The sequence below is a fragment of the Lampris incognitus genome, chromosome 10, assembly GCF_029633865.1.
Source record: "Lampris incognitus isolate fLamInc1 chromosome 10, fLamInc1.hap2, whole genome shotgun sequence".
In the NCBI taxonomy this organism is placed as follows: Eukaryota; Metazoa; Chordata; class Actinopteri; order Lampriformes; family Lampridae; genus Lampris; species Lampris incognitus.
Window position 1 is genome coordinate 49,287,043 of NC_079220.1, and position 144,179 is coordinate 49,431,221.

General features: G+C 47.8%; 2 protein-coding genes across 2 annotated transcripts; both read right to left on the reverse strand.

Annotated features, from left to right (window-relative positions):
- Positions 1-4,926: 4,926 nt before the first annotated feature.
- Positions 4,927-23,336, reverse strand: cdc42ep4a (CDC42 effector protein (Rho GTPase binding) 4a). The gene is made up of 2 exons (XM_056288067.1): positions 23,211-23,336; positions 4,927-8,445 (listed from the first exon to the last, which is right to left on the reverse strand). Exon 2 carries the CDS (start codon positions 8,249-8,251, stop codon positions 7,169-7,171), a length of 1,083 nt encoding a protein of 360 aa, XP_056144042.1. The 5' UTR covers positions 8,252-8,445; positions 23,211-23,336; the 3' UTR covers positions 4,927-7,168.
- A 5,677-nt stretch (positions 23,337-29,013) lies between these two features.
- On the reverse strand, positions 29,014-98,108 carry sdk2a (sidekick cell adhesion molecule 2a). The gene is made up of 44 exons (XM_056287915.1): positions 98,029-98,108; positions 96,393-96,499; positions 95,123-95,270; positions 91,780-91,913; positions 79,780-79,891; positions 79,095-79,285; positions 78,739-78,822; positions 78,396-78,590; positions 77,754-77,870; positions 75,591-75,758; positions 75,031-75,133; positions 74,009-74,185; positions 73,556-73,692; positions 71,439-71,586; positions 68,957-69,097; positions 66,055-66,236; positions 64,709-64,824; positions 64,291-64,486; positions 63,328-63,426; positions 63,014-63,205; positions 62,529-62,650; positions 62,248-62,357; positions 61,810-61,960; positions 61,352-61,589; positions 61,140-61,255; positions 60,566-60,755; positions 55,848-55,946; positions 54,852-55,046; positions 54,016-54,217; positions 52,866-52,969; positions 52,325-52,395; positions 51,999-52,134; positions 51,597-51,653; positions 51,045-51,146; positions 46,717-46,832; positions 46,391-46,577; positions 43,094-43,231; positions 41,498-41,659; positions 41,231-41,356; positions 40,940-41,104; positions 40,682-40,822; positions 39,121-39,265; positions 34,539-34,668; positions 29,014-29,519 (listed from the first exon to the last, which is right to left on the reverse strand). The coding sequence occupies exons 1-44, from the start codon at positions 98,106-98,108 to the stop codon at positions 29,109-29,111; spliced, it is 6,441 nt and encodes a 2,146-aa protein (XP_056143890.1). The 3' UTR covers positions 29,014-29,108.
- Positions 98,109-144,179: the final 46,071 nt, after the last annotated feature.

A 144,179-nucleotide genomic window follows, 5' to 3' on the forward strand; every position in this document is an offset into this window, starting at 1 on the left:
GGTCACGGCTCGGTGCAGGCCAGGCCGGACCTCCTGGGGACACCCGTGGCAGGCAGTCGCCGCTCTTCCCCCTCAGCAGCGTGAGAAGGACTTGGACGCGCAGCGCGCAGACAGAGGGATGGAGGATCGGAAAAAATGGCGGTATGAATCACCGCTGCTTTGATTTTGGCAAGAAGGAGTCGTCTGCTCACGTTCCAGCGCCACGTTACGGGAGGCGGAGGCCCCAGGTTCGCTCTGCCGGAGAGGTCGCTCTCGACCTCGGCATGGAAATCGATTTTACACGAGAAAAAAAAATAAATTATTACGACTTGGACACACACACACAAAAAAACAACACCATCCAAATGGCAAGTTTGCTGCGCTCGAATATTGTTTGTCCCGTTTGTTCGCTCGTAGTTAAAAGTACAATGAAACTATTGATTGGGTGCTTTTCTCCCACTGTGTGCGTGCGTGTGTGTGTGTGTGTGCGTGCGTGCGCGTGCGTGCGTGTGTGCGAAACTGATTTGGAAATTCTGGCTCCGCTCGATGGAAAAACACATTTTAAGACAGAAGACGGAAGTCCAATCCAAAAGACGTTATGACACAGTCTCCAGATTTATAAAGGAAACTGCTCGTTGCACAATGACTCAAGGAGAGGGAGACGGGGTCAGCGTTTTCCTCGGCAACAACTTTTCCAGCTGAGAAAGCCACATCCAGAATCCCGGTTATCTGCCTCGGCACTCGCCGTCCCCGGGAGGGGGTGGAGGAGTGGGGGGGAGGGGGGGAGATAAATCCTTGTTTGCTAAAAGTTGGGAGGGCAGTTTCTCAAATATACACAAGGATATGAGGCTCCGGCGTCCGGGTGGCGCGGCGGGTCTGTTCCGTTGCCTACCGACACGGGGGATCGCTGGTTCGAATCCCCGCGTCACCTCAGGCTTGGTCGGGCGTCCCTGCAGACACAATTGGCCGTGTCTGCGGGTGGGAGGCCGGATGTGGGTATGTGTCTTGGTCGCTGCACTAGCACCTCCTCTGGTCGGTCGGGGGAGCCTGTTCGGGGGGGGGGTCCTCCCACGTGCTACGGCCCCCCTGGCGAAACTCCTCACTGTCAGGTGAAAAGCAGCGGCAGGCGACGCCACATGTATCGGAGGAGGGATGTGGTAGTCTGCAGCCCTCCCCGGATCGCCAGAGGGGGGTGGAGCAGCGACCGGGAAGGCTCGGAAGAGCGGGGTAATTGGCCAGGTACAATTGAGGAGGAAAAAGGGGAGCAACCCCCCCCCAAAAAAAACAAAAAACAATATGAAGCTCTTTGCAGAGATTGCATCCTTACTATACCCCCTACCCCCCCCCACACACACACATCAGCACCACATGTGTGTGTGGTCTTCCTGATGGCATCACCACCGATCCGGGGTTGAGAGGTCGACGGGTCAACGCCGAGCACTGGCATGTTGACGCTTCCTGCTCCCGTTAACACCGGTATCGGTCCCGCTCCGTCTCTGCAACCCTCCCGAGGAATACCTTGGCCTTTCCTAAGGGCGCTGCAGGGAAAACCAGCGTGGGGTCTCGGCGATGCGTTTTTATTTCTTATTTTTGGAGCGACTCTCATTGCGTTTCTGCAAACTCCCCCCCCCCCGTGCAACCTTTAGGAGATTGAACCAAAGGCCGCCGTGCACGGCGTGAAAGCGGAAAGAGAAATCCCCCGGCTGATGAGAGCTGAAGCCTGATCAATAACGCCCGGCCGGAGAGGCAATCAAGGAGCGGCGTCCTTATTGAGCGGCGGCGAGCTGCCCGTCGACGGCGACAGCGGCTTGGAAGCGGCTACGGTCAAGCGCGCGCCGGCAGCCAAAGAGGAGGCCATCCATCCGTTTCAGCCAACCCAAACAGCGCTATATTCAGCGGACAGCCGGAAGTGAGACAGATATGCTATTTCAAGGCCGGGCGACTGTTTTTCGTCCCCACATTTCTTTCATCGGTTACCCCCATGTCTCTCTCTCGGGGTGCTTATCTTGGCAGCACAGGGGGCCGCTGCGTCCCCCGCTCCCGGATCTGGGCCTTGTCACCGGGGTACGGTATGCATGCCCTCTCAAGACACCGCGCATGTGTGTGAAAGCATGGGAAAAAGATGTCTGGATGCTGCCCAACTCCCCTTTCTCGCTCGCTCGCAACCGCAAACGCACACTCGGGGCTTTCGCCCGTGGCACTTGCCTTCCAGTTCCACGCCAGCAAACACACACACACACACACACACACACACACACACACACACACACACACACACACACACACACACACACACACACACACACACACACACACACGCGCTCATACACACGCTCACAAAACACACACCACACCCACACTCTCACTCCCCCCACCTCTCCCCCTCGGTGCAAAACTTCCATGGCAGAAACGCCTCTTTGTTTATGACCAATAAAAAAAACAACAACACACATACACACACATACACACACACACACACTTCTAGCCAAATACTTCTGCAAACCAAACACAAAGGAAAATTCTGGGGGTGCTGCTTGGGTTGGGGTGACTCCGGAGAGCGGTCTGGATTTTGGGTGGGGGGTTGCATGCTTTAATGTATGTGTGTGTAAGGGGAGAGGGAGCAGAGTCGAGCAAAAGGCAGTTGATGAACAATTATGCATTCTGTTCCTCTTCTTCCCCTCCCCCAGCCCAGCTTTTTACTTCCCCCTCTCCCCAGTCCCCTCCACCAGCAGGTTGTTTAATGCTTTCCAGATTTCTACATGCCGTCGGCCTCCTGGAAGAGTTGCAAGTCTGCTCATGGAATTTGGCGGAAAGGGCTGAGGGTCCAGGCAGGGGCCACTGGCATACACCCGAAGGCAATGAGCGCCTCCCATTGGCCGCAGACTAAAAAGAAAAGAAAGGCCCCTTTTCAAAGGGTTGGGAAGCAAAAAGGGAAAATGATGTTTGACAGCTGCTGGGGCAGATGAGAAACGTCATGTACGTTACCAGAGGGGAACAACAGCTGCACACTAGGCTCAAGTTACCAGTCTCCGAGCAGGACTGGAGATGTTGCTGCCATGCCCCTCCAACAGACTGGAGGGGGGGGCGGGGGTCCCTTGTGTTTGGTTCAAATGCTTGGGGCAACCTGCAGAGTTTGAGAGAGATGCATGCCACAAATCCACAAAAGCACTTTAAGGCAACGACTTTGTTAATGCGGACTGGAGAATAATTGCTGTTTTTTTTTGGATGTGGACCCTGGCGACCTTTTGGCCTTACGCAGAACTATACAATCAACGTCATGTTTAGGTCTATGATAAATGATCAGATATACGGCGTCGTGGTCTGCGTGGGTATCGCGAGGAAGAAAGACACAATTTTCGTGTTTGACCGACTTAGCGCCGAGCCACCACTAGATGGCGGTAGAACGTAAGAATTCGCCAGAGCGGGCGAGACGGTCCTCTAGGAGCGAGGGGGATGAGAGAACGCCATGATAATGCGTTGAGACAAACAGCGTTCATAACGGAGACGCTGAGGATGGATGCTCTCTTTGCCCCCCCATAAAAACGGATCAATCTGTAGAAGGATAATAGCTTCATGCGGACAGACAAAAGTAGGATCAATAGTGCCACTCGTTCATATTGATCACACCAATCAATACAGACAGCCTGTTTTAACTCAGGTCATAGAATAAAGCCTTTTTTCCCCCTTCTAGACCGGCCATTAAACTGGTCTAATGTGGACGAGAAAACAGAGACGTGCTAACACATAAAACATGTCGTACAATCCAGAGAAAGAAGACAAAGGAGAGAAACGAGAGCAAAGGGAAAAGGCTCTGGGTCCAACATGCAGTTTTAATATGGAGGGATACCAGACAGAAATCCATGGAAGGACTGGAGGGCAGCAGCCCTGCTCCTTAACCCCGCGCTTATTACGAGGCATCCATGCGAAAACAAAACAATGCAAAAAAAAGCCCAAAAAGGATCACGCAGAGGGATTCAAGTCTTGCCATTTCCTTTCTTCCATTTCCACGGCACGCCCCGCAGAGGGTAGAGCGCATCTTGTCATAATGACATGTGGGCCGGCTAAAGCCATCCGTCCTCTAACTAGCATGACGAGAGGACATCACATCCCATCAGCGTTCGTCCATCGAGCCATCCGTGATGAAGCGGTCAGCCAAGCCAGCCAAGGCAGAGATAACCATTTATTTCCTTGTGGGTTTTCAACCCCCCCCCTCCTCCCATCCTATCCCCCATGGGTGATGTTTGTGAAGACCAAGAGCAGCTGCTCCCGGGGGCACGGAGGTGGGGTAGTGGGGGGGGGGCAGAGGAGCCATGCGCAACACAAAATCCTGCAAGCGCTTTGAAAAGGCTTTTGAGAGGTGAAGGCCACACATCTAAAAAGTGAAAAATCATTTGTAAAGCAGCCCTCCTGCGAGTGCATTCTTCCTGCCCTCTATTTGTTCTGCTCATGAATAACCACTCGGCTCTCGACGACGTGCCGCTATTGGTTCAGAGAGGCACGTCCGGCCGGGCCTCGATTGCTTGCTTCCTTCCTTCCTGCGCTGCGGTGGGTTTCAGACTGGTCCTCAGAGGGCTGAGGTATGTCTGGTTTTCCCATCCCGCCAGGTCGTTCGCTTACAGTCACCTGTTGTGCCCAGCCGCCTAAACAGACACGGTTCAGATCTGGACCCACAAATGTGTGTAATTAAACTACCTGGTGGCGTAGGAAACCGGCTGTACCGGCGGTAACGGACGGCTGAATCGAAAAACCACCGCCCCCACTGGGAGACGTGAAGGACGACCTGGCGGAAGCGGGGGGGGGGGGGGGGAATCCTCTCTATGAACGCGTTCAGGCCGACTCCGCTGCACTTCGTATGGACCTCCCTGTCACGGCATGAACCTCCTGTTCAACGAGTCAAGACAAACCAGAGCACTTGAGTTTCGACAGCCGACAGAAGGTACTCAGGATTTAATTTATTGAAAAATATAGGTTACTTTTGGATAAGGAAGGGAGCGGGGGGGGGGGGGGTGAGGAAAGGGGGACTAAATATACATAATTTTTTTACAATAACAAGAAATAGTAAGGCAGAATATACAACATTATACAGGAAAAGGCAAAATACAGGAAAAGGCAACAAAAAAAACTCCACGCAGAAGTTTGCCATTCACGCAAAAAGCTAGTGAACCACAGGCCTACGGGTAAATATTCAACGTGTCCGAGTAGTTAAAATACGCTTAGCCTTTTGTTGAAAATGACGTCTAGTGTTTCAGAGAGTAAAATCAAAACATTTGCCGGTTGGCTCAACTGATTGTTATTCTTTCTTTTCTGCAGGAGAGCCGAGTCTCAGAAAGGCCTTCGCTGCAGACCGCATCGCATTTGTCACCATGCAGTCTGCAGCGCGCTCTTAACTTGGTTTTCAAGCTGCGGTTAATCATCATGAGGGACGGCTGACGCCGACATTTGACAAGGCTCCCAGGACATTAAGCGCCGGAACTAAAATTATCAGTGGGATGAAATGGTTTATTTGGCACAGGCGTCAGCCGTGGCAGCAGACCGGCCTCCGCCGCCTCGGTATTTCTGGCCGCGGCCTTCGATGATGCAAGGGCAACACTCGGGTTGCTGCAAACACTCCCTGCGGCCCGCCGGAGTAACACAACAAGCCGTTTCCTTTGACTCTCGTTGCATCGACGGCTACGTTTTCTCCTTCGCACACGCCTTCCAAGCCGACGGAAACAAAACACACCCAAAGCAATTTACAAGGATTAAAAAAAAAAAAAAACCCATCATCAATAACAGCAACAGCAGGTGTACAGCAACGCCAAATGTTAGTGTCTGGTTTAACCCTGCCCGCGGGCAAGACTTGTGCGTTGCCCCCAACAAAACACCGCCTAAAACGCTGCGCAGACGTAGTGGTGACAAAGTTCGTGCACGAAGGAAAGCGCCAGACTAGAGGAGGATGGATTTCTGAGCACGTCGGTGTCTCACAAAGAGAGGAGGAAGTGGTTAGGTAGCGCACACAGAGCTCTGTTCAAAATTAACCACAAAAGGAAAAAAAGAAAACCTGATTAGGAGAACGGCGATAACATATCCGTGTTAAGTTGAGACGATTTCTCCTGACTTAAGCTATACCAGAGAGGTGGACAAAAAAACATCATCTGCTAGGGGGGACGATGAGAACAACAACAACAAAAAAAAGACAACTTGTCAATTTCCTTTACATACAGTACAGTTTACACGGGTCTGCTGTTCTCCGACTCGGCGCACACACTCTGTTGTCACTCCTGTGGAGTCCGGTTGTGTAAGGGCATGGTTTCTGCAGCGATCACAGGCCTCTCTTCACTATCGGCTTTAAGGGCCTAGCCTGAAAGGTACCAGACACTCACACTGAAGTAAACTGAAGAAGGAGCAAGAAAAAAAAAAAAAGGGGGGGGGGTAGAAAAATGTAAATAGAAAAGGGACAGAACGTGTGTGACACCGCCGACACCTTCACCGGACTAGATAAGGGTTCAAATCGGCACCGGCGAAGCAACAGTTAGTCAAAGGCCCCCTTCAACGTGACGAGATACCCATCACTACCATTAGACCTCAAATCCCATGACGTCCCACGGCCTAAAACAGAAGCAGCACAACAAGGGAGGAGGCAAAGTGGAATGCAAAACCAGAAGTCATTTGAGCTGAGCACTTGTGACACCGAGTGAGAGAGAGAGAGAGAGAGAGAGAGAGAGAGAGAGAGAGAGAGAGAGAGAGAGAGAGAGAGAGAGAGAGAGAGAGAGAGAGAGAGAAAGGCAGGTTTAGTTTTTTGAAGCGTCCCCCCGCCCTCGCTTATCTGAGGTCCTTTGTTGCCCTCCCCGTCTGCCTCATCGCTCAACTTCTGAAATGTTCCATATTGGGAAGGTTTCTGAGCCTCCGCGTCCGTTTCTTCGGCGTTTAATAGGGAGAGACGGACTGACAGTCGGACAAGGTGTGCGGGAAGGGGAGAAACTCTGTGACAGACGGGGTTTTGATCTCTCGTACGGAGGAGCGGTCACGTTCTCCTCCCGCAGGAAAGGCGGACACTCAAAACGAGGCTCCTCCATAGTCTCTGCGCTCGCATTCCCCGCGACATCAGGCAACAACGTCCTCTTTCTCTTTCAGTGCAAGTCCACCTTATCGCGGGGATTTGGCAATTTCCACAGAGGGAACGTTCTTGATCCACGCCCTGCCTGGCATCTCACACCCGAATCTCGTCATCTTCATCCTCCATGAAAGAGGAGAAGTTGCACTCTTCCTCCGGGGGGGCGCTGAAGGTAGCGCTGTCAGTGTCCCCGGCGTAGGTCTGGCTGCTGGCTTTCTCCTCCAGGGCGGCAGAACTAGAGCTGGACACGGAGCAGCTGTCCAGGTGCTGCAGGTGTTTGGGCCAGGTCTCGGGGGTATACTGTGGGGTGTAGGGCCCTCCACCCTCAGGCTCCAGACCCACCGGCATAGTGGCGTGCGTAGACACCTGCAGCAGCTCTGGGTCCGATCCTTCTTGTTTTTTCTCCGCGAGTTCCCGCTCCTCCTCATCCTCATCCCTGCTCACCTCGACACTGTCCTCTCCATGGGTGCTGAGGGGCGGCGAGGCGTGGCCCTCGCTACTTTTTCCCTCCTCGAAGCCTTGGTCATCGTCCTCCTTCTCCATCACCCCGAGGATTTCCCCCAGCATGGAGGGTCCCAGGTCGATGTGGAACGACATAACCGACTCCGCGCGCTTCATCGCCACTCCGAATTGGTGGGTGCTCTCCGGGAGCTCCGTCAGCTCACCAAAGCTCCTCTCATTCAGCTCCAGAAGATGGGCTGCCGCCGCGGCCCCATTGGAGGTCCTCCCGTCCAGCTCCTCGTGTAGCTGCTGCTGCTTCAAGGGGCTGGAGGACAAGCTCTTCGCGACCATCTCGTCGCCCCTCCCTTCGTTGTTGAGGAAAGGCAGGGACATGGCGTTCTTGACGTAGGTGGGTGACTCACCAGGGGGCGCCAGTGGGCTGTCTCTCTGCTGGTCCACTCTGGTGACCGACTGGGAGCGTTTGCTGCTCCTGAACGTGCGGGAGAGGAGGCCGGGCCGTGGGGAGCGGGGGAAGGCGGCGGTGGCAGCTTCGCAGGGAGGCTCCCCCGAGCGGGTGCTGAGGAAGGAGGTGTCCCCGAAGGCGTCGCCGCTGCGGCCCACGTGCATGGTGTGGCGGAAGTCACCCAGGGGGGCGCTGATCATCTCTCGCGTCAGGTCCATGCGCGAGCGACGCTTGGTCTGCGATGAGCTGGACACGAGCTGCTTCAGGATCGGCATGGTGGCAGAAAATAGGTTTGGCTGCAGACTCGGAGGTAGCCGTGGATCCGGTTGGATGACCGAGGAAGAAAAAAAAATCCCCCAGACAAGTCTATATCTGTGTTTAGTCTTCACTCACAAGTCTTCAGTGAAAATCCACTCTGTAGCTTCTGTAAATGATATCGCAGCTGCTCACTTCCTGTCATCCTGTGAACCTGAAAAGACAAGAGAAGTGATATGAATGACACAGCGAATTGTGCCTTGCGAAGCCACCCGTCGCTGCTGATTTATCCTCGTCTTAACATAGAGAATAAAGACTATAACTCAACCTGGAAAGTGCATACATATGAACAATAAAAACTTAGCGCTGTGAGGATGGACCCTCTTAATTCAGAATACTGTAAAAATGCCTCCTATGGTAGTGACAGAGGTCCAGTGTCCAAATACCTCAATGTCATCAGTACTGAGATAAAACAGCACAGAGGAACACAAAGACTTAAGGCTTTAGGTATTACTTTAGGTATATCTGGTTCACAACTTCCTCTTAGCCGTTTGTATTATTTTTACATTTAGCCATTTACTTCTTTTCTTTTTGTTAAAAACAGATATCCATCCATCCATCCATTATCCAAAACACTTATCCTGCTGTCAGGGTCGCGGGGATGCTGGAGCCTATCCCAGCAGTCAGTAAGTTTCCTTCGCTCAGGTACACCATAAGCAAACCAAATAGGCATGCAGTCACTCATCAAAAACACAACATTAAAATGACACAATACTGAGTATCGCTGTGTACAGCACAGCTCAAATATGAACCGTTGCATTCCTCTACATGAAGATCAATACAGTCATGTGCATTTCACGTCCGCCAGCTTGTATGTAGAAGGTGGAGGTGCTGTAGAACTGTAGAGATATACAGTAATATTATTACCCCCATCCCCTCAATTCCACTTATCTATTGGTTTCTGATGGGATAGGGGCTATTGATAAAGGCCAGGCCATGTGGAAAGCGTTTTTAGCTTTTGACTTCCGTCACGCACGCGTCTCACGCAACAGACACGCGGATCAATCCACCGCGTCTCCGCGAGAGGCGCGTCTCAGGGAGACCCCTCCCCCAATGGTTTTTTGTTTTTTTACGCTTCGAGTCTATTTCTGTGGCGTTTAGTGAAGCGCAACAGACAGCTGTTTAAATCACCCCCCCCCCTGTGTATCTAAAATCACACACATATCCCAGTGCATGTGTGTTTTTAACTTCATAGCCGGGTCTACACGGACGGATCGAGGCTTCCGGTCTGTCTGTGAGCGTGCGCGTTTCCCTACAGACTCGCTACGACGGGCGCGGAAATAAAACCCAGCGAACCAGTACCGACAAACACCGCTGGCTTCCTCCCGCGGAGCCGACATGAGAACCATTTGGGTCCAGCGAAGTCCGCCCGGGGAAGGCAGGTTACCCGGCCGCCGCCCACTCAGCTCCCCGGGAGCCGCCGATGACAGACAGCTGGGCTGGGTGGGCGTTTACGGAAGACGGACTCGCCGTGGATTGGACGACACGACGCCCGCGTCGCGGGCCCGTTCGCTCCGGAGTCAACGAAGAAGCGTTTCTAAAAACTGGCCCGCTAATTACAAGAGCCGAGCACATCAATTACGCGAGACGTGACACTAAGTCGTTGCAGAGAAGACGGGGAGCACCGCAGGGCTCTAAACCGGATCACATTTGGGGCTGAAACGCCAAGCCACAGGCTGACACCGAGAGAGGAAGCAGCTGGTGGCTTTTCTGGTGCAAACCTTGACGTTACAACGCGACATAAGAAACGGCGGGAGCTCGGCTGTCTCGCTCCAGTCAAATATAGTGCCATTAAGCAACCGCTGGAGAACGATCAAAACACACAACGACATCAACACTGTCCTGGGGACATGCGAGGCTTGGACAGAGGAGTCCTGAAAAAAAGCAGATCAGCAGGAACCTCACGGTTCAACGTTACAACCTTCTAGTGCAGATGTGATACAACTGCAGAGTCCGGGAGGCAACCGCAGGGGCTGCTGCCGCGGCCGGGGCGCGAACCCGTATCGCCCGCACCGCGGGGGACATCGCTAACCGCTCGACTAAAGGATCAGCCCGGCCAGCCAGCGGCCAACGTGTCTACTTATCCATGCACGTTACAATACTGCGATATCTGAAAACAAATTTTTAAAGCTCTATCCGTTATCAAAAGTGAAATGTGAAAACCACAATAACGTAAAGAAAATATACAGCAACACATCTAAGATAAGCCCCGTGCGTTACAACAAAAGCTTAAAACTTGCATTATAAGCTCCCCTTGAGAGAGCGTTCAAACACTCAGAGATGCAGAGATCATTACGCCAAACCTCTTCACAGCAGCTGTGCTTCCGCACTGCAATTCAGGAGAGGTGCTGATTCGAACAAGATAGGTGTAGCCTACTAGCCTAGGATGCCCCCTATGACACTGATGGACCCTATAGCCCAAAACAATAGAGACCTCGGTTGCTACCGCTAATGCACAGGAGCATGCAAATGTATTTTCTGGTTTCTCATCAATCCCAACTTCCAACATATAACACGTGACCAGGGCGCTTGCACGTGACCTGCGATATGAAGGGCAAGCTTATTTCTATTTTACAGCAAATGTAACTCCCGGGAAGAACTCCCATCAAACTCCTCCAAATACTCACGCATGAATGAAATGCCCACCTCGCCCTTTTGTACTTCAGACCCTCTCTGGCTTCTGAGCAGAAGGCCTCCGTTTCTTTGTTTACTCATGCTAGCATTAAAGGCCATCTAAACACTCTAGCACTTAACCTTCCATTCCAATCGCTCTCATGCAAGGCTTCATAAGACATTCATTATGTGGAGAGTTGTTCACAAGAGCCTCAGGAGGCAGATTTGTTTTTTTTTTTTTTTTTTGGCAATGTTTTAAGTGTAGCAGGCTTTTTGCTGGGTCTCTGGCCTCGTTTCTGTTCGCCAGCTGAGCCTTTACTCCACTTCCTGTTAACGTTAATGCCCCTACCTGCCTCGGTTTCCGTGGCAACAACCCTCCCCGCCAGCAAGATTTCTGCAGCGTTTCCTGCTCGGGGACTGCAGAAGGCACGAGTCTTCATGCAAGCAGGGCTGCTCAGTGTAACAAAGAGCCCAGACGATGCACACTCCCCACACTGCCTCACTCTCAGCCATCCATTTCCTTCTGTGTTTTAATTTGGTAAGTAGCACCAAGACCACAATACGCTCCAAGAACTGCACTTGATCGAAAGGAAGTAGGTACAAAAAACCCCCCCCAAAATTTACAAACGCTGCAGATAAGGGGAGCGGGGGCTCTGTGTTAACGAAAGCACAGAGTGGGAAGAAAGAATGTCATGCTTTGGAAACGGCGTGATTAAAAGTTTCCAAGGCCCCCCCGTCGCCTCGGGCGGAAAAACACACAAACAAGATCACATTTTGCACAGAAACATGTTTATTATTGAAGCCGCGCAATCGGCCGATGTTTTTCATAGAAATAACGAGGCAGAAATAATTCACGGCCACACCAAACGCATTTTTCCCTCCGACTGGCCGCTTCTGGGTGGCAAAGAGAGAGAGAGAGAGAGAGAGAGAGAGAGAGAGAGAGAGAGAGAGAGAGAGAGAGAGAGAGAGAGAGAAGGGGGTGAAGAAAAAAAAAAAACAAGTGCTAGATGAGAAAACTGGACACTGACACCCAACCTCCTACCCCCCTCCATCAACACTCCCCTACCCCCCAGCCCTGCAAGGCCCCTGGGGGTGGGGTGGGGGGGGCACTGACAAAGAAGCATGAAGCTGTCCGACGTGGGAGACATGGATGGAGACGTTGTTAACGGACCGGTCACGCTCTGGTCCGTTACGATCTGCATTCACATCAGCTGGATCCAGAACTGGCCTAGGAAGTTCTGCACCGACACAGACGTTTAACAGTTTGAACAATATACCTTGCTATTATTTATAGCTCTGCACGCATGCACGCACGCACGCACACACACACACACAGACACACACACATGTTTGTGATTGTGGGCACGCACGTGAATGAGAAATTGGAAAAGGGCCTGAGAAGGCTGCGGATAGCGTGGGAACTGCGGGGTCATGGGTGTTGGGGGGAGGTGGGGGTTGACTTTATAAACAGATCCCTACAACAGACACGGTCGAGCTACGACAGCACACTGGAGAGACTCAGACACACACACACACAAAAAAAATTGGACAGGAAAAGCAAATGGGCTACATCTGCACTGCTGAGCTTTGAAAGAGAGAACAGAGACTGTTTTACGAGCCTCTCATGAGATAACACACAGTCTACACACTCCAGCGACACACACACACACACACACACACACACCAAAAGACCCCCCCCGAACGCTTTCAGTGGGAATTTGGGACACGGCTGCCCATCCCCGACGTGCATGTGGTATTTCGCAAACATTGGTTGGTATGCGCATGCACGCAAGTGTGCAAAAGGCAAACCCGCATGTGCGACGTCGCATACTTGAATGAAATTCAAACCATCGCAAACCACCACTAATATTGCTCCAGTCTTCTTTTTTTTTTTTAGATGTTTGGTTGGGAAAAACAACATTCCAGCCCATTTTCCCATATGTATTTATCTCCTGGGAACGTGTAATGTTAGCTCCATTTATAGACCCCATTACACCATTATCAATGAAGACCTAGAGCGGGTCTACGAATGTTTCTAAATCGGTTTAAATGCTATATGGTTATGGCCAAACTTTATGGGAAGAGATACACGCCCAAACCCTCCGAGGCAAATCCACAGGGACCGTGTAAGGAGGACGTGAATCCACACGGATTCCTTTACTTCCTTTACGGGTGGAGGAAGGGAAAAAAAAAAAGGAAAACAACCCCAGACTACTAAACCCGAAGTTAAAGAAGGGGGAACTCACCGGCTCAAACTGTAAATCTGAAATAGTTGTTTTACTCAGACAAGAAAACCAACGGTCTCCGACGGAAAACTAAAACAGCCGCGACGGCAACTGTGAGCAGGGAAAGGACAGCGGTGAGATTCCCTCATGTCCATGAATAATTAACCGCGTGCCTTACAACTCATCAGACACAACGAGACGACGCATTTACGCATGACAGACAACCTTGTTTAGTGTCAAGGAGAGATAATAAAGCCCTCTCGAAAGTCTGCGTTTGACAGCCGTGTGCGTTTTTACCTCCTTTCAGTGAACTCGCACCTGATTAGTTGGGGCCAACGCACATACATCTCTCTCATGGGCGTGCAGAGTCGCACACAGACAACCCATCTCAAAGTGACAAATGGCCCATTTTCCTAATTGAGTATCAACACGACTTCCCGGTGATCGATTCCTCCAGCTTGTGTGCCTCTTCCCAGGGGAGGAGGTCCAGCTGCATTGCTGCAGGCTTCCCGTCTGTCCTATGTGAAGTCAGTGGGCCGGACCGGTAGCAGAATGACCAGAGGGTGCAAGGACGGGAAGGCCACATGCACCCACACCCACGATCAACACAGCTCAGAGCTGGTAGTTTTCTACTGGGTGCCTCAAGATTTTGACCCCCCCCCCATTTTCGCCTCAATTGTACTTGGCCAATTACCCCACTCTTCCGAGCCGTTCCGGTCTGTGCTCCACCCCCTGCCGATCCGAGGAGGGCTGCAGACTACCACATGCCTCCTCCGATACACGTGGAGTCGCCAGCCGCTTCTTTTCACCTGACAGTGAGGAGTTTTGCCAGGGGGACGTAGCACGTGGGAGGATCACGCTATTCCCGCCAGTTCCCCTTCCCACCTGAACAGGTGCCCCGACCGACCAGAGGAGGCACTAGTGCAGCGACCAGTACACATACCCACATCCCACTTCCCACCCGCAGACACAGCCAATTGTGTCTGTAGGGACGCCCGACCAAGCCGGAGGTAACACGGGGACTCGAACTGGTGATCCCCGTGTTGGTAGGCAACGGAATAGACCGCTATGCTACCTGGACACCCTTTTTTAATATTTTAGTTTTTTTTTCTTGTTTATGTCTCAAGTCTTTAAAGACTTCGACAAGATGTGGGACCTTTCCGTTTGTGTGGGTGACGTAAACTCACGAGAAAACTAGTCTGAATCTTTCCCATCATGCCTTACTTACTTGGTAAGCTGGATGTTTAGATGTCATCCAGGGCTGGGCAATAAATGAATATTAGTGTTCATCATCTTTCAGTGGTATTGTGTCGGGATGAAATTTTGATTTTGCTATATCGTTGCACACAACTTTGCTATCTAAATGAATGATAATGAGAATCTATTACCTAAGATTTCTCACAAAATCAGGTCTGAAATATTTGAGGGGGGTTATCACTTGAAAACTAGTTGTGGCTCGATATTATATTTTACACTGCCAAACAGTTCGATGTCATGAACCTCGGATTCTGAAATGTGGTATTTTTGCATACGTAAGCGGATATTTTGATGTGTACAAACTCAGTATCGTTTGAAATACTCTATAACTATCAGAACATTATCTTTCGCATTGCCCGGCACATACGTAGGTCTGAAGAGACTCTTTTGTTGGTACCGTTAGACAGTCTTATATTACTGCTACTTTAGACTGTTTTGCTCTTGTCGTTGTGTAGTCAACTCCATGTGTGTTACCGAAAGGAAACCCTAGTATGTGCAAGCTTACTTGGCACTGTCTACAAAACAATACAACATTAACAATAAACAGAACTAAGTATTCCCTTCTTGCTGGCTGAATGTAAGCCCAGCATGAGAGACACATCATTGTTCAAAGGTCACACACGTGCTCCAGTGATTAATAGGGGTGCATCGATACGGATCAATTCAATGATAGACGATCCAATATCACGGATGCAAAGTAAAAACATCGATCCGTTTCATCATCGTTAAGATATTAAAGCTCAATATCTCCGAACCACTGAGCACACAGACGGTACCTTGTAAATCCAAAGGGATGAAGCAAGGATGTCCATGGTTTACATTCATAATTGAAAGGTCAAAAAACATGATAAATGTGGCACTTGATAGTGAACAGGGGGTCTATTTTTATTCCTTTTATTACAAAAAAGAGACTGTTCTTAATTTAACTTGTTAATTTATTGAATTTCCCTTCAGGGATGAATCAAAGTTATCTTACTTAAATGTCTGGAATAACTCAGTAATAAAATTGTCACATCATATTTTAGTTGCTTCTGTGAGGAGATATAAATGTAACTGATTGTGTTAAACGGGCACACGACATCCTCTCATGTCGATCGCAGGCCCCCGAATTGAACTGAAATCGTATCGTGGCCGACTTTGTGATATCAGCAAATATCGTAGCATTGTCGAAAGGACCAATATATCGTACTGTGATGAAACCTGTGATTTACACCCCTAGTAATTAAGCAGACAAATGGCCTGCGGCGGATAGCTATCTGCTACCCAGCTCACTCAGCGAGGCTGAATATACCTCATTTAGAAAGGAGCAGCCCAAGGACATCCAGAGGAAATCACATTATCTCTGAATCACACAAACGGGGAACAAGAGAGAACAAGCAAACGCTGCCCTCCGAAATAAACACGAGTGCACACATTGATCCAGTAAACACTGACAAACATACCCCCCATCCTTACTTAACAGCTGGATTAAATGTCTAATTGTTCCCAAAATGGCTCAGACTGCAGATTCCAGTTAAAAGGACCCAGTTAAAAGGATCCGATGTAAGTATGTTCCTTTTTCTCTGTACTCCACCTCCTCCCTTTCCTGTCATTCTCCACCACGCTGTCCCAGTAAACCAGGAAAGCCGAAGGCTCATGCCGAATGAGGAGTACATCATCCGCGATTTGAAAAGCGAGGCACCGTTAAATCCCTACCTGCGAAATGGAGTAAACTCACAGGGGTTCACGGCTGCGGCTGTCAGCAGAGGGGAGGGTGACAAACTTGTAGTTTACACATGGCTGGTGTGTGTAAACCACAAGTTCGTCACCCTCCCTCTGGCTCACACCTCGCCGACCGTGGCGTTTTTGTCTTTTTGTTCTGCACGCCAGTCCTGAAATAAATACGCACAACAAGCAGTGTGACCCCGTCTCCACCTGCGCCTGGCAACGCGGTGTGAGCTCATTAGCGATGCTGACATCACAGCTCCCCCACCGGGAGGCAAATGAGGACTCCGCTGTTTTGGGAGACCGAAACAAAGTTTGGAGCGCCTCTGCGAACCGAACCGAGGTGCCGTGCATATGTGAACTGCCATTCACAGAACCGAGCGCCGAGCTTCCAGTTATCTGAAGCTCAGGGTCAGTCCTCAAGGTCCGTAAACAGGTCTCAGGAATGCTGAGCGAGTATAAACCTCAGTACACTGATTAAATCAACACTGTGTTTGGGTGTCCGGGTAGCACGGTGTTGCCTACCAACACAGGGATCGCCGGTTCGAATCCCCGTGTTACCTCCGGCTTGGTCAGCCATCCCTACAGACACAATTGGCCGTGTCCACGGGTGGGAAGCCAGATGTGGGTATGTGTCTTGGTCGTTGTACTAGCACCTTCTCTGGTCAGTCGAGGTGTCTGTTCGGTGTGGAGGGGGACCTGGGGGGGGGGGGGGGAGTAGCGTGATCCTCTCACACGCTACTCCCCTCCTGGCGAAACTCCTCACTGTCAGGTGAAAAGAAGCGGCTGCCGTGTATCAGAGGAGGCATGTGGTAGTCTGCAGCCCTCCCCAGATCGGTGACTGGGATGGCTTGGAAGAGTGTGTGTGTGTGTGTGTGTGTGGGGGGGGGGGGGGGTGAGATACAATTGGGGAGAAAAAGGGGGAAAATCCCCCCCCCCCAAAAAAAATCAACACTATGTTTAAAGATAAGATATTCTCATGATGCCCCATTTAAAACTCCCCGATCGACTACACAGTCAACATTCTTCTTTCCAAAACGTCAGTTGTTCAGCCGGTTAAGTGCACAAATTGGTGTGTGCTACTCAGAAAAGCCAGGGAGAAGCAAGGAAAGTAATGAACAAGGTATGACTCAGGCGAAAAGCATAGAAACCCCCCCCCCCAAAACAAACCCTCGGCTCATAGATTGTTATTAGCAGAACAGAATGGAGACATCGGCTTTAAAGAGACACCGGCAGCCAATGAGAAGCGGTCTGGCAGAGAGACGGGGCCTGGAGCTAGTCAGGTAGATGGGTACCAGCTGAAGTCTCATACCAGAAAGGGGATGACGCTCTTTCACAATTACAGCTCGCACGGCCGGGAGACACAACACACAACACACGGCACACGACACGCTCTGCTCTTCCTCCTTTAACAAACCGAACCCGCAACGAGAACAGGACAAGTCAGTGAAACCTCGCAGGTGTCTATAGCTCTGCCCTGCCCGCAGGATTATTCTGCTGTTTGCTTGGTACCGTGGTCAGCCCGACACTGTTGCTTTGTGGCCTCCTCACACATCTGCCTCTCTGCTGACCCTCAATATGAAGATCACACGTGCGAGTCTGAGGAGTTTTACTTTGTGTGTGTGAGTGTGTGTGTGTGTGTGTGTGTGGGGGGGGGGGGGGGTTGGGGGGGTTAGACAATGCCTCTTTTGCAAATGACGACAGACTGTTTTGGAAAACGAAAAACCCACAACACAAAAAAAAAAGAAAAACAAACAAAGCCGAATTCATGTAACGAAGAGACCGCCAGCGTGACCCCGCATCAGCCCCTGTTGTTTCCAGCGCGCCCAGTTTCACTGCACCACCCTTCCACTCTCGTCTGGGTACCGGGGCAGGACGTCTACATCTAAACAAGACAAGGGGGCGGGGGTGAGGGGAGGGGGGGCACGCCATCATGGCGTTTCGGGTGTTTTAGCACGCCCAGTGAAAGCTGGCACGGTGCAGGTTCGGTCTGGGGGAACAGAACAAGTCTGGCAGCCGAACACGCCAGAAACAACCACTTATCACGACTTTGAACATTTACAGAGCCGAGATACGGTTAAATCTTTTGCAGACTCTGCAGTCATCTCTGCCCGGGCTTGCAGGTACCAAATGATCCCTGTTTGAGAAAGGAAAAAGAAAAAAAAGAGAGAAGAAAGACATCTGAACCTTCTTGGACCGTGTATGCACGCAGAGCTGTCAAGGATGTGCCTCATCACCCCTAAGAATAAGTGTCTGAAACAAGCAAACTCAACATGACAATCAACCTACTCATTTCACACACACACACACACACACACACACACACACACACACACACACACACACACACAAGCTCACAAGACGGCGGTCAGGCGTGCACATGACGGGTACGTGGTAAAAGAGCGTGTCGGCGTGTTGGGGAGGGGGGGGGGGGAGGAGGCCGTCCACAGGAAGGGCAGGGAGAGAATGAGGCACTAAACCCCCTCCATCTCCGGAAATTTACTCAGCGTGCCCTTCCTGACCACTCACAATATAAACACCCCCCCCCACCCACCCACCCCTCCAATCATACTGTATTACTGCAGCGCTAACAAAACAAACAGACCTCATCTCTGTCAACAGTACAGTTTTCATAACACACACAGCCTTGGGGGGACAGTGATGAGAGAGTCAGTCATGCCAGGGCTGGGTTATACATCGATAGAATATCGGTGTCGTGATAGGAGACCGGATGTCACCTGGGGTTCTGGCTTTCCTAAGACTGTGGTATACCTTAAGTCTCTCCATTCCCTTTGCAGTGAAGTGACACAATTGTCTGAAGCTGGGCTGTTTAAGGCGAGTGAAGTGGACTATTGAAGTCTACTTGCTTGGTCATCATATCCATATTGCAGATGAATGACCATTTCTTAACATTTTCTAATATGTAAGTATCTCATGAAGGCACGAGTTATCCCCAAAATATCATCCCATTATGGATACTGAGGTGTAATATTGGATTTGGTCAACATCACCCAGCCCTACCAACGGCTACGTATCAATTTATAGAGGGAAAAAAGAAAAATCGCTTTCATAGTTACCCCCCCCCCTTTTCTCCCCAGTTATATCAGGCCAATTACCCCACTCTTCCAAGCCGTCCCGGTCACTGCTCCACCCCGTCTACCAATCTGGGGGGGGGGGGGGGCCTGCAGACTACCACGTGCCTCTTCCGATACATGTGGTGTCGCCAGCCGCTTCTTTTCACCCAACAGTGAGGAGTTTCACCAGGGGGATGTAGCGCGTGAGAGGATCACACTATCCCCACCCACCCCCACCCACCCCGAACAGGCACCCCGACCGACCAGAGGAGGGGCTAGTTCAGCAACCAGGACACATACCCACATCCGGCTTCCCACCCGCAGACACGGCTAATTGTGTCTGTAGGGACGGCCGACCAAGGCTGAGGTCACTTCTTGAATTTTAAATAGTAAATGTTTGTCGTCTGCAAAATGCATTACAATATGAAAGAATTACAACGGAGCTCCAGAAACGTGCAGCATTCGAAGCTCCATTTGCAATTTAGAGGGGCTATAAGGCAGCTGAATAAGAGCTCATTAAGTCAGACTGGATTATATTATTATCTGTCAGCTGTGCTGGAAAATGTCCATTCAAGAGTAAAAGTAGACCTTGCCAGATTTCATTCTCTATCAATCAACAAATAGTTATGGCCCAACATGACTGATGGGCCCAATTTGCCTTGCACTGCATCCTTTACAATGTGACTCCTGCACATGTGTATATTGCGGAGGTCAGCGCCGAAACGATATACCATCTGGCACCGGTCTAGGTTTTACAGGACCCAGCCGAGTCAACGTACAGCTGATAAAACCTTCGCCTTACTTTGGTGCAGGTGTCCATGTGATCATCCGGGAGACGCTGCCACAAAGCAGCCAGGTGGACCGAGTTTACACTTGAAGCAAAAAAAAAAAAAAAAAAACCTGCTCTGCCAAAGACCCGCTCCCCGTGCTCCCCCATGGAAAGAATGTGGGAAATTATGGGATGGTGCCTTAAAGTGCTGAAGTGCTATAATTATAGTGCTTGAACAGATGAGAAGCTGCGTCAACATAGAAATGCACGAGCCAAGAAGAGGAAATCATCACTCTAGCTAAAACAGACATTTTTTTTTAAACCAAAACAAATGACTCTCTCAAGAACTTCAGGAACTCCTTAAATCGTGTTGTGTGCCAAATTGGATAATACACTGAATGAGTATTATCTCTGAGAAGATTTATTATTCCCTAATCTTCAGGCTCCCATGATTGGTCTTCTGAAATATTTTCATAATGTCATGTTATGGCCTGTGAGTTTGACATAAGCATCTCAACAAGTCCTTGTTGACCTAAAAGCAGTCTTACTTGGGTTAGAAAAGAGATTCAACCCCCACCCCAATTCTTAATGCTGGGCATTTCATTATCTGGCCGCTTCAGTGCAAGCACACTAGTGCACCAAAGGGCTCAGATAAGCCACGAAAGGGACTGCCCGGGGATCTACTGAGGGCTTTGGGTCGGATTTCAGACTGATAACTGTGTGGTTTTTGGGGTTTATGTGGTCTTGTCTCCATCCAGGAGCAGGTACACACACACACACACACACACACATCGGCTCCGTCCGAATGGATGGACAGGGCGGATTTACAACGAGGACGGGGAAACAAGAGGGCAGTGCTGAATAAAACATTTCCTCCAGCTTACAGTACAAAATCCCGATGCAAGGGCCCAGCACCATGCACAACGTTGAGCAAGGACTGGAAAACAATGCCGGCAAACAAAAAAAGGCACAGGGAACAAACGCGGCATTCACGCACCGGTACACAAGACACACTTGGAATTTGATGTCGGGACAACAAAGTTATATAAAAAACAAAAAGTTGTAGCAGCGAACTAATGAACTGTGGGCTCAAGAGCAAACACTAACCAGAGCTAAAGCTAGACTCGTGAAATGAACCTCGAAACAAAGTGCAAGCCAACTAGTACACTATATATATATATATATATATATATATATATATATATATATATAGCAGACTTGAGACAGTAACTAAGCAAAAGATGCCTAAATTATACCACCAACTTGTACGTGTTGCTTATTTAGCACATCCTTCCATCCAGTGACTGGTCATCATCTCTTTAGCAACAACAGTTTATAGTCACTGTCCTCAGAGGCCATCCAAAAGAGGAAATTTAAAAAAAAAAGAAAAAGAAAAGGGCTAACACTGGTATTTCCTGGAATATGTGGGGTTGGACCGGACATACACATTGCCACAAAAGGAGCACACAAACCACAGACATGTGCAAAACATGGATACAGGGCTACACAACAAATAATACACCATATTGCACTTGAGCGCCACCAAACATGGACGTGGAGACACTTGTATATATTATTACATATATACCTGAAATAACAGACAAGCGCAGTGAGGCAGACTCACTTTCTAGGCCCGTAGCCGCCCATAAGGAGGCCCTGCAGCCTGGGACCTGAGCCAGCGGCTGCTGCCTCCGCTCCCCGGTGCCCCAATAACAGAGTAGTTGGCACAGTGATTCGACTCCAGCATGGGGGGGGGGGGGGATAACTCTCACCTTCAAGCTCACAACAAAGGTCTCCCGCAAGCAATAGTTGCTTTGTAATCTAGGAGACTGGGGGAAAGCAGATAATGGAACCTCAAACCTGCACAGACTGGTTCATTATGTGGCTATTTTTTTTTACACATTTGCACTTCAGAGAGTCTTCCGGGGGAAGAGGGTAGTTAATCCAAGGTCTAATGCAGAATACACACCTACAGACCTTGCAGGCGAGGCCTCTGGCTTGTTTGCGGACTGTCGCTAAACCATCGAAAGAGTCCCACATCCCACAAAGCTCTGTGTGTGTTGCAGATAAGACAGGCAAAGGTCATATTCAAAGCACCACGACACAGAGCCACCATATTTACCTCAGACGCAGAACCGATGACAGGGGTTACCTTCCGACTAAACCTGCCAATAAATTCCTACCAGCTTATCAGCAGAGGAGCGATGTCCAGCAGACCCCCTAATCATGCCATTAGCCTGGTCAGTGAGCTCACCACGTGCTGTGTAGAAGGCACGCTGGGCAGACTGCAAGAGGTTTGCCAAGTCGACAGCTCTCGGACGTCTGCACGATGACCTGCACCAAACAGCGGCCTGGCAGGCAGCAGCAGGCCACGAGGGCGACTACACGTTTGCTGGTGCCGATACAGGTTAATTAAATCATCTCTTAAATCACCTTCCTAACACCCCGGGACTAGGGCTGGACGATAACTCAATACGACCGTTTATCGTCTGTCAATGGTGTCGTATCAGGACGACTGTGTGACGTCACAATTCTGTCGTCTACGGCCGACGACGATGAAACGTCTGTTACCTAAAATTCCAGACAACTCGTTTGGCTTTGACGTCACACTTTACATTACCAGGCAGCTCCGCGCGACGGACCTTGTCCAACGTCTCACACCGTGTGTGCATTTTAACAAGGTATCTGTCGAATGCCTCACGATTATCGCGATAACGGTAAATCTCCATGCGGCCCAGCACCGGTAACCTGCGTCTCATCCGGGGGTCTTCAAAACTGACCACTTGGGGCAGGAATAAATGAAGGGTTGAGCCTGAGCCCATTTCTTGGCTCATCGATGGTAAGCACAAGACAGCGTGTCAGCTCTGCAACGTTTCTGTCCTGTTAAGGGGGGGGGGGGGCGCTGATATGCCATGATGCATCCTTTGGCTCGCCGCACAAGATGAACAATAAGCTTAATTGTTCATCCCCACCATCAAACAAAAAAAATAAAATTTAAAAATTTAAAAAAGAGTGCAGCATTAAAAATAGCACGGCGTGGGTGCCTATCAGGATCATGCCGGGTACTAGTAGGGTGGGTCAAGCCCCAGGAACAATAAGTAGCCTGTCGGCCCACAAAAGGCGTCTGCCGTCTCTCTCAACACGCCAAAAACACAACGTGGAAGCCGAATATGTAGGCCAGCGGCGCCAGTGCGCACGGTCTAACCTAACGGACGGCGTCGCTGTGAGTAAATAATACAAAATAAGACACTTGAAAGCGTGAAAGAGCTCCACTCACCTCGCATCCCATTCATAAAGCCGGCGCAGTTGACTGGAGACCCACCGTGGGTGAGACAGAGAAGGGGGGGGCAGAGAGGAGGGGGGGCTCTCCGAGCAGGTTCACAATGACGGGGGGGGGGGAAGTCCGTCACCTTTCAGGTCCGGGTGACTCTGTTTGCTACGTTAACAACGAGAGAGAGAGAGAGAGAGAGAGAGGAGAGAGAGAGAGAGAGAGAGAGAGAGAGAGAGAGAGAGAGAGAGAGAGAGAAAAGTGGTTTCTTCCTCCTTTTCCCCCCCAAACAGCTCGACGTCTGCTGTCACCGCATCCTCTCCGCACATCGGCGCTGCTGCCGGGGAGGCGCGCCGCCTCGCTAGATGCGCCGTGTGGCTTGTGAATCGCCCCCTGCACGGCCTCTTAAAGCCGTACACAGACGGACGCGCACGAGCGACAAATCAGCAAGGGGAGGGAGGGAGGGGGGGGTGATAATAATAATGATAATATTAATAATAATAATAGGCTACTCCTTGCTCGGCAACGGCATAAACGGACACGGCTTTCTCACAACAGCCACTCAGAAGCGGACTTGAAAGCGGCTCTAAACTCTGAAATCCGGACTCCCCGCCGCTCATCAGCCGAACGCGCTTCAGCCATTCTGGCGGAAGTTGCGTGTTCAAGACCGCTCGTTGACGCGTCCCGTTACGGAGGAATGAGGCAGCTTGTTCTCTCTCTCTCTCTCTCTCTCTCTCTCTCCCTCTCTCTCTCTCTCTCTCTCTCTCTCTCTCTCTCTCTCTCTCTCTCTCTCTCCTCTCTCTCTCTCTCTCTCTCTCTCCCCCCCCCGGGGGGGCCGCGCTTCCCTTGGGGTGAGCGGAGGGGAACGTGTGACTGGTTGCTCGTTATCAAAGGCCTAAGTCACGCTCCTCCACCACATGACTAAAAGAAACCCCCCAAGACTCCCAGAATACAGACGAACCAGTTTTGTCTTTGTCTGGTCGAGTTGTTGTAAAACAATATAGTTGAAGCATAATCGCGTAAATGAAGTCAGTCTCGCAAACTAGAAGGATCCTGTTTTGCACCATCTTATTCCAACGTTGCTGCTGCTGCTGCAGCCAGCTGGTGTAAAAGAGGCTCTTGATTTTATGGCAAAAAAAAAAATGGTGTTAGCATTAAATTGGTCACCCTCAACGCACATCCCTTTTGCTGATACTCCAGGCGCGTTAAAGAAAATATTGCTTTGTTGACACGATTGCCCGGACTGTAACCCTCCTTTTACCGGGCCAGAAATGAATCATAAGGAGCCTCCACGGTGCACAGGATGCTCCACTGCCTATGGAATTGCTGCGTGAAGCCTCGCCGTTGTCCACGGATGGCAGAGCAGGTCAGTCACATGGAGGCCGTGTGAGCAGGCGTCTGACTGACACCTCGCAGCATCAGTGTCACCACACGCCAAAAGGGAGTGGTGAGCGACACAAGGCACTTCCAAGATATAATGTACTGGTTATTGGTAATCAACCAACTGGGCTTACCATAGTTTCAGTCTCTTGTTTTGCGTTTGAATATGCCAAATTTGACTTGCATCCATGAAGCCGACGTCTTAGAAATGATATTTATGATCAGAATAAACGAATGGAGGAGGTTTTTATTTTTCTGTTGTTTATTTTTATTTGCTGTGGGGAGTTTTGCACATCTGAAATGGAAAGCACACTGTGAATTTTGGCTACATTTCACACAGCAGATAACAGAGAGAGGCTGATTGGGGACAGTGTGACATGCTGTGTGCAAGCATCCAGTTGAGAAAAAAAATGATAAGGTTAAGCTCGTCACCGCATGAAGAAGCTGTTTCAATATCTCCACTTTTTTTGTTTTGCTTTCATCCCCCTCCAGATGCATTTTCCTATTAGCTCTTATTTCCCTGTCTAATCTGGAGCCAACCCGAGCAGGCATCGGGCCCCAAGGCGGTGAGGCACCCAAGACAGGTCACCACACACACACACACTCTCATTTCTCAGTCTGCAACCACACTTTCTATCCACTATTGAAGCACTTATGCCTCATATTTTACTTTCTCCAACTGTTGCATGGAGGCAATAAGATGACTTTGTTTGCCGAAATGAAATCTGTCAGAAAAGCGAGCCGACTCGGCTCAAGTCTGATGAAGATGAAATGTGGCGAGCAGTGAGACGGTATAATAAACCTGTTTGACGTCTGCAAACATAAAATCTTAATCTATCACAACAGTTGCAGTTGTGCTGTTGTCTTTGGTCTGTGCTGATCACGAAACCGGCTGGAACAACTGCAGACTTGATGCTCAGACAGCCTGGCTGCAAATGTGCAGTCATATGAGCATCCATGACGACGGTTAGATCCCTAACTGTAGAAGAGAAACTGGTGAGTACGGGAGGATTGCGTTACAAGCAACAGATCTGAATGTGGCTGGAGAGAGAAAGGTTGCGGGTCCAGTGGGTTAAACACTGAACTATTGATCGGAGTGGACTGTGAACAGAAAGTGATAGGTGGCGACGGTGTTTCTCACTGTAGTGGAGTCATGGGGGAACTATTTTAAATCCCAACTATGCAAGACAACACATTACCCCTTTTTTTTTCTTCTTGGATTCCCCCCATTTTTCTCCCCAATTGTACCCGGCCACTCATCCGAGCCGTCCCGGCTGCTGCTTCACCCCCTCTGCCGATCCGGGGAGAGCTGCAGACTACCACATGCCTCCTCCCATACATGTGGAGTCGCCAGCCGCATCTTTTCACCTGACAGTGAGGAGTTTCACCAGGGGGACATCGCGTTGGAGGATCACGCCACCCCCCCCCCCACACACACAGGCACCCCGACTGACTTGCCAGAGGAGGCGCTAGTGCAGCAACCAGGACACCTACCCACATCCGGCTTCCCACCTGCAGACACGGCCAATTGTGTCTGTAGGGGCGCCCGAACAGGCCGGAGGCAACACGGGGATTCGAACCGGAGATCTCCGTGTTGGTAGGCAACGGAATAGACCGCTACTCTGTAGACCCGGACGCTCACATTGCCTTTTAAAACTTGCCAGCAGTTACTCTGAATTGAGGCTATGCAAACTCCATGTTGTCTCCTTACCCATAGGCAGAGGTCTGCTGCATGAGCACTGCAGCAGACCTCTGCCTTGTGGAACAACCCACATACCCAAAAGAAACGTGAAGAAAATTAAAACTCTTGCTTAAAAGTCTGCTTTTCATTACTGAATGTCAGTTTGACCACAAAACAATGCAACTTGAAATACTTCCAACAAAAATCTCTCCCTCATGCTGCAAACCCAGATAGCATGCGGATGTGGGCCACTTCAAAGCAATGATGCGGCACTGATGGCCTTCTTCTGGCCCAGACAAAATGGATGTGAGCCTGAAGTGGCCTACGTGTATAAAAGCAAATATGGCCCAAATATGCCAAATCAAATGTGGGCCTTTTTTTGTCTGTGCCAAAGATGTGGCGCTCTGGGCAACATGTAACCTGGATGTGACCCTGAAGAGGCCCGTGTGGTAAATGGTGAATATGGCCCAAATATCACAGAGCAAATATGTGGCACATGCGGCATTGCTATGGCTTGGTTCTGGCCCGGATCTGGCAAACAGGAGTGGACCGCACAAGTGTCATCGTTCCACCCGGTATGTGGGCCGGATGAAAGTGTCGTGTGGGACGGGTCCGGGCCACAGCAATTCTGCTATCTGGGAAAGAACTTTGATCGAACAGTCTGTCATACAGACAAATTGTGTGTCTGGTGGCAGGCATATATTTATCCTACTCCTAGAAACCTAAAGCCCTCATCCCCCCCCCCCCCATCAACTCTGCTAAAGATCAGTGTTTTCCGGCCTGGAATAAGGAGATTATCCAGGCACACTCTCCCACCCACCCCCAGCTTTTAAGCGTGCTTGCACCGAGTCAGGTTGATTCGTACCCGTGCACATAGCAGTTCTGTCTCTGTTGTGGCCGACAGACTCTGTCCAGTCCTGCACCGCACGACCAAGCGCCCGTTACCCCGACTTCAACACCACCACGTTCACGTCAGTAACCCAAAATACCACGTTTAAAGAGGCAAAAAGGGAAAACAAATCCCTAGAAAATAGAATAATTTATTTTGGGAAAGTACCACGGTCGGGTCCATAACGTTCTCTTTCGGGGTGTACACACGTGATGACACCCATGCCGGAGGTAAAACGAGGGATATTTCGGACCTTGAAGACCGGAAGTGTGGCTCTTCCCACTATATCGGCCTCACTCTCATCGATTCAACTTTTGTAAAGTAAAAGCATATTGAATGATAGAATTTAAAGAAACACCAGCACAGGGACACCCCCCCCCCAAAGAACATTTGGATTGTGGCATATTATGCATATGGTAAGCATTTTTCAGTCTGGTACCATATCGCTGTCTTTCTGCAAGTAAAAATTGCACTGTACTTATTTGTTTACACGAAATCTTGCACAAAAAAAAACCCCTTGGTGATGCAAATCAACGCTCATCTGACACCGGTGATATGTACAAAGCATCTTGTGTCCGTCCATCAGGTATTTCTCTCACCATGCGGACCATTATGAAAAAAAAACACAATTCACATGAATCAAAATGATCTCATATCTTCTCTCTCATCTCGTGAACAGAACAAGATTTTGAGAAGAAATAACCCCAGTTTATCCTAGTTTGCATCCTGTTTGTCGCCCACACAAACACGCAGCAGAACCAGTAACTCAGCACGACGCGAGCGGAAAGCGGCGAGTGTTTTTGACAAGTGTAAATGCAACGACACAACGCACCATCGCAGACCTGCAGCAAACCATCGCAAGTTACCAGAAACCCAACTCAACCTCATATCGACTCGTATTTATTGATTGCATATTTAGCAACTGGTCAAAAACTTTGTTTATTGTAACTTCTGTCAGCCATTCACAGGTGAAAGTGCCACACAGTATCATTCGAACCAAGAGCACTTGTGCTTTAGTTCCTTCATCAAATACTGTCATTAATATGTGAAAAAAATCACTGCACATGAAGAGAGTTGTCTGAGCGCCCATGTCTATCGTTTGATACACACAAAAAAAAACACATTTCCCCAGACTACTATAAAAGGTGCCACGATGCTTCTTTTTTTTTTTTATTCGATGCATGACGCCGTCACTGGTGGTGCTCCCGAAAAATGTCGCGCTTTTAGCCGATCAATACGAATACCTGATAAACAATATGGGACAAATACACACAGCAGACACATATGCAGTTCCAACATTAGGCAGCATGGGAAGGTTGAGGGCGGCGATCGGGCCGCGGGGCGAGGGCCTCAGTTGATCGCCGGCGCCTTTCCCTCGGGTCCGAGTCCATTTCTCTCTATTGGCTAATCCCTTGTCCATGACTAGTCTTTCCCTTATAGTCACTTCATCCGTCGTCCTGGTTCTGGCAAGTCCAGTGGCCCATAAACCAATGTTTAGATCCTTTCGCCATAAAGCTGTGATCTCAAACAATAAGTAATTGCTTTTAAAACAAGAAAATTCTTATCAGAATCTCAGATTCTCCCTTGTTTACACGGTTTTTGTTTTTTTTTAGCTTAAAATGAACACTGAAGCAACACAAAGAAACCTTTAGATGATTGTCTTTTTCAGAATGTACATATCACATGGATAAACTGACTGTACACACATGCGTACACACTCTGCACACACACACACACGCGCACACACACACACACACACACACACACACACACTCTTCACAGAGGAGAAAATGCTAGTCGAAATGCCTGCAATGCCTTATATTGAGCAACACCTCCGTCAGTAAGATAGTAAAAAAAAAAAAGAAAAAAAAAGCAAAGTTACAGTAAACCACCAACAACAAAATGAAAGAGCCGTCTGTCCTCGGGGTCCCGCTGTTGTCAGAAGGACACCTGTGTGTCAAACAAAAGAGGAGAAGCCCGCGGTAGGTGGCTGAGAGGCACAGCCCAGGCTGCTGGGAGGCCGGTAGAGGGTGCTGTGCTGGCTGGTCGGTTCAGATGACAACAGGGATGGGGTTGGAGTCCGGCTTCCCTTGGGCCTAAATAAGGTGCCCTGTCCCGGGCCCTGGGGCTGGGGCAAGGGGCTGCCCTGGGGCAGCAGAGGGGGCAGGGGTGGCAGGGGTGGCGGATGCTGTCGGGACTCCTGTTCCACCAGGGGGTCGGGCTGGGAGTAGCCGTACGCTGGCGGACGGGAGACGCCCTTCTGCTGGCGGCGCCAGGAGTTGTAGTATGTAGGGTCGCTGATGTAGTGGTTGACGAAAGAGTGGGTCTTCTGTCGGCTCGCGTCCATCTCGTACTCACTGTCGCTACCCTGCGGATTGGTCACAGAAACAACATGTTAATCGGTGGCGGGCACTTAAGCTAACGCTAAGCAAATGAACAAAAACGAAGAACAAACAAAATCCAAACCAGGTGCTGAGAAAAAGGCTACCAGAGACGCACATATACTCGGGACATACTGCACAACATGACTGCAATGCCTTCTCATCTCATGGCATCATCATACGTTGACGCTTTCGTGAAAATGCCAATATATGACAGGCAAGGTGCAACTTGCCATCTGTATGAGACACTGTGGTCCCAGAAAGGTGAATCTGTTCATGTGGATACAACGCTTATTGGGGGAAATGTGTCACCACTCATCTAAGTGACTTCACCAGTCTCAGCTGACTGCAGGTATCCCCACCCTTATAAACAACACAGTGGCATAACCACCCAAACCAGGGATCAGTTTCATATGCAAACTGCCATGACCATTACTTAGAGTTAAAATGGCCATGTGCACTATTTGTACTACAGCTGGTGATGGGGGTCATTTGAAAGTTGATGTTTACCATAAACCAACAAGTACTGACCAGTACTTAAGGTTTGACTCTCATCATCCACTGTATAGGAGTCATCAGGATGGTGTACCACCAAGCTGATACCGTCCACACCGACACAGCAGCTGGGGAAGGGCAGTAATCTCAAATTAAACAGGCCCTGGTTAAGTGTGGTTAACCTCACTGGGCGTTTGTCAAACCCAGGAAGACGCCCAATCAGGGCACCAGCCAATCGAAGAGAGGAGAAGCACAATAGCCGTCTAAGCGTAAACCAGTGGTGGTTCCGTATGTGGTGGGAGTGTCGGAACAGTTGGGACGTGTATTTTCCACACTGCATCTCAGTTGCTTTCAAACCCCAAAACACGCTGCGCCAGAAATTGGTCCACCTCAAAGGATCGGATCCCCCGGCACAAACAGGGCAATATAGTGTACGCTGCTAAGTGCCGGGAGGATTGCCGTGACTTGTACATCGGGGAAACCAAACAGATGCTGGCCAAGAGGATGGCACAACACAGGAGAGCTAACACGTCAGGCCAGGACTCCACTGTCTACAACCATCTACAGGCCGGTGGCCACTCTTTCAAGGATGAGGATGACCACATCCTTGATAGGGAGGAACCCTGGTTTGAATGGGGAGTCAAAGACGCCATCTATGTGAAGAGGGAACGACCATCCCTGAACCGGGGGAGGGGGGGGGTGTCAAAAAGTACATCTGTCACCATCTTACAATGCTGTGATTGCAAACATTCCCAAATCCTCTGTGAATAGTACACATGGCCACTGAAACTCTAGTTAATGGTCACGACAATTTGCATACGAAACCGATTGCTGGTTTCAGTTGTGACACAACTGTATTGTTTATGAGGGTGGGGACACCAGCAGTCAGCTGAGACTGACGAAGTCACTTAGATTTGTGGTGAAACATTTCTCCCACTAAACAGTCAATGCATTTACATGCACAGTTAAGTCGAGCTACGGTTATAGTAGCTCGATTAGGCCATGTAATTGGACTACTGTCGTTGTCCCCGTATACAAGAACCGCGGGAGAATCGATTTACTGACAGAAGTATGTCCGACCCCGGTACGGGAGGGGGCGATATGCCCCCTTTCACCTGGTTGCTACTGGATGAAAGACCGCCGCAGGAACTATGGATCATGCGCAGAACGCCTAGGCCAGTTCTGGGCTGACTGAAGTGTATACACGTCAGAGTAAATCGATCCCCAACCGCATTATCTAGGCGTGTTAGTCGACTTCAAGAAATTCGATTTAGTGCAATTTCAGTTGGACTAACACGTTTACATGTATAGTCCAGTTTTACTCGGACTAACACAATAAACGGACATTTTCTAACATCATGTAAACGAAGCCACTGTGTCCAGATGAACTGATTCAATTTTCTGTGATCTCCTTACCTGGATTATTGAGCATGCATGAAGACTCCATAGTTGAACTTCTGGCCTGACTTGTGACTATTAATGACATACAAGTCTTGTATGGTTAAAATGTCTTTATGCATGCTAAATTATCCAGGAAAGAAAAAGCAAAGTGATGAGACGTATCTGTCAGCAAATGTTGTATCCAGATGAACTGATTGATTCAACCTTCTTTGACTGTAGTTGTTAAGTTTAGGGTTGAGGTTAGGTATTGGTTAAACCTCTGCGTCTCCTACAGAAACCTAAGTGTACCTAGCACGTATTATATCAATGTAATATTACGTGCAAGGCGCCATGAGATGAGAATGGATTTCACTGCAACCAAGGCTATTTCTAGTGTGACAAAGTAAATGATACCAGATCGATAACTGTACAGCAGCATCTACAGAAGATCTACTAACATCAGCTAATCTAGCATCACGTTGAGTCTTATGAGGGAGATGTTCACTTCTACTGGGAATTTTTCCACACATACGTTGGAGCTCACCCATAGCCCCGAGGAGAACAGATCTGATAAGAGTACACAAGTTTATCCTGGAATATGACAGAGAGAGTGTTTTACATGGGTGAGAAATGGCTTTGTGGCGATGATAAGCTGTTTCGTCCTGTGCAAAAGAAAGCTCCTTTGGGAGAATTACCCCCATTACTGCATTTAAGGATGCTGTATAGGCTAAGAAGCAGAAATGTTTAATAAAAAGGGGGCACATTAGTATCACAGAAATCGTCAAGCTTGCACAGCGTAGGGAAGTATTTGACAGTGCACGTCTGTCAAGTGCCTGCCCCTCTGCTGCGCTGTTGAGCGACTGTAACAACACAGATGTCGAGGTACCGCCAGTCCATTTATTTGCACAAGTGGCAGGTAAACAGTGGGCTGCTGCGCAGGGGAGAGGAATAATGCCTGTTTGCAGTTCGTGGGAGAGCAGCATTTACTAAAATTAGGTTTACCAAACATTGTGACCATGCAGGCACTTGATAAATGGGCCCGAGAGACCCCATGCTGCACTAGGTGTGGGAATACAGATGTTCTCATTTCAAGTCGGGGTCTCTTGATTTGCTAGTGTGAGCTTTCCTCCCACTTTCTCCATCGCCCCTCGCTGTGTACTACTGCCCCATCTTTCAACGGTGTAACCAGGGGGTTGGATTTCGCGTTGAACCACCCCAACCCCAAATGTTAAGAAACACATTTGCCTTCAGAATTCCCCTTACGGATTCCCAGGTTTGTATTAAAAATATATGATACAAACTGTTTAACATCGTTCTTTATTCTTCATTATTCTTCATTATTCCTCATTTGCATCTGCTGTGACATCATGTAAGGCAAATTCAGAATGAGGCGTGTGTGTGTGTGTGAGAGTATGTGTTTGTGTGTCTCAGATTAAGAAGTGTGCAGCAGAGCAAGCATGTCGACAAGTGTTAAAGGACTGAAAGCGTGACTGTTTCAGCAGATGACCCCGAACACAGCAAGTATAATCACTGGCAGAAAAAATAACACGCAAAGGTGGCAACACGTCAAATCTGATGAAAGACAGGGCGTCCGGGTAGCGTGGCGGTCTATTCTGTTGCCTACCAACACGGGGATCCCGGTTTGAATCCCTGTGTTACCTCCAGTTTGGTCCCTACAGACACAATTGGCCATGTCTGCGGGTGGGAAGCCGGATATGGATATGTGTCCTGGTCGCTGCACTGGCGCCTCCTCTGGTTGGTCAGGGCGCCTGTTTGGGGGGGGGGGTGGACTGGGGGGAATAGGGTGATCCTCAGACGCGCTACTACTCAACATGTATCGGAGGAGGCAGGTATATATATATTTATATATATATATATATGTGATGTAAGACCTCCAGGTACACGGTGTAACTTTAAAAAAGAAGAACTGTGTTCAGTTTTGGGGCGCTATAAATATAATATACAAACACGTGAATCCAACCTTAAGGAACCAGCATTGATTAAATTTTTGATTTAGGGCAATTGAGGACCCAAGAGTGCAGCATCGTGACTGGAAAGCGTCTTCATGGACTGACTTTGCTTTCGGAGCATTCGGACACCAAGGGGATCCAACTTATGACAGAGATTTCTGTACGGACAGAAAAGAGTCAAAGCTCTGAGTTGTGCCAGTATGCCGTTTGTCTAGCGTGACATCGAGGCGACAGCCGATGAGGTACTGGATGCCTAAACCAGGACTAGTGTAGACCAGGGTTTATAAGGTGCGATGCTGTTTTCTTTATTAATAGTGTTGGCTTATTAGGTCATTTTCAAAGGAACCGCTAAAGAATCTTTGGCTGCCAAACCAACTACATTATGAATGCCGTCTCTGCTGCCACTTGCCATATAGTCTGACTGCAGGCATTTCACAAGACCCAAAAGGGTCTTGTGAAATGCCTGCAGTTAGAACACACATCACTCTAGTTTACAAGGAATATAATCTGCTGCAATATTTATTTCAACCCCCCCCCCTTGATGAATTCCTGACTAAGCCAGTACCGTCTTTTCAATTTTAAACACTATGACCCATCCAGAACCTCATCTGGCATGCTGCCCAAAGGAGTTGGCTCCCAGCAGCCCAGATGAACATCACATTTCCTGTTTCGGGGACAATTAATTTGTGGTGAAGACATCAGGGGAAGTTTTAGATATGAGAATCTGCCCCACACGTCCTTCTCATAGGAAGATTCAGTCACGAAGAGCCCAGAGCTGAACCCAGAGATCTCAGTGACAACAGGCCCGCGTCAGCGGAGAAGGTTTCATTTTGAGGTGATGCGTCTAAAACGGGTCTATTTGACCTTAGGAAAGTCACTCCATGATTAGGCTGCAATCTGTTTTTGTAATCTGGTTTTCCACTTTAAGCAAATAGGCAATTATGAGAAATAAGACTAACTGAAGAGACGGGGAGGACGTCAACGCGAGAAAAGCGTAAGACGGCAAAGTTTTTACTGAGTTTTGGAAAGGCTTCTTGCTTTACCCCCCGAGGACACTGTCACTGTGAAATTCAAACCTGAAAGTTCATTCTTTAATCTAAATTTGTTGCCTGTTGCCACTGAGGAGTGGAGCGGGGGGTGTAGGCCTGGGTCGGTGCATACCTGGGAGTCAGATATCTCAGAGGGTTTCTCCGTCAGGCTGCTGCTCTCTGCTGGAATCAGATCATTATATTTGGTGCTGACGTCCTCGTCTGAGTAGTGCAGACTGCCAGGACTGGGCCTTGGTGGAGATCTGAGGAGAGACACATTGAGAGAGTGAGAGAGTGAGTGAGTGAGTGAGTGAGTGAGTGAGTGAGTGAGTGACTGACTGACTGACTGACTGACTGACTGACTGACTGACTGACTGACTGACAGAAAGAGAGAAAGAGAGAGCCATGGTGTGAAGCATAACGAGAAAGAGAAAACAAGAGAAATCAATTTTTTGATGTGTGTCAAAACAATAGGGTTTTATTTAGTTTTTTATTTATTTAGTTTTTATCAAAAGATCTCTTTCTTTGAGAAACCATTTTTTTCAGGACTTCCTTCTATTGAAAGCACATTCTTGTAGCAATAAAAATAAAGGTTTTAGGGGCGTCCGGGTGGCGTTGCGGTCTATTCCGTTACCTACCAACACGGGGATCTCTGGTTCAAATCCTCGTGTTACCTCCGGTTTGGTCGGGCGTCCCTACAGACACAATTGGCCATGTCTGTGGGTGGGAAGCCAGATGTGGGTATGTGTCCCGGTCGCCGCATTAGCCCCACCTCTGGTCGGTCGGGGCGCCTGTTCGGTGGGGGGGGGGGACTGGGGGGAATAGCGTGATCCTCTCATGTGCTACATCCCCCTGGTGAAACCCCTCTCTGTCAGGTGAAAAGAAGCGGCTGGTGACTCCACATGTATCGGAGGAGGCATGTGGTAGTCTGCAGCCCTCCCCGGATCGGCAGAGGGGGTGGAGCAGTGGCTGGGACGGCTCGGAAGAGTGGGGTAATTGGCCGGATACAATTTGGGAGTAAAAGGGGGGTGGGGCTAAATAAATAAATAAAGGTTTAGTCCTGTGACTGACACATAACAGTCTGATAAACAAGCCCTCCCCATCCGCCCCCCATCCCCCCAAAAATAAAAAGTCATAAATCCCTAGCACAAAGTTTCCCATTCCCGGGGGGAATCTAAATAGGATTAACACACACATGCTCAGTGCGTACTCATCGATGAAGATGATCCTGAAGATGGCTCGGTTCAGAAGGAGCCGGCTGGCAACAACAGGACGGATTAGCGAGGCATTCTGGGAAGCCATTGACACAGTTTGGGAAATCATTGGCCTTTTCCTGTTGCTCTTTCCCTTGTGATCCCTGCAAACCATCAGCTTGAAGCACTGGCCGGGTGTGTGTGTGTGTGTGTGTGTGTGTGTGTGTGTGAATACTCCCAAATCCGTCATGAGACATGGGACCCATCACAGAGGAGCATATGAGCATCCCCATGGAAGAATTTGCTGCGCTGATTAAGAGCTGAGTGCATCAGATCTGGTCTGGAGAGCCAGACCTCATGCAGAATAACCGGGTAACTAAGCGCTCCCCTGAGCACAGCGCGGAAATTGAATTTTTACGAGTGCGGGCTAAGAACTAATATGTTCTCTTGGCACGACAAAAAAAAATAATCAAAAATCACTCCTTTAAAACACTAGACTACATCAGCTGGCTCGGCACGGAAGTCGTGTTACGGCGGGGGAGCCGGTGAAGCAGCGGAAGATTCGACAAAAAGAAGAAACCAGTAAAATCAAGATTCATCCTTGAAAGAAGAAGAAAGTTGAGAAAAATGTTCAAACGATCCGGGGGAACGAAACGGGAAACTGTGGAAGTAGAGGTGTAAGGGACTAGCGTTAAATACTTGAATGCTGAATATTATGTTAAGCCACAAGGCAGCCAACCTTGACAAGCCGTCATAGTAACACAAAATCTGCACGGAGCCTCTTTGCATAACGTTCACACACAGGAGCCGAGTCTGTCTGCGTGTGGGGAAGAGGAAGTGCACCAGACACAACCTGGAACGTACCAGCCGCCGTGATGAGGTTACCGCCATACGGGGACACCTCCTCTGAGTTAAAGGGGGGAAGAGGAGGTGTTGGGGGCGGGCAACTGTGACATAATAGCTCATTAAAATTCAGAGGGGGTTTTAGGCAGGCATAAAAAGGATGGGGCCGCAGGGATTCGAGGGTGGAGGAGGGGCGGCGGATCTTAACGGCTATACCCGCCACACTCCCAAACGCTGCCAGGGAGTTTTTGAATTATTTAACAGCGCTGTATCCTGCGCTGCGCTGCCTTATCTATCCTCTTCATCCCTCTTTCCCCCTTAGCCTTTCATCCCCCCCAACGGCAAAGCCTCCCACTCCTCCTCTTCAGGCCACAGATCATTAGCAAAGTGTACTCCACCAGAATGGAGCTCTTCAAAGGGAGGGAGCAGGTCCGGGCTCTTTGATCCAGCCCCCCCCCCCCCTTGGTCCAGGAGCAAACAACCCCCCCGACCCACCACCCACCCTGACGTCACACTGTCCATTCAGTGTGCGTTCCACCATAATGGGTACACAAATGAGTATGCCATAGTGGTGGTTTTCAAACCGGGTTGCAGCCCACAAGTGGCTGAAGCAGGGCAGTCAGGTGGTGTCCACAATAAACACATTTTGCTTGGAGACAGCGAGAAAAAAAAAAAGGACATTTATTATCTTATTTGTGATCAAATATCTGTTTTCTACAACATACAAACATATATCTATATATCTATAACTATATAAACATTTTAATACATAGCAGTACAAGCCTGTTTCATGTGTCGCGCACTTATCAGCTGCCAAGTTGGCTATACAACAAATAAAAAAACAACAGTGAATAAATGCTATGTTTCAAGTAGGGGCATGGTGCGAGGCAACATCGCATTTATTCGCTGTTTTTTTTAAATTTGTTGTATAGCCAACTTGGCAGCTGATGAGTATGCGACACATGAAATAGGCTTTTACTGATATGTATTAAAGTTTTTTTTCCCCCTACATCTATGTATCTTACTATACATCCATCCATCCATTATCTGAACCGCTTATCCTGCTCTCAGGGTCGCCGGGATGCTGGAGCCTATCCCATCAGTCATTGGGCGGCAGGCGGGGAGACACCCTGGACAGGCCGCCAGGCCATCACAGGGCCCACACACACACACACACACACACACACACACACACACACACACACACACACACACACACACCCATTCATACCTGGGGACAATTTAGTACAGCCAATTCACCTGACTTACATGTCTTTGGACTGTGGGAGGAAACTGGAGCCCCCGGAGGAAACCCACGCAGACATGGGGAGAACATACAAACTCCACACAGAGGCCAACCTGGGATGACCCACCAAGGTTGGACTACCCCGGGGCTTGAACCCAGGACCTTCTTGCTGTGAGGCGACCACGCTAACCACTGCGCTACTGTGCTGCCCTTCCTGCTGTCCATGCAGTTTAATTCATTCCATTTTTATATTTTGTAAGTTATTATATATATATATATATAAAATCCAATTAGTCAAGTAAATGTTCTATTTACCTGACTAAGTAAATGGAAAATCTACTTGACTAACTGGATTATTTTGCTCCTTTGCTGAGCACTATCCCTACCGTTGAGTGTTTCTTTTAACAAAGTTTATATATATATATACACATATAAAGAAAGAAAGAAAAGACATGGATATATGTATGGTTGAATTGTATTCCAAAATCTTGACAAGGAGAATTATACGTTGATGAACAATATAAATAATACTATTATTATCTTGCTTTTTGACCGGTAATGAGAATTTATTGCTCGTTTTATTGAAAAAAAAACATGCGGTGAGGCCTGGGTCAAACGTTATCTCCACAGGTGGGTCAAGGCATGAGCAAGTTCGATATCAACCTTTCTTATACGCCACTGTGGCAGAGCAAATTCCCAACCTCCGTTTCTCTGTCAGCTCGAACCCTGTGGCCATCTGGCTACCGCGTGACCGGTCTCCCCGGATAGTCCATTCAATTTGCCTTGTACATTCTGGAGGCCTCGTGGAATGCCTCTTATCTAATGTTTACCCAAACACGACCAGTGAACGAGCCAGCCAAAGTCCTGACGGGTTGAAGGACGTGTTCTCAAAACACAGTGCTGTACTTTACTTTTGAGATTGCCGTCACGGCGTCGCAGAGCAGAAAAGTTCTGGGCCAAAGGCCAGTTGAAGATCACTCACTCTGGCCAATAAGTGCTCTTTGTCTGAAGTCGTGATGGGCAGACAAAGAGCGCACGCAGAAGCCTCTGAATGCTAACAGGCTGGCATTGTGTTTCTGTCTTACATAAATTGTTGCTTGACACACACACACACACGCACAGAATATCAACAAGGTTGAGCGGATGGCGGCTGAAATCAGCAGCTGGACTCGTGGAGACCGGCTTTGTTTTGCTAAGACTGGAAGACTTCTCTCAGGAGACGTCCAGAGAAACAATCGACACTGCAATAAGCATTCTTGCCAGTACCACAGGAAGTACTCTCAATGGTGAAGAGGAAGCTCGGGGGGTTTGTGGAGCAAAGCATGTGTTGTGAACATAAACAAAGGCGCTAATCAATGAGTTTATGAATTCAGTGATGACTGAACGCCGTGGTTGATGTGCGACTGATCACGTTCCTAGCAGAGGTTACTGACCGTGTGTAGATGCCATTTTTGCGGCAGAAGGAGTTTTTGACGGATAGGCGTCTGTTGTTGAGCTCCAGGGCGGGGAAGCGTCCCTCGTCCAGGCGCATCATCTCCCCGTGGGTCAGAGGCAGCGCTGTACAGTTGGAGTGGTTGCCTGGGCAGGGAAAGGAGGAGGGTGCGGCGCGAGGGTTAGTTTTTAGTTGAAGTCTGAGCTGATGCAAGGATTAAACAGCTATTTTTGAAGGAAGGAATTAGACTTGAACAATGAACGTTTCGAGCAATGAATGCTTTGTGCAGGGCTGCAAAACTTGTGGTGAGTATTTTTTGGGCTTGCGTTTGTTTGAAAGACCACAGAAAATGTTGAATGTGTGTCTTGAACTTGCACTTGATTACAACATTTAATAACAACAATAATAATAACACTATTAATATTATCGTTGTTACTTTGAAAATGGACACATTCGTGCTTGGACATGCACATATGTATGAATGTGTGCACACACACATGCACACAGCTTTAACTGCAGGTTTGAGTGTGGGGGGGGGGGATGTGAGGTGGGGAAGGGGTTGGCTCCAGTGATCTTTTCTTCCCTTGACTAGTTAGTGTGATCTCACCCTTGCTGGCCCTGGGGCCCACTGCCCACTACTGGTCCCTGGTAAAACAAACAGCTGGCAATGGGACAGATCAACATAGTGGTTGGGAATGTTGGAAGACACGCTTGTGGTGAGCTGGCCTAAGAATCCCTCTTTGTATCCCCGGACAAACACCATCCTTGTCCAGACTGCTCTAGCCAAACCCTGTTTACTGACCCTTGGGGACCCTAGCACCATGCTAAACGCTGACCTAGCTGAAATATGCCACTGGAGCGAGGCTAAAGACAGGCTTGACCTGACCCTCCACTCTCGGTCCTCACTTGGTGGTCCAGATGACTTATTCATGTCAGCTACTCTTTGCTGCTGGGTGACTACACAACCTCTGGTCCATCAGCCCCAGATGACCCTCGTCTTACTTACTCCCCAAGCAAGCCAGCATATGTGGCATTATTACATAGCACCAATAGTTGTACCACTGATCAAAAATTTAAACTAAATAGTGCCAGTCAGCCCATGACATCACCCCACAAAAATAATGCCACCAGGAATGAGTAAGCATTCCTGCAAGCTGGCTACGGTGGGGGCTGAGGACCATAAAAAGCCACAGTTACACAATGACACAAAATCTGAGTAATGACCTCAACATTACATCTCTGCCAAGCCATTTATCCCAGGTATTGATCTCTGCTGTAGTTATCCATAAATAACAACGCTTATTTCCTTTTCCAATCCACCTTTTATTTTTTACCTGTCTTTTATCTGTCTGACAGATAAAGTGAAGAAATCTGGGCCAGTTGGATAACAGTATAAACAAAAACGCTGCGGTTATACAAAACAGTTTTTGGATACACCCTCATCAAAATGTAAATCTCAGCAAAGCTGTCTTGGAAGAAGAGTTTCAGTCAATACCACAAACTGCCAAGGCAAACTAAGCAACATGTCAATGATGAGTTGAGCAGCTTGCTCGTTTTACTACCTGAGTCTGCTTTCTTGGTGTACTTCTTGCTCTGGCCTCGGATGATAAGGATGAAGACGAGGAGGAGGATGAAGATGAGGCCCACCAGAGCAACCACTACCAGGAACCACCACTCCTCATAAAACGGAGACACTTTCTGGGCTGAGCAAATGACAGATGATGCATATTAATACTACGAGGGAGCCCCAAATATGCAGTAATACATACATATGTTTAATAGATCATTCTAGTCACTGCTCATGTGGAAGTATAATCAACCTGATATGGAAGGGGAGGGTGCACTTGGGGACCCATAGCCATAGTCGTTGACCCCGATGACCCGGAAGTCATAGGTGACACCTTCTCTCAGCATGTCAAGATTGAGTGTGTATGATGTTACTTCCTTGGGAATATCTTTGACCAGGATATCCCACAGTCCCTCATCTAAAGGCAGGATAGAGACATGTATAAGTATTTACCTCACTGTTGTCAGTTAGCATATAAAACCCAATGATTCTGGGATTGGAAACCCCAAAAAATATTTTTATTTAGTTATTTTTGTTGCCTCACCAGAGGGTCTGGCCTCTATGACGTAGCGCGTGATGGGTGCGCGGCCCGGATCCCCATTGGTCCAGTGCAGTGTGAGAGCAGTACCATAACGGGAGATGAAGGGTTCTCCGGGAGGGCCTGGGGCCCCTTGGGAACGGAAAAATAGGAAAGTGAGAAACACTACAATCGCCACGTATCGGACATCATAATGATATTCTATTTTAACCCTATCGTACGAACAGGAATATCAGAAATAGCAATATATATTGCGATGATAAAGAGTCTCACCTTCTCCAGGCCCAGTGGTGATGTTGGCTTCCACTTCCGGGCCATAGGTAAGGGTTTTGGCCCTGATGCGGAAGTTATAGGTGACCCCATCCGCCAAGTCTTTGATCTTCATCCACAGGGGGGCGCTGCCCTTCACATCTACTGTCACAATCTTACTGACACCTGGAGTGCGAGGAGAGGTGTCTGTACAGGAAACACTAAGACTCTAGACACTGCTTTCTACGAGCGGCAGGTAAGCACATGTGCATCAACGCACTCAAGCATTTGCGGCAAGCTTGTGGATGTGAAGATGTACATTGAGACACACAGGGAAAAATCAAGTTAAGGATAGACAGACGAGCACATACAATACTGCCAGATAAACACACCACCCTCCATCCTCCAACCTGTCTGTTGACTTACACCAAGTCCGCGCTGATCTGGACAAATTGGAAAATGGCATTTTTGTGTTTCATGTATTTTCAGATCGTTTGAAAACGATCTGAAAATCCATCCACACTGAAAAACATCCATATTTAAAATGCCAAAACAAGAGAAAAACACTTAACAGACCATACCAATGTTTATGCATGTTACAGCCCATTTACTACAAATTATGTATACATTATACTACTCCCGATCATTTTCCAAAGCTTATCACACTGTTTTAGATTGTTTAATATGTTTTTCCTACCTCCCAGGAAGCCAGTGGTTTCCTTTCATTTCTGCACAGTTTGAAAATCAGCTTTCCGAGACTTGAACATTGCTTAGTGACCCATTCATTTGTAGTAAATGGGCTAAAAGATGCAAAAACACCGGTACAGTCCTTTATGTCTCTTATATCTGGGCATACACAGGCCACTCGTGCCAGGAACTTCATCTGAGATCACATGACAATCACACATCAGCAATTTCAAAAACCTCAGTTTTCACCGTCCTCACTACCATGCTAGAACAGCATTTCAAATTTCTACACTTTGGAAAACGTTTTCGAAAACATACATGGTCGAAAGTAGTCGAAAGTGTAAGCTGAGTGTGGATGGATGACCAAAATAGAGGAAAAAAAAGATGTATTTTCAAATTCATCTCTGTTAGCGTGAACATGACCTTTGTGTAGTAACTAGTCTATTGTTCCAGCAGCACCTGCATAGAGTGGGGTGGGGGTCTGTCTCTAGGAGGTCCATCTAAACTCTCTGCCCTCCCTCAATAGCCCTGTCCTCACCATCTCTCTTATGGCTTAACTTTGCTTTGCTATGGGTCCATTAGTGGCTAGCCCAGGGGCCAGAGCGGCCTCTGCTAAACATTCCACCTCTGCTCCCAATTACTTAAGAATCTGGTTTAGGCAACCATACATTGGCAGCTATTAACCATGTTTTACTCAGTGAGAGAGGATGTTGGAGAAAAGCCCTACCAAAGCAGCCCAACACACTTTATCAACCATGCCTGTGTGCCGCCATGGGGCCTATACTCATCTGTAACAGATTAGAGCAACAGCTTAAGCAGTGTGAATTTAGAAAGTGCGGGGTGACTAGGCTATAGGTCATAAATCACGGACTGAAAGCCAGCTGAGGAATGTCAAGGTATGACAGAGTTATTAGGCTCTGGACAGTTTCTCACCATCCACGGGGGTGCAAGGTTCGTAAACCAGGCGGTAGCCCTCAATGATGCCATTGGCCTGCTTAGGCTCTCCCCATGACACATTGACTGATGTGGTGGTCAGCTCGCTGAAATGGATGAAGCTGGGGGCACTGGGAGCTTTGGAGAGGAAAGGAGGCAGAACAGAGAGAGGGAAACGAGGGTTAGATGTTTCCTCACAACTAGAACGAAAGAGAACATTGCTCATCTACAGCTAGTTGGCCTTTATGGTTGGGTTTCACAATCAGCGACTTCTTTACCATCCATGACAGTAGTGCTGTCTTAATGATACTGAAGTAATTGTGCAATGAAATGATGATGATATTCATTATGTGGAAACAATGGTCTTACCACGTTGCTTCCTTTGCGGTAATAACTGGCTGTTACGTACTGGAGTTTAGATGTCTAAAGTACCTCCATATTTGTGGATGGATTGAAGGGTTGGTTGGAAATTTGGATTTCAAGAAATGTAACATGCATCTTATAAATTGTCAGTGAGTCAGATCTATATATATATAAAGCAAGAGTGTATGTTTGTATGTTTGCTTAAAACTCCAGAAATGCTCATTGTAGAACAAAAAGAAAGGTATCTTTAGAATCACCACTTTCCAAGGATTGCACAGTTCGAAAAATATTTGAAAAACCAAGTAAAAAATTTGATTCATTTGCGAAATTGAGTTTATTTTGTGGCGATTTGCGGTGGCAGATTTGCAGCGATTAATACACACATTGGCAAAGAAGCTTGATGAATGGATTGAAAATTATGACATTTGATAATTTTCATTAATAAGATTTGTTTATTCGACATTCATTTATCACATGTATCATATCATAAATTATACTATATTTCATCATCGATTATATTGTAAAGATCGGATCATGTGGGTTGTTTTGGTGAGAACATTTTTCCCAGGCAACACCGGGTACTTCTGTTAGTCATTAATAAACCATAGCTACCATCGTTGTTTACAGCCAGTCTTCCCATTGCTTGAGTCTTAATTTTGGAGAACATGTGGGAGGATTTGACTACAGATGAGTAACAGGAACACTATGGAACAAATGTGATAGTTGACAGATAGTTAAGAAGAAAATCACTGTAATCACTTGTGGTCTAATGGGAATTGATTTATGTGATTAAAGATAGTGTTCTGGATTATGTAAGGAGTACCTTGGTAGAGTATTGCATTTTTTCTCATGACACATTCAATAAAGCTTTGATTGTTGTCATGTTTTTTTTGTTTCGTCCAAATGGATTGATTTGTTTGTTTGAATCGACTGAGATAGATATCATGGACACTGATGGCTGTAAACTGAACTTTCATTTCTTATTATCAGTGCATGAATAGTATAAGAGGGTAGGACTAGAGGACTACCCCTTTTCAACATCCATCCATCGATTATCCAAGCCGCTTATCCTAATTAGGGTCGCGGGATGCTGGAGCCTATCCCAGCAGTCATTGAGTGGCAGGCGGGGAAACACCCTGGACAGGCCGCCAGGCCATCAAACACACACACACACACACACACACACACACACACACACACACACACACACACACACACACACACACACACACACACACACACACACACAAACACACCTGGGGACAATTTAGTACGGCCGATTCACCTGACCTACATGTATTTCAACTGTGGGAGGAAACCAGAGCACCCGGGGGAAACCCACGCAGAAACGGGGAGAACATGCAAACTACACACAGAGGACGACCCGGGATGACCCCCAAGGTAGGACAATCCCGAGGTTCAAACCCAGGACCTTTTTGCTGTGAGGCGACCATGCTAACTACTGCGCCACAATGCCGCCTTTTTCAACATGATCGGTAATATTTGCATCCTAGTATATACTAGGAGCAGAGGTCAGCTGCAGCACCCGGGGACCAACTCTAGTTCTTCTTTCCATTGCCTTGCTCAGGGGTACAGACAGGAGTATTAACCCTAACGTGCATGTCTTTTTGATGGTGGGAGGAAACCGCGGCATGGGGAGAAAATGCAAACTCCACACAGAAGGGACCTGGGACGGCCTGGGGTTTGAACGCAGGACCTTCTTACTGGTGGCAACAGCGCTAACCACTGGGCCACCGTGCTGCCCCAAACGCATGTAAATGTAATTATTCCAGCGCATGTTTGCTGAGTCCAAGTTGCAAAAATTTTTTTTTACTCCCTATCAGTTCAGCGTAGATCAGCAGAGCAAAGGAGAGAATGTTTCTGGCCAAGTCGGTCTAAGTAGCAATGCGACTGAAGAGGGAAACTGCTGTACACACAGGACTGCACCAAATCTTTCTCTGAGCTTGAGCAGGGGCTGTGAGAATTCTGCATACTGACCCAACCCAGACCCAGCTTAGTGTCAGGACTTAGCCACAATTCTGCATGAAATTCACAAAAGCTTGTGTTGGCTCCCTTCCCAGTACCCTGTAGTGCAGAGAGCCAAAATTCCTCCTATTTTGTTTTAAATTCTCAGCACTTAGTACCCGTCACCAGTGTTAAAGCCTTCAAGGGGGCGGAAAAGACAAGGGAAACTTATACAGTAACCCATTTCTCTGCCGAAACCCCCAAGGAGGGACTGGTACTAGTTGGTGAACACAGCCTCCTTTGTGTGGTCACAACCAAAAAAAAAAAAAAACCCAAATCCACGAGTGCCCCCCACCCCCACTGCCTCCCTCCCTCCCTCCTAGTCCTTTCCTTCTGCATTGTCATTGGTCCTCTGCCCCTATGGCCTCGGAGGAGCTTCCAAGAAGCCATGCTGATCCCTTTTGACGTATTCAGTATGTCTTACCCAGCAGAGGAGTTCTGAAAACGGTCCACTCTGCGTAGGTTCTGCTGCTAATGGGAGGCAGTATTGTCGCTTTAACAACTGCACAGTTACACCTACAACCCTTTTCACATTGCCATACAGTAATCCAAGAGGAGCAGAGTCATCCCCTGTGCTTTTGTCAAGTTCTTTTGCTGCTCAAAGGCCCACCAACCTTGGGACACAGTGTAACAGGAGCACAGCAACACACAAGAGTAGAACATAAAATAGATGATAGAAATATAGAAGAGTAAAAGGTGATAAGAGAAAGAATGTATGTGACAAAGATGAAGGACAGAGAGAGAAAAGACTGGCTGAGAGAGACAGGCAGAGAGAAACTGAATGAGACACTGATATAAAGAGTGGCTGCAGATCGAGTTCCTTACGCAACAGTAGCGACCTCTAACCTTTTACATGATGAGTGCAATATCTCTTTAATGCCTATCTGGACCCACTGCACCAAGCCTCACCTGCTTGCTGAGTGCGCCCTCTTGTGGGCAGGGAACGGGGTCCGTCCCCAGCAGCATTAAAGGCTGCTATGCAGATCATGTAGGTGGTGTAGCCTGTCAGGTTTTTAAGCTTCACTCCCAGCTCAGGCAGGAATAGAGTACGAAGGCGCTCGGTTTCATTCTGCAGCTGGAACTCCCAAAAATAAATCTACAAACAGAAAGAAAAAGGTCATGATACAGAATTCGTATTGATGTCTTTTTCAGTGACACCATAAAAAAACACTATAAAGATATGATGCAAGTTTGGCTGCTTTGTGGAAAAACACAAAAGAGAACAGGGCTGAAACCTTGTAACCCTGGATATCTCCATTCTGAGCATCCAGAGGAGGAGGGTCCCATGTCACATCCAGCTGTGTCGCTGTTGAGGACTGGATGATGATGTTCTGGGGCGAGGCTGTGGGGACTGCAGGCAAAGTAAAAATATCATTTCAGTCACTTTTGATGTGTTCTAACAAACTTAAAGAGAAACAGTCACAATTTCCACCATTCTCTCTCTCTCTCTTATATATATACGTATATATATATATATATATATATATACACACACACACACACACACACACACACACACACACACACACACACACACACACACAATTAGGATTATTTTGCTCCTTGTTTGTTAAGCACTTTTCCCACCGTTGAGTGTTTCTTTTAACAAAGTATATATATATATATATATATATACGTATATATCCATCAATCCATTTTCCAAACCGCTTATCCTGCTCTCAGGGTCGCTGGAGCCTATCCCAGCCGTCATTGGGTGGCAGGCGGGGAGACACTCTGGACAGGCCGCCAGACTATCACACAGGGCCCACACACACATACACATACACACACACACACACATTCATACCTAGGGACAATTTAGTATGAACGATTCACCTGACCTACATGTCTTTGGACTGTGGGAGGAAACTGGAGGCCCAAGAGGAAACCCACGCAGACACAGGGAAAACATGCAAACTCCACACAGGACAACCCCCAAGGTTGGACTACCCCGGGGCTCGAACCCAGGACCTTCTTGCTGTGAGGCGACCACGCTAACCACTGTGCCACCATGCCGCCCCACAAATATTTATATATGTATGGACAACACTCCATCAGCAGCCATAATACCGAGTGGTCCCTTTTGTGTGTCTTTGAAACCCTGCCGAAATTGTGTCTACTGTGACATCCCTGGCAAACAAGAAGTGGATGTGAGAAAGTGAAAACATACCTTCTGGTTTGCTGATAGGCTGTATTGTATTAAGAAATGTGACTATCAACACTACATACAGCTGTATAAGAAAATGAGAGTAACAGCGCTAATGTTGTTATTTGCAATTTCTAATACAATGTGAACTGAAGGGTGTGCTCCAATTATCGGGGCATCACACGTGCAGCCTCCCTGGGAAAGTCTACTCTAGGGTGTGCTTGAAAGGAGGCGCTGACCAATTGTCGAACCTCGGATCCACGAGGAACAATGCGGATTCTGTCCTGGCTGTGGAACAACGGACCAACTCTTTACCCTTGTGGAAGTGCTGAGGAAGGCATGGGAGTTTGACCAGCCAGTCTACATATGTTTTGTGGACTTGAAGAAGGCTTACGACCGTGTACCCCGGGGCAGTTGCTACAAGCCATCTGGTCCTTTTATAATCAAAGTGAGGGCTGTATCCGCATTCTTGGCACAAAAACATGTTTTCGTTGGCTGTCAGACTACGCCAAGGTTGTCCCTTGTCTCTGATTCTGTTTGTGATATTCATGGACAAGATCTCAAGGCGCAGCCAAGGTGAGGAGTGTGTCCATTTTGGGAACCTCGGAAGTGCATCTCTGCTCTTTGCAGATGATGTGATTTTGTTGGCTTCATCAGAACGCGACCTCCAGCACGCACTGGGGCGGTTTGCAGCTGAGTGTGAAATGGCCGGGATGAGAGTCAGCACCTCCAAGTCTGAGGCCATGGTTCTCTACCGGAAAATAGTGGATTGCTCCCTCCGGGTTGGGGATGAGTCGTTTCCTCAAGTGAAGGAGTTCATGTATCTCGGGGTCTTGTTGACGAGTGAGGGTAGGATGGAGCGGGAGATTGACAGGCGGTTTGGTGCAGCATCAGCAGTAATGCAGACGTTGTACCGGACTGTTGTGGTGAAGAGGGAGCTGAGCTGGAATGCAAAGCTCTCAATTTACCAGTCAATCTTCGTTCCAACCCTCACCTATGGTCATGAGCTTTTGGTAGTGACAGAAAGGGTGAGATTGTGGATACAAGCGGCTAAAATGAGTTTCCTCCACAGGGTGTCTGGGCTCAGCCTTAGAGATAGGGTGAGGAACTCGGACATCTGGAGGGAGGTTGGAGTAGAGCCACAGCTCTTTCGCATCGAGTGGAGCTAGTTGAGGGGGTTTGGGCATCTGATTATGATTCTTCCTGGGGCGCCTTTCTTTGGAGGTTTTCCGGGCACATCCAGCTGGGAGGAGATCCCGGGGTAGACCCAGAACTCGTTTGAGGAACTACATGTCCAATCTGGCCTGGGAATGACTTGGGATCCCCCAGGAGGAGTTGGAGGGCGTTGCTAGTGAGAAGGACGTCTGGAGTGCCCTACTTAGCTTGCTGCTACCGCGACCCGACCCCGGAGAACCAGCTGATGATGAGATGAAATGCTACTAGTAAATCAGGATGCGAGTTTCCACATTCACCGATTGTCCGCCCACCAGTGACATCACTGGTGGACACATTTCCACACAATTTTGCCGGCATTTCAGAGACACGCAGAAGACTGTATGTATATATATGTGTGTATATATATATATATATACACTACCGTTCAAAAGTTTGGGATCACATTGAAATGTCCATATTTTTGAAGGAAAAGCACTGTACTTTTCAATGAAGATAACTTTAAACTAGTCTTAACTTTAAAGAAATACACTCTATACATTGCTAATGTGGTAAATGACTATTCTAGCTGCAAATGTCTGGTTTTTGGTGCAATATCTACATAGGTGTATAGAGGCCCATTTCAAGCAACTATCACTCCAGTGTTCTAATGGTACAATGTGTTTGCTCATTGGCTCAGAAGGCTATTTGATGATTAGAAAACCCTTGTGCAATCATGTTCACACATCTGAAAACAGTTTAGCTCGTTACAGAAGCTAAAAAACTGACCTTCCTTTGAGCAGATTGAGTTTCTGGAGCATCACATTTGTGGGGTCAATTAAACGCTCAAAATGGCCAGAAAAAGAGAACTTTCATCTGAAACTCGACAGTCTATTCTTGTTCTTAGAAATGAAGGCTATTCCATGCGAGAAATTGCTAAGAAATTGAAGATTTCCTACACCACTGTGTACTACTCCCTTCAGAGGACAGCACAAACAGGCTCTAACTAGAGTAGAAAAAGAAGTGGGAGGCCGCGTTGCACAACTGAGCAAGAAGATAAGTACATTAGAGTCTCTAGTTTGAGAAACAGACGCCTCACAGGTCCCCAACTGGCATCTTCATTAAATAGTACCCGCAAAACACCAGTGTCAACATCTACAGTGAAGAGGCGGCTGCGGGATTCTGGGCTTCAGGGCAGAGTGGCAAAGAAAAAGCCATATCTGAGACTGACCAATAAAAGAAAAAGATTAAGATGGGCAAAAGAACACAGACATTGGACAGAGGAAGACTGGAAAAAAGTGTTGTGGACGGATGAATCCAAGTTTGAGGTGTTTGGATCACAAAGAAGAACGTTTGTGAGACGCAGAACAAATGAAAAGATGCTGGAAGAATGCCTGACGCCATCTATTAAGCATGGTGGAGGTAATGTGATGGTCTGGGGTTGCTTTGGTGCTGGTAAGGTGGGAGATTTGTACAGGGTAAAAGGGATTCTGAATAAGGAAGGCTATCACTCCATTTTGCAACGCCATGCCATACCCAGTGGACAGCGCTTGATTGGAGCCAATTTCATCCTACAACAGGACAATGACCCTAAACACACCTCCAAATTGTGCAAGAACTATTTAGAGCAGAAGCAGGCAGCTGGTATTCTATCGGTAATGGAGTGGCCAGCGCAGTCACCAGATCTGAACCCCATTGAGCTGTTGTGGGAGCAGCTTGACCGTATGGTACGCAAGAAGTGCCCATCCAACCAATCCAACTTGTGGGAGCTGCTTCTGGAAGCGTGGGGTGCAATTTCTCCAGATTACCTCAACAAATTAACAGCTAGAATGCCAAAGGTCTGCAATGCTGTAATTGCTGCAAATGGAGGATTCTTTGACGAAAGCAAAGTTTGATGTAAAAAAAATCTTATTTCAAATACAAATCATTATTTCTAACCTTGTCAATGTCTTGACTCTATTTTCTATTCATTTCACAACATATGGTGGTGAATAAGTGTGACTTTTCATGGAAAACACAAAATTGTTTGGGTGATCCCAAACTTTTGAACGGTAGTGTATATATATATATATATATATATATATATATATATATGAGATAGATAGAGAAAGCCAACGCTGAAAATCATGGTTGTTTCCCTTTAACATGAATATTCAACATTCATGATCCAGTCCATTCAATGTGAGTAATAAAATATTTCAAGCAAAATAAACTCGAGGCTAAATTCAGTTGCAATGTGTGCAACAGAGAAGGTAAAACACATACCTGCTTCACCAACAAACACTTCCTGTGGTGCACTGCTAGGGCCCTCCCCCACAGCATTATACACGCTGAGACGGATCTCATAGCGCTTGTGTTTACTGAGATCTGCAGGGACAGACACCACAGAAATTTTAAGCAGAACATTTACAACCCCCCAACCTCTTCAAAAAAAAAAGAAAAGAAAAGACGTTTGCCCAGTGTGAGACACAAGTCAGAGGGATGCCAGTGGCAAGATAGCTTCCCAATCTGAGCGCAAAGACAGATGGATGGATTCATGAGGCTGGCAGATGAAAAGAGGAGGTTATCATGGGGACACCGGGAAGATTTGTCAGTGATTAAAAAGAAAAGAACATACAGTGAAATAATGACGGAGCATCTCATGGAGATTTAAGTCAAACGCGTCTCATGAGCAAAAAGCAGTCTCCACAAACAGAGTGGGAGGATAGCACGGCGTTGACACACAAGCATCATCAAGAACACACACACAGCATAAAATGAAAGGGACAGACGGAGAACAACACCAGTGAAGCACACAGGGAGAGACGGAGGACTTACTGTCCAGCTCGTATTGGGTGAGAGTGGATTCGCTCAAGTTCCTGACACTGTAAGGAGCTAGGAGTTTGAATGCAGCACAAGGCGGGGCGTCGGGGGGGGATGGGGTTTGTTTCACGGAACGGGAGAGTGAGTGGGAAAGTACAAAAAGGGGAGATTAATGATAGAAAGAAGATTAGCGCTCTCATCGGTGTGATTTGCATAAAATAGACTGCAGGCCTTTCGGCGTACCGCTGATAGCATCAAAGTAAAGCTGAGGAATAAGAATAAAATATCCGGGACTTCAAATAACACCACTTTTGTGTTTTGCGAGTTCTCCGCCCTTGATAGGTTTAACAATGGAGTAGAATAATAACACAAATTCTGCAGATGGGTGAGTGTAAGCCACGCCGGTAATCGACTCACCGCTGATCTCGGCCCAGTTGACTGAGGGACTGTTGACTGTGCGGACGCTGAAACTGCGTAGCCGGTCATAATGTAATTCCCTGTACCTGACCCTGAACCCAAGCAGGACTCCGTTAATCTGGTCATCAGAGGGCGGCTAGGAGAAGGTTAGGAAACACCAGTCGATGAAAAAAACAAATATCTAACACAATTCTCATACACACACAAACACCACACGGTGCAATCCACACTACTTCCTGAACATTCCTTCAGGCTACCAAACTACCAGCTTCATATTTAGGCCCCCCCCCACGCCCTGCCCCCCTTACCACATTACGGCATCTTACCTGCCAGCGAACAAGTACGGATGTAGTGGTGTGCGGTGTGACAGATAGGATTGTGGGGGCCTTGTCTGGCGCTAAAAAGAAAACAAAGAGGAAGAAGAAAAGACCCCAATGTTAGTAAACCCACAAAGCTGCGGATAATAATACATAATTCAAACAGCTTGGTGGCGTGCAGCTTGAAACTCGACACACACCCCGGAAGCTATTGATTTTAAACCGTGCCTCGCGGAAACGCAAAGTCTAGGTTCGAGTAGGAGGCTACGCTCGTTAAAGTACAAAAGACTAGAAAAAAAAAATCCCATTAAACACGCCGGAATGAAACGTATGAATTATTACAATGTGAGTGCCGTTTGTGTCGCTCCAACACCACAGAGCTGCAGCGAAATGCCAGAACAAGCCCGCCATCGTGAAGAAAGTGACTTTCATGATTCAGATCGGACTACACCTGAGTGAAATGTAGGAAATAGTATCAACTACACTGGAATGACATGTAGGGAAATGGGTTAAACTACTCCCGAGTGAAATCTGGGACTCAGCCTCTTACCGTCTTGTAGCGTAGTGATGGCCTCGCTCTCCTCACTGTACTCACTATCCCCGATGTCGTTGGTTGCTTTCACTCGGAACTGATAGGAAGTGAAAGGCTTTAGCCTATAGAAAAAAAGAAAAAAAAAGTATAGCAGGCATTTTTTTTCTTACACACTGTAGAGGAACACCTCGCCTTGTCGATGAGAACAACCTTCACCTCTTGACTACAGACCGACGTATTTCAAAAGAAAGCCGGTTAGATCCTGCCAGCCTTCTCTGCAAAGCTGAAGGAACGGCTGACAAGAGCACTACCTTGGGGAATAATGCTACACCCCACCCATTTTATACCCTTTTATACAGGGAACGCCAGCGCTCATCAGGGGCTACCTTCCAGGTGTTTTAACCACCACTGGGGCAAAAGGTTTTCAGTGTGTGCTATGTACAGTCATTTGGAATACGAATACTACCAAAACTTTATTTAGGCAAAACCTGCTGAGTGTTGCATACATATACTCAAAGTATCAGTAAGTAGTTGTTTTATGTGACAAAATCTTTGCAGGTATTTTGTCTTAATTTACTTAAAAGTAACAGAGAAACTCCCAACATTATTTGGAAAATGTAAAAAAAAAAAAAGCCAAGGTGTTCCCAAACCTTTATCATGCGGTGTAATGTAATGACCCCCCCCCTTTTCTCCCCCAATTGTATCTGGCCAATTACCCCACTCTTCCGAGCCACCCCCAGTCTCTGCTTCACCCCCTCTGCCGATCCAGGGAGGGCTGCAGACTACCACATGCCTCCTCTGATACATGTGGACTTGCCAGCCGCTTCTTCTCACCTGACAGTGAGGAGTTTCGCCAGGGGGACGTAGCGCATGGGAGGATCACGCTATTCCCCCCAGTCCCCTGAACAGGTGCCCCAACCGACCAGAGGAGGCACTAGTGCAGCGACCAGGAAACATACCCACATCCCACTTCTCACCCGCAGACAGGGCCAATTGTGTCTGTAGGGATGCCGAACCAAGCCGGAGGTAACACGGGGATTCAAACCAGCGATCCCTGTATCGGTAGGCAATGGAATAGACCGCTACGCTACCTGGACGCCATATAATGACTCTTTAGCTGGCTGAAATTTGTAAAAGAACAGATTATAGAGCATAGCATTTCGCTTACCTGTCCACTATATAGGAGCTAGCCTCATGGTTGACTGATGCGGAGTGGATGGTCCAGTTCTTACTGGGCAGCTCTCTGTACTGGACCGTGTAATATCGGACTGGGGACAGACCGTCGCTGCCTGGTTCCCATGACAACAGCACTCTGCGAGCCTGAACCTCATCTTGAGGCACCGTGGGGCGGCTGGTAGGCTGGGGCCGCGCTGAAGGACGGACACACACACACACAGACTCAAAAATACTTTCATATTATTCATTCACTGTTTATACACACGCAATAGAATTCAGGGAGGGTCTCAGATGGCTGTTCCCGCATGCATTGGGTGGGAGAATGCGAAAGCACGCCGCTCATCACAAGGACGAGACTGATGCACAGTCGCTCACACACCATTCATACCTATGGGCAATCTATAGAGTTCCCAATTCCCATAACATGTCCATGTCTTTAGACTGTGGAAAGAAACAAGAATACCCCACACAGAAACCAAACAAACATGGGGAAAGCGTGCAAGCTTGACATGGAGGGGGCTGGGTTCGGGCTCAGGACTCACATGCTGACCACTCAACCACCATGCCATCCTTTGTGGTATTACGGTGTTAACAGTCGTATACTGTAGGTCAGTGGTGCCCAACCCTGCTCCTGGAGAGCTACCATCCTGCCGTTTTTCACTCCAACCCTAATTTAAAACACCTGATTCTACTAACTACCTACTGACCAAGACCTTGATTAATTGAATCAATGTGTTAAATCAGGGTTGGAGTGAAAACCAGCAGGAGGGTAGCTCCCCAGGAGCAGGGTTGGGCACCACTGCTGTAGGTGCATCATTTGGTACTTACATCTCTTTTCCGTTGTAACCACAAGTGCCTCAGCAGCCTCCCCCCAACCTTTCCGAGTCTGGGCGGTGAGGCGGAACACATAGACCGTTTCTGGTTTCAGGCCCGCCGATGTGTACTGTCGTGCGCTGGGGCTCAACACGTCAACAGTGGCGGCATTACTGTTAGATGAGTTCCGCCTGTGTGTGATCTGATAAGCTGAGAACAAGAACAAACTCATTGTCAATTCAGATGTTGCTGTCAATTCATCTGTACAATACGACAGGGATTCCCAAAATGTTCAATGCCAAAGCCTGCCAAATAGCATTAGCTTCTGGCCAGGCCCCCCTTTTGCAAGATATCTTTAAAAACCCATTGACTATACTACTAGTACTACTACTTTCGGTTGCTCCCGTTAGGGGTAGCCACAGAGGATCATCCGTTTCCATTGACTATGGCAAATGTAAAAAAAAAAAAATCTTGTTAATATATGTCCTTACTTTAATTAATGCAATAACATTTACATTTGTATCTCAAATCTTTAATCATTCCATTAGGTTCAATATTTGTTTTCCATTAAGAATTGTTTGCCAGTTTAGTTTAACAACACTCAATTAATATAAGCAATATCATAATATAATTATTATAAGTGTTATTATATATCATATTGAAAAAACACAATAATAATTCGATTTGATATTTAAATATATATATATTTTTTTTAGCATTTTCCCTCATCTTCTCTCCAATTGTCTAGCGCCCCCTGGCGGGCCACTGTCTCCAGCCTGAAAACCACTGCGATAACCACATTAGGGAAACCAATTCTTCTCAGGTGCACTACCGAGTCATGTAGTGCTGGGAGGACATCAGTTAATGTGTATGCGTTGTAATCTAGAAAAATCTAAAACTGGAGTGAAAATGTTTCTTTGGACCCGGATCAGAGAGACGTCCCATGTGACAAGGATGTGTGGCGGTGATGATAAGATGGACTATCTAGTGGTCTACGTATTGCTTTCTCACCCAGGATGATGCCATTTGGCTGGGCAGGCGGTTGCCAGATGAGTCTCACCGAGGTGGTCCTGACCTCCGGGAACAAGATGCCCACAGGAGGGCCCGGCACTAACAAACATAAAACAGGGACACACTGTGTCATACTTGAGAAGCACAACTGCTATGTGACTGCTTATGTGAGTTGTGTGAAATGTGTCTCACTACTGTGAACAGGATCATTGTCTTAAGTTTGTAACTGAAAGCAGTACTAGTACTGACTGCACATTTTCAGTTGAGTAGCAAACATTACATATTATTTGTCTACATAATATCCTCACTGGACACTGAACATTGACATTGTAAACCAGATGTTATTTTTACAGGCTCAACAGATTAGCTAACATTAATTAGCTCACCTGAATCATCTCTTTAGATAGCCAGCAACCCACAGAAGCAAGCTGACACATCAGAAACACTTGAAAACATTTATCAAAAGATTGCTTTGTTTATGTTAAAAGTAATAGATTACGCCTTATTTGCATCTCTGCTGATGGCGCCGAAATCCTACTTCGAATGAAACTCCATGGGCGATACCAAGTGAGAGGATAAGAGGGGGGAGGCGAATGTAGAATAGTGGGGGTGCAGCGAATAGTATATATATATATATGTGTGTGTGTGTGTGTGTGTGTGTGCGTGTGCGTGTGTGTGTGTGTGGCCTTTATCTGCTCCTTTGGCCAGCTTATTATTCCATCTGGGTATCTGATGACTGGTAGGGCATACATATGTGTTGAGATCTTATTCTTCCCATTGAGCTGGCTCCTCAGGACCTGCCTCACTCTTTGGAGGTATTTGGCTATAGCTGATCACCTTGCTGCCTCCTTATGGTTTCCATTTGTCTGAGGAATACTCAAGTACTTGTAACTGCCCTGCATATCTGTTATCCTGCCATCTGGTAATTCAACCCCTTCAGCACTCACCACCTTTCCTCTTTTTGCCACCATTCAACCACACTTGTCCAGTCCGAATGATATCTCCATGTTGTCGCTATAGATCCTGGTGAGATGGATTAGTGAGTCAATGTCTTGCTCATTCCTGGCATACAGTTTGATGTCATCCATGTATAGAAGGTGGTTGATGGTAACTCCACTTCTGAACCTGTATCCTAGATGATCTGACTGAGGGGGTTCAGGCCTATGCAGAACAGCAGCAGGGATAGTGCATCACCCTGGTAATATGCCACATTTGATGGTTACCTGTGTGATTGTTTTTGAGATGGCCTCTACTGTTGTTTTCCACTGCCGCATTGAGTTCTTGATGAATGCTATTAGTGTCCTGTTGGCTTTGTACAGTGCCAAGCACTCCAGTAACCAGGTGTGGGGCATTGAATCATAGGCTTTCTTGTAATCAATCCAGGCTGTGCTCAGGTTGGTCTGTTTGGTCTTAGAGTCTTGGGTGACTGCTCTATCAACCAGCAGCTGATACTTTGACCCTCTGGTGTTGTTCCCAACTCCTTTCTGAGTCTAACTCATGTACTGACTCATGTGCCTATTCAGCTTAGCTGCTATGATGCCTGACAGGATCTTCCATGTTGTGGAGAGGCAGGTTATCGGCTGGTACTTTGAAGGTGTTGTACCCTTGTGGGGATTCTTCATGATAGGTATTGTTCTCATTAGCCAGTCAGGGTGAGTGAGACCCTGATGTTAGCAGCTGCTTCATTTGTGTCACCAGGCATTCATGGAGTGCCATTAGCTTCTTCAACCAATAGGCATGAATCATGTCAGGGCCTGGTGCAGTCCAGCTCTTCATGTTTGAAACTCGTTGTTGGATGTCGGCGACTGTGATGATAACTGGTTCTTGTTCTGGGATATTGCTGTGATCTGCTCTTAGGCTCGCCAGCCACTGGGCATTGGTGTTGTTTGATGCCTCCTTTTCCCATATATCCTTCCAGTATCGCTCAGTCTCTGCACTTGGTGGGTCTGATATTTTTCCCTTGTTACTCTGCAGCTGGAAGTACACTTTGGATGGTTCTTTGAGGAAGAGACCATTTACTCTTTTGGCTTCTGCTTCTCTACTGTATCTCTTCAGCCTGGCGGCCAGAGCTGTGGGCCTTTGTTTGGCAGTTTCCAGGACCTCACTTATGGACAGCTTGCTGTACTTCTTCAACCAGGGCCTGTCTTTCATCACACCTTTCTGCACCTGTTAACTGGCTAACATCTCTCTGTGCTGCTTTGATCTTGGCTTCCAGCCTTTTCTTCCATGGAGGGTACTGTTGGTGACCTGTGTTCTTAATCCTGTACCCAAGCATCTCCAGGATTATGGCTGCAGTGGTATATACAACTCATTGGTCTCTGTTATGGTGTCAGTTGAGATGTTGCACAGGGCTGTGTTCACATCCGCAAGCAGGCTTTGTAAAGGCATTTTGTCACTGAGTCATGGAAGCCGTGCCTGGGGGTTGACTGTCTTTAATCTGGCCATGATTCTTATTTGAACCTCAGTTGCTTCAGCTGTCATGGCTGGTAGGATTGTTTCAGCTGGTCAGGGTCTGTCCTCATGTATCTCCTGCCTACTGGGTGGCCATTCAGGGTGCTGAACTGTATAGTAATCCTGTTGGAGCCTCTCCATCTCAAGTTGTGACAGTAGCTTCCTTATATTGATGCTTGAGCATTGAGCCACTAGCTGCTTCTGATTCAATGTGGAAGTAGGTCTCCTACTTGTCCACAGTTCCCACATTCGCTTCATATTGGCCATCTCCAGGGGTGTGCTGTTATAGTAGCATTCCATCAGTTCCATGTTCTTGGCCTTTGTCCTTGAATGCCTTGTTCCAATAGCCCATTTCTCATCAGGTTGCCCTGGTTCCCCAACACCTGACATGGACCTAGTTAACCTGGGCAACGTCCAAGCTGGTATGACTCTATTCATGTTACTTTGAATGGTGAGATGGATTAGCAAATTAATGCCTTTATAGCGTTGAGAGTCTAAGCCACAACTCTTACTGGAGACTTGTCCCAACTGGGGTTTGAACCCCCGATCTCCAGCATGGAAAGCCAACGTTCTTACCTACATCCAGCTGCTACAAGAAGTGAAAAGATGGGGGCCAAGGGTTAGTGAGTGTCAGGGCCACTATTCAGGATAAAACAAGGAACATCCATGAGTACATCGGACAGAGGGCCCCCCAGGATGAACTGCTGAGTGAGTACCTCAGGCAGCAGAAGACAGAGAGTGCGGAGGAAGAAGAAGAGGAGGTATCATGGAAGATCAAGCCCCTCCATGGGATGTACCATCGACAGCTGAAAGCTGTAGCTGATATTGAGAAATCCTACCAGTGACTAGAAAAGGCTGGCCTGAAGGACAGCACAGAGGCTCTGATCATAGCAGCATAAGAACAGGCACTCAGGACCAGATCGATTGAGGCAGGGGTCTACCACACCAGACAAGACCCAAGATGCAGGCTGCGCAAAGACCCCTGAGACAGTCCAGCACTTAGTAGCAGGGTGTAAAATGCTAGCTGGGAAAGTGTACACTGGAAGGAATAACCAAGTGGTTGGGATAGTGTACATTAATATCTGTACTGAATACAGACTGGAAGTCCCCAAGTCCAAATGGGAGACACTGCCAAAGGTGGTTGAGAATGACAAAGCTAAAGTCCTGTGGGACTTCAAATTCCAGACTGACAAGCAGGTGCTGGCTAACCAATCAGACATTGTGATGGTCAACAAGGAACAGAAGACAGCAGTAGTGAGCAATGTAGCAATCCCGAGCGACAGCAACATCAAGAAGAAAGAGCTTGAGAAATTAGAGAAATACCAAGGGCTGAGGGAAGAACTAGATCGGATGTGGAGGGTGAAATCCACAGTGATCCCAGTGGTAATAGGAGCACTAGGGGCTGTGACCCCCAAACTGGGAGAGTGGCTCCAGCAGATTCCAGGAGCAACATCTGAGGTCTATGTCCAGAAGAGTGCAGTCCTAGAAACAAATAAGATACTATGCAGAACCCTCAAACTCCCAGGCCTCTGGTAGAGAACCCGAGCTTGAGGAAGAGACACACCACCCGAAAGAGGGTGAGAGGGAGATTGTTTTATATAGCAAATTTCTTTCTAAACAAGAACCATAACGTTAATGTAAAAAACACAATCTTTACATCTTGCAACAACATATATCTTTAGATGCACACACTCAAAATATTTTGGAGGAGGTTGCAACACCCCCCCCCCCACACACACACACACAACTGCCCCAGTCTACGTGGATGGTACAACTAAACGTGAGATTAGTGATTTAGGCATCAGACTGTGAGTGAATGAGTCATTCAATTAGAAGCCAGGTTCATACAAGTGCTTTGCATTTAAAAACTCAGAATTGTTATATAAAGAGCAGGAAAGGGCAGGTCATTTAACTAGTGAAACCACCAGTTTGTATGGCTATTATTATGCTGCTGCTGCAGCTCTTGCTCTCATTGCTGTTACAAGTCCTTGGCTCCTGTTCTCATTGCCGTTATGAGTCCTTGGCTGCTATTCACCCACCTCTATTCCACCTGCCACCTGTTCTATGCTGCCTCCATCTGCCTATGCGTAACCCTATGGGGGATTTGCTTCCTGTATCTTAATGGGTATAGTGCACTCTCGATGCAGTAAGTGCATAGTCTGGATCTAGTTATTGCCAAAACTAAAAAAACAACAACCGATAACAATTCTATTTCAAAGAAACATACAAATTATGTAAAAAATAGTTTGTATGTGCATCCTGTTTACCATCATCGAGGGTCCTCTCCAGGATGGATGGAGAGCTACTCCTGCCATCTCCTATCCGTGTGAAGGCCAGGACCTGGATCTCATAGAGGACATACTTGCCCAGACCACCCAGCTGGACACTATGGCTAGTATTGCCCTCCACTGTCCAGAACTTAGGTACTGTGTCTGCATCCTTCTCCTTATACACTACCTGAAAAGAAAGGCACATGGGAACATTATACTGATGGAGAAGTAGGAATATTATCCAGTTGTTCATCATTAGATGTATTGCACAAATTATAATGCCAACCACACACGCCTTCCTGTTTCCAACTATATTAATGCTCTAATGTAGTACCAAATCAACTTGGAGTGTATTTTTGTATGTCTGTGTACATGTGTGCTTATTTATATTTGAGGTCCTGGTATGTTTTTGTGCCCCCCTGTACTTAGTGTGTCAGTCCTGTTTAATGTAAGCATCTTATAATGTCAGCAACAACTACCCAAGACAAAGTCCTTGAACGGCCATTTTACTTAGCGGATACATTACTGTAATTCAGATTCTGAGTTTGATGGTGAGATGTATAGAGCTGACCTTGTACCCCAGAATAAGTCCGTTACGGTCCGGATCTGGGACCTCCCCCCAGCGAACCAGGATGCTGCTTGAAGTAGTGGCAAAAGCTGACACGTTGGTTGGACCACAAGAAGGCACTGCAGCAATAGGGCGAAGTTCAAATGTGAACAGGCTACTGACATACCTGTGTGAATCTGGACACGTTAACGTATGCGAAATATTTCCATTCTCACCTGACTCCCTGGTCCTTCCATGTACTGGGGGGCTCCAGGGTCCAGACCCAATGCCGTTGATGGCCTGAACTCTGACCTCGTACTCTGTCCACTCCTCTAGGTCTTCGATGGTGAACTCCCTCTCCAGTCGGTCCATGATGACATGGGAAAGAACCCCTCCTTTAGACCCGGCTTTGGAGTACTGCACCCGATATCCCACCAGCTCTGGATTGCCATTGTACTCCCACTCTGGAAGAGGCTAAGAGGATTGGATGTTTGGTTTTTTTCCATTTTTCCCCCCACTTTAAGTAAGATTAATATAAGTAACTTCATGATGGAGTTCACAGAAGTTTTCACTATTTACCATATCCCGAATAGATGAGCTTTAAAGAAAAGTAATATCTCTGAACAACATGTATTTAGCATAAGCGCACGAATGACACTTTGAAGAAAAGACTACTGAGCCAGGAGCAACCTACCAACCATCGAAGCCAGAGGCTGGTCTCGCTGGCTGTGCGCAGGGTAACGTTGGCGGGGGAAATATCTGGAGGAGCCTGCAGAGTCTGGATCTTTCTGGAAGGCTGACTGGGAGGACTGGTTCCCACTATGTTCAGCTGGCGCATACGAAACCTAGTGGAAGAGGGGATTAAAAAAATCAGTGCAAGTTCTTTATGGATGTTGTTTGCCTATTTTAATGCACATTTCTCTTCTCTGATTCCTGGTGTTTCGTTCTAGCTCTTGGCTCTCACTTGGGAGCTACAAATTCACTTCTAATTGTATTTGTTGTCAGTGATGGGAAATAATGGGAAATTGAGTTCGGAAGTGAAATAAATTCTATTAGGGTCAGTGTTTAAACCTTGCATGCTTGGTGATATGGAAAAAAAAAGTGTCTGAGGTGTGCGTGCATGGGTGCGCACCTGTAAAAAGTAAAGGGGTTCAGGTCCAGCACCTCCAGTGATCTTGCATCAGGCTCATTAACCAGCTGATGGACCATTAGCCACTCCTCGTTCTCTCCTATTATACCAATCTGAAACACAGAGAGAAAGGGAGGGGGGAAAGGCGCAATAATGGCCGTTTAAAGAAAGACCCAACAAATAAGTCGGTATTTCTACACTGACATCAGTCTGTCACACAGCACGTCTGAAACTCAGACGACTATTATGCATGTTAAAATATAAATTAAGCTGTGGGGTTTTACCTGGGCTTCCACCTGCCAGCGGGAGATGGAGGTTTTGCCGTCGTAACCTGGTTTGAATTGCAAAGTCACAGAGCGGGGTCCAATGTTGGCGATGGCTATGTTGGTGGGAGGGCCTGGCATCTCTATTGGAGGGAATGTGGAGAAGAAATATAACTACATTTATACATCCACTTTCACAACATCCTCTAGTACCTGTGTGAATTTTTATAAAAATAGAGATCAAGTATCCATCAATTGAGTTACATCACGCAAAGCATTGAGTCAAATATCTGTCATCTGAAAATGTGTTCATCACATAAAAATGATTCGGATTCAAATGATTTTCTAGGTCTTCGCAGAAATGAGAGAAAATATTTCTAGTACAGAATCTGCCATCAACCAGCGAAACCAACTTTATGAGATATACTACTAGGCTGTCCATGGCTATTATCTGGGTTTGAGTAAAGGCACAAAGCGGGCTCCATCTACACAGACTAACCACCAACCTGGTGGTACGCCGGAGGATATGGTGGAGGAGGAGAGCTGGCCCTGGCCTTTGGAGGTCATGCCTGCCACCTGGATGGTGTAAGTGGTGAGGGCGGTGAGCCCCGTCACCCTGTACTCCTGGGTCAGGTTGGGCAGGTAGTGGGTCACCCGGGTGTTGGTCCGGTTGAACTCCTCCCAGGAAATGCGATAACCTGGCAGAAGCAGAACAGGGCATAAATCAACAAGGGAAGTATCAACAAGCGCGCGCAGGTCTAACGCAACCTATAAAACGAAAGACACCGTGTTAGTTGACCCAGTCATCCTTAATGCTTACCCGTGAGTACGCCGTTCTTTTCATGAGGCTCTTTCCAGCTGACTTTCAGCGAGGTGTCCAGGATTTCAGTGAAACTTAAGTGTCCCACAGCACCAGGGGCTGCAAACAAAAACAAAACAAGCCGTAAATGTATCAATGAAATGGCTTTCCATCCAGTCTGAGAGCTATTGGTATAGATCATATCACATTCCAGAGTCTTTACATTGAAGTGACAGGATTAAATAATTTAATCAACGGAAAAGTTTCGGGATTTCTAAACTTTGATCGACCCACCATCCTGGAGTAAACCAAGCTCTGGATCTGACCCATTTTCTTTCATGCAATGATGCGTTTGTATAAATATGATCACCTTTATATTTCTAAATACTCAAATATTTCATTGTGATTCCGGTGTATTTTTCTAGTGTAGTTTTGGCTCTTTTTTATTGTTATACACGTGTTCATTCATTCATTATTTGAACCGCTTATCCTTACTCAAGGTCGTGGGGATGCCGGAGCCCATCCCAGCAGCCATTGGGCGGCAGGCGGGGAGACACCCTGGACAGGTCCCCAGACCATCACAACGCCGACACACACACATTCACACCTAGGGACAATTTAGAACGGCCGATTTACTACAGCAACATGTTCAATTACAGGTACATTTTTTTGTGGTCCCCTTAAATCTCCGATAGTTTCCCACCCGTCGGAGAATTAGGCTCGCATTTATTCCAGTTGGTTGACCATGATGCATGTTGACTGACAACGCCTACTTTTGTTAAATTGTCACCTGTGCAGGTCTGTTTTAACTCCCTGATAGAGGGCAAGACGCCGAAAACACCAGTTATTTCAAATATTTTCATGATGTTCAGTTGAACTTGCCGATGTGTTAAAGGCCTGCTATCCTTTTTTCACACGAGCCGAGCGCCTTGGTTTTTCTTCTCTATTATTCTGATATCGAGTAACATCGACGGTAATGCTTACTGTCCTCGTGGGTGCGCAGCCTTTGCGGTGGACTGCGGGGTCCGTCCCCCGGCGTGGTGAAGCACAGCACTGAGGTGGAGTACTCAGTGAACTTCCTCAGCCCTGGGACGTAGCCCACATGAATGCTGTCTTGGAAGTTGGGACGCACTGTTACCATGGTTACCTCGTTCTCGCTGTTGGGCTCCCACGCCAGCAGCTGGAAATAACGTGGCATCGTAAAAAAACCCCATCATAAATCCAAAATGAATAAATAGAGTCAAATGTCAAACGATATCAGTGTCTGTAAGGGTAATTGGATAAAAGCAATGCCTGCCAAAACACATTTCAATAGATTAACTCGCTGGGGGGACATGACAACAGGGGCTCTTCTATCTTTTTCCACTAGAGCGCACTAGCGAGCAGTGAAGGTCCCGTTCACCTTGTACCCCTGGTTGATCCCGTTGATGAACTGCGGGCTAGGGGCACTCCACGAAAAACGAATAGTTGTCGAATTTACAGCTTCTGCCTGCACATTTCCTGGCGGTACTGTAGGCACTGTGGGAGGGAGAAAGAGGAGAAATGAAAGAGTGAGATAGACACAGGGAGAGGGGGGGAGAGAGAGAGAGAGAGAGAGAGAGTTGAATAAAAGCAAGGCTAGGATTCACGAGGCAGCTCTTTCGGCAGCACGTTAACTCAAGACGGGATGATTCAGACTTTGTTTTTTGGGGGTCTGCTCTTCCTTATCTTTCCCTTCAGCTCATTTGAGGAGGGAAGAACACACCAGTCATATTTCAGTGGGGGGGGGGGGGGTTTGCCGCGGGGTGCTTCGAGGTGTGCCTTGGAGCAGTTTGTCTGAAGTGGGAATGCCATCCTGACAAGTGCAGGAAAATAACTGTGGAGTCACACACCTAATAAAGCTGACAGGACAGTTTCTCTTTTTAATTTTATTTTTACAACACTTTCCTAGACCGTCTTTGATCCTTTTTGAACACATTTAAATGAAATTCATGTTTCGCCTTGGCTTTTTTTTTTTAAACACATGCATTTTAATTATTTACCCACGATGATGTGGATGTTTTTGTTTTTCCATTTCCATTCGTAGTATTTTTTAGATCTTAGCAAAGAAAGGGAAATGGGGGAATTCATGACAAGATTTTGCTTGCCGTATCTGCCAGGATTACAATTTTGGGCAACCAAACTGACAATCTGGGCAACCACAGTGGCTTCGCTGACAAAGTCCGGTTCATTTATCTAGCTGCAATTGTCTGCTCAGTCCCATCTTAAACACCAAAAAGCCATAATATATCTACTTTGATGTGTAATTGATTGATTAATTGATTGATTGAGTAATTGATTGATTGATAATTAACTTTCTGTCTTGACGTCGAGTCACAAGACTCTAACCATCACATTTGTGTTGTGAAAGCTACAAATACACAGGCATCACACAAAAGTATATTTTTAAGGTGTCAGTCAAGCAACTGTATGATTTGCATGGTTTTCTGAGGCTTCAGAGAGACTGTCCCCCCCCGGCATACCCACCTCTTCTGAAGCATGTGCAAAGTCTTTCAGTGAAACAAAGTTCAAATCTATTTATGGCACTCGAAACAAAACAGGTCTGACGCGTGTTTTCCTTTGCCACCTTCTAAATGTGCAAAGTTAATTTGCATAAGAGAAACAAAACAGATTGGCAGGAACGGGAATCATTTCGCTCCTTGGCTCAACATTGGAGGGATAAATCGAATGACCTTAGGTGAGAGAAGGCTTCGGCATCTTGCCCCTCACCTCCTTGCAGGGTCCACTCGGTGACCTTGTGGCTGTAGATGCCCCTGCCCGCCCCGTTGTAAGCCGCCACCTCGATCTCGTAATTGGTCCAGATGATAAGTTCCTCCAGCAGCAAGTTGGTCTGATCCGGGCTGGTGATGTTTTTTATCTGGCAGTCGACGGGAAGACCTGACAGACAGTACCTAAAGATGGGAAGGAGAGAGACCGATCCAGTGGGTCGAACACAAGAGCATCTGATACTGCAATTGACCCGGTTAGATGATACAGTGGATATAAAAAGTCTACACACCCCTGTTAAAAATGAAAGGTTCTGGGGTGTCCGGGTAGCATAGCGGTCTATTCCGTTACCTACATGGGGATCACCGGTTCAAATCCGTGTTACCTCTGGCTTGGTCGGGCATCCCTACAGACATTGGTCGTGTCTGTGGGTAGGAAGCCGTATGTGGATATGTGTCCTGGTCGCTGCATTAGCACCTCCTCTGGTCAGTCGGGGCACCTATTCAAGGGGGAGGGGGAACTGAGGGGGAACAGTGTGATCCTCCCACACGCTATCCCCCTGGTGAAACTCCTCACTGTCAGGTGAAAAGAAGCGGCTGGTGACGCCACATGTATGGGAGGAGGCATGTGGTAGTCTGCAGCCCTCCCCGGATCAGCAGAGGGGGTGGAGCAGCGACCAGGACTGCTCGGAAGAGTGGGGTAATTGGCTAGGTACAATTGGGGAGAAAAGGGGGGTGGGGGAGATAGGTTTTTGTGATGTAAAAAAATGAAACCAAGATAAATCATGTCAGAACTTTTTCCTACCCTTTTTCTTTTCTTTTGGAAATTGCAACCTATAAAAACAAAGTGAAAAACGATCAAATATTTTAGGGGGGAAAAAAAAGAAAAATACAATACCTTGGTTGCATGAGTGTGCACTAAACTAATACTTTGTTAAAGCATCTTTTGATTTTATTACAGCACTCAGTCTGTTTGGCTAAGAGTCTATAGCCTGGCACATCTTGACATAGTAATATTTTCCTACTCTTCCTTGCAACAGCGTTCATGAACCTTCAAACTGCGAGGGCACCCCCTGTCCACAGCCCTCTTCAGGAGACCCCGCAGATTTTCAATTGGATTCAGGTCTGGGCTCTGGCTGGGCCTTTCTTTTGGGGAAGCCATTCCTTTGTTGATGTGGGTGTATGCTTTGGGTCGTTGTCATGCTGAAAGGTGAAATTCCTCTTCCTCTTTCCTGCAGACACCTGAAGTTTTTGCGCCAAAATCGACCGGTATTTGGAACTATTCAGGATTCTCTCCACCTTGACTAAAGCCCCAGTTCCGGCTGAAGAAAAGTAGCCCCAAAGCCTGATGCTGCCACCACCATGCTTCACCGTGGGTCTGGCGTTCTTCTGGTGATGTGCTGTGTAGTTTTTGCACCAAACATACCTTTTGGAATTATGGCCAAAAAGTTCAACCATGGTCTCATTAGACCACAACAAATTTTTCCACATGGGTTTGGGAGAGTGGATGTATCTTTTTGCAAAATTTAGCCGGGCTTGGATTTTGTTTTCATGTGAACAGGCTTCCATCTTACCACCCTACCCCATTGCCCAGACATATGAAAAATAGAGGAGATTGTTGTCACATGTAGGGAGCAACCAGTACTTGCCAGAAATTCCCACAGCTCCTTAAATGTTCCCATAGGCCTCTTGGCAGCCTCCCTGACCAATTTTCTTCTTCTTGTCTTCTCACCAATTTTGGAGGGATGTCCTGTTCTTGGTGATGCCACTGTAGCTTACCCTGCTCTCAGGGTCACGGGGTATATCCAATGCCTTTGAAATTCTTTTGTACCCCTCTCCTGATCAACACCTTCCAACGATGAGATCCCGTTCATGCTTTGTAAGCTCTTTGTGGGCCATGGCTTTTGCAGTTGGATGCAACCAGGAAGATGTCAGGAATCTCCGACAGGAACAGCTGAACTTTATTTGGGGTTAATCACCATCACTTTAATTGATGGTAGGTGTATACCAACTACTACATAACATGAGTTTGAATGTGATCAGTTAATTCTGAACATGGCCACATCCCCAATTATAAAAGGGTGTGCACACTTACGCAACCAGGTTATTGTTAGTTTTGTATTTTTCGTTTTTTTCCTAAAATGTTTGATTGTTTTTCCTTTTATTTTTATATGTTGCAATTTCCAAAAAATGTTTTGACATGGTTTATCTTGGTTTCATCTTTCTGCAGCACAAAAACCTGCCATTTTAACAGGGCTGTGTTGTATGGGCTTTCTATATCCACTGTTTACACACATTTTAAAACGGAATAAACAACCAATGGTCAAGGCTCAGCGGATTTGGTTTTTACTAATTTTCACTGAAAAATACCCAGACTTAAAAAATCCGGGTATTTTTCGGACATGCATTAATCATCAGAAGGAGCAGATCGGTTTAAACTGATTTTCACCCGATTTTATGTTTCCACGGATCCAAAAGTTGTTCCTGTTTGTGTGAGGTTATGTAACAGTGCCCTCTTGTGGCGAAATTCGGCATGATGGATGGCTTTGAAAAATAAAAACTGAAACCGCTGAGCCTTGCTAATGGCATATGAGAAAACAAGCATTTAAACAAACAAACAAAAAACAAACAAACAAACAAAAACAACTTCCACAGTGCTGCTGTTTTCCATGTTGGCTAGCTGCAGGGAGGCAAGGCACAGTGTGAGGAGGAGCCACATGGTGTTGAAAGCAGATGAGCAAAGAGGGAGGATATGTAATTTGAAGTCGATAACTGTCGCAGAGTGTAAAATTAAAGGTGGCCACGATATGAGCTCTCATCATATCCGAATCCCATCGGGGGGGGGGGGGGGGGCACGCGGGAGTCCCCTCCACAGGATGATTTTGTCCACGTTGGTATCGTCTTACCTAATGATGTACCCCTGGAGCGGACCGTTCTGATGGCTCTCCGGGGGCGGCTGCCACTGGATCATGATGGACTGGTTGGTGCGGCCGCTGGCAATCACGGTCTGTGGGGGGGCGCTCGGGGGCTCTTCTGGGAGAGAGAGTCTGGCAGAGGGAAGAAAGAGAGGCAAAAAAGGGAGCGGGGGGAGACAACACAGGCGAGGACATGCATTAATTATCAGAAGTTTCTACATATTTTCACGTCATTTCATCATAGACATCAATTCGTACTGTAAGAAGGCCCGCTTGTGTATGTGTGGTTTTTTTTTTTTTTTAGGACGGCACAGAACAAAAGTTGGCCCAACTTTGGTTTCGGCTGCGTCCAAAAGATATTCTTTGTAATATCATCCTCTGAGGGAGCACTTGACAAGGATGACAAGGATCAAACAGGCCTTGGAAAGAAAGAAGAAAAAAAAATAGGCCAGCGCTATACTGAGAGACACACACACACACACACACACACACACACACACACACACACACACACACACACACAGAGGAAAAAGGGCGAAAGAAACCCAGCCAGAATTCTCCCTTAAGTCAATTTAAGATGACATCTTGATTTCTTCCCCTTGTCCCAGCACTGCTGTGGAGGAGATAAAGAACAGTGTTTAGGATCAAAGAGGTGTGCTGGGAGATGCCTGAAAGAAAAGAAAAGAGAAAAAAAAAACCTTTGCTCCCAGAGATGCTCACTCAACCCCCAGCAGTGCTGTCTTGTCTGGGCACACTCACACAGGACCTGAGCCGAGAGGGGACGTGGAAATGTGTAAAGCACAACAGACGTGTGACAGGCTCTGTACGGCACGCCGCAGAGAGTTGAGAGTTGTACGCTGCAGTGGTAGTCACATGTCTGTGTTGTTAGTCTGTGAATGTGTCTGTGTATGTTTCTTTGTGTAGGGGTACAATATGTTTGTGTGTCTGTGTATATGTCTCTGTCTGTGTCTTTGTATGTGCACTGATGTGAATAAAAGAGCGAGAGAGCGAGAGATACGGAGAGAAAGAGAAAGAGAGAGAGACACAACGAGAGAGCGAGAGATACAAAGAGAGAGAGAAAGAGAGATACAGAGAGAAAGAGCGAGAGAGAGACACAGAGAGAGAGCGAGAGAGACATACAGAGACAAAGAGAAAGAGAGCGAGAGAGAGATACAGAGACAAAGAGAGAGAAACAAAAAGAAAGACAGAGAAAGATACAGAGAGAAAGAGAGAGAGCGATACAGGCTCAGTGAGCCTGTATCGCTCTCTCTCTTTCACCAAATACAGGCTCAGTGACCACAGTCTAGCCATTGAAAAGACGTGGCTGCCAAAAGAGCATCGAACATGTGGTCAGTGCATGACAGATGAGGTGGAGTTAGAGGTGCACTTCCTCCTTAAATGTGACACATTTGAAAAAACAGCAACGGGCTTTTTGTCCAGGAGCTGGAACATGTGATTCCAGAGTACCAGGAAATGGACGACGCAGGCAAGCTGCGGGTGGTCCTGGGAGGGAGGCCAGCGGCGAGCATTGCAGCAAAATGTACATTTTCCTGCCAAAACCTGAGAGACAGTGGGTGACAGCACCTATTGCTACTGTTGTTGTTGGATATCATAATCATTGTTGTTGTTGCTGTTATCACAATCACTGCTGTGTTGTTGTTTTACATGCTTTGGCAATATGTACACAAACGTATGTCATGCCATAAGGCACATATTGAATTGAATTGAGAGAGAGGAGAGAGAGAGAGAGAGAGAGAGAGAGAGAGAGAGCGATACAGAGACAACAACATTAACACAAATACTCACATACATAGTGGAAAAACACAACAATCGCCATACACAGTAAAAACAAAAGGATACAGACCTTCCCCTATGTTTTTCAGAAATTAAGAAGCAGAGAAAGAGAGAAAGCGAGAGAGAGAGAGAGAGAGAGCGAGAGTGCCGTGTGTGAGTGTGATTAAGAGAGTTTCACTGCACTATTCGAGAGCGTTCCCCAGAGCTTTAAGCCTGTGAGAAGCACAGACTTGCCAGCGTCTGTATTTTACTCCTGGAGACGGCCAAACACAGTTAGCTGGAGATAACGAGAAAAGAGGGAGAGCGAGAGAAAGAGAGACGGAAGACAAAGAGCGCGAGATGAAGCCGGGTCAGTGCACCTATCAAGTCTTCACAAAGCACAATTCCGGCTCATTCCACTATCTCTTGGCAAAAAAAAAAACTCCCTTGCCCCCATGCCGGTGCATCTCCCAGTCATGCCCACAGGAGAGTTGCCTGAAAAAGGATTTAAAAGAATCAGTGGTGGGAATTTGGACCGAGCAACAAAGACGAAGGGGAATAAATGGGTTGCCCCGGAGCTGTTAGGGGTCTCCGCGTGTCAGCGAGTTATTAGCCCCGGGAGTGAGTGTTCACATCAAGTTACACCGAGAGTCAACATGATTTTTTTACACGATTTAAACAGCCTTTTTGAAGCACGCACCGTTCAGTCTCCTTGCTGAACTGGCCTCTGCCCACATCGTTGACGGCACACAGGCGGAACTGGTATGAGCGGGCTGGGATGAGGCCGCTGACTGTCACCCCTGTTGACTCTGGTTCGATGTTGGCGAGGAGTACTGTCCATGGAGCATCTGAGATGGATGGACGATTGAACAAATGATGGATGAGAGTTACAAACGGAGAAAGATGATGATGTCAGCAGTGATGACGAGTGAACTTGTTTCTTTATCAATTTTTGGCACATAATACGTAAATATTATTAGCCTCTAGCTAACAAATGTCTCAGAATTACTCTTAGGGATTGTGTTAAAAGTATGACTACTCACACTCTTAGAAGCTGTTACATCACTGTGTTCTGACACCTCGAACCAGAGACCAAGGTCACAGTGAATATACTATTGTTTTTTTGCAGGGTGCACTGCAGTCTGAAGTCACACATACAGTACATTTCATGGACTTAATAGTAGGGTTGCATCAACACCACCAACCTGACTAAACTGGGACCAGTTAAGCTGATACCAGGCTAAAATGGACAATCAGTATCAGAGATTTTACCCAAGACTAAAATCCAATACCAAAGGCCATGAGTAACATGTCATCAACAAAAGCACGATTGTTTGATTTTCTGCATTTTTTGGCAAATTGTAATTTTTTTCATTACCTCAATTATTTTGTCCATTGACTCCAAACTGATGGGAGTAAGTCTGCATTTTTCAGGATCATATCAGTACATGGTATCAGCTGATACTTAGATTCATCCATCCATCCATTATCCAAACTGCTTATCCTGCCCCCAGGGTGGCGGGGATGCTGGAGCCTATCCCAGCAGTCATTGGGTGGCAGGCAGGGAGACACCCTGGACAGGCCGCCAGGCCATCACAGATATATATATATATATATATATATATATATAGTGTAATATATGTATATACTATATAGTGTAAGTGTATACTTAGATTCATTACTTGGAATTGGTATCGATAGTGAAAAGTGATACTGGAGGATTCCTACTTAGTAGTCCTGTAGCCTACTTATGTTGCTATGCTCTTATTGCGTTAGTTTAGTGTGAATATAATTCTACAGGTTCAATGCCGGTTTCAATTTTCCTCATCCAGCTGAACAATCTCAAGAGGGTATGGAAAGGGTGTCATCGTCAGCCATTCTTTTTGGGGAACAGCCTTTGCCACCTGGTAAATGGGATCCAGGGGGAACACGGCTGTGCTCAACCAAGAGCTTGAGGCTGCTTTCGCCGGGCACCCTTTTAGTCTCGCATAGACCCAGGCCATCTGGCAAATCTATCAATAATCAAATAGCTTAGGCATCCATCACAATTTGCTGTGCTATGGCAACACTTGTGAGTCACAAACGCATTCTCGTCCCATTTGGGACAATTATCTTAATTTGCTTTGCATCTATGGCACCAGCAACACTCTGAAACAAAGAAAACTGCAAGATGGCAGCTCGTTTCTGTGGTACTTCTCTCTGAGCATTGGGAAAATAAATGAATATGCACACTGGTGGAGGAGACGTAAGTTTGATTTATTATTCTATTGATAGATGTTTGTGAAGGACCGAAATCGTTGCTATTGGATTTTTTTTTTGAAAATTTTCTGATTGCCTAAAAGTGAAGAGTTGCAGACCATTCATTTCCATGGAGATGGCACCAGATTTAGATGATGGAGAGACTGTGAAAAACAGCTACAAAAAGTGTTCCATTCGGATCAAGATGATTTCTTTTCAAAAGCTCGGCATTCCCAACGCATCCTTTCTTGCCCAGGAATGTAAAATCAAGGCTTAGTCTCAACGGTATCTGCCGGGAATTTCTAATGGGCTAGGACACCTCTCGAGCTCTCCTAAATACCAGTGCACCTTTAAGGGATTTTCCCTATTAAAGGAATATTGATAACCTTCCTAGTTCGTGAGAGTAGCACCAAAATTGCATTTAGGACGGTTAGAACGCCTGATAACTGCGGTGCCTAGACTCACACCCCTCATGGATAAACCACAATAATGTGTCTAGACTTTGGCCATTGAAGTGCTCCTGGCTAATGCTTGCCTAAATGATGAGCGGCATGCTCTGTATTCACAATAAACACTTACTGTTTTCCGACACCTCCAGAATATACCGGATCAGGGGGCTGTTGCCGTCGAAAGCCTGCGCCCACGTCAGGTTGATGGCCCTCTTCTCCGCCGTACTCAGAACTGCTATTGGGTTCTCCGGGGCGTGGGGTAGCTGCCTGTTAATGTTGCACGCATGTGTGTGTGTGTTTGAGAGAGAGAGAGAGTTGTAAGTGGGAGACAAAGAGGGGGGGGAAAGAGAATTGAAGAAAGAGAGAGAGCAAATAACACGGGGAACAGACAAGATGCCTCCATTGTTGAACGTTTGGTGAAATGCCACCGAGTTTGATGGATTAAAGAGAAGAGCGGCACGAAGCCGTAGGGGGAAAAAAAAAACATGCATCCATTATATCCAAGTTGCCATTTAAATGCAAAAAGGAGGGAGAACGGGTGGGGGGGGGGATAGGCAGGGTGAGGACAAGCGGCGGCGCAGACCTGACTCGGAGGTGGGCGCTGCGGGAGTCGTTGCCGCCCACCGAGGTCACCCTGCAGGTGTATGTTCCGATGTCGCCCGACCACGTCTGGGAGATGTGCAGCATCCCGTCGGGATCCAGCCGCAGGCGAGGCGACACGTTCACGTCGATCACCGAGCCGCTCTTCTCCCACACGTACCTGAGCAAACAGCACCCACGCATGCAGACGCACATAAGTGGTACACACGCACAGAAAAAACACGCGCACACACTTTATCATAATGTCTGCGATGGCACCGTCAGTAAACACACTCTGTGTCGGTTCATGCAATAAAATGCTGGAGGCGGTAAAACCATATGAAAAGCCGCGGGTCTGACGGCAAAGCGATTTGAATCTAAAACCCATCCCTCGCTGTCAGCGGCACGCAACACCTTCTCATTAAGTGCACGCACACACACACACACACACACACACACACACACACACACACACACACGAGTCCGCGGACACACCCGCGCGCGCACACACTCGACGCTCTCGTGATTAATAGCGACTTCTTTGGGCTCTCCGAGCTAATCTCCTCTGTGTTGTGTTTAATTAAGGGCGCTGTCTGAAGTTATTACTCTGTTTACATATTCGCCTGTTTACCCTGCGATCCAATCAACGCCATGGGCCCATAGGTGACAGGCACTCTAATCACCGGGCTCCACAGACATTATTCCACTCACCGTGAGACAGACCCATGCGCCCGCGCTCCATCACACTCCGGAGAGACAGAGGGAGGGAGACTGCCTAATTCCTCCAATTGACTGCTAGACTTCCGCAATCGTCCCACAGGAGGTCATCTTATGGCGGATAAACGCAACAAGATCTTTTGCGGATTTCACGAGCTAAGTAAGTGCGTTGTTGATATACTAGCTTGTTTTCTCAATGGGAGTGCGTTTAGAAAAACTTGGGGAAAAAAAAAAGTAATAAGGGGGGGGGGTGTTCACCATAATCCTTTAATATTGTTTGGGATATCCCGGCCCGAGCATTCGTCTTACCTGACAGTGACGCTGGGGTCGTGGGTCACGCCGCAGGACATCACAGCCTTGGTCCCTTTGATGACACTCTGGTCCTGTGGGGGCTTGGTGATGCGGGTCCGTGCTGCAGCAACACACCAAGGTGACCCATCAGATTCGCTGTTTGCACGGCTGATTGAACTGAGGCCCCCCCAAGGTTTACACTGGACTCAGTTCCCACAGCCATCTCTCAATTTGTTTCCCAACATCTCGCGGAATCGCACCGCCGGTGAGAGCGGTGTCTCACAGAGCGAGGGGAGTTTACGGTAGTGGATGTTACTCGTTGAAAAATATGTGGATATCCACTCGTCAGCACTTCACGGTGCTGACAGATTTCCTCTACTCAACATCCATATCTTAAATGCCATTTCATGGTATTTTTTCAAATGTTCTGGCACTTGTTGCAAGGAATTATTTGTCAAACAAAGCGGATAATGTCGGTCTGCCAGTTCTATTAAGGATGACAAAAGGGAAAATCGTCTCTGCCGCAGGCAAACATAGCAAATCTATATTATTCACAAGGCTTTCTGATATCGGCTTACCCCACACCACCAGGTCAGCGGCGGCTTCATCGATGCCTCTGGAGTTACTGGCCATGCAGGTGTATGTACCGGCATCGGACAGGTGGGAGGGACTAATCAGGAGGCTGCCTGACTCCAGCAGGGTGAACCGGGGCAGCTGGACTGAACCGCTCGCCAAGACACGCTCGCCTGCAGGGAAGGACAGAAATGATCGATGAGCAAGGGAAGGTTATGGGGGAGGGGATTACAGGAGCAGGGAGAGGAAGTAATTGGGGAGTCAGGAAAAACAAGGAAAAGCAGATAGAAATTCATGAGAAAACATTTTGTCGGGAGAGAACACCCATCTCCGGAGTAAGTTTTAGTCACAATTCTGACGTGTGCACATAACAGGCTCTAGTTTCCGGACGGCACAAGCGCAGCGGTGGTGCTAACGCAGACATGGTGACAATTTTGTTGGGTGCATGGCGGTTTTTCACTCGCCTGGGCCAATTTCTGGGTGCAGCAGAGGGTACGCCAGGCAAAATCAGGCAGCAGAGTGCTAGTTTGGTGTCAAATACAACCGAACACTACGCCTGCATCTCCGCCTTGGTCAGACCACGTCTTGGTGCAGGCGTTCGTGTGGTAGTTTCCGGGCTTTAGGCTAAGATGCACTAAGCTTATCCAAAATCACACACGCCTATGTCGGCCTATTTTGTGAATAATTTAACTAATGACTACTGTCCCGAACCGTTTTAATCACAAAATAAAATAACTGCAGGTGTATCTGTTTTTTTGTTTTATTTTGATATACTCTATTGATCCCTGTAGGGAAATTACACTCTGCATTTAACCCATCCTAGCTAGGAGCAGTGGGCAGCCGCCGTGCAGCACCCGGGGATCGTCTCGCCGTGTCTTAGTCAGGGGCACAGACAGGAGTATTAACCCTAACATGCATGTCTTTTCGATGGCGGGGGACACCGGAGCACCCGGAGAAAACCCACCGCAGACACGGGGAGAACATGCAAACTCCACACCAGGGCCGTCTTAACAGCGTTACAGGCCCCCGGGCAAAGCAGTACACTGGGGCCCCTACCTACACAACAACTCACAGGAATAAAAGTGTAAATGGCTGATAAAATCAAACATATATTTATTGGTTCATCCAACAAAATCAGTGTTTAAACATTCATTACCTTTAGTAAAACACATGCTAAAAAAATGTGCATTTTCCAATAACAAATATTTACAGTTTAGTGTCGTATACTATTTATTTATTTATTGACAGCAAGTCACAACATACATAGATTGGCATGAGGCCCCTATACTCGTGGGGGCCCGGGGCAACTGCCCAGCGTGCCCAGACGTTAAAACAGCCCTGCTCCACACAGAGGACGACCTAGGATGACTCCCAAGGTCGGACAACCCCGGGGTTTGAACCCAGGACCTTCTTGCTGTGAGGCGACAGCGCTAACCACTGTGCCACCGTGCTGCCCAAACTGTCTTCCAACAGTCAATGTGCGTCACTACGTATGGAAAACAACACGGTGATGGGAATTCCATTATTTCAAATAACCTCATTCAACCTGAAAGAAGGAACTGAGTGCCTGGGCTAATCGATCTGTGATCACAGCTGTGTAAGGTCTCCTGCTGTGTTCATAGAATGTGCAGGAAAGAGAGGAAGACACCGGTGAGAACGAAGACACGCTAAATGGTTGCCTGTCAAATAATCATGTTGTCTTATTATATCACACTGCAGTTGGTGTTAATGTCTATTGCATGTGCACTTGGTGATTCTGCACCTCCCAAACAAGCGTATCAGTTCCCTCTTGAGAGAAGCTTTTCCGCTTTAGCTGGTCTCAACTTCTGTCGTCCATTACAAAACTGGCAGCTTACCATGACAGAGAGAGTGCTGGTTTTAAAAAGAGTGAGAGGAGCTGATCTGATTGGCCGTAACTGAAGACAGCCCCCGCCACTCTTTTTGATAATGCATTCCTTTTAATCCACCCCTTTTACAACTGTGCCTCCGTTGAGCCCGATTACCGCCAGCGCAGCATGCCCCGAAACTAGCTACTAAGTACTGGCCACACCTTAAATCGTCTCGCACCGTGAGCTAGCGCCGGCGCCTTCGACTGTGCTGTGACCCGGAAACTAGAGCCCGTAGAGTACTCTATCGCCTCCGTTGCCCCGTGCTGCGAGCCCACGCACCTTTCTGCCAGGTGATGGCTGGCCGTGGGGCTCCCGAGGTCTCGCAGTGGAGAATGACTGACATGCCATCGATCACCGCGCTGTCAGAGGGGCCGGCAGTGATGTTGGGAGCGATACCTGGTGGGAGAGAGGTCGCGCGCACACGCACACGCACGCACGCACACACACACACACACACACACACACACACACACACACACACACAAGGAGCTGAGACTGAGGTGATAATGAAAGACTTGAACTGGTTAGTCTCTAACAAAGCAGATGGCAGCTGAAAGGTAAAAGACCTGACAAAACGGGCTGCCTGTCAGGTCTCATTCTCCCAGGGAAAACTGGCAAGTTGCCTCCATCTCTACTTCACTCCTCTCGCTCATTCTCTTGCTCAAAATAGCCAATAATTGCCGAAGCAGATAAGATGACACACTTGTCACCATGCCGAGAAGCAGATAGATGGCTGTGTGAGGCAAGCGAGAAAGAGGACGAAAACGGTAAGAGCGGAGGAGAGGATACGAGAAGAGAAAAGGAGGTGAAGACTGGGAAGTGGAAAAGGAGGGGGAGGGGGGTTGAGGGAGAGGCGGCGGCAGCGTGACGGCAGAACAGACACAGATTGCTGGGCATATTGAATAGGGGGAGTCGGCGTACTCGTAACAGCTAGGTAGGTGTTTGTCTGAATCTCGCCGGCTAGATTCCTGGCGAAACACTGGAACATCCCCGTGTCGTCGGGCAGAAGACCGTTGATCTGTAGACTGCCCCCTACCAGCACTCTGTACCTGGGGATCTTCACCGGACTGATGGGCACTGCATCTTTGTACCACACTATGTCTGGCTGCGGTGTGCCTGGTGAGAGGAGAGGAAGACATTTATTTTTCTCGTCCCCCCCCCCCCCATACCTGTCTCTCTCTCTCTCTCTCTCTCTCTCTCTCTCTCTCTCTCTCTCTCACACACACACACACACACACACACACACAGGATAAGAAGCACAAACCTCGTGCCTGACAGGGGATGTCCACCACCTTTTCCATCTCCGCGCTAATGTGAGTCGGGGGCTCTTTCACAAACAGAGGATGCTCTGTGGCAGACAAGCAGAACAAATAAACAAACAACGGAAGAGTTAGAATAACACTTAAAACACTGCCACACTGAAATCTTCAAATATCATTAAAATCCTAGGACCACTCTTACATCACCATGGATTAAAACATTTTTAAAAAAAATGGCTGGATGGTTAAGATAGAAAAATTGATACGAATAGAATAAAAAAAAAAAAATCAAACTGCAGTGTTGGCAGGCTGACTGCCGTTGCTCTTGTGAGATGCGAGCTGCGGGTCAAAGGTCATTTACCGAGAACGTGCAGGTAGGCCCCGGCGGACACAGAGGGGACGCTGCTGCTGCGGAGCGAAGCCTCACACTCGTAGTAGCCGCTGTCGCTGACGGCGGGCAGGCTGATGACCAGCCTACGGCCGAAATCCCGCACGCCAGCGTTGACCACCGCGCCGTCTTTCCTCCATGTGATGCCCATCTTGACAAGCGGCCTGAGGGGGGCGACACCATGCAACAAAGTTAACGCGAGAGAGACAGAGATGGATAAAAGATTAAAAAAAAATTTTAAAAAAAGGAGAGCGGGGGCGGGGATTTTAAGAGAGATTTGCATTCTGTTTCGAGCTCACGGAGCGTCGAGGGAGCGACGGAACAAATCTGTTGTTCTGATGAAGTCCTTAAATCGCAGATAATAGACAAAATTCAGGTCAGAAATTATGAGGGACGGGGAGAAGAGGGAACGGAGCTTTGACTCAAAGGGGACAATGGAGGGGAGGTACAAAATGGGAGACGATCACAGCACTTTCGTAACATGCCCCCCCCCCCCCAAAAGAAAGATTTACTAAAATCAAGAGATGTCAGATGTAAGGACACAATGGAACTGTACTTGAGCATCTGTGTTTCTGTATCTCGGCTCCCCAGTGTGTGTGTGTGTGTGTGTGGGGGGGGGGGGGGTACATGTGTGTGTGTGGGGGGAGGGCGGACATACCTAGCATTGGCGACACATTCCATGATGACTTCGTTTCTCCCCACGGTTACACTGGTGTTCTTTGGTGGTATAATGATAGAGGGGGCTATGGGGTCCGCAGGTCCCCCTACATCTACACACACACACACACACACACACACACACACAAAGATAAAGACAATGACAAGCTGCTGGCTACCACCAGCGGTCAGCCTGACACACTGTAATCTAGCACCCCTGCACTATTAATACCCCCTGTCTTTACTTTAGATCCTGTTTCTCGCACACACAGCACTTCCTGAGGGCGGCGGTAGCCCAGGTGTTAGCAACCATTATGGAGCATAATTGAGACAAACACAGAAGCCGATTAAATGCAGCACCATCACTCAGTGGCTCCACGGAGCCTGCAGCCAGCCATCGATTCACTGCCCTCAATCAGTGATCTCGCTCTGAATCTGATCTCATTTTCCTCCACCTCCCCCGAGTATGCACGTACGTGTGTGTGTGTGTGTGTGTGTGTGTGTGTGTGTGTGTGTGTGTGTGTGTGTGCTGTTATTGTGTTCATGTGCAGGTGTGTACGTGCATGCCACTTTTTAGAGGGCCCCGAAGAAAAAAGTAAAAAAAAAAAAAACAACAAAAAAAAAAAAAACAGAAACATCATGTACCCCCTGATTTGAAATTAGGTTGTTACGAAGCCCTTTATCAAGGCGCCGTAGCGCACAGCCTCGACCGCCTGCACGGCTCGAACGCGGGCACGGCGGTCTTGTGAGGGCTCTGTTGCCGTTTGCTTTAACCGCACATGTGCAGAAGATCATGTTTTTTGTTTTTTTAATCAGAAATTTCACAGTCCGCGGTGGTGTAGCGGTCTAAGCATCGGCTTTGTGTCGATGCAGTTCACTGCAAAAAAAAAAAAAAAAGAACTCTTTAAAAAGTGAAAATATCTTGTATTTGGTACAAGCCCAATATTGAGTAGAATTATCTTGAATTATCTTATTCCACTGGCAGATAATTTTGCTTATTTCAAGTTTTTTTTTTCTCCTGATTTTGGTCAATTTATTTTTGTTTTAAGAGGACAAGATTAACATTTATTTAAAACAAGATTAAATTGACTAAAATCAAGAGAGAAAAAAAACTTGAAATAAGCAAAATTATCTGCCAGTGGAATAAGATAATTCAAGATAATTCTACCCAATATTGGACTTGTTGTACCAAATACAAGATATTTTCACCTGTTAAGATTTCCTTTTTTGCAGTGTTGCCCACTGGGGACCGGGGTTCACGCCCCGGTCTCGTCAGATCCGACGATGGCCGGACTTGATGAAGCGGCAGTAATTGGCAGCGCTGTCTTCGGGAGGGGGACGGAGTCGGCTTGTGTTCGTCACATGAATGCATCTGTGTGTGTGTGGGGAAAAAGCAGTGGTTTGGCCTGGATTCGCCTTGTCACGGAAGTGGCGAGGTGTCTCCTTCGAGACTGCGGGCCGGAGAGATGCAGTTGGCGAACGCATGCAGTACGAGGGTGGGTGTTGGAACTAAAATAGGGATCGCCTGGCCACTAAAATTGGGAGAAAAGGGGGGGGAAAAAATCAGAAATAAAATGATATATATATTAGAAAAAAAAAGAATCTGAAATTTCAGTTCAGCAGCATAACATTTTGAAGGACCCGATTCAACACGATCCAAATCGGAACACGTAGCGGCAAAGCAGGCTGCAAAATTCAGGGATCGAACATCCTGACCCGTGAATTCTGCCACAGCTGGAGTTTAAGCAAAAACCCACCAGGCTTGGATTTCAGACGACTTCAGAGCAGCGAGCAGATGTCAGCCGCGACGTCACCTGTTTTTGGTCTAACAGTTGAGAGGACGAGGGGTGTTTTTAATCTTTGGCATTTCTTTTTTTTTCTCCCACTCTTCCAAACACATCCTGGTCGCTGCTCCACCACCTCTGCCAATCCCGAGGGCTGCAGACTACCACATATGCCCCCTCCAATGCATGGGGAGTCGCCAGCCGCTGCTTTTCAGCTGACAGTGAGGAGTTTCACCAGGGAGACATAGCGCATGAGAGGATCACGCTATTCCCCCTACCCCCTCGAACAGGCGCCCTGATTGACCAGAGGAGGCGCTAGCACAGTGACCAGGACACATACCCACATCCGGCTTCCCACCCACAGACACGGTCAATTGTATCTGCTGGGATACCCGACCAAGCCGGAGGTAACACGGGGGATTCGAACCGGGATCCCCGTATTGGTAGGCAACGGAGTAGCCCGACACGCCACCCGGACGCCCCAATTATCTTTGGCCTTTCCATCTTTAATTCAATTCACCTTTAAAAAATATAGCAGTCTTCAAACCCTGTTGAATTCTACAGGTGTTGATTTAATTTTCAAAGCAGGTTGAATGGCCACAAATGTTATCTCAATTCTGCCATTTTGCAGGATAAAAAAATCATTTTATCCTGCAAAATGGGACCAAACGTGCCCTGCCGTGGGGCACGTTTGGTCCCTCGGCTGACACTAACTTGTGTATTGCCTTTTTACGCACTTTCACTTCGGAGCATATCCCGGACTGTGTGATCAGCTAATTAATTATAAGAGCAAAAATAAGAGAATTTTTCTTTGCCATCCAGGCCACCTCATTGTCACCATTTGTCTCTGTTCAAAGATTATTGCAGACTTGGGGTGAGTCTCGACAGTCCAGACTAACACAATACAGCATGCACACGCCTAATTGCCACGTAAATCACCATCGGCTCCCTTCAAAATGTTCGACCAGCCATTTTCACCATTATTTTCTTTGGAGCCACTGATATTATAACATGCTGGATGCAACTCAACTCTGCCCCCCCACACACACAAAACAGACACACACACACACACACACACAACATTTCCTATTTAAATATTAATTCGGCAGTTTCTGTTCCCTGCAGATTACCGTGTCATTAATGAACACTGCACTGAAAACATTTTATTCCCATCTGAGTGACCAGACGCTGGAAATATCACACAACTTGCTTTGCAAATGTCTGACTGCAAATGCGAGACGTTTACCCCCCCCCTTACATTACGTCTAAATTAATTACATCCATCATGTTTTGCGTCAAACTGACTTAAAATGGTTGGAGAATCAAGTGAAACCAGCAAGAATTTTCTTTCATTATATCTGAACAGGATCAAACATGAAAAATGTACAATACTTAAATCCATTACACCATATTTCTTTATTATTATATCATTATTATTTGTGTTTATTATTATTATGATATTACTATTATTTATATTATAATAATTTATTATTAGAATATTATTATTATTATTGTTTATTATTATTTATTATTATAATATTATTAGGCAGCACAGTGGCGCAGTGGTTAGCGCAGTCACCTCACAGCAAGAAGGTCCTGGGTTCGAGCCCCAGGGTAGTCCAACCTTGGGGGTTGTCCCGGGTCGTCCTCTGTGTGGAGTTTGCATGTTCTCCCCGTGTCTGCGTGGGTTTCCTCCGGGGGCTCCAGTTTCCTCCCACAGTCCAAAGACAGGTAGGTCAGGTGAATCGGCCGTACTAAATTGTCCCTAGGTACGAATGTGTGTGTGTGTGTGTGTGTGTGTGTGTGTGTGAGTGTCGGCCCTGTATGATGGCCTGGCGGCCTGTCCAGGGTGTCTCCCCGCCTGCCACCCAATGACTGCTGGGATAGGCTCCTGCATCCCCGTGACCCTGAGAGCAGGATAAGCAGTTCAGATAATGGGTGGATGTATATTATTATTATTTATTATCACCTTTATTAAAAAAGATAATTGTGTTTATTTAACCTAAGCTGGATAACATCCCAAACAGTTTTTTCATGTCTATGCGTCTGTCATTCTAGTATTTGACCTATTTTGTAAGATTAACTCTTCATAATTGCTCTTTACACCTAGGGGCAATTTACTACGACGACATTGATTTAATTTAAGATAATTAGTTGATTCACCAATGTTGGGCAAGCAAAAAACAACATCGCAAAAAGTGAAGACCGCTCCCGAGTCTACCGAGCCAGCAGGCAATGGGACACCAACGGCGGGGAAGTCAGATGAGGACATGCTTTCTATGTCTGCGCTAAAACCTGAACTGGAGAAAATGCGGGCAGCCATCATGTCCGACATCCCTGGGTGTGAATGTGTGGGCCCTGTGATGTCCAGGGGGTCTCCCCGCCTGCCGTCCAACGACTGCTGGGACAGGCTCCAGCATCCCCGCGGCCCCGATTGGGATAAGCGGCTTGGATGACGGAATGGAGCGGACTTGCTCTTTAACAGCACTCTGCACGTGAGGAGGAGGACGTCAGCCTTTTCTTTTTGCAGTTGCATTTTCTGCAACTGGCAAACATGGCAGCCAACACCACCACTGTCTCCTGGGTTCATTGTGCGCTGGTTGGATTCTGAACAAAACAGTCCGGCTTATCATTCCCGATTCTGAGCAGATGCTGCCAGGAATCAATACAGCCGGCTTTACCGCTGCCGCAATCTGGGGCTGCATACTGCTTTCCCCACCTCCTCCAGGAATCGACAAGGTCGGCACACTTTACTGATATCCATTTTTTATCAGTTTCAGTACACTGAACATACAGGTAAGTGGACACGGGAGAATCATTTTTTTTTTCTTGGACCCCTTTTTCTCCCGAATTGTATCTGGCCAATTACCCCACTCTTCCGAGCCGTCCCGGTCGCTGCTCCAACTCCTCTGCTGATCCGGGGAGGGCTGCAGACTACCACATGCCTCCTCTGACACATGTGGAGTCGCCAGCCGCTTCTTTTCACCTGACAGTGAGGAGTTTCGCCAGGGGGACGCAGCATGTGGGAGGATCACGCTATCCCCCCCAGTTCCCCCTCCCACCCAAACAGGCGCCCCGACTGAGCAGAGGAGGCGCTAGTGAGTGCAGCTACCAGGACACATACCCACATACAGCTTCCCACCCGCGGACAAGGCCAATTGTGTCTGTAGGGCCGCCCGACAGCCGGAGGTAACACGGGGATTCGAACCGGTGATCCCCATGTTGGTAGGCAACGGAATAGACCGCCACGCCACCTGGACGCCCGAGGTGGTCACATTTCTATTCGGTAAAAAGAAATGTGATTAGTCGTGTTGGAAACCCATCTGCCAAATTAAAAAAATGAAATGCGTAATAGAATCCAATTACAAGATGATGTTTTTCATCTTAACTGGTCCGTCTTGCTCACGGCGCGGACATGTGGACATATGAGCTACGACATGTAGTAACACTACGCTCAGTGTTTTGCGTCAACAGATTTTGATTTAACTAATGTGGGCAGAAGGATTGGCCTGTTTCTGTGTGCTTTACAGACTGGCAGCTCCTTCTCCTGTAGACCTGTTGTCATCAGGCAGCATCAACGTTCAAGTCAGTCCGAACTAGCGGCCTGCAAGTCTGCGTGTAGCACGGTCCTCCCTGTGTTATCTTTCTGCTTGTTCAAGTATTCACTCATTCTTCAGTCGACGTCTATAAGCCCCTCAGCTCAATTCAGGGCCCCGGGGTGGGGGTGGGGGGTCCTTTGCGGGATGGGACGGGGACTCGAGGCTACTCCCGGCAGGCAAAAGGGAGATGGCCTTGAATACACTGCCAGATCATTACCATGCATGTTACTGTGGGAAAGAAAACCCAATCCAACATGGGAAGAACATGCAAACGCCACACAGAAAGGACGGCCGACTATGAAGTCACAACACCTCTCCATTGGTCACGCTGCTTAGAGTGCGAGTGCTGACTCAGCATCTGGGACGCTGTCACTGGGAGTTAGCAGCCTGCGTCGCCTTCGTTGCGGTGACGGTCACCATTCTTTAATATCGTGTGCTTCCCATTTCAACTCGATATCCGAATCGGAATCCGTTTCACCGTGAAATTCTCTGCCTGGGAATTCTCTGCCTGCACCTTCCCAGTCCAGAATCCATAAGCTTATTTATATTTGGTATTAACATGCAATCTGTGTCCACATATCTTATCTAGATCACGAATCACCACATGGGGAGTTTATGTGAAAAACTGTAATCACCTCTCCGGGTAGTCTGGCTAGCAGTGTGCGATAAGAGCTCAGCCAGAATCAGCCACGTGTAATTGCACAATACAGCGTGCTTGCATTTGCCAGAAAGCACCACCCGGGGTGCAGAAACACCGACCTTGCTGCCAACAGTCAAATATACTGCTGCACAACCTGAAGTTTTCCACCTACTCAGACTCACCGAATTCTGGCATGACCCCCCTCCCACAGGTAATTATTCCTCCCCTCGTCCGCGGTGAACGGCTCGCCGTGGTGACATTCACAGCAACTGCGAAGAGGACTACAACAGAACGGCTGGACGTTTCGGGGGCCTCCAACTGGAGTGGTCACAATAGAAAAACCTTCAACTACAAAGTGAGGTGCGTGTTTTTGTTAACAACAGACCGACTTGCCGCCCTCCCACCTCAAGCACATGTTTGCTCTGCAGACTCGAATGCCAAAAAAATGAAACCTGATCAAAATGCAGCGATGGTGCAGACCATGAAAACACGAGGAACAGCATGTGTGATGCAAAGGGGAATCAGTTGATGAACTGTCCAAACAACAGACCAGGACACAGACCGCACGCTAACACCGGGTGTAAATGGGACCGGACACAGAGTAAAAATCTGATTTCGGACATCATCCCTGAGCATCTGTGGGAAAAAGATGCTTTCAAGCTTTCAGTAAGCTTGAAAAGAGGATTTTCAAGTAGTAGTACAGATTATCTCTCCCACACACCACGTGCACTATTCCCAACCCACACACAAAGGCAACATGAGATACCGGGCTGGCAAGACTTGGAAAAAAAAATCACATCTGATTGTGGATAATTATACAAATTCAGTTACATCAGAAAGACCACCTGCGACAGGTCTGTGTCATGCGAACCACCATCAAGATATCCATCCATCCATCCATTATCTGAACCGCTTATCCTGCTCTCAGGGTCGTGGGGATGCTGGAGCCTATCCCATCAGTCATTGGGCGTCAGGTGGGGAAACACCCTGGACAGGCTGCCAGGCCATCATAGGGCCGACACACACACACACACACATTCATACCTAGGGACAATTTAGTATGGCCGACTCACCTGACCTACATGTCTTTGGACTGTGGGAGGAAACCGGAGCCCGCGGAGGAAACCCATGCAGACACGGGGAGAACATGCAAACTCCACACAGAGGACAACCCGGGACGACCCACCAAGGTTGGAGTACCCTGGGGCTCGAACCCTGGACCTTCTTGCTGTGAGGCGACCGCGCTAACCACTGCGCCACCGTGCCGCCTCCATAGGGCTACGTGATAGGGATATGGTGGATATAATACAGTTTTAATGGTTTTGCATTCTCTCGCAAACCTTTCTGCATTCTCTCAAGAAAGGTTTTGCATTGCTTTGCAAAACTTTTTTTTTTCCCTTTAAGGATACACCTTTTAATTTCCGGATCACTCTGTCTACCATCCACACCCGAGACTACAGGAGAAGTAAAATGCAGTAAATAGTGTCATCGTACGTAGGAAAGTAAAGCCGATTTGTGACAAGAGGTCCAAACTGCAGACACTACAGCCATCACCTGCAACGGCAACTATTGACTGTGCCCAATGGTGGGAAAAATGAGCAAAATAATTATGTCTGGATGAATCATTTTCAAGTTCCACACGAAAATCAAGTCTCATGTGGTATATGCTGAATTTACTTCCTGTTGCACCACTGCATATGGGGACACTACAAAACTCAAACGCTTGCGTGTAGTCCAGAAGACACCAGTATGCTGGACATTGAACTGGCCACAGGCTGAATAAGAGGATAACTGAGCTTGCATTGAACAGCACATCAAGCAGCCATGCCTTCTGGTTCCAACTCAGGTACCAGTATATGTACTTTTTAAAAAAATATTTATTTAACTGTTGTGGAGGTGGAGATTTTCTCCCTTCCATCCATCCATTATCCAAAACCCTTATCCTACTTAGGGTTGTGGGAATGCTGGAGCCTATCCCAGCAGTCATTGGGTGGCATGTGGGGGGAATCCCAGTCCATCACAGGGCCCACACACACACACACACACACACACACACACACCTAGGGACAATTTAGTACAGCCGATTCACCTGACCTACATGTCTTTGGACTGTGGGAGGAAACCGGAGCACCCGGAGGAAACCCACACAGACACGGGTAGAACATGTAAACTCCACACAGAGGACGACCCGGGATGACCCCAACGGTTTGACTACCCCGGGGCTCGAACCCAGGACCTTCTCGCTGTGAGTCGACTGCAGCAAGAAAGTCTTGGGTTCGAGCCCCGGGGTAGTCCAACCTTCTTCCCTTATTCATCCTAATTTGGCACGTCTAATTTTTCAGTCTCCTAATGCCTCCTCCTTGGCATCGGCCCATTTACAAAAGCAAACAACAACGCACTTTCGAAAAAGCTTTTATAACAAATTGTTCAGTGCTGCCAACACTTAGGCTTAATTGGTTTACAAAATTACGGATGCAAATAATGTCTTAATATTATTATAAACCTTTCAGTGTTTTGATAAGGCTTTGCTGAATGTTATTGCACAGTACTTAAGTTAGCTTTCAGTAAATATCTATCCTACCAACGTAGCACTGATCGAACATGTGGGTCCCTCCTCTGGACCACTGAATAAACTGCACAACAGACGGACTGAGGACCGAATATACCAAAAATTTGAAGAAACCCAATAGGCTCAAAAGTTGATTCATTTTGGCACCACAACTCGGTCTATGCCCTGGCGGCCTGTCCAGGCTGTCTCCCCGCCTGCCGCCCAATGACTGCTGGGATAGGCTCCAGCATCCCCCGCGACCCTGACAGCAGGATAAGCGGTTCAGATAACGGATGGACTCGGATGGACTCGGATCTACTGATTCAACAAAAAGGGTCTAACCTCCCACCACCTGTGTTTACTTGCGCTGCACTTTTCAATATTGTTGCTGCCACTGCAGCGAGCCAGAGGCATTAGCATTCCCTGTACGGAGGAGGGGGGGGGGGGAAACAACAAAAAAAGAGAACACAAACCGTTTTATCACGAGAATGCGAAAAAGTTTCGCAAGAGAACACAAAACTATTCCTTTTTTTCTTGCCTGCGTCCCTTTTGGCTCCCTCTGGAGTCACACTGTTCTGCCAGAATTTGTTTTTTTTTTTCCCTTTCTTTCAGTTTGTGTCGGTGTACACACACATCTATGATGGCGCCACGAATGGCTGCAACTTGTGTTGCTCTATCGAGTGTGCATTCTATTGTGAATTTGTTATATTAGTCATTATTGATCAAAGAAACTTCACATTGCGTGTGTCCCTTTCTATGCCCACTTGTCAGCCCTTATTTTGCAGACGGGCCTACTCGTGGATCCTTGGATGTTCCTTTCAGGATATTCTTAGACGCTGCTAGTTGTCGTGGGTTATGGCCCTTGTGGATTTTATCTGAGCTAAACAATGAGCAAAATCCTTGTACGTGCAAACTTACTTGGCAACCAATTACACTTCTGGAACATGAACTTGCACATTTTTGGAATGGAAGAACATTCAGCTTGTTGTGTATTGTGTGAGTTTGTGTGAGTAATGTAGATGCAAAAACTTCATCCATCCATCATCCCATTCGGGGTCGCAGGAAACTGGAGCCTATCCCAGCAGTCATTGGGCGGCAGGTGGGGAGACACCCTAGACAGGCCGCCAGACCATCACAGGGCTCACACACACACACACACACACACACACACACACACACACACACACACACACACACACACACACACACACACACACACACACTTACATACATTCACACCTAGGGACAACTTAGTGCGGCCGACTCACCTGACCTACATGTCTTTGGACTGTGGGAAGAAACTGGAACACCTGGAGGAAACCCACGCAGACACGGGGAGAACATGCAAACTCCACACAGAGGATGACCTGGGATGACCCCCAAGGTCGGACTACCCCGGGGTTCGAACCCCGGACCTTCTTGCTGTGAGATGACCGCGCTAACCACTGCGCCACCGCAGGGCCGCCCAGTATATGCAAAACTCATCGTCAAAAAGCTTAAACTCAATAAGAGCAAAAGAAAATCAAACCAAACCAAGACACAGTTATACTGGGTGTTGCGACCACCTCAACAAACATGTCTCTTTGTCAAAATAACCTGCAACATCACGACTGCGTACGAAATCGGCACGGGTACTTTGCAGCATCCTCAGCGAGTCCATAATTCACATGTGTGCAGTGCCCTATGTAAGCAGAATCATTCAGTCTAAAGGAGAATATTAGGTTAAATACACAGGTTAGACAATACTAACTGGCATCTGCGCCATGGTTTGAGACACTACCCACGTCCTGCTGTTGAACGTTTCACTGGGTAGGACGAGCGCTGGTGCAGTGGCAAACATGTTCCTACTCGAACAGGGAGAAGAACTTCAGTGCGACGACAACGTGGCAATGCCTCAGTTACATAGACAATCTACCAATTCTACAATCAACATTACAGTGTGCCCATATAACTTGATGTAGTTTGTATTACATCGGAGTGCCCGTGTTAACTTTGGTTAGAGGATGTCATTTTTACAAGAGTGGGAACTGTTTACTGCTGAGCTGACGGCACACAAGCCACAATGGCTGCTACACCTTGTTTGCAGTTCTCGTTGCCAGAGGGAGGGAGATATCCATGAAACCACTGATTTCAGCTTTGAAATAATCCTCAAGATACCCCTCAGAGAAGAAATAGTGTTCAAAAAAACATTGGGAATCAAGTCATGTCCATCCATCCATCCATCATCCAGACCGCTTATCCTGCTCTCAGGGATGCTGGAGCCTATCCCAGCAGTCATTGGGCGGCAGGTGGGGGCAACAGCCTGGACGGGCCGCCAGACCATCATTGGGCTGACATACACACACACACATTCACACCTAGGGACAATTTAGTACGGCCTATTCACCTGACCTACAGGTCTGTGGGAGGAAACAGGAGCACCCGGAGGAAACCCACGCAGACACGGGGAGAACATGCAAACTCCACACAGAGGACGACCCGGGACAACCCCCAAGGTTGGACTACCCCGGGGCTCGAACCCAGGACCTTCTCGCTGCGAGTCAACCACACTAACCACTGCGCCACCATGCTGCCCAATCAAATAATGTAAACTTTGTTCGATCGAGTGCAGTTGCGATACTTTTGTAGTACCATAAAACATATATCAGCCTTTTTTGGTACTGTGAAAGTATAGCAACAGGACTTGTCAGATTAGCAAAGCTCATTTAGATGCTCTTCTGTATGTCCTGACTTCAAGTTCTGGTTTCACCTCATTAGAATCAGCATTATGATTTGATGCTATTTGACCTTTTAATTGGTCATTCTTTGGTCAACACAGAGCCGTGACTGGTGTTGTGTATTCCTTATCTATAGCTGAGGCGGGCTCTGTGTCTGCATGCACATATCCCCATAGTGTGAATACGCATGAGTGTGCATGTCAAAGTGTGTTGAGCCGCACACTGCTCACACATCGCCATTTTCATAACTCTGATTTTGTGAAAGGCAATAAATCAAAGGTTCACTTTTGAAGCCGATTCAATCAGGCAGTCTGAGGTGCTGCACCATTACACACACGGTCTGTGACCCGGTCCACAAACAGGCGAGACAGCACCACAGGACTACAAGATAATATCAGTGATTGTGGCTGAATTCTGTGAGAGAGAGAGGCAGCGAATAGTTATCGAAGAAGAAGTCGCCACTAGAGGGCGCGATGGCTGTTTTTTTTAAAGACTTGCACTGGGTGCCACCTGTTGAACAACTGAGCTACTCTTGTGTAGCAAAACTGATCAGAGCAAGTTAGTGAATCATTGTGTCCTTGGTTTTACTGGGTGAGAAAGTATTTTGTTGAGCAGTAGCTATACTGTGTGTGTGTGTGTGTGTGTGTGTGTGTGTGTGTGTGTGTGTGTGTGTGTGTGTGTGTGTGTGTGTGTTTCGCAGTTTGGGTTCTTACTCTCCACAGTGAGCGTGACGGGCTGGCTGGTCTTGTTTTCTCCGTTCTTGTCGTTGACAGCTTGGGCGTAGTAGCGTCCTGCATCAGGAGCCACCGTTGACAGGATGACCAGTGTGTTGTCTAGGGTGATGGCACTAGACAGGCATTCATAACCACACAAATGGAGGAACACACACACACACATACACACACGCCACCATAAACAATAATCAAATCTATGAGAATTCCTTTTTGCCCACAAACAATGAATCCTCAAGGTGAACTGTCTCAAGATTTACAAATGCACACAAACACACACACACACACACACACATGCCACCACACGCAAATAATCAAACCTATGAGAATTCCTTTTCCCCCCACAAACAATGAATCCTCAAGGTGAACTGTCTCAGATTTACACACATGCACGCACGCACGCACGCACGCACGCACGCACACACACACACACACACACACACACACACACACACACACACACACACACACACACACACACACACACACAAAGTCATGCCTGGACGAGATAAAAAGGCATGCTTGCACAAACTAAAACAAAACAACAACAAAAAAATTTTTTTTTTATTGAGGACCCTGCCTACTGTTTAGGTGTCACACTTTAGTAAGGATCAGCGTATGAGCCCATCATATCTGTTGTGGCCCCCGCGGGGCCAGCACGGCTGTTTGCTGGTTAGAATTAAGGACCTGAACACGTGAGTAGGGCGCGCTAAATGTGAGTTGACAGTCAGTGCGCAGCCACATTAGGCTCCGTGTATCTGCCAGCGCCTGCCTGATCAGAGCAGAGTAAACAGACACACTCCTGGACAATTGGGGTGAGGATGGGGAGCGGGAGGGGGAGGAGGGGTGTGTTTCACACCGACTCAGCACACACGCGGCTGTGCATATCAATGCGGCCTCACACAGAGCAAACAAACAAGCAGCAAATGCACAGTATCCTATCAGCGCCTCTCTGCGTCGCAGAACAAGGCTTCAGAGCCCCACTCTGGAATAACAATGGTTGGCCAATCAGCACTCTGGAATAATAATGGTTGGCCAATCAGCACTCTGGAATAATAATGGTTGGCCGCACGGTAATCAGCACTCCGGAATAATAATGGTTGGTCACATGGTAATCAGCAATCAGTTTAGTGGGGAGGAAAAAAGCCCGGAGATACTCCAGATCTTTTCTGGAGTTTCCTTCTGCCTGCTCTTGGCGGCTACGTGGGCAGCGGATGGATGCACGCTGGCACCCATCCGTTCTGAGGTGCCTGAGCGAGAGAATGTGATTCTGGGTAAACGTCTAAACGCCTTCACGTCAACTATGACACAGCGAAGCCCGATGCTGAATAATAGATGATGAGGTGGTTTCTGAAGAGCCACTGCTTGCCTGCCTACCTGTCCGTCTGTCTGTCTCTGTATTCCTAAATTAATCTCAGGCGATTGCCTTGACGTCCCCGACAGGGACTCTCTGTGGGCGCACACGCACACGCACACACATACTATATATTTGCTCATTTAAACCCCTCAAGTGATTCTTGTGTGCACAAGGTAAGAATATTTACCTGAACACACATAAATCCACACATAAAAGTAAAATATATTCATAGACACAAACACATCGCTGTTATACACAGAAAAAGCCACACACACACACACACACACACACACACACACACACAGCATGATGCAGCGAAAAATCTCCACAATTCACAGCTTCACGCGTACAACCCCCACCCCCACATACACATCACATACACAACACACACAGGCACAAGTCTGCACAGGGGTGAGCCGTGTCAGTCAAACATATCATCAATTGAGGCCTTTTGTCCAATTTTGCTTAATTGGTTCCCCCGCCGCCTGGTCTATCTCTACCCTTCAATCATTCTGGGTGCAAAGTCAATAGGGGCGATATAATAACCCCCTTTATCACTGAGCGGCGATTCAATGAACAGAGCCTGCGCCGCCGCTCATTCATCAGCTATTCTGCTCAACCTCGCTCATAGTGTGTGGGGGGCGGATTGCAGAAAATCTGTTGGTGTTTGTCAGCTTCTCAGTCTTCTTCAAGGGAAAGACCTTCTGCACCAACATCTCGGTGCTCGCAAAGCAATTCATACGCAAAAAGCTTTACTCTAAAGGTTCACGGAAATGCAGTCACACAAAAAACACTCGGCCACTCGCTGCATTAGGTACACCTGCCCATTTAAAGCAAATAACCCGTTCCTCCAAACGGCACAATGCGTGGCTCAGACTCAGCATATAAAGCATGCGGACGGGATATCAAGGTTGAGTTTCTGTTCAACTTAGTGTTAAGATTCATATGATCTAAGCGACCTTGAGTGTGTTATGATCGCTGGTGCCAGATGGGGTGGTTTCAGCGTCTCTGAAGCAGCTGTCCTCCTGGGATCTTGGCTCACTAAAGTGTCTAGAGTTTACAGAGAATGGTGCCATTAGCAAAAAAAACACCCACTTAGTGGCAAGTCTATCAGCAACAATGCCTCCTTAATGAGAGAGGTCAGAGGAAAATGGCAATGCTCTTTCAAACTGACAGGAAGGCCACAAGCACACAAATAACAGCTCAGTGCAACACGAGTCCCATTTCTTCCATCTGAGCACAAGGCTACAGATAAGGCTAGAGACCGCGCCGGTGGAAAGAAATGGTTTGACAAATCCTGACTTATGTTATATCGTGCTACAGGTAGGGTCAGAATTTAGCAGAAATAGCATTAATTTATTGATTCATCCTGCCTGGTGTCAAAGTGATGCTGTTATGGTGTGGGGAATGTGTTCTTGGCACATATTAGGTCCCTCAGCACCAAATGAGAATTTTGAACACAACAGAGTACCTGAGCATTGTTGCTGGATGCTTGCAGCGGTACATTGCCGCAAAATGAGCATCATCTCAACATGGTGGCAAGGATGTGATAGTTACTTCATTTTGCTCCGGTGGCCTACACTGGCTGTAGATCCCAACCCAATATAGCACCTTTTTGATAGGTGGAATGGGATGTTCACACAGCATGAACTGTGTAGCGCAAGAATCTGCAGAAAGTGCAGTACCAGTACGTGATACTAATGAATCAACACAGAGGCAAGATCCCTGAGGAATGTTTCCGGCACCTCGTTGAATTCATGCCTCAAAGAATTCAGTCTGGTCTGGAGGCTCGAAGGGGTCCCACCTGATGCCAGCTAGGTGCACCTAATAAAGTGGCCACTGAGTGTGTATCATATACACCTGTACTAAACACATATACACACACACACACACACACACACACACACACACACACACACAGCCATCCCAAGCTAAGCTGTAACTTAGGGAATGACAAAATAAACTTACATGCGGCTACTGGAGGGAATCTTCCGACCGTCTCTGAACCAAGTGATCTGGGGCCTTGGGAAGCTGTTAATTCGTGGAGCATGGATGAGCGCACCCTCGCCCTGCGACACAGTCTGTGACCGCTCCCCCTCCACAAAGCCACCCATGTCTGAGAGACAGAGAATGGAAGACAAATGAAGAGAAAGACAGAGAGAGAGAGAGTCCAATTGAGAAGTAGAATGCAAAGGAAAGGGGGTAAGAGGAGGGGAGATATCAAAAGAGAAAATGTCGGGTTGCGAGCAACAAGTCAAACAGTGATTGTCTTTTTCTGCAGCTTTGATGAAAGCCAAACTCCTTTGTTAAGTAACTAGGTTTCCATCCAAATGGTGCACAAATTTAAGCAAATTTGAAAAGCAACAAAAGAAAATGCCTGTGGTTCCATCAACTACTGTTGTGCAAATAAACAGCTTTCCTTTGTCCAGGGTGCGATAAAACATTGTCATAAAAACAGCGCCAATAAAGGTTGCTCAGCAACAGCTGCCAGCACAACAACTAACAAGTGTTAACAACCAGGGTAGAGAAATAGATCATTTTAAAACTGACATAGGGGGCATCTGGGTGGCGTGGCGGTCTATTCCGTTGCCTACCAACATGGGGACCGCCGGTTCGAATCCCAATGTTACCTCCGGCTTGGTCAGGCGTCCCTACAGACACAATCGGCCGTGTCTGCGGGTGGGAAGCCGGATGTGAGTGTGTGTCCTGTTCGCTGCACTAGCGCCTCCTCTGGTTGGTCGGGGCACCTGTTCAGGGGGAACTGGGGGGAATAGAGTGATCCTCCCACACGCTATGTCCCCCCTGGCGAAACTCCTCACTGTCAGGTGAAAAGAATCGGCTGGCGACTCCATATGTATCGTAGGAGGCATGTGGTAGTCTGCAGCCCTCCCGGGATTGGCAGAGGGGGTGGAGCAGCGATCGGGGCGGCTCGGAAGAGTGGGGTAATTGGCCAAGTACAATTGGGGAGAAAAAGGGGGGGGGGAATCAAAAAAGGAAAAAAGGAGGAATTGTGATTGTGAATTTCTGTTTTTTGTAACATCTAGGAATTCTTCATGAATTTTTTACATTTCCATTCAGCGTTTCCCATTCGGTAACTGCAAATTTGCATAAAAGCAAGATGATGGAAACGTAGCTAGCTAACTCACCTGAAGACATGACATACTCTCTCACAACAGCAGCATTGTCCTCGAACAATGCTTCAATGTGAGGGAGACTTGGGGAAGAAAGCCATACTTACAGGCAACTTGCACTTCGGTGCTGCACTGCATTATAGCACCCACCCGGTTCCTGACGATGCAACGATAGTGACCGGCATGTGAGCGGTCCAGAGAAGGAATCAGGTACCTAATGAGAACACACACACACACACACACACACACACACACACACACACACACAATCGTCACAAAATACAACACAACACAACCTGCCATTAGTCATCATCAGCGTGACAGACAGGGACAATCTGTCATTTCACTGCTTTTATCCCCCTCTACTCAAGATGCTAAATGAATCGTAATGTTTAAGTGGACACCTGAAAGCCGGCGTGAATGGAATTCCACTTGACTAACGTTCTAAGTGCCAGGCGCAACCTAGGAATAAGAAAGGCTCGGTCCCTAAATCTGCGTGACGCGATGGCGGACAGGGGACATCGCACGAAGAAAGATGAATTTCATTCACAGTCGGGCCATGGAGCGTTCAGTACAGACGGTTATGGCCCCCAAGCGGCGGGATACAAAAAGCCCTATTGTTGTCCCTCTGTCATTAGCAAAGAGCTTCAAATTGTACACCCGTGTCCCATCTTGTGTGTCAGTCCTGGCCGGTCATAAGTCAACCCCCCCCCCCACATGATGTGGATTCATGTTAAATGACGTGTGTGAAATCATGCCCTGATAAACCCAGGCGCTCCAGTCCCCTTTAATTGGCCGCCCTAATAAAGCCATTTAGAAAGTTGGGAGTTGGGCCCTGCCACATTCCCCCTGCATTGCTATGCGGGGAGCACTGATTCCTTGGTTAAATGGATTCCAGTTTGCCTCTTTGATCAGGGCTGGTGGAGAATAATAAGCAGGAGGCTGGTCTGCGAGGCAGACCAGGAGACTAAGCCACGTGAGAGCACAGCCAACTAACTGCTGAGGATAGACAAGGAAAAGAGGAGGGGGGGATGGAGAGAGAGAGAGAGAGAGAGCAAAGGGGGGGGGGACGCAAGAGAAAGCGAGGAAAGAAAGACGGATTCGGTGTTTGTGCGTGCAACTGCATATGTGTGCATGTTGAGGGGTCACGGGGATGGGAGTTCAAGTGATATTGGTGTCACTGGCGGCGGCGGTCGTATTAGCCAACCAGAAATAAGCAACTAGCGCTTGAGAGCGTCTGCTGGAAACACAAGCCGTGACTGTCATGTGGTCTCAACGGGCAAGATCAGATCTCAAAGCAACGGAATTGATAGCGTTCGCCAGGCAGGCGCTGTTTAAAAGATAAGGGCCAACATGGAAAACATAACACACGTCCTCTACACAAAAAGTGAACACGATTGCGGGGCAATCAAAATGTCATCGTGGAAGAATACGCGGAACGTGTGACGCAAACATCAAGAGAGCATCTGTTCACAACCATCTGAGCATACCGAATACAGTGCGAGATACAAATCACAATAAAATCAACAATTCCCCCAACATGAGATGCTGCGTCTCGAGGGGGAGACGTGGAGCCAGTTCTTCTGAATAAATCCATAAAAATGAGTTCGGAGCATGAATAGAAACAAGCAGCCGAGTTATCTGTTACATCTGAAATGGCGCTGAGACTTTGTGTGCTAGGCTAATGATAGATGATGGATGGAGAGTGGCCCGGTTAAGTAGCTTCTGGCTGTTTTGCCCCACCTGTACTCCAGGGAGAAGCGTGTCAGCTCGGTCCCATTGTAAATCCATTTGAATTCCAGCGGCCAGCTGCCCTCTGCCATGCAGGTCAGGACCAGGCGGTTCCCCTCCAGGTGCACTTGGGTCTGAACAGGCTCCATTTTGAAGTAAGGCGGGACATCGTCCACTGCAGGGGGAGGAAGAGAGACAAGGAGGCAGGTAGAGAGAGGCGGGGGGGGGGGGGGAGAAACAGAGACAATGAAACGACAAAGTGAGTGTGTGTGTGTATGTGTATTCCTGACTTAACTTAGTTTCGGGGACACATTTCAGAAAAGACCAGTTAATTGGGGGTGACTTGTACAATTGGGGGACAAAAGCCGTGTCCTAAGTCGGGAAAAAGCTGATTTTTGAGTCAGGAATCAGGAACACTTTTACAGGAACACAGTTCAGGAACACAGTTCACCTCATGTACTTGCGCACAGGAAGTGAAACGAAATGCCGTTTCCCCCGGCCCACAGCAGTGCAACACACAGACAAAAACACTACAAGAACACACATATTCAAACTAACACATATACCCAAACCAAAAAAAAAAAGTGGCTAAGGTTAGGTTTGGGTTAGGGTTACGTTCAGGTTAGATATACTGGCGTAGCAGTCTATTCTGTTGCCTAACAACACGGGGCTCGCTGGTTCGAATCCCCGTGTTACCTCCGGCTTGGTCAGGCATCCCTACAGACACAATTGGCCGTGTCTGTGGGTGGGAAGCCGGATGTGGGTATGTGTCCTGGTCACTGCACTAGCGCCTCCTGTGGTTGGTCGGGGCATCTGTTCGGGGGGGAGGGGGAGGGAATAGCATGATCCTCCCACGTGCTACGTCCCCCTGGCGAAACTCCTCACCGTCAGGTGAAAAGAAGCGGCTGGCGACTCCACATGTATAGGAGGGAGGAGGCATGTGGGAGTCTGCAGCCCTCCCCCGGATCGGCAGAGGGGGTGCAGCAGAGATCGGGACGGTTTCGGAAGAGTGGGGTAATTAGCCGGATACAACTGAAGAGAAAAGGGGGGGGGGGTCCAAAAAAAAAAGGTTAGGTACATAGTTCTGATGGTTACTGTTAAGAGCTGGAGAATGAATGCAAGTCAATGTAATGTCCTCCAAAAGTGACCCAAATTAACGTGTGTGTGTGGTGTGTGGGGGGTGGGGGGTGTGGGGGGTGCGAGGTCAGTTGCTTGTTTTAGAATTTAGCTAAAGCAAATGCAGTGATTCACAGCAGACGCGGGCTCAGAGAGAAGCGTTTCCATTTTTCCTCGGCGCCGATGGGAGAAGTCGAAGGTCAACAGAAAAGCCTCTCGGAACGCCTCGCAAAGTGTGGCGAGCAAAAGCAACTCGCCTTTTCATCTGAAATTCAAATGCGCTGCCGAAGAGGCAGAAAAGCAACTCATGCTGCGGAAGAAGACAAAACGAACACTTCTGTCGTTCCAATGACAAATACGAGGGAGAGGGAGCGAGAAACGGCGAGGAGGGCGAGCGAGCGAGAGAGAGAGAGAGAGAGAGAGAGAGAGAGAGAGAGAGAGAGAGAGAGGCTCGATGAGCGAATAAGACCACAAAAAAAAACCGGAAACAACACAAAGGGAAGAAAAATAGTCAGACAGATTAGCGGAACTAGAAGGGAAGAGTGAGGAGGAAGGACAACATGGAGTCGGGAGGCAGGGCGGTGTTCCCCGGCCCTGGCCCCTTCCCTGACAGGATGAGCTATGCTCCGTGCCCACCTCCATTTATCTTTATGCTTCTTTAATGCAGGCAGATTATACAGGCCGGGTCTGCAACGTCGCACACAGCCGGCACAGCGGCAGGACGCCTCAGAAGGTGACACGCAGGGGCCTGGAGCTGGGTTCGGGGGGACAAAGTGCTTTCATTTGAGCTGATGAGAAAGCCATGATCGGACCTATTGATCTGTCTGACTTCACGCCCATCGGCGACACCGAGCCGATCGCGCCGATGTTTGCGGCGGTCTAATTACAGTCTGTATTAATAGATGCAGTAAGCCGCTCCGGCCCCGACCACGCCTGCTCCCTGACACCTGCTCTGTCTGCACCGGCTGACTCCCGACCAGAGCAACCGTAGTCACACCGGAGAGCTACGGTGGAAAATAATGAGGGTGGCGTAGTGCAGAGGATCCAGGTGAATGTAGGGGGCGCTCCACGGAACAAACAGGAGAGTATAGAAAACTGGGCCTGACTGAAATGGTCATTAAAAACACCTCAGCACTTTCCTGTTGCAGACACTCAGCCATGCAAATACGAGTGCAAGTGCAGAAAAAGTGAAAAATAAACACACATTATAGGGAAGTATGGGCGTCATAGATGCAATAGATACTTATAGGGCATTATAGATGCTTATAGGGCGTTATAGATGCTTATAGGGCGTTATAGAGCGTTACAGATGCAAGCTTCATAGAAAGTGTTACAAAATATACATATGCACATGCGCACTCACACACGCACACACACAGCCATTTGCCCACACAATCATGAGTGTGGATATGTCCTTAGAAAGCACTATGACATGAGTGTGCACATATACACTCCACCCATGTATGCCTGGGCTTGTGCACAGACACACACTAACACTCCCCCTCCCCTTTTTCTCCCCAATTGTAACTGGCCAATTACCCCACTCTTCTGAGCCGTCCCGGCCGCTGCTCCACCCCACTCTGCCGATCCGGGGAAGGCTGCAGACTACCACATGCCTCCTCCGATACATGTGGATTCGCCAGCCGCTTCTTTTCACCTGACAGTGAGGAGTTTCACCAGGGGGGGACGTAGTGTGTGAGAGGATCACGCTATTCCCCCCCAGTTCCCCCTCCCCCCCCGAACAGGTGCCCCGACTGACCAGAGGAGGCGCCAGGGCAGTGACCAGGACACATACCCACATCTGGCTTCCCACCCGCAGACACGACCAAATGTGTCCGTAAGGACGCCCGACCAAGCCGGAGGTAACACGGGGATTCGAACCGACGAGCCCCGTGTTGGTAGGCAACGGAATAGACCGCTACGCTACCCGGATGCCCCCCCGCCCCCCCCACACACACCATCCCTCAAACATCCTCCCATATCATTCCTCTGCATCCCTCACAAGCACAGCATGCATTCAAGGGCCCACTCAACAAACGGTAGCCGTATTATCACTTTGTGTTGCTAAAATAAACTCTTCTATCTTGTCCCACGTGGTAACAGCAGCAGTGGCAGGCAGGCCACGGTCCAGTACCTGCCTAATCTGTACTCTCTGCCACTTCTGCGAGAAGTTCTCCAACGCAAACACAGTCAGACCCGGCGGGCCCCTGAAACTGATCCCTGTCTGAGTGAAAAGGGAAGCAGTCGCCCCGATTTTCCCCAGGCGGTCAGGGCTGGAGCAGTGGTTTTGCTGTAATTCCATCCTGACAGTAAATGCATCCACATCCACTCATCATACACATACAGTACAGCGCGCGCACACACACACACACACACACACACACACACACACACACACACACACACACACACACACACACACACACACACACACACACACACACACACACACACACACACTGACAAGCCCGAACCCACTTATCGCCGAACGCTCACACAGAAAAAACCGGACCTTTCCTCGCCACACCTCCACTCGCCGCCAGACAGTTCGGGGGCCTGGTGGCTATGTGCACTTACCAATGCAGTCCTGTCGACAAGTCACCATTAGGGACCGCCAGATACCCAACCTGGGCTGACATATTGATCGACTCTGACGAGGCGAATGCACACAACCCGGTTGCCAATGTGCAACTGTAGAAGTGAAAATTGGAAGCGCCGCCGAGAGAAAGGCATGCCATTAGGTGTACCTGTGAGAAAGCTGTTCATGCAACGCACGTCAGCAACTCGCTCAAAAGACCCACAAAGCTCAGCACCGACAGCCAGCGGGTAAACACTGCATGTCAATCACGTCTGGGTAGCGCGGCGGTCTATTCCATTGCCTACCAACACGGGGATCGCCGGATCGAATCCCCGTGTTACAGACACAATTGGCCGCGTCCGCGGGTGGGGAGCCGGATGTGGGTATGTGTCCCGGTCGCTGCACTAGTGCCTCCTCTGGTCGGTTGGGGCACCTGTTCGGGGGTGGGTGGGGGGACTGGGGGGAATAGCGTGATCCTCCCACGTGCTATGTCCCCCCTGGTGAAACTCCTCACTGTCAGGTGAAAAGAAGTGGCTGGTCGGAGGAGGCATGTGGTAGTCCACAGCCCACCCCCCCACCACCCCGGATCGGCATAGAGGGCGGAGCAGCGACCGGGACGGCTCGGAAGAGTGGGGTAATTGGGCAGATTGGGAGAAAAAAAAAAACACTGCATGAAAGCACATGATGTCATGACGCAGACTCATGTCGAGAGAGGGAGGAAGAGCACTGCTCAACAACATCCGGCAGGTGTAGTTGCTGGAGGTAAATAATTTCCCTCACTACCCCCGGCTGTTTAATCCAAAAGAAAGCTTTTCGAGCAGCGCATAATTCAACTCATCCTCTCCTCTCGGACTTTTTATATATCCTCAGCAGCCCCTGACCTCAAAGGTTGCTGGCTACATTACTTCTGAAGAGGATAGAGATAGCGCCTTCCCCTGGACCTCGATCACAACATGCTGGGTTTCCTTGGCGCTAATGACTTTCCCGCAGAGTACCCCGGTTCTGACCCCTATTCTCGTCTTCCTCTTCGCCTTCACGCCTTTGATCGCTTCATTCGGGTGCTGCGGTCACACATCTCTGACACAGCTTTGGGTGTTGTGGGTGTGTGGACTGGATGAGGAACACGTTTGTGTGAGTTTATCGCTCTGCTGGAGGATGAGGTTCTCTCTGTGTATGTGTGTGTGTGTGTGTGTGTGTGTGTGTGTGTTGTCATGTTGCATCCAGGTATTGAGTGAAGTTTGAAGGAGTGACTCAGAAAAGCTGAATGGAAAGGTCAACAAATTGGAAAAAGAAAAATGCAATATGTAATGACGATGCTCACATTTGCCCTCGGTGATGAATAAAGTATTCTGATTCTGATGTAAAATCTGTTTCCAGCACCACGTTTTCAAAAATTTCCACCCATGCATTATCCAAACCGCTTATCCTGCTCTCAGGGTTGCGGGGATGCTGGAGCCTATCCCAGCAGTCCATTGGGCGGCAGGCGGGGAGACACACTGGAAAGGCCACCAGGCCATCACAGGGCCGACACACACACACACATTCACACCTAGGGACAATTTAGTACGGCTGATTCACCTGACCTACATGTCTTTGGACTGTGGGAGAAAACCCATGCAGACATGGGGAGAACATGCAAACTCCACACAGGGGACGACCCCGGACGACCCCCAAGGTTGGACTACCCTGGGGCTCGAACCCAGGACCTCCTTGCTGTGAGGCGACGGTGCTAACCACTGTGCCACTCATGATAAAATATATCAATAATCAAATAATTTCATTGATGTCAAGTTATTTGTCTGCTCTTATACTTGATAGGTGATTGGTGAAAATAACGAAATGGTAGTGGAAATTCCATACAGAGGACAAAATGTTCATACAACAATTTCCAGTGACACACAATTCTTTTCAGCTCTTCCTCGTTTATCTCTAAAATGTTTTTGATAACATTGTACTGCACGGACAGAGATTGTCTAATTCTTACCTTGACCCTTAACACAAGTCCAAACTCTAAAGTAGCCCCTTGAAGTAGTTAGGACTGGCCAAAATCTCCCCACAAACCGAGTTTATACGCACACTAGCAGAGGTACCCCGCCTTGCCCGGGGAAAATGTTCTCACCAAAACAACAAACACCATCTGATCTTTACGATGTAATCGATGATGAAACATAGGATAATTTTTGATATGATACATGTGATAAACGAATGTCGAATAAACGAATGTTATTAACAAAAATTATCAAATGTCATAATTTCCAATCCATTCATCAAGCTTCTTTGCCAATGTTTGTATTAATCGCCGCAAATCCGCTGCCGCCACTGCAAATTGCCAAAAAGTAAACTCAATTTTGCAAATAAATAGAACATTTTTAGTTGTTTTTTGAAACATTTTTTGAACTGTGCAATCCCTGGAAAGTGCTGATTCCAAAGATACCTTTCTTTTTGTTCCACAATGGGTATTTCTGGAGTTTTAAGTGAACATACAAACATACACTCTTGCTATATATATATATATATATATATATATATATATATAAAAGAAGAAAGGTGGGCTGTCAAGGGTCAGACTTCACAAATATAGCGAAATGTGCACACATGTACACAGGTGTACACACGTGTACACACACACACACACAGATGGGAGTGTGTTCTCAAGTCCAGGACTGGGGGGGACGTGTTTCCATCTGACTGGCTCCCCTTGCCTGGGTGGCTGCACTGAACTGCACCGTGTCAAGGTAATGCTGACATCTTTCCCAGGAGAGACGGAGCCGGGAGGGAGGATGCTGGACTGAGAGAGATTTTACTCAAGGTAATGAAAGAAGGGGCAGCAGTGAGCGTGGTGGGCAGAGATGTATATATACCTGGCTGGCAGTGCCCACTGAAAGAACTCAACCCAGATGGAAAGCTCAAGGGCAGTCCTTCCGGACCCACATATCCTGCAGCACGACGGGCAGTGGACTAAAGCCAACCAAAGAAGACCAGCAGACACAGGCTACACCCAAAGAGGCAACAGGGCAAACCAAGAGTGCTTTTAATGCGGCTGCTATGCAAAGCAGCATCGCCGGTGAACAAGGCAGAGCCACTATTGCCCATTCATTGCAGATAAAAAAATAAATAGAAAAACACCTTATACTAACCTCCCAGCTGAAGTTGAATGGGTGGCGTGGCTCCAGCCTACTCCCCTGCCACGTACACAGAATTTTAATGGCTTCGAGACAAAGGCAACCAGCACCAGCCTGGTTTCCTAAACCTTGGTGCATTGTGCTTCTGCATCACGCTGGCATGCACTCAGACTGGAGGTGTTCATGTTTTAGCGTTTGTCATACATTCTCTCTCGTGTTTATTTTGTGGTCCGCTGCCCTTCCTCTGCTCCACTCCACCGAGAGAGCGGGGGAACATGTCTTGCCCCCTGTTAAATCCTCCAGCACCTGTGTTCGACCCTGTGCTACTACATCCTACTACCTCTCCTGACATTTCATGTCTGTTTGCCGTTGTAGCTGACTGTATTCTCCATCCTCTCTCTCTCTCTTCCTCTCTCCCTTGCTCTCTCTACCATCTCTTTTGAACTTCCTGTCTCCTTTTCACACACACACACACACACACACACACACACACACACACACACACACACACACACACGGCTCCCAGCACTCTATCTACAATCTCCAGGCTTGCCTTGTACCGCCTTGTGACACCTGGGAAAATTTAGAGCCGTCGTTTAGTCTTTCCAATCGGACTTTAACATGCAAGACGGGTCACGGCAAGCGTCTCAGATGGGGGTTACGCAACAGTCATGGCAGTGACCTTGGCCCAGTAATTGGACAGTAAGAAGGGGAGTGGGATTGGTGGGGGAGCCGTAAAAGCTTTTTAACAGGAGAAACACCTCGCATACGCAAACACACGGGCGCAGCGTGCGGACACCCACCCACCCACCCACCCACACCCACACACACACACACTGCATTTTCCCTGATGCTCTCGCAGTTTGAGGACGACATGTATGGTCTAACATACAAACAAATTAATGCACAACATACACGTGTCTATACATGATATGTACATAGCCACGATATGAAAACGTGCACACAAACACACACACACACACACACACACACACACACACACACACACACACACACACAAACACACACACACACATTCACACCTTCCTGCCCATGAAACATCATCCCCCCGAAGGTCACGCTGATCTGTCACTCTGTCACCACCTGCTGTCACCGTGACAACAGGCCCCCTGCAGATTTACACCCCATCACCCGGGTGAGCCGCAGAGTACAAAAGGATGGAGGGAGGGATTGAGGAACAGGGAGAGAGAGATCGAAAGAGAAAGTGAAAGCGCGAGAGAGAGAGGGAGGGACGAGGAAAGAGATGGTGAGAAAGGGATGTAAAGTAAGAGAAAGAGAAATGATGGAGAGGTATGAGAAAAGACTGGGGCGGCGGGGGGGGGGGGGGGGCGTGGGGAAACGAGGAGAGGAAGGGGGTTGCCCTCCACCACCAGGCAGCAAGGTGAAGTGGCCCATTACAGCACAAGCCAAACAAGCAAGCCAGGACTGAAAGACAGGGCTGGGAGATGAAGAGCCTCTCTTCTCACTACCCCACCCACCCAACCCCAACCCCCCCCCCCCAACCCCAAGTCGTCTTCCATTCATTCAGAGTAATGGCCCGTGGATCGGCATCTGCATGCTGTGCCGCAGCTCCCGCCCATCAAAGCCTCGCCGTCTTTCCACCACTCCCGTGTTTATGGCCCCTAAATCTTGTTTCCCCGGCCATGGAGAACGTCTATGTACTGTACAAGACCCTCTGGCGTCCATGTTGGGGCAATAGAGACTTCACGGGCCAAGTGTCGTGTTGTGAAAGCCGCTCCCACCTTCCTGGCCTGCCCCGCTGAGGGGGAGAAGCAGGGAGGAGTGTTTCCCTTTCCTTTGACGGTGACTTGGCTTAGATGTGGTTGAATAATTCCTCAGGTTGGCGCTGATGGAGAACCAATGCCCAGCTGTGCAAGCGGCTCCGCACGGGTTAATTGATGTGTAATTGATGTGATTAAGTGAGGTGTAATGTAGCGCGGTGACGTGTCTGAGATCCTGCGGGCTGTACGTGTGTGTGTGGGGGGGGGGAGAGAGAGAGCGAGCGAGAGAGCGAGAGAGAGAGAGAGCGAGAGAGAGAGAGAGAGAGAGAGAGAGAGAGAGAGAGAGAGAGAGAGAGAGAGAGAGAGAGAGAGAGAGAGAGCAACACAATTAGAAGCAGCAGCATCCAAGCCAACAAACTGAAATTTAATTAGGAGTGAAGACCGAGCGGGAGGCCAGTCAATGGTCACCAGATTGAATTATCTGGACCCGGGCCCCGGCAGGCAACACACACACACACACACACACACACACACACAACCAAAATATGCACAAATAAAAGCCCCTGTATTTCTTCTCCATGTGCCACAGCGCTCCTCTGCTGTCTCCCTCTTCCTCTCTACTAGTCTTCCTCTCTACTACTCTTCCTCTCTACTGCTGTTGGCTCTGCCTGTCGGGAGCAGTCTCTCTCTCTCTCTCTCTCACACACACACTCCCCCTCTCCCCCATCTGCCTTAACGCTCTCTTTCCCTCTCTCATCTCCCTTCAAAAAATACAGTTTTTCTCTCCTTACACTCTCGCAGCCCGTCTCCCATGGCAGTCTGATCTCTCCCAAATAAAATACCTCTCTCCCCCCCTCCCCCTCCCCCTCTCTGACTATCTACATCTCTCCCCCAGCTCGCTTATCCGCTGTCATCTTTTTCTCGCGCTTATTTGCCGGGTCCCCCCTGTCTCCCCCCGGCTCTCAGGTGAAACGTCTCTCCGGCTCTCTTGTCTCTCTGCAACTTTCCATGAATCCCCCCTCCCCCTTCACACGGCGCTCTGTTTCTGAGTCACCCACCGGCAGCCTATAGTGATGTGCCCGGGGACACGTCTGTGATATCCAGGAGCTTAATTAGCGAGTCTGGATCCTCGCATGGAACACGGCACGCAGAGGAGCGCAAGGCACAAGGCCCAGTGTCAATTAACGAGACCTCACCCACCCACGTCCACGGCTGCACGCCCTCCGCAGCCTCGAGCCTCCACTTAGCGGCGTCCGCGATGCAGAGAAACTGCAGTCAAACAACTGCAGAGAGATTTATGCACGTTATAGGGTTCATCGCAAAGAGGATAGCCATAGCTCCGCGTGAGGCAAAGCCGGGACTGCCAAGTATCATTCACATAAAATATACGTCTTAGGGGGCCTATCGAGAGCGCTCTTCTGGAGCCTTGTGGCATCGATCAATGTAGAATCTGAGAGGTCCGTGCCGGAAGCCTCTGTACACAGGACAAACTCACTTTTCTTGCCTTAAGGCCCCTACAGACTGTACGGCGGCGGCCATGTTATAGGTTATTTGTATGCCACATTGTATGATAGGAAAAAGGTAATATAATTCATACATCCTCCCTGTCAAGACTGTACGAACTGACAGACTACTATCATATTGTGCAATTGTGTTTGAACGGCAAGGTTACGGCCTACGTCGACTGACTGCGAGTCGACCGTGCCCTTTGCAGTTCTTTTGATGACAATTTTTGCCTTGAATAACCTAAAAAAAAAAAATGAGGCTATGGACCCATTCGATATGTTTTTTTGTCCACAGATGTCGTCGTTTTCTCCTATTTGCTCCCGTTGGTCACTCATGGATGGTGTCATTGCCACTGATGATCTCGTTGCAGGATCTGCCACACTACATGATGATGGCCCATATTTTCTTTCCTGAGCCCCGTCACGCTGAACAACCCAAGGAAGCTGAATCTTTCTCTTGAGGAGAAATGATTTTTTTTTTTTACCCCGGGCGGCACAGTGGTGCAGTGGTTAGTGCAGTCACCTCACAGCAAGAAGGTCCTGAGTTTGAACCCAGGTAATCCAACCTTGGGGGTCATCCCGGGTCGTCCTCTGTGTGGAGTTTGCATGTTCTCCCAGTGTCTGTGTGGGTTTCCTACCACAGTCCAAAGACATGTAGGTCAGGTGAATCGGCCATACTAAAATGCCCCTAGGTATGAATGTGTGTGTGTGTGTGTGTGTCAGCTCTGTGTGATGGCCTGGCGGCCTGCCGCCCAATGACTGCTGGGATAGGCTCCAGCATCCCCACGACCCCGAGAGCAGGATAAGCAGTTCGGATAATGGACGGATGGATGGATTTTCTTCCCCCTTATTCTCCCCAATGTTATCCGCCCAATTACCCCACTCTTCCGAGCTGTCCCGGTCGCTGCTCCACCCCCTCTGCCAGTCCAGGGAGGGCTGCAGACTACCACATGTCTCCTCCAATACATGTGGAGTCGCCAGCTGCTTCTTTTCACCTCACAGTGAGGAGTTTTGCCAGGGGGATGTAGCGCGTGGGAGGATCACGCTACTCCCCCCAGTTCCCCCTCCCCCCCGAACAGGCGCCCCGACCAAACAGAGGCACTAGCACAGCGACCAGGACACATACCCACATCCGGCTTCCCACCCGGAGACTCGGCCAATTGTGTCTGTAGGGACGCCCGACCAAGCCAGAGAGGTAACACGGGGATTCGAACCTGTGATCCCCGTGTTGTTAGGCAACGGAATAGACCGCCACACCACCCGGACGCCCGATGAGAGAGAGAGAAATGATTCTGTCCACAAATTCGTCTGGGATGACCTTAAGACTTTTGGCCTTAAGGGAAGTCAAATTGCATAGTGATTCTGGGTACCTTAAGGGAAGTCAGATTTGGATGAGCACGTAAGGGAGGCGGTGGGGGGGAGGGTAAACGGGGTAACCATTCAGGCTGTACTGCGCTTTGGAGCTCGTGCGACTGACATCATGGTATTACTTTCCAGGAGGTAGACACCACCGCACACGCAGTACTGTTTTCCCCGGCATACCACAGTCTCCGTCCAACCTCATCCCGTTTCATCTTAACACAAGGGAGAGAAGGGGGAGAGGCGGTGGGAGGGGGAGAAAACAGGTACAAATTTCCAGTTGATCTTTTTTGCGATCTAATTCACATTATCTGGGAAAGAAAAAAGAGAAAGCAACAGCGAGTAGATAAACAGCGGTTAGGGGGTTGAGCCTGCGGAAAACAAAGCAAGTGGCGTCGGGGATGAGAGGTGGGCAGCTCTTTCTCACGGCGTGAAGCGGCAGGAAACGGGCCTAAGCGAATCCAGAAAGTAGGGCAAAGACTAATGGAGGAAAATAAACAAACGCGTTGAAATGTGAATTCCACAGGGCCCCGGGTCATTAGCGTTAATACCGCGCACTGTGCCATCTGCTGTGATTGTTTACACTAGCTGGGGTAATTACATCCTAATTAGCGGATGGTATGGCGGGGGGGGGGGAACTTCACTTCACGGGCACCGGGAACGGGACGCATTGATCACACGCACCTGAAACGGTGCCGATGGAGTGTTGCCCGCGCGGCACCTCCGGGGAGAGCCAGATGAAGATGTGACTGTCAGATACGCCCTGATTTAATTACCTGATTCGCCAGATTGACTCATTTTACGGTGCTGCCATTATCACGCCGACGGAGTTATGCCGCCGTTTGAGGCCAGTGTAAGATCCATGCCACTGTGTCTTTACTTTCTGACATCGTGATACCCTGTTGGGCCGTAGGCTCCTCGTTCCCCCTTATCCCACACAAACACACACATCTGTGTGTGTGTCAGTGTGCGCATGCCTGTATATGTGTATGGGCATGCAGTGTGCATCCTATTTTGGGAGTTTTTGCCATCATGCGTATCGATTATGATATTGTTTTACTCACCGCATTCATTTTTGAGATTTTTGGCCATGAGATCACTGCCAGGCTCAGCTTTAAGACGCCATCGTATGGAGCTACTGAACACAATCCTTAAACTTTCCTCTCAACAACACCACCAGAAAAAGGAAAAACCCTTGTGCCTCAGTTACACAATGTACACAATCATGTCTTCTTTTTTTTTTAGTTTGATATACTCTATTGATCCCCGTAGGGAAATTCTTCTCTGCATTTAGCCCATCCTAGCTGTGTAGCTAGGAGCAGCGAGCAGCCGCCGTGCAGCACCCAGGGACCAACACCAGTTGGTCTAGCCATGCCTCGGTCAGGGGCACAGACAGCAGTCAGGGGTATTAAACCTAACATGCATGTCTTTTTGACAGTGGGGGAAACCGGAGCACCCAGAGAAAACCCACCCACCGCAAACACAGGGAGAACATGTAAACTCCACACAGAGGACGACCTGAGATGACCCCCAAGGTTGGACAACCCCGGGGTTTGAACCCAGGACCTTCTTGCTGTTAGGCGACAGCGCTAACCACTGGGCCACTGTGCCGCCAATTTCCCTTCCAAATACACAGTTTAGATAATCAAGCTTAATTGGACTCGTTGAAACATGTCTAATTGTCATGCTCAATTGCACCACAAGATGTTGACGTAAAGCTGTGCCCAGAGATGGTGCTGTATCCAGAATCCCGACAATGAATCCGTTGAGTAAAATTATATCAAGGCCAATATGCAAGAAGGCAAAAACTACAGAAATAAGACCCTGGATGTAAAAAATTGGAATGATCCTTTAAGTAACAGTGGGGGACACCAAGGTATTATCAAGTCATATGCATGAACTCAAACTGCCATGTCCCATTCCTCCCATTGTCTCCAACCTCATCTCGTTGAGTCTCTGAATAGAGGAGGACATGGCACTGGAGAGCTAATAGGATTTTGCTGGGTGCAAGGTATCAAGTGTCTGCCATGTTATATATGCATATGAATGGGTGGTAATTGTGATTTGTATCGGTGGCATATTGCGGGGTGCCAAGCAGTGAGTGGTAGGGGCAGGGAGTAAATACCACTGGCAGGGAGCAGCTGACAGAGAAGAGAATTATTAGCTCTGTTCATTATGTTTGCTCTGACTGCCCGTCCTCCTTCCGCCAGGCCCAGACAGGCAAAACAGCCTGCATGGACAGAACTGTATTTATCTGTTTTGCAGGGAGCCCGACACCTTAGCCGCCATAGGCACCTAAGCAATGGAGCAAGTGAAGTTAATGCAGCCCCATTATTCAATTCGGGGGGGGGGGGGCAAAGTTATGGTTTTGCGACCCCACATTTTGTCTTTTTGAAATTAAACTTATCGTCATACAGTCCCCACAGTCAGGTGATTATATTTAAGCAGCCTATATCAACGATCATTTTACTATTTTCAGCAACTGACAAAAACCAGTAATTAAAAAAAATCGTACATTTTTGGACCACCCCTTTGAGTTGGTTCAGTCGAACCCGTCGTTCATCGTTTGCCACAGCCGCTTTGGCTGTCAATCACTGTCAACCCACACAGGAAGTCTGACCGTTTACAAAGGAGAGGAACGTGCCATTCAGCTTAACTACGATCATTGGCTGAAAACAGAACCCAGGAAAAGACAGGCTAGCGTCTATTGAACGAACCCGCTTTCCGCACTGACTCCAGCCAAACTTTAAATTAGTTAAAAATAGGATTGCACTGTCGTATAAATGGCGAACCGATTTGCGAGTCAACGTTAGCTAGCCTTGCCAGCCCACCCGCCTAGCCTTAGCTCGCTGGTCGGACCGGATTCGGCTGTGAAGAATGGGCACGTGCGCGAAGGAGCCGAATCCAAGTGTAACGAGGCTATTACAGGGTTGCCTTCTCTCACGCATTGACCGTGAGACTCGTGCAACTGACTCCCACACCACTCGTTCATTTTCTCACGCAGTGAAAAACAAACTCATAACTGATAACGCCACGTGGCGAGGACACTGACAGCGCATGGACAGACAAGACAGAGAGAGCAGCACAGCGCAGCAGCGCCATCGTGCAGCAGCAAGTTATTCAGACCATCAGGGGGAAACCCAGAAATATACACCAATTTGTTTTTTCAATCTAACTAATCTAGTCTAGTGCAGGTGGCTGTTTCTTGACTTAACCCAAGAGATTAGGTGGTGTAGTAATGCAGGATTTTTTTTTTAATTAAACTTTTTTTTTTCTGGGGGAGACCCCCCCCCCAAGCCCAAGGAATGAAGTATCTTTCCAAGTTTGCTCCCCATTTTAAAACATAATCAGGCACCCATTCAGAAGCATTATGAGTCAGCACCGGGCCCCAATGTAAGGGGGTCAAAGCGGGCCCCGGCCTGCCCATCACAATCAGAGGTAACACAACGTCATGTCAGTAGCGAATGAAAGTTGACGCCTAAATGAATGATTACCGGGAGACTGCCATGCTATAGGAGAGGAGTCATCGTAGCAAGGCCAAAATAGTGACAGACTAGCCTACTTAACAAAATCGGGAGTCTACGAAGTAATCTATGGAGCACCGTAACAGATGACAAACCTAATCGGTGACAGTGTACCCGCACACTGACAACATTACTCATGTCTGCATTGGCCTTATAAACACAAAACACAAGTGTGTAGGTTGATTATTAATCAAATAAATACGTTCTCCTTACGTCATTGACGCACTCTCCGGGCTTTTCCCTGTGTGAAGTCGTCTATTCTACTGCATAGTATGCAGTAGTAGGCATGTCCATAATTATGCGTGGGCACACGTTGCACAGTTTCGAACATACCGTAATCCGTCCACACAGCGCTCGAGATCTTTGATACAACAACGGGAAGATAAAGAGCGGTCCATGTGTGCGGGCCCTAAACTGTTGCGGGCCCCAATACAGCTGCATTGCCTGCACATATGGTAGTTTTGCTGCTGCGCCCATGCTAGCTGCTATTAATGCTGAGGAGCAGGGGGATCTCAGGCTCCGCACTTCAAAAGCCTCTGAGAATGACAAAATGTCACAGTGGATTACACGTGTGTGTCAACTACTCTTTGGTGTGGAAGCGTTGGAAATGACAGATGAGTACAGGTGAAGGGTTTATGGAGAAAAAGCCGATTAAAAAGGATGGATTTTTTATTTTTCAACTTTTTTAGGGGGGGGGGGGGGGCGGGGAGGAGTCGAGTGAAGTGCAGCGGGCTGCTTGGCCAGCTGAACATCGGCCTGCGGGGTGGCTTCTCCTAATGCAGACCGCTGGAGTATGAGAGCTGACAGGTTCCGGCTTCTCACATCGCTGCCTCACATTACAGAGGGACCTTTTGGCCGCTATTTTCTCCCATCATCCCCACTAGTGCAACAAGTCCCGCTCCACGACGGTGCGATAGCAACCCCATCACCGAGAAAAACGCTTCCTCCAAACTGCCCTCTGAGCATGCCACGTCGCTGACCTCTGGCCCCTCCAAATAGGCGGGCGTCGGTTGCAACCCGCTGCTGTTTGTGCTCATCCCTGCAGTCGATATATGTTCACAAGCAAATGGAAAGGGGGTGGGGGGAGACACGCCACTGTAGCAAAGCGGGAACACAGGAAACTAGCGCTATGCTGGCAGGCAGACACGGATCTGAACGCCCTGTCATTATGCTAATAGGAGGATTTGGCTGATTCTTATATTACTTCACACCACATTGCTCATCTCAATTATCAGATGCCGTGGCAGGATGTGGTAGAACGGCTTACCACTCAACAAACAAACAAAACGAGGGGGGGGGGGGTTCTCTCTCTGGGACCCTAATTGTTACACTCCCTCAACATAATTCTTCGTGATGGTTTAGCAGGAAACATGACTTGTTAAACTTAGGCACGGATAATTGCTGCCTGTCTCCTGCATGAACACCGTAAACATAATGAATGTAGGACTTCCAGGAAAGTTCAGCCTGAACTTCCTGAGTGAGGTTCTCAGTGAAAACTCGAAACGAACACAGACATTAAAGATGTGATTGTCGCTACTGCCAACATGAAAGCTGCGGATGAACAATCTATTGATAGAAAAAAAGTAGAAATTTTGTGCTCTACAATTTTATCAGTCTGTTATTGATGAGCCCTGTCTCCTTGAGCCTCTTCCTCTGCATTATCTGTCTAACCTGCCACAACTGAGACCCCCCCCTTTTTTCTCAATTGTATTTTTGGCTAATAACCCCACTCTTCCAAGCTGTCCCAGTTGCTGCTCCACCCCCTCTGCAAATCTGGGGAGGGCTGCAGACTACCACATGCCTCCTCCGATACATGTGGAGTCGCCAGCCGCTTCTTTTCACCTGACAGTGAAAGGTTTTCACCAGGGGGATGTAGCGCGTGGAAGGAACATGCTATTCCTCCCAGTTCCCACTCCCTCCAGAGGAGGCACTAGTGCAGCGACCACGACACATACCCACATCCGGTTTCCCAACCGGAGACACTGCCAATTGTGTCTGTAGGGACGCCCGACCAAGCCGGGGGTAACACGGGGATTCAAACCGCCGATCCCCGTGTTGTTAGGCAACAGAATAGACTGCCACGCCACTCGAAATTACTGTGACTTTGGCACAAACTATACCCCAGACCAGTAGTGTTCAAACTGGTCCTCAGGAATCCACAGTACAATGCTGGTTTTCTGTGTGTGTGTGTGGGGGGGGGGGGGTTATTGTTGGTGATGGGTAGGTCGGTTATCAATACAGAGAACACGTCTATATTTACTTTCCTATGAAGAATATTTTCATTAACTTGGGGAAACAAGAACATGATCACAGAAAACACCCATTTGTGTTTGATACACAACGCGTTCTGCCACGTCAAACGAGTTCACGAGAACACAAGGTCGCACAAGGATAGATATCGATAAACCCCTGAGGTTTTCAAACTTGGCACACGAGGTGAATGTAACTGAATTACCTGGAAGAATGGATAAGCAGCAGTATTGGGATGTCCCCCAAGGACTTGATTGAACACTACTGTCCAAGAATGCCGTGCCAGAAACGCTCTCTGATATACAAGGCTGGGTAGAGTTACACAAAGTGTAGCCGTTATGACGCTCGGGGGGGCTGTTCCGTCTCCATTTGAGGTGAAAGTGGAGATTAAGAGCCTTGCTTAAGGAGAAACACACTCCGTCCCATCCCAGTTTCCAGCCCGCAACCTTCTTCATCCCATCAAACCCCATTTCATATGCAGGAGGATTCAGAGCACAGGCTGGCACAGGTGTAAAGCAGGGCTGAATTTGTTAAAGTGAAAAGGTTACCTCTATTTTTTGATGCAGCCTTATAAATATGCAACAGCTCTTATGTGTGTGTGTGTGTTCGTGTATCCATATATGGAAAGAGTTGCAGGAACAGAGCTTTTACTCCTCACATCACACACTGTCAGGTATATCCTTTAGGTTACCATTAGAACTTGCATGAATTCTATAATACAGACCAACTACTCTGGTTAATATATTCAACGAGCATCTTTTCTCCACCATGTTATTGAAATGTTCTCACCACCCCTCTTAATACACAAACGTGTAAAAAAAAAAAAGTGCCAGTAGTAATACTCTTAACTTTCTTTGCCTCTAGGGACCCGCTAAGCGGAGGCATCGACTGTTGTTGGCTGCAATAATGCACTGAAATATGTCTGAACGATCAAGCCAATATGGCATAATACTGCTGGCACCAAAACAGCAGCATGAGTGATTTAAAGCTTTAATGCGGCCCTCCACATTCCAAAGTTATGGCCAGTGATTTGCATCATAAACGGCCATTAAATTTCGACTTTTGCAAATGAATATTGGTAGATGACAAGCCAAAACGGAGCCAGACGAGGAAGGTAAAGAGTGACATTTTTCACTTTTGGTACCCCCCCCCCCTCCACCCCACCCACCCCACCATGCCGGGACCTAATTCCATTTTACTGCATCTATAAACCCTGCGTAACTACACATCAAATGGTGATTTTTTCAAACCGCATAATCCCCAGATAAGCTTCATCTACAATAGGAGCGGTGCCAAATTGGAGGGGAGATTCACAAACGAACCTATTTACATCGGCCCCATTACGCAGACACTGACGAGCTGCTGCCGCCTTGCCATGCCTGTGGGCAGTTAAGAATTTTATTAGAAGCACTTCAACTCTTCCCCACGCCATGCTAAGTAATGTGCTCTAATACACATGTAATGCAGTGGATTACAACTCCGCGTATTAATACATCATCTGTTTTATTTATTACTGCTCTTTAACGGAGAGTAAATGACATTTTTAATCTCTGTCATGGATTTAAGAGCTTTTTGTGTTTTGCCGCATGTCCTGTGCTGCTGGTGTGTGTCCATGTTTTCGTGTGTGTGTGTCTAAGAGAGAATTACTGTTGGAGACAGCATGGTCTTTAGACTTCATATCAGTGCCGTGGGTGCATGCACATGCGTGTCTATGTGTAAAGGCAGTGTTTCTGTCTTGCACATTCACTCCATTATGTAGACATATGTACTGTATTTGGATTCATGTACACACACACACACACACACACACACGCACGTGTCTGCATAGGTGGGTGGAACTGTCTGCACGTGTAAAACGTGTGTATGTGTGTGCCTTGGGTGTGTAGATTCATGCATATTTGAATTCTCCCATCAGAGTAAAGAGACGTGGGTGTACTCCATAGTCCCTGAATGACAAGCAGATCAAAGCCCATCATGGGCCGGGATGAGGAGAGGGGCGTCATTAGCCAAGGGTCAAATGGGCATCTGTCATGACTGTGGGGATCCATTACCCATGAGTACCACTAGATGTCCCCCTTCATCCATTCTTCCCACCCGGTCACGAATCACTATGTATTATTGTCATCTTGTACACAGTCATTCATTCGAGTTAATTTGACACTCCTCTATTCTCCCTGTTATTTAAACCCCTGGTTTCAGTCACTTCCTTTGCCCATGTTTTCACAGCTCTTTTGCCACGATCACGATGCCGTTCGTGACTATGTTTATGCCGGCCTTCATGGTTCCTCGTTTTCTTGCCTTGCAAGTATTTTTCCTTTGTAGTTTGAGTACCGTCTTTAAGACCTTCTACCCCTTTGTTGTTGTTTTGCATACTTTTGCTTGTTCCTGATTTTTTCTTTTCTTCAGTAAAGACTGAATTATTTTTCAAATCCTGATTTCTTTCTACGGTTTCCTGCACTTGGGTCCAACTCCAAACCAAAGCCCTAACAGAAAACTGAGCCAGTAAGGACTCAGCCGAAGGTGGCACATCCTGTCGACCCTATTCAGTCAAGACAAGGACCTGCGGACAATCAGGGATTTGCTGCGGGAGATGTCAATCGCTTTCCAGCAGCTGCCAACATCTCGGCAACAAACAGCCAAAGCCACCGCCAGGACTCACACTCCGATGGACACCGAGCCTGGTCCCCCACCCCAGCACGAGCACCACATCTCTCCTTGAGAGTGCTACAATGGTTGATTTGAGGGGTGTGGAGGATTCTTGTCCCAGTGCACCCTCATCTTCAGGCTCCATCAACTTTCCCTTCCCTCAGACAAGGCCAGAATTGCCTACATAATAACGCACCTAACGGACCAGGCGCTCACATGGGCTACTTCAGAATGGAACCGACATACACCAGCCTGTCACAGCGTGGAAGCCTTTATGCAGGAGCTCCACAAGGTGTTCGACACGTTGAGGACCGGGTTAGATTATGAGGCGGGGGCATGCCTATCCTCCCACCAGCAGGATGACCGCACAGTGGCAGAACATGCCATCCAATTCCATACTCTGGCGAGTGCAACCAGGTGAGAGGAGACTCCTCTGTGTCCACTTCGTCCAGGGCCTGTCAGAGTCCCTGAAGGACAAGCTCGCAGCCAGAGACTTCCCAGATAACTTAGATGCCCTCATCATCATGTCCATAAGGATGGACAACTACATTTGGGAATGAGTGTGGGAGCGGAGACGGTTTCAGCCACTCTCCAGTCCATCCAGACACCCATATTATCAAAGTAGCCCTAAAGGCAGTCTTAGAGCCCAGAAGCTACCCCCCCCCCCGAGGGAGGAGCTAATGCAACTGGGAGGATCACAACTACCCCGAGCAGAGAGGGTGAGCTGGAAGTGCGAGGGATGCTGCCTCTATTGTGGGGAACCTGGTCACCATCTCTCTGTCCAAAGCTTTTGGGAAACGCACAGCCTCGCTGGTGATCAGGAGGACTTTAGCGAGCGGGGGCACGCCTCCCAACCACGTCGGACACAGGGAATTCATCCCCACAGCCATTCTGTGGTCTCCTCCACTACATATTAGCCCTCTTTGACTCCGGAGCAGCAGGGAATCTTTTAGATGTCAACATGTTCCCTTTTGACATTACAGTCCCCTATCTCCATCACTGCCCTGGGCAGTAGACCTCTCATGCCAGGCCATATTATGCAGCACACCATCCCCATTCAGCTCCAGGTAGGACAGAACCACACAGAAATCATACAACTGAACTTAGTTAAATCTCTCGACTTCCCCCTTGTTCTCAGTCATCGTTGGCTAGCTACCAATAACCCCCTAATTGATTGCCAGTCTGGCAAAATACTTTAGTGGGGCGCTACCTGTGATGCTATCGCTCAACCAGCCCACTCTGGTCCCTCATTGCAGCATCCAGCCCTCAGTCGCAGAATGCCCCTATGGAAGCAAAACTCGACCTCCACCCGGTTCCTCCGGTTTACTGGGATATAGGGGAGGTTTTTTGCTAACAGTGGGCCAGTGAACTGCCTCCTCACAGATCCTAAGATCGTGACACTGACCTCCTCCCAGGCACCACCCCTCCATGGGGAACACTCTTTTCCCTCTCGTGATCTGAAACCCTCACCATGACCGCTTATATTGAGGAAATGGTCACTGCTGGCCACATCAGGCCCTCTACTTTACCCACCAGAGCCGGGCTCTTTTTGGTAAACCAAATCATGATCAAGAATCGTTATCCCCTACCTGTTATGTGCCTTGTTTATTTCAGTGTTTCTTGTATTTGTGTTTTAGCTACCTCTCTGGTCTGTACAGCACTTTGAGTCAACATAGGTTGTTCTTAAATGTGCTACATAAATAAATTTGACTTGACTTATGACCACGGCCTTTGAGTCACTACAAGGCAACACTGTCTCTCCTGAGCTGGACCTGCACAACATCTATCACCTTGTTCGTATGCAGCAGGGTAATGAATAGAAGACTGCCTTAAACACTCACCATGGACACTACCAGTATCTGGGCATGCCCTTCAGGCTCACTAACACACCTGCTGTTTTCCAGGCCTTCATTAACGATGTCCTGAGAGACATGTTAAACACTTTTGTTTTTGTTTACTTGGATGACATGTTAATTTTATCCAAAATTCTCTCGAGCACAAACAACACATCTGCCAGGTTCTCCAATGCCTCCTTGAACACCACCTGGGGGCTCATCCTGTCCAAGGGGGATTTGAGGATGGAGCCAGCGAAGTGCAGGCAGCGTTGGACTGGCCTTGAACCACCTTGGCTAAACAGGTGGAATGTTTTTTAGGGTTCACCAGTTTCTACAGGTGCTTTATCAGGAACTTTAGTGCTCAAGCTGCTCCCCTGACCACTCACACCCAAGGGGGCAACTCTGTTTTCCTGGCCACTGAAGGCAGAGCGCGCCTCCAGCAAATTAAAACACTGCTTCACTGCAGCTGGTCTTCACCCTTGTGGTCGAGGTGGATGCTTCTGACCGTAACGTTGGGGTGGTGCTGTCCCAAAGCACTTCCTCCAACCAAAAGACACACCCTGCATATTCTGTTCCTGACACCTATCCCCAGCTGAACAGAATTATGATGTAGGGAACTGCTGGCTGTAAAGTTGGCCTTTGATGAGTGGAGGCACTGGCTGGAGGGAGCCATTCACCCCTTCATTGTGTGGACGGATCACACAAATCTGGCCTACATCAGGACAGCCAAGTGCCTCAACTCAAGCCAGGCCAGATGGGCATTCTTCTTCATGCACTTTGATTTCACCATCTCCTACCATCCTGGAGCAAAGAATCTGGATGCAGTTCAACCCCACCGATGTGGAATGAGCACCCAAGCCCATGATTCCCATTTCTCTCACCACAGCTCCAGCTACTTTGGGCATTGACTAGGTGCTAAGAGAGGCTCTATGTCATGAGCCCAATTCCGAAGATGGACCCCCAATCACCTATGTGCCAAAGACTATGCGTTCCCGGCTTCTCCAATGGGCCTATGCCTCAGACCTCACAAGCCACCCTGGGGCCAGCAGAACTCGAGTTTCTGAGTTGGAGATTCTGGTGGCCCATGGAGGGGATGGACACATGGTCTTTTGTTGCTGCTTGAGGAGACTGCGCCTGGAGCAAAATCCCCCGTCAATCTCCGGCTGGCCTACTTTCACCCTCTGCCCATTCCCAAATATCCCTGGTCCCACATTGCTCTAGACTTCATGCTGGGCCGTCGGGACAGTTTCACCACTATTCTGGTGGTTGTGAACCTCTTTTCCAAAGATGCCCATTTCATTACCCTTCCCAAATTCCCTCGACTCAGGAAATGGCCAAATCAGTGGCCCAACATGTCTTCCATCTCCACAGTCTGACACAATGTCCTGTGGCAGACTGGGATCCTCAGTTTGCCTCCCAAGTTCTGGAGGGCTTTCATCTCTCACCTTGGTGCCTCTGTCAGTCTGTCCTATGGCTTCCATCCACAGTCAAATGGGCGGAAAGAGTGCATTAATCAAGATCTGGAGGGGATACTGAGGTACAATGCCTCTTCCAATCCTGTGTTGTGAAGTCATCACCTGGAGTGGGCCGAATACACCCATAAAACCCTTCTCTGCTCCTCCACCAGACTGTCCCCCTTCCAGTGCCAGCATGGGTATCAACCGCCCTAGTTCCTGAACAGGAGGGTGAGGCAGACCTACACACAGGCTCATATCGAGCAACATCAGCACACCTGAACTGTGGTGCAATGGGCCTCAGCAAGGGCTCAGGCCCAGGCCAACTGTAAACGCCGTCCAGCATCATGTTCCCCCCAAACAAGCGGGTGTGGCTGTCCAACCCCAACCTCCCCTTCTGGCTGGAGTCCCAGAAATCGATTCCCCACTTCCTGGGACCATTGACAGTCATACACTTGATCAACCCGGTGACCTACCAGCTTCAACTACCTCGCTCTATGAAGGGCTACCCCACGTACCACATCTCTCTGTTGAAACCAGTCATTCCCAGTCCCCTGGCTGCTTCCTCTCGACCTCCGCCCCGCCTCATTGAGGGGATTCCTGCCTATATGGTCCACTGCATCATGTCCTGTTGTCGGTGGGCCAAGTGCTCCAGTTCCTGGTGAATCGGGAGGGGTGCGGTCCAGAGAAGAGATTGTGGGTTCACCGTCACAACATCCTGGACCCCAGTCTCATCAGGGACTACCACAGTCTTCACTCCAACGCACCTGCTGGGTTGGCTGGAACCACCCATCGAGGGGGGGGGGTTCTGTCACGACTACAGAATCCAGTACCCAGGGATACCACAAGACGTAACCCTTCACCCATTTTTCATGCCCAGTAACGAATCACTATGTATTATTGTCACCCCTGCCTCAAGGGTTAGTGCTTGGTCCCCTTCTCTTCTCAGTATACACCACCTCACTTGGTGCAATCATCCTCTCCCATGGTTTCTCATACCTTTGATATGGTGACGATACCCAGCTCTTTCTATCATTCCCGCCAGATGACCTCACAGTCTCAGCATGGATATCGTCATGCCTTGCTGATATCTCTGTATGGATGAAAGAACGCCGCCACCTTCAGCTTAACCTGTCTACGTCTGAGCTCCTTGTCATCCCAGCCAGTCCATCTATACAACAACAGATCAATATCCAGCTTGGATCAATGCAAATCATGCCCACAAAGTCTGCCTGAAATCTGGGTGTCATGATTGACGACCAACTAACCTTTAAGGTTCAAGTGGCCTCGATTGCTTAGGCATGCCGATTTGCCCTGTAAAACATCAGGAAAATTAGACCCTATCTATCTGAGCATTCGGCACAACTCTTGGTACAGGTTCTTGTAATGCCGTGCATTGACTGCTGCAACTCCTTACTGGCAGGTCTCCCTGCATGCACTTTCAAACCTCTGAAAATGATCCAGTGCGTCTGGTTTACAACCAATCCAAAACAGCACATGTCATTCCACTGTTCATATCCTTCCATTGGCTCTCAGTTGCTGCTCACATCAAATTCAAAACCTTGATGCTCACTTACAAAACAGCAACTAAAATGCCTCCCACCTACCTGAACTCCTTCATTCAGGTCTACACTCAGTCCCGCTCACTACACGCTGCCAATGAAAGGCACCTGGCACTTCCAACACAACAGGGCCATAAGTCACTAGCTAGACTCTTCTGTAGTTTCACGATGGTGGAACAAGTTACCAAATTCCATTCGATCCTCTGAGTCCCTCTCCATTTTTATGAGGAAGCTAAAGACCCAGCTCTTTCTTGAACACCTCTACACCTGATGGTATTAATAAAAATACAAAAAAAGCTTCTATGCATTGCCTTTGTGCACTGTCTGTTGAAACGTATGTCCTATTGAACTTGAACCTAGTTTTTTGGCACTTGCTTGCATTGTTGTCTCGTGACTAGATCCTTGCTTGTGTTGTATTAACTCTCAGATGTACCAGCTAAATGAAATTGTAAGACTGTAACCTGGTACACCTTCATTCATCCTGTTATTTAAACCCCTCACTTCAGTTACTCCCTTGTTCGGTTTTCACAGCTCTTTTGCCACAATTACTATGCTGTTCATGACTACGCTTACTCCGCCCTTCGAGGTTCATAGTTTTCTTGCCTTGCAAGTGTAGTATCCTTTGTAGCGTGAGTAGCATTTTTAATACCTTCTCCCCCTTCGTTTATATCTTTTTCAAAGTTTAGATATGTATACTACCTTTTGTTTGTCCCTGATTTTGTTTCCATCCGCTGTTTTCTGCACTTCGGTCCAACCCCAAACCGGGACCCTCACAGGCATCATTAGCCAGCATGCTATCACTACAGCGTGTTTACTTTGCAGTATGTTTGATTTATGTGTGTGTGTGCGCATTTTTGTGTGTAGAGGTGTGTGTGCGCTCACGCACACACATTTGAGCGATCATGAGCAATTCTTTCCCTCTGCTCTCTGATCTCCTCACCATGTGTGGGAGGAGCACTGTTCTCTCCCGTGGCCCATTTCCCAACAGACAAATGCTGCTCTGTTGGTGAAAGCCAGTATCATCTGTTGTAGCTCCTGCCTTCATCAACTCACTCGTCATCTATTAAAGCACTGACTGGCTGATCCTCATGGCTGGAGGTACTTGTAATAAGAAAAAAAACTACACTTGCTGATTCAATAAGCACTGGAGGGCTTTTAGAAATGACCGATTCACTCATGCCCATTATTCATCACCAAATACGTCCCGCTATCTATCTAATATCGGCCAGCGCTTGCATTTTCCCTGTTTGGTATGCTTGGATGATCCATTGCCTCCAAACGCTGTGTAGTCCTTTCCGAACATAACACACAACACGGTAAGGCGTAAGTGTGCATGCAGAGACACGGACAGACACAGAGACACATGTACATACGTATACACCACACACGCGCACTTTTCTCTTAAAACTCCGATAAACAAACTGTTTCTCACTTTAGCGCCATTTTAGTGCCGGGCTATTCCCTGTCAGCAGTTTCTCAAGTTTTCATTTTTTCCCCTCCCTTTCCCATTACAAACGTTCCCTCCTGGCATCCTTCAACCACCCATCCCTTTGTAACCACGAACTGCTCTTTTCCGCTGCCAACTTTTGCTCTCTCACCTTCATATGCCACCCGTCTCCTGCCTCCATGCCTGACTGCCTTGACAGGCCTTAGCTCCAAGCGGGGCGGTTGGGGGCTTTGGGGGTTGGGGCATTTGATCTCTTCGTGGAGTGGAGAGTGGAGCGCTGGCACCCAGGTCCACTCTCTAACCGCCGAATGCGGAGCCCTGAGCCACCGATTAAAAAGTCATGAAGGCTTTTAGGAGCGGGGGGCATACGGGACCACTGTTTCCCGCTCCTGCTGTGGATTGGCTGTCTGAAAATAGCCTTTGTGTTCTTGAGACCACAGAGGAATAGACCGGAGGGAGGGGCAGTGGAGGTGGAGGAGAAACAGCAACGGGGTTGGGGGTCCGGGTTAACAGTTCAGCAACACGTGGGCTACCTTGCTTTCTCCTGTGCTCTTAAGCCACGCTCCCCTGCCTTCCTGACTCCCCCAGCGCAGATGAAATATCCACAGTCCCCAGTAATGCTACTGACTCCTACATGAGATTTGTGCTTTAAAGGTATCAGACTGCAGCGCTAAGGCCATTATCCTCCTCCCCTTCCCTCTGTCTTGCCCAGGCATTCTTGAGGGTTGTTGGGGGGGGGGGTCATGTCCAAGGTCAGGTCCTTCAAACCTTACAGACAGGCCACGCCACAACCACTTACACGTTCTTCGGTGTACAGCTTTATAAACATACACATCTGGGGGTTAAACTGAGTGCCGGTACCTTCTCTAAAAGCGGAGGGATAGATTAATGAGAATGAATGAGGGCTGTTGTGTCCTCCACCGGAATTGGGTTCCTTTCAAAAAGTATATTATGTATCACACAGATGAGAGGCGTTTGCTTCACAAAGGTAGCAGGAACAGATTGTACGAAACCATCAATCCAGCCATCCATCTGTTACCCGAACTGCTTATCCTGCTCTCAGGGTCGCGGGGATGCTGGAGCCTATCCCAGCAGTCACTGGGCAGCAGGCGGGGGAAACACCCTGGACAGGCCGCCAGACCATCACACAGGGCTGATATACACACCTAGGGACAATTTAGTATGGCCGATTCATCTGACCTACATGTCTGTGGACTCTGGGAGGAAACCGGAGCCCCTGGAGGAAACCCACACAGACACGGGGAGAACATGCAAACTCCACACAAGAGGACGACCAGGACGACCCCCGAGGTTGGACTACCCCGGGGCATGAACCCAGGACCTTCTTGCTGTGAGGCGACTGCGCTAACCACTGCGCTACCGTGCTGCCCTTGTACAAAACCATTAACATGTAAAACAAGAGACTGTTCCAACACAAAGTTGTGAGAAAAAGCCACCACCTCCCTCCTAGTAATACCTCGGTTGGTCTTTCTTCGACAGCAACCTTCCATGCTGTCGTCACAAATTGCCGCCAGCCACTAATGGAATCGATAAGCTTTGCAAATATTTACAGGACAGGAGACCCTCAAGGGGATCAATCACAATCTATGGGAGGATGGAAGGCTCCACCATGGCCGTGTTTCAGGTTAGAAAAATCAATTTGGTCAGCGCTGGAAAAAAACCCAAAGAAGAACTACACGTTCCCACAAACAAACACACACATGAATGCTCTTGCTGCAGCCGCACCTGCTCAGTCTTTAACTCCGATGTTCTATCCTTCCTCCCGTCCTCCAGACCCCTGCATTGACCCCCTCCCCCCACAGCCCATCGACGTTTGACATCCCCGGCTGCGTCTCCCAGCAGGCTGCTGGACTCACAGGGAGAGGATTCGGTGTGGTTGTGGCAGACAGCGTTTGAAGAACAGAGCAGCTAGTGGATGTGACGGGCTGCTGAAAGCCTGGGAGATGACAGCAGCCGCTTTCTGGAAGCCTAACAGGTAGAAAGAGTAAATTGAGTAGGGATGGTGTGTGTGTGTGTGTGTGTGTGTGTGTGTGTGTGTGTGTGTGTGTGTGTGTGTGTGTGTGTGTGTGTGTGTGTGTGTGTGTGTGTGTGTGTTTGGTGGGGGTCAGTAGCAGAAACGACCACGGATAACAGAACAAGAAAAAAATGGCGCTGAGCCTTTGCACGTGTACGCGGTCAAAAGGTACTGAGGCCTGGGTGATGGATAGAGGAGAAACCGGAGTGAGAAGTAGAGTGTATTACAAAAGAAAAAGAAACAAAAAAAAAAACCAGATTGCCTCCATCTCTCTGGGGGGAAACTCTATGCACAGGGTGGTAATCCGTACTTTATGTGCCGCAGGTAAGTAGCACGATAAAATACTTCAACCTGGAACATCAAAAGTGAATAAAACTGAGGCGCGTAAATGTGTCAGGCAGCTCCGGCAGTCAAGACCGCCTTGAGCGATCAATGATTAATTGACGCCTCATTGACGGGTTCAGCAGCCTCCGATAAACAGAGGGATGACGCGACGCTGATCTCCGCGGGCCCGGAGTTGTAGGCTTTGGCGCAGATCGGCTGGCGTCTGTCGCCTCGCGAGCAGCCGGCTGGAAAGGATCGGATGAGTGACGAAGAAACCGGCGCTCCGTCTCTCTCCGGGAACGCCTCTTGCCGTACTCTCTCCGTCTCGCATGCACAACACTCCTGGATAGAACAATCGGATGCAGCTATTAGAGTCTAAGACTCCACCCTGGGTCCTGTGACTACATGCAGTGTGTTTCAGTGTGTGCGTCGTTTAAGTGCATTGCTAAAAAAAAAAGCACTGCTGGCTAGCTTTTACATAATCAGGCCATTCTAAACAGCTAAAAGGCCTTATAAACAGCAGCTTCTCGATGCTATACGACACCCTACCGCAGACAGTCAGGCTGGCTGTCACAGTGCATATCATAGTGCATTCCACTGCCCCAGGGCCTGCAAACTTAAGTACCTGCTTGCTCGCTTCATCACCTAAAGTGCCTGTCTCACAGTGTGTGGGTGTGTGTGTGTGTATGTGTGTGTCACGGTAGAGATAAATTAGGCGGATGTGTGCATAAATCAAAAGGGCCCACCACGGTTTCTGCACAACACCGTAAGCATCAAGCGGACATGACCAATTGGGTGGACAAAACCCTGTTCTGAAAAATGACTTGTATCTTATTTTGAAAGATATCTCACAGCATAGCTCAATTAACTGAATTTTTCAGCTGGGCAGAGAGAGAGAGAACTATATAAAATGAAGAGCACAAGAGAGAGGGAGGAAAAAAAAAAAAACGAGTCGGGGAATGAAAGGGGAGAGAGGGAGACACTGACCGCACAGACTCGAAAGCCCACTTGGCAAAGCACATCTGGTTCTGACAGCCAACTTGCGAAAATTTCAACTACTTTCTCCGTGTCTAAAACTTTCATGAAGCTTCTAGCGGTATCAAAGCCTTCCTTCTTACCCGCTCCCTCAAAAATGTTTTCTCGGGGAAAGAAAAAAAAAATCTCCGCTTTAATTATTAAAAGGGCAGCATGAAATTTATTAGTGTTTGTCAGGACTTCCTTCAAATCGCCGTCCGAGACACGGTTGTGCATATCAACACCATCTTATTGATCCTAAGCTGTTTTTTCTTTTTCAAAATAAGAGACAAACTGCCAAACCCCCTCACATGTTAATTCCCTTGCATGCAAAGAGGACCTTGTAATGAATTTGAAAGACACGAAAAACCCATATAAATCATAAAATGACATATAGGGAACCTAATGGGGACATTATGTGGGATACATAAACAGGATACGTTGATTTTGAGAGATGAGGCGGCATCCGTCCAACAAAAAAAAGAGACTGAAACCAGAACATGGAAACAATAAGACCATGCAAGTGATGACGCTGGTGGTCTGTGAGCATCCCGTTCAGTCATCTGGTCCTCCTGTGCCCACCTTTGATGGAAAAGATGACTGGCAGACAGGGACAGACAGAGAGGGGCTGATATCGCTGCCACCCGTACGCGGCGACATTTTAATCCCTGCCGGATCAAAGGAGGCAGCCCGCTCCGACCGGTCTTCATTAAGGAGGAATAGGGGGGGGCCGTGTGGAAACCCCATCTCTCCGCCACCAGAGCAGCGAGGTTTGATCAATCGATAGCAGTCCACGAGATCTGCTCCACGTACCCCGGCTCTAGTCAATCCACACTGCATGCGGCGTGCAGGAGAAACACGGGATAAGGTGGCGTTGGGCAGGAGAAACAATCACGCCAAGTTTCTCTGAAATCTGGTTAAGGCAGGGTGAGGGATATTCTGCTGTTTTGGTCTGTCCTGTTCCAGCCCTAAATCTTCTGCCTGGCATACACCGCCACGGCGCTTAAATCACCTCGTAGCTGAAAACATGAAAAGTCTGAAGGTTTGTGAAGGCACAGAATAAGGGATAAGGCAGGCTGACAGAGTGCCTAAGTACAATAGGGTTGCTGTCTGACTTTGCCATTGTTGTTCACTGGCAGTATGTAATCTTCTTAATCACAAGCTAAACCTGCAGAACAATTGACCCATTTTCAAAAGCAGCTTCTTATCTCCAAATACGTGTCCCTATCTCATTTAGAAGTGTTAAAAGCCCTCTTCAATCTAGGTGATCTGCTCTCACCGAACCTACCCTACACTCTGCTAATCCACTGTGATCTATTCGGTGGTTTATGGCCCGGAGATTTCTAATAGGGACTTTTTTCTTTTTACGTACTGGGCACTTGGTCTGCACTGTGTGAGCTCACACACTCTAGTGCACAGGCAGTGTTTATAAATCCATTTGTGTGTGTGTTTTAGTGTGTAAATTAATCATCTTTGCTGGTGTGTGTGTTTATCAGCTGCTGGCTTACCGACACAGGAATAGGGAGTCGCTAAAGGATTCGGCCTACCATCTGGGTGAGAGACTGGTGGTCACCACTGTGTCTTTTTTCTCTTGCTTGGGTGTCAGTCAGCCTGTGTCTTGATTTCCACCTCTCTGCCCACTCGCAATTTGTTCCTCCCCCTCCCCCCCATTTCTCTGCATCTGCCCTTTATGAAATCGCAATTCCCTTTTGTCGGCGTGGAGCAGCGGTTGGCATTGCTGTCAGCATGAGCTGTCTGTTGCTGCGGTGGGTTCGGGCCGGACCCCTCCTTTCAGGGTGTTGCCGTGGCACTGGGACAAAATGTGAAAACTTGGGTGGATTTTCTTTTTTAGCTGAAAGTAAAAGATGGCCCTCAATGGATTCGACACCAGGGCCCTTATCGCCACGCTATTATGGCCCTTTGCCAGGGGTTGTACTGGGAAAGAAATGTAGCCCTGGACTTATCCGGTGGGACCGGCCATGGGGGGGGGGGTACAGTCTATACAGTACATCTACAGTATATATGACAGTCGGTTACAGTTGGGGGGGGGGATTAATGTAATCACAGGACGTAGCCCACTAGATTCAGCACCCTGGTCCTTAATGGGAATGAAGTAGTCTTTTCCTGCTGACAGGTGATTCTGAACGTGTTCAAAGGCTTTTGCGATGGAAAGTAGCACATGTCTATTCCGGGACACGTTTCATAGTAATATTGTAACACGCCATCAGCATGGCTTAAATAGTAACAAGGAGCCTCTCAGTGAGGTCGTTTTGTAACCGCAAGTTACAGCAGTTTTAACTGCACATGTAGCCGAGCCTATAATTCAATGTCCATCTTACCGCTTCAGTCTGCTCCTCTTAAAAAGCGTTGCTGGCCACTAGAGGGTGCTAATGCCCAAACAATATGTCGATTTCTTCCCATGGCGCGTGTAACTGCTGCCATGGGCTATGCGTTGCAAAGACCTGACACCTGAGAGTTACATTGAGTAGGACACGCTCGAAACTGATGTATGGACAGAGAGGACAACACATAACGTTACAGAGGTGAGGACATGACAGAGCTAGCTAGCTATATAGTTAGCCTAGTTTTACTCATGTGACACTTTTAGGACATGGCAAAGCCATGGAACATAATCGCTTCTTGCTGGCCCCCCACCTTTCTCATTGAACGCTGCCTTGCTCCACCTACATGCACAGCACAGGTGCACCGTGGGTCTGGACAGTTTCGTGCCAGTTTATATTTGCAAGCCTGTTTCTCTAATGGCTGCTTCCTTTTTTCCTCTAATTTTTTTTGCCCCTCCTTTACTTTTTGACTTTTTCTTGGCCACGGCTTACATTGGCCATCTCACTGCTGCGCGCTACTTTTGTATTAGTCTAAAATGTTAACGCGCATTAACTAACTTGGTTGTGATTGGCCGGTGAGCCCAGTCCCAGAACACCCATGCATCACGCCCTCATGTGCACCCTGAATGACAGGCACACAGGGCCTGTGGGGATTTTTTTGACGGCCCTGCGGCCCACCGATGCGGCGGCCCGCTGGGAATTGTCCATTGCCTGATGGCCAGTGCACCACTGCCCTTCGCACGTAGACAAGTCAGCCAAGTGGATCAAGCATCAAATCAAAATTTATAAAACCCCAAGAAACAAAACAAGTATGTCAAAGTAGATCAAAGGCTGCCCGTCATCCATCCATTCATCCATCCATTATCTGTACTGCTTATCCTGCTCTCAGGGTCGCGGGGATGCTGGAGCCTATCCCAGCAGTCATTTGGCGGCAGGCGGGGAGACACCCTGGACAGGCCGCCAGACCATCACAGGGCCGATGCCCATCAACCAGTCTGTGTGAAATTACTATGACGTAATCAGATGACAACAGGCTCAAGTATTCGCAGAGAAAGAGGGAGGAGACAGAGTGAGAGAGAGAAAGAAAGACTGCATCAATTGCGCTGACCCACATGAAAGAGCTTCTGTGAAGTTTAACATCACTCTCGACAAGTGTTGGTACACCTCCCCCTCCCCCCTCTCTCTACCTCTCTCTTTCACTCTCTCTTTCCAGGTTTAGAAACCTGAAATCAGCCCAGACAGAAGAAAATAGACCATGGAAGGAGCCAGGCTCTCTCATCTAGGGGAGCAGTGTCAAGCACAAGCTCTCCCCTCCATTTGTGCATTTTTCAGATTGCTGCTTGCATCTATGCATGTCCAGCAGTGAGTACATGTACTTTACACATGTGGTCTCAGTGTGAGGCCTGTTGGTGGTGGCATGTGATACTTCCCTTTTTTTCCAGTTGATTCGATTGTTTTTCCCAGCATGTGTGGCATCTCGGGGTGTGCTCCGAGGATCAGGACATAGACAGTAAGAGAGCTGCCGGCTGCTGACCTTTGAATGCAACAGACAGCAGCGGGGAGCGCTTCAATTTAACTCTGACTCACGCCTTCAAACAGAAACTCAGAAGGCCTTGAAATGGGTTACCACCTGTAGGAAAGGGTGCATTCATGTGTGTGTGTGTGTGTGTGTGTGTGTGTGTGTGTGTGTGTGTGTGTGTGTGTCTATCAAAGATATAGAAAATGCACAGATGGATGCCTGTGTGCATGTGTGCGACCACATGCTTTAAATGGGGGGGGGGGGAAACCACAACCCCCAAATCCTTTGATCCAGTCCAAAGTGTATGCCGACCGCGATGAAGGACCATCAAAGTGGGAAGAGTTCACGTCAATAAATCAAATATGAGCATCATGCTCATCCTTTAATTTGTTGTAATTTGTAGATACCGCACCACAGCTCCAACTGCTGCACTACAACACAACCACAATTTAAAAGCAACCTCGGGTCAGAGGAGGTCATCCCCTTTGCCATCACTGACCACTAATGGAGCAGTCACATCTACAGAAAAGTAAGATTCACCATTCACATGTGCAGCGATAAGGGTTATGATCACCAAGTTAAGGGCAGGAACGACATGCTAGTTAGCTAGAACTGTAGTATATTAAAACCTTTAATGTTATCAAGTCATACAAAGTACCATTAAGTCCTTTCTCACAACTGACTGAAAGCCAAACTGCATCTTCTTTTATCTTATCTCTATACTCAAAACTGTATTGTAGCGCTCCGGGCAGTTTATAAAATGCCGAATAATGGATCGAAAACAGTGGCCCATTCGATCCAGCGAGCGCTGCTCAGGGACTTCTCCATTTTGGATTTTGTTGACGCCATCCAGAAAGATGTCTATTGGCTGAGAGTACAGATTTGTGGGCCAGTGTTGTCCATACAGTTGTTGAACTTTGTGCTGAGGCAAAAAAAAAAAAGAAGGTAAATTTGCTTCATAAATGGAAATGACACTATTTATTTGCCCTCCACACGGTTTTGAATGCCAGGCAAAAGGAATCTTTGCCTAACTTTCTGCAGACGTGATCTCCCCATAATTCAGTTCATCTGTCATGTTCCAACCTTTTCAAAATCAATAAAAAAATTGAATAACAAAATAAATATATAGAAATTATGACTTTGCCATTCAACAGAATTAAAATGCATTTAATACTTGCAAGATGCAAATTCAAGATACTAATTATCTTGGGCAGTTCGCTATTTACAGGCGTGCACAAATGTCTTCCGTTAACAAAAAACGGAAATTGAAGGCTATAAATCTGTGATGTTGTGAAGGGTCTAAAACCTGAACTTGCTCCAATTACCAAAAAATGGATTCACCCGATGGACTCAAGACTTCGAATACTTTGCTCTTGCCTTGTTATGCTGCAGCTCGTTGTTTCTTTTTTTTTATAATCCAAACAAGCTTCATGTCATTGTCCATGTTGAGAAAATGAGCTCACAACACAGTAAAAGTATTGAGCAAGGACAGCGGGCCCACGACTACAGGTTCCAAACCGCTATCCGTGTGGCAGCTTCAGGATTTGCCTTCTACGACTACTATTTTAATGTGAGGGGATTCCTGCTTCGGGTTGGATTGTCGCTTAACGCCAAAGTATTGTGAGGCAGGGAGGGGCTTAATTACACCAAAAAAAAAAAATCCCTTTTCCCACAACCCATCTAGCCTCTGAGAAACACCCCTCCCTTTACCCGACAGAAGAATCCAAGCAGCCCTGTGACTCTTTCATCAAACCTTCTCAAAAATCCCTTCATAAATCAACCTATTCCTCGAAAGACGGCATTTTCCCAAGCCACTAAAGGGCTTTCTGGCAAAGGTGTACCTCACATCAATAGCATGTGGGTAACCATCCAAAAGTAGCCACTTATCAATCAGATCAACTGGCAGCCGAAGAAATCGGGGGCTCACCCCCTTTTTCTTCTTTTCAAGAGAAAACTGGGCGAGAGTGGAACGAGTGAGAAAGGGAGATGAAGAGAGGCGAGGAGTGGAGGAGAGGATGTGTGCGTGCAGTGAAAGGATCTTACTTGTGACAGGCAGTGAAACCCGAGCTTTGCCAAGGCAAAGAAGTAAGATGGGGAGGATGAGCAGAGGGGGCATGAGGGGTACTGGAGGTGGAAGGGTAACGTGGCTGCTATTATAGCCCCAGCAGAGAAAGAACTCAATCAATGGCCAAGCAGAAGGCTCATTGTGCCCGGTTGTAATGGGAACTGTGAGATTTTATTAAGAGCAAGTAATTGCATGTGCTCCTCATCAGGGTCTCCTTTGTGGCGATGGTGGTCAGAGTGACGTCTGGAGAAGACAGAAAAAAAAAGAAGGTATTCACCTGTCTGCCATATTGGAGAATAGACAGCCCCAGGAAATGGGGCTCCAATCTGAAACTAGCAGCTCCACTACTTATAATTGCCACGGGGGCCTGTTTCCCCAGTCCTCGTTTCTTTCCCCATTTATCTCATTCTACGTTGTTTACCCTCTCACTTTTTCTCTCAGTTTTCACTTTGTCATTTTTTTCCTTTTATATTATTAGTCACTACCGCTGTTTCTTTTCTCTCTGGTTCATTCCTGTGCTGTTTCACTTGTCCGTCACTTACTCTTTTTGTCATTTCTTCCTGGCTCCCATTTTGCTGGCCCCTGGGGTTCACCACAGAAAGTCCAACTGAGCCAATGTTGTCTTTACATATAGTGATTGCATGCATGCCAAGCCTGTTTTATGGCCATCAAACCTTAGCCACGAACTGCCAAAATACAGACAGCATGTTAAATGTCCCACCAGGGGCAAAAACACATTGGATCATTGCTACGCAATATTAAAGGATGCCTATCACTCCGTACCCCGTGCAGCCTTGGGACTCTCTGATCACTGTCTGGTTCATCTTCTCCCACCCTATAGGCTGAAACTACAATCTGCAAAGCCTCCGGTTAAATGACGGTCTGTGAAGAGGATGTGTGTCAGCTCTTCCAGAGATAGAAGATCAGGACATCACCAGGCCCAGAAGGGATGTCACCATCCTGTCTGAACGTCTGCGCAGACCAGCTGGCCCCCATCTTCACACGGATCTTCAACAGATCACTGCAGCTGTGTGAAGTATCCTCCTGCTTCAAACGCTCCACTATCATCCCGGTCCCCAAGAAATCCTCCATCATGGGACTGAAGGACTACAGGCTCATCGCCCTGATGTCCATGTTTCATGAAGTCCTTCGAGAGACTGCTGTTGACCCAACTGAAGGATATCACAGGCCCCCTGCAGTTTGCCTACCAAGCAAACAGGTCTGTGGGTGATGCAGTCAACATGGGCCTGCACTACATCCTGCAACATCTCAACTCCCCAGGGACGCACGCAAGGATCTTGTTTGTGGACTTCAGCTCGGCATTCAACATCATCATCTCAGAAGCCCTACTCATCAAACTCACCCAGCTCACTGTGCCAGCCCCCACCTGTTAGTGGATAACAAACTTCCTGACACACAGGAGGCAGCAGGTGAGGTTACGGAAAATCACATCCAGCACCCAGACAATCAGCACTTGTGCCCCCAGGGATGTGTGTTCTCTCCTCTGCTCTTTTACTTCTACACAAATGACTGCACCTCAAGAGACCCGTCTGTTAGTTAAACTCCTCAAGTTTGCAGCCAACACAATAATCATTGACCTCATCCGGGACAGTGATGAGTCTGCATACAGATGGGAGGTTGAACAGCTGGCCCTCTGGTGCAGTCATAACAACCCGGAGCTGAACATGCTCAAAACTGTGGAGATGACAATGAACTTCAGGAAGAGCCCCCCTCCCCCCCAACACCCCCCCCCCCCTCATCATACTCAACAGCACTGTATCTGCTGTGGAAACCTTCACGTTTCTGGGATCCACAATCTCCCAGGATCTAAAGTAGGCATCCAACACAATCACAATCATCAAAATGGCCCTGCAGAGGATGTACTTTCTGTGCCAGCTTAGGAAGTTCAACCTACCTCAGGAGCTGCTGATTCTGTTCTACTCTGCAATAATCCAGTCTGTTCTCTGCACATCCATCACTGTCTGGTTTGGCTTGGCTACCAAACAGGACAGGAACAGACTACAACTGACAGTCAGGACTGCAGAGAAAATCATTAGTGCCCTCTATTCAGGACTTATACACTCACCGGCCACTTTATTAGGCACACCTGTCCAACTGCTCGTTAACGCAAATTTCTAATCAGCCAATCACATGGCAGCAACTCAATGCATTTAGGCATGTAGACATGGTCAAGACGATCTGCTGCAGTTCAAACCGAGCATCAGAATGGGGAAGAAAGGTGATTTAAGTGACTTTGAACGTGGCATGGTTGTTGGTGCCAGACGGGCTGGTCTGAGTATTTCAGAAACTGCTGATCTACTGGGATTTTCACACACAACCATCTCTAGGGTTTACAGAGAATGGTCCGAAAAAGAGACAATATCCAGTGAGCGGCAGTTCTGTGGGCGAAAATGCCTTGTTGATGCCAGAGGTCAGAGGAGAATGGCCAGACTGGTTCGAGCTGATAGAAAGGCAACAGTAAATCAAATAACTACTCATGACAACCGAGGTATGCAGAAGAGCATCTCTGAACGCACAACACATCGAACCTTGAGGCAGATGGGCCACAGCAGCAGAAGATCACTCCGGGTGCCACTCCTGTCAATTAAGAACAGGAAACTGAGGCTACAATTCGCACAGGCTCACCAAAATTGGACAATAGAAGATTGGAAAAACGTTGCCTGGTCTGATGAGTCTCGATTTCTGCTGCGACATTCAGATGGTAGGGTCAGAATTTGGCGTCAACAACATGAAAGCATGGATCCATCCTGCCTTGTATCAACGGTTCAGGCTGGTGGTGGTGGTGTAATGGTGTGGGGGATATTTTCTTGGCACACTTTGGGCCCCTTAGTACCAATTGAGCATCGTGTCAACGCCACAGCCTACCTGAGTACTGTTGCTGACCATGTCCATCCCTTTATGACCACAGTGTTCCCATCTTCTGATGGCTACTTCCAGCAGGATGACGCGCCATGTCATAAAGCTCGAATCATCTCAGACTGGTTTCTTGAACATGACAATGAGTTCACTGTACTCAAATGGCCTCCACAGTCACCAGATCTCAATCCAATAGAGCACCTTTGGGATGTGGTGGACCAGGAGATTCGCATCATGGATGTGCAGCCGACAAATCTGCAGCAACTGCGTGATGCTATCATGTCAATATGGACCAAACTCTCTGAGGAATGTTTCCAGTACCTTGTTGAATCTATGCCACGAAGGATTAAGGCAGTTCTGAAGGCAAAAGGGGGTCCAACCCGGTACTAGCAAGGTGTTCCTTAATAAAGTGGCCAGTGAGTGTACATTTCCAGAGTCAGGAAACGGGCCGGCAACATCACTGCAGACCGATTATACCCTGGTCATAATCTGTTTCAACTCCTCCCCTCTGGTAGGCGCTACAAACCACTATACGCCAAAACAACCAGACAAAAGTAGTTTCTTTCCACAGGGCGTCACTCTGATGAACACCTAAGCCAGTCATACAGTGTCAGAAGCAATCTCCGTGCAATATACCTATAACACTGAACAGCCACTATACCTACAAATACTAAATTATATATCCTTAAGTTTAAACAGTGTAACATATCATTATTGTCCCAAATAAATCTGATCACACTATATATTGTATATTGTATACATGCATATTCTGTCATGTCCACATACCTCATGTATATACACTCACTGGCCACTTTATTAGGTACACCTTGCTAGTACCGGGTTGGACCCCCTTTTGCCTTCAGAACTCCTTAATCCTTCGTGGCATAGATTCAACAAGGTACTGGAAACATTCCTCAGAGAGTTTGGTCCATATTGACATGATAGCATCACGCAGCTGCTGCAGATTTGTCGGCTGCACATCCATGATGCGAATCTCCCGGTCCACCACATCCCAAAGGTGCTCTATTGGATTGAGATCTGGTGACTGTGGAGGCCATCTGAGTACAGTGAACTCATTGTCATGTTCAAGAAACCAGTCTGAGATGATTCGAGCTTTATGACATGGCGCGTTATCCTGCTGGAAGTAGCCATCAGAAGATGGGAACACTGTGGTCATAAAGGGATGGACATGGTCAGCAACAATACTCAGGTAGGCTGTGGCGTTGACACAATGCTCAATTGGTACTAAGGGGCCCAAAGTGTGCCAAGAAAATATCCCCCACACCATTACACCACCACCACCAGCCTGAACCGTTGATACAAGGCAGGATGGATCCATGCTTTCATGTTGTTGACGCCAAATTCTGACCCTACCATCCGAATGTCGCAGCAGAAATCGAGACTCATCAGACCAGGCAACGTTTTTCCGATCTTCTATTGTCCAATTTTGGTGAGCCTGTGCGAATTGTAGCCTCAGTTTCCTGTTCTTAGCTGACAGGAGTGGCACCCGGTGTGGTCTTCTGCTGCTGTAGCCCATCTGCCTCAAGGTTCGACGTGTTGTGCGTTCAGAGATGCTCTTCTGCATACCTCGGTTGTAATGAGTGGTTATTTGAGTTACTGTTGCCTTTCTATCAGCTCGAACCAGTCTGGCCATTCTCCTCTGACCTCTGGCATCAACAAGGCATTTTCGCCCACAGAACTGCCGCTCACTGGATATTTTCTCTTTTTCGGACCATTCTCTGTAAACCCTAGAGATGGTTGTGTGTGAAAATCCCAGTAGATCAGCAGTTTCTGAAATACTCAGACCAGCCCGTCTGGCACCAACAGCTATGCCACGTTCAAAGTCACTTAAATCACCTTTCTTCCCCATTCTGATGCTCGGTTTGAACTGCAGCAGATCGTCTTGACCATGTCTACATGCCTAAATGCATTGAGTTGCTTCCATTTGATTGGCTGATTAGAAATTTGCGTTAACGAGCAGTTGGACAGGTGTGCCTAATAAAGTGGCCGGTGAGTGTATACTCATGTACATACCTCATGCTTGTTTAGATGCACTTATGACCTCTGATAACTAGTAGTTCTCCTGATTTCCTACGTTAAATGCACTTATTGTAAGTCACTTTGGATAAAAGTATCAGCTAAATGACTGTAATGTAATGTATATAAAGTAACCGGTTAAAATATCTATTCTAGCATCTTTGCACTCTGCATCATTTCACTGTTGTCTTCCTGTTGCGTCATTGTCGTTTTTTCTTTTTTTATAATGTACCTTTTTTTTTAAATATACATCGATATCTGTACATTTATGTTTACCTTGTCTTTAGTTTTAGCTGTATGCCTATTCGGTGTAAGTACATGGAGAGTAACCGGAGTCAAATTCCTCGTCTGTGTAGGCCTACACATATTTGGCCAAATAAACTGATTCTGATTCTGATCAGACAAGTTGGGGGGATGGACCAAGGTGAGAGGGTGAGAACAGTGGAAGGTTTGCTGATTGGAGAAGTGATAGGTTTTGCCTGCAATGCTTTCTGCTGCCAGACTCGGCTTGTTTCCAATGTGCCAAATGACCACAGCGGGGAATTATGTCACCCTCGGTCAATACAGATATCCATAGCTTAAGGGCACATGGTGGAACACTCGGCATTTGCTTTGTAGCAACATGGGAAGGAGACGATAGATTTTCTGTCTGTATAGGTTAAAACGTAATTCTGTTACTGCTGAGGTTTGAAAGCCCGCCCCTATTAAGTTTATGAGCTATTTCACTATAAAACATGCACTTATCTTTCCAAGTCAACAACTCTTGTTTTTAGTCTTACAATTTTGGTTCTCTTGGGACAGATTTCCAAGATGAAGTGAGATAACTTCACTTGTTTTCAATACAGAGTCACATCTTTACGCAACGTGTACGCAACTTTGCTCCAAAAACGTATAAGAAAATCCTTGAAATAAGCGGAATGTCCCAGCAACAGATTTATTCAGTTGGTGTCAAGAATATCCTGAGATGTTGGCGTCTGGGCGACGTGGCAGTCTATTCCGTTGCCTACCAACACAGGGATCAGTGGTGCGAATCCCCATGTTACCTCCGGCTTGGTTGGGCATCCCTACAGACACAACTGGCCGTGTCTGCAGGTGGGAAGCCAGATGTGGATATGTGTCCTGGTCGCTTCACTAGCGCCTCCTCTCGTCGGTCGGGGCGCCTGTTTGGGGGGGGGGAGTGGGAGCTGGGGGGGGGGGTATAGCGTGATCCTCCCACATGCTACGTCCCCCTGGAGAAACTCCTCACTGTCAGGTGAAAAGAAACGGCTGGCGACTCCACATGTATCGGAGGAGGCATGTGGTAGTCTGCAGCCCTCCCTGGATCGGCAGAGAAGGTGGAGCAGCAACCGGGACGACTCGGAGGGGTGGGGTAATTGGCCGGATACAATTGGAAGAAAAAGGGGAAGAAAAAAGATAATTCATTTATCTGCTATACTTGCAACACCTCATGACCCCTTTCAGGAGTCATAGGGTGTTGGGATCTGCTGCGCAGAAAGACAAGGAGATGTCCTGAACAGGTCACCCATGTATCATAGATCTCCCATAGACAATCACTAATATGCACCATTCATACCTATGGGCAAGTTAGAGTCTCCGATTCAGAAGGACTAGGATGAAAACCAGCACCTTCTTTGCCGTGAGGTGTCAATGATAACTACCAAGCCCCTAGCCACAAGAGAATGTTCTACTGGATTATAAACCACTATTATCATTGCTGGCCCCTATCAGACCGTGCACTTTTTTCTCAGTTATAACGAAGTCGAACCTACTGAAAGACCCTCTGTCCCATCCCATCCCACATCTCCTCTCCTGTCCTGGCTGCCACCGCCTTCTCCATCTCAGCCAATCTGATAAAGGGATGAGAAAGGATATCATGCGTCCCTCACACAAATCCTGCTTGTAATCCGTACATTGTTGTTGTTCTACTTCCCTCCCTCTAATCTCCTTGAAAGTCCATTCTTTAACCCCACCTCCCATGCACATACACACCACGGTCAGTCACTGCTTTGGGGAGCAGAGAACAGAAGAAGTGATCCCAAAATTCGCCTATCTTAAGGAAAGAAATTTAATTTTGTGTAGCTTCTTAAAGCTACACAACAGCCTCATGCCTTCCTACAGTATACAGCTGAAGTCGCATTTACTTTCCAATGCAACTTCAGCTGTTCCACGTTTTCGTTTTTCTCTCAGAACAAGTGAGAATGCACTGAAAGGAGGAGTCCTACTTTTAGTAGGCTCAAGATAACGTCCAGTTGATTTCAAAAACTTATTCCCGCAAGTCTTCTTTTCTTCCGTTTTTTCTGAGTAACTCATTGAAGATAGTTATTGCGGTGTAGGTGGTCTTTCGTCCTTTGTTAAAAGTACCGATGGATGTGTGACGTGGCATGAGCGAGCAGCTACAAATGGCAGCCGTCTGAGATGCCAGGCTTGAGAGAAGGTGGATGGGTGGGGAGGGGGTCGGGCGGGGTGGATTGGAGGTTTGCATCCCCCCCAGCCCCCGAAAGAAGCACGACAGAATGGGGGTGGGGGTGGGAGTGGTGAGGGACCTGCTTAGGCCATATGTGCTCTAAACCACGTAATCTCGTTTGACGAGAACGCAATAAATGCGTTAGACACCAGGACAGCAGAGAGCAGATTAATGGAATGAGGGATGTGTTTGAAATAAATGGATGATGGAGTGTTTAGGGACAGGCGTGTCATCTGGATCTCTGGAGCTGCAGATTAATGTTCTACCTGAGGTCCATCAATCCAGTGGCCGGAGCAAAGCTAAAGCCAAATGTTATTTTTTCCATGATTTTGTTTGTTTTGTTAAATTTTTTTAAATTCAACTCCCTTCACCCCCCTAAAGGAGGCTCGTTTTGTGCCGGTGCAGGATTCACCGCTGTGTTTATTTCACTGCGTAGTACGCTCCATCTGCTCAGCTCTGTGAATGTAAAGTGATTGCTGTCCCACATAATTTTTCTGGAGCTTGGATATTTGCGGCGAATGTGTCTGCCGAACAGGCCACATCAAACATAGGTAAAGTTGCGCGCACAAATGCAGTTCGCGTGCGTGCACACCCACACACCCACACGCGCACACATACATTTGAACGCGTACTCCATCTTCCACTGGCCTTTACTTTGTTTTTACCCAACAGATGCTGACAGATCCAATCATGTATGGAATCCAAGCCCATTAGCGTCAATAATGCACCTTGACAAAGGGAACAAAAACCTCCAAATGGATGCAGACACAGTGAGGTGCACAGTGAATTACACGAGCCCTGAAAAAAAGCACAATGCACCACAGCTGACACGGACTATAAACCTGATGACACGATGGAAAACCACTGTTTCTGTATCAAAATTCAGTGATGTATACACTGTACTTGCAAAGCTGTTCAACTTTACTCGGCCCAACACACAATGGGTAGGTTGGCCGGGCAGTTTGCTTTTAACAGAGGGCAAAAGGCACCTTTCAGTATAAGCAGATCCAAAACCATGTTTGAATGAACTCTTTCAATCAACCTTTCGTCATTTTCTTTCATTTTAATGGATGTATTATCTAAAATCAATTTTATATCTAGAGTTCAATCCAAATTTCACATGAAATACAGGTGAGTTGGAAAGTATTGAGTGCCATAACCCTTAAAATTAGTCTTAAATTTAATCCACAGCATCATAACAGGACACTAAGCTCAACATTAGCTGATATCGCCTGAGTTTTATATATATATACACTACCGTTCAAAAGTTTGGGATCACCCAAACAATTTTGTGTTTTCCATGAAAAGTCACACTTATTCACCACCATATGTTGTGAAATGAATAGAAAATAGAGTCAAGACATTGACAAGGTTAGAAATAATGATTTGTATTTGAAATAAGATTTTTTTTACATCAAACTTTGCTTTCGTCAAAGAATCCTCCATTTGCAGCAATTACAGCATTGCAGACCTTTGGCATTCTAGCTGTTAATTTGTTGAGGTAATCTGGAGAAATTGCACCCCACGCTTCCAGAAGCAGCTCCCACAAGTTGGATTGGTTGGATGGGCACTTCTTTGAGCAGATTGAGTTTCTGGAGCATCACATTTGTGGGGTCAATTAAACGCTCAAAATGGCCAGAAAAAGAGAACTTTCATCTGAAACTCGACAGTCTATTCTTGTTCTTAGAAATGAAGGCTATTCCATGCGAGAAATTGCTAAGAAATTGAAGATTTCCTACACCGGTGTGTACTACTCCCTTCAGAGGACAGCACAAACAGGCTCTAACCAGAGTAGAAAAAGAAGTGGGAGGCCGCGTTGCACAACTGAGCAAGAAGATAAGTACATTAGAGTCTCTAGTTTGAGAAACAGACGCCTCACAGGTCCCCAACTGGCATCTTCATTAAATAGTACCTGTTAGAGCCTGTTTGTGCTGTCCTCTGAAGGGAGTAGTACACACCGGTGTAGGAAATCTTCAATTTCTTAGCAATTTCTCGCATGGAATAGCCTTCATTTCTAAGAACAAGAATAGACTGTCGAGTTTCAGATGAAAGTTCTCTTTTTCTGGCCATTTTGAGCGTTTAATTGACCCCACAAATGTGATGCTCCAGAAACTCAATCTGCTCAAAGAAGTGCCCATCCAACCAATCCAACTTGTGGGAGCTGCTTCTGGAAGCGTGGGGTGCAATTTCTCCAGATTACCTCAACAAATTAACAGCTAGAATGCCAAAGGTCTGCAATGCTGTAATTGCTGCAAATGGAGGATTCTTTGACGAAAGCAAAGTTTGATGTAAAAAAAATCTTATTTCAAATACAAATCATTATTTCTAACCTTGTCAATGTCTTGACTCTATTTTCTATTCATTTCACAACATATGGTGGTGAATAAGTGTGACTTTTCATGGAAAACACAAAATTGTTTGGGTGATCCCAAACTTTTGAACGGTAGTGTATATATATATATATATATATATATATATATATATATATATATAAATCACATGGAAGTTAACAGTATTTTACTAGAGTATTTCCCCCTTCTTACATTTTGACTCAGTATAAGTCTGCAGGAAGGTCTTATTTACATTATTTTACCACCACACCTTCCATTAAATTTCCACTTATAGCCTGGACTTTTGATATTGCCAATAATATGTCATATGAGATTTGTGCTGGAAGAGAACTGAAGTAGAATCATGGCCCCCCCCGAAAATACAGTTTCAATTTCAAAATAGTTCATTTGAATCTAACTTTAAAACTGAATTTGTCTTTCCCTCTCTGAAATTTACTTTTTCACTATTCATGAAGTGTAGAAATTGTTCCACAGTAGTATTCAACATTTTTACAACGTAATGTGCATAAAATAGCAATTCTACCAGCTTACAAAAGATTTTTTTTCATTATGTTAATAGGCTTTCATGCTTAATGAAATTTAATTTCTCACCGATTTTTTTTTTAATTAAACTTATTTCTGAAAGAAATGACACAGGGCATGCATCGAAAAATGCAGAGGCGAGGAGCTAGAAAATGCCTACGAATCCTGCATAGTCCGCTCGTATTTGGTTTAGTATGTCAGCCAGCATCCTGCCCTTGGGGGCAGTTTTTGTCAAAAGGTCACCAAATATGATGGGAAACCAATTTTGGTGTAGCACCTGCAGCACATTACTTTCAAGGATTTGACCCAGATATGGGACTGTTTGTTCCAGTGGCGTATCTAGACTTTTTTGACTGGGGTGGCCCAAGTGGGGCACTGACTAATGCAGGGGTGGCATGAAGTATGAGCACACACACAGGTCATCCCTACAAACACAATGGCCGTGTCTGCGGGTGGGAAGCCAGATGTGGATG

Bases quoted from the DNA above. Each gene is read 5' to 3' on its own strand.
- cdc42ep4a (XM_056288067.1), bottom strand. From the start codon at position 8,251: ATGCCGATCCTGAAGCAGCTCGTGTCCAGCTCATCGCAGACCAAGCGT.
- sdk2a (XM_056287915.1), bottom strand. From the start codon at position 98,108: ATGGCAGAGGGCAGCTGGCCGCTGGAATTCAAATGGATTTACAATGGG. The intron at 64,487-64,708 runs GTGAACGGGACC...CGTTATTTCCAG, and splicing joins GGATCAACCAGGGGTACAAG to CTGCTGGCGTGGGAGCCCAA. The intron at 41,357-41,497 runs GTGAGACTCTTT...TCCGTTCCCAAG, and splicing joins CACCACTGGGCCTGGAGAAG to GGGCCCCAGGCCCTCCCGGA.